We start from the raw sequence: 144,179 nt of genomic DNA, 5'->3' as shown, positions 1-144,179 counted from the left end.
GGAATAAATGTTATTGGAACAAAGTGGGTTTACAAGAATAAATCTGATGAAAAAGGTGTGGTTACTAAAAATAAAGCAAGATTAGTAGCACAAGGATACACTAAAGTTGAAAGAGTTGACTTTGATGAAACATTTGCTCCTGTAGCTTGCCTGGAGTCCATTAGATTACTGCTAGGAGTGGCATGTATTATGAAGTTTAAACTGTTCCAAATGGATGTGAAAAGTGTCTTCTTAAATGGCTACTTAAATGAGGAAGTGTATGTTGAACAACCTAAAGGGTTCACAGACCCAAATCTTCCAAAGCATGTGTATAAGTTGAGGAAAGTCGTCTATGGGCTGAAACAAGCTCCTAGAGCTTGGTATGAGAGACTCACAGTGTTTCTCATTGACAATGGATACAGGAAGGGAGGCATTGATAAAACTTTATTTGTCAAAAATGAAGGAGGAAAACTCATGGTGGATCAGATATATGTGGATGATATTGTGTTTGGTGGGATGTCAGTTAAGATGGTTCAACATTTTGTTGAACAAATGCAGTATGAATTTGAAATGAGCCTTGTTGGAGAACTAACCTATTTTCTTGGGCTACAAGTCAAGTAGATGGAAGATTCTATCTTTCTATCTCAAAGTAAATATGCCAAAAATATTGTTAAGAAGTTTGGCATGGAGAATGCAAGCCACAAAAGGACACCTGCTCCTACTCATCTGAAAGTGTCTAAAGATGAAAATGGTGTCAGTGTGGATCAAAGTCTCTATAGAAGCATGATAGGGAGTCTGCTATATCTCACAACAAGCAGACCTGACATTTCTTTTGCTGTAGGTGTCTGTGTTAGATATCAAGCTGAACCAAAGGTGAGTCACATAAACCAAGTGAAAAGGATCCTGAAATATGTCAATGGCACTAGTGACTATGGGATGCTATACACTCATGGATCTGAATTTGTGTTGTCTGGATATTGTGATGTTGATTGGGCTGGAAGTGCTGATGATAGGAAAAGCACATCAGGAGGATGCTTCTTCTTGGGGGACAACTTAATATCATGGTTCAGTAAGAAACAAAATTGTGTGTCTTTGTCCACTGCTGAAGCTGAATACATAGCAGCTGGAAGTAGTTGCTCTCAACTGGTGTGGATGAAACAAATGCTGACTGAATACAATGTCACGCAAGATGTCATGACATTGTACTATGACAACCCGAGTGCTATAAACATTTCTAAGAATCCTATTCAGCACAGCAGGACAAAACATATTGATATCTGTCACCATTTTATTAGAGAACTCGTGGAGGATAAAATTGTAGCCCTAGAGCATGTTGCTATTGAGATGCAGTTAGCTGATATTTTTACAAAGGCCTTGGATGCAAATCAATTTGAATTCCTAAGAGGGAAATTAGGGATTTGCATTTATGAAAATTTGTAGCAATTAATATGGAGTGGAAAAGGTAATCAAATTATTGTCTACTTTCTTAAGATAAAGCGCCCCCTTTATGGTAAATCATCACCTAGTCTTGGAAATACCATCTATTATCTTTTCACACGCAACCTCACTACCTACTCCAACTTTTCCAACTCCCTGCTTCTTCCTCAAACTCCTCTGCTAGGGCAATTGAAATTTTTCCGCAGAAACGTCAAGATGTCACAACATCAAACTCCATCTGGTTCAAAAACTACTAAGCCTACTCACAAGGATAACACTCCTTCCATGGACATTCACGATGATGAGATTTTGGATGTGGTCCCTCTGTCTGTTATTCCAGGAGAAGCCCTTGATTTAAACCATCCCATGGATGCATCAGCTTCTGCATGCCCCAATCAAGGTAACAGCTCTAGTATCCCTTTTAGCTTAACTCATGCCACTAGTTCTAAGGAAGATATACACCACAGTTATCGTGTCATAAGAAACCTAGTCACTAGAATCCTTAATTAAGGACATTCTGTGAAGGGAGACTCTACTCCCCTGTCTAAAATGTACCCCTCTCCTAAGGTTGAACATCATAGTGAGAAGGATGACGATTCCTCTAGATCTGAGAAGGACATGGCTGCTGAAGGTTTGTGCTCTCTAGGGCAAACTGTGTCTGGTAAAGGAAAATCTGTGGCATCTACAATTGCCAATGCTTCCCATTCTGAGAAGCATGATGCTGCAAACAATGTGATTGACCTAGAGGATGATAGGTCTGATGATCAAGAGGAGAGATTACTTCATCACTTAAAGCCTAGTATGGCTAAGCGTATGAAGACTAGAAAAGGAAGATCTGTGGCTGAAATGATGTCAACTAAAACAGATAAGAAGACTGCTGGTGTTAGCCCTTCCAAATCTTGGAGCAAGGTTGATGTGAAGAAGAGGAAGGTTAGAGAAGTTTCTGAGTCTGAAGAAGATGTTGAGGAAGATGTCCCTGACATCTCCCTTGTGAAGAGGACCACTATGAGGAAGTCCCATGTGAAAGTTGTTGCTGTGCATTTGGATAATGTCTCTTTCCATCTTGAAGATGGAGCTGCCAAATGGGAATTTGTGATTCAAAGAAGGGTGGCTGTAGAGAGAGAGTTAGGAAAGGATGTTGTTGAAGTCAAAGAGGTCATGGACCTAATAAAGACTGCTGGGTTGATGAAGACTGTGGCTGGGTTATCTTAGTGCTATGAGGGATTGGTTAAGGAAATCATTGTCAATATTCCTGAAGATATTGCTGATAAGAACAACAAGGAATTTTGCAAAGTATTTGTGAGAGGTAAGTGTATCACATTCTCTCCCACTGTCATTAACAATTTTTTGGGAAGAATAATAGAGGGTGCAGGTGAATTGGAAGCTACAGACAATGAGGTTTGTAGAGAAATTACAGCAAGGCAGGTGAAAGGGTGGCCTATCAAAAAGCATCTTCCTACTAGGAAGCTGACTGTCAAGTATGCTATATTTCATAAAATAGGATCTGCAAATTGGGTGCCTACCAACCACATTTCCACAATTTCTAATACCCTTGGAAGATTTATCTTTGTTGTTGGAACCAAACTAAATTTTGATTATGGAATGCATTATACTCCTACGGACTTTCGGTCTCTCTGATTTCTTTTCTTTGTAGCAATATTTCCCCACAAAGAATTTACTTTTGCATTCATATCATATGCATCATGAGGTATCTTAGGGACCAAAAATTGTTTCTATATGTTGTTATTTAAGCCCATTATACTGAGTCGACATGAAGATTTTAACCTTCGCCTCCTCAGTTAGAATGTCCTTAAATAGGGGCAGCTGTAAGACCCCAAATTTGACCCTAAGATCCCTCATGCAATTTCATCATAAGCATTACCATTGAGATCATACCTTGGCATCCTCCTTACCCATTTTTCATTGGGTTTATTTTGGGAGAGATCATCAAGCACTTTGTGATTGTATCATACTTGTATATTATCATTTTACTAACCAAAATACCAAAAATATGTCTTTGCATTTGCCTAACTCTTTTGTAGGTAGGGCATGATCTCCATTGATCTATCAAGTTCATATCTAGGGTTTGAGACCCTCATGACAAAGAGCACAACCATGAATTGATCCAAGAATGGTTATGAGCATCATATTTGAGTTCCATTGATTACTACATGTTATATTGATCAAGTTTTCTTCAAGAGTTTGAGGGTGATTTGCCTTGGAAACCCTAGTTTGACTAGGTATCTTGAGTAACTTCTCCAACAAGCTATCTTACCAATTGATCAAATTTCTTAAGGATACTTCAAAAATCATCATCTTACGCATATATGATCTACCATGAGCCAATAAAGTCAAGGTAACTGAAGGTTAGCAAGTTGGTTGATGGTGGTTGGCCAGATTAATTCATCTGATCAAAACTGGGTCTCCCTAGACCCTATCTCCTACAATTTTCACCATATGAAAATGATTCCAAGAGAAACGTTACTCTAAATGATATTTCAAACAACTTTAATGTTAAGACCTAGAGCTACTTTTGTTTGTAAAATCATTTCCTATGTTGAAACATTATAGGTCATTTTGTCTAAACCCTAATTTGAAAGTCAACTTCCCAAGGCCATAACTTGCTCAATTTTTATGAGATGAAAGATTTCCAAGTTTAACAATCAAATTCAAGATGTCTACTTTAACTTTGATGTTTGGAGTGAGAGCTAATTCAACTTTTATGAGCATGTGATATGAGGTTACATTATAGGTCATTTTTGACCTATACCATTGAACAAGTGATTTTTCCAAACTTCAAAAATGCATAACTCTATCATTCCAAATCCAAATGACATGAAATTGGTTACCATTTTTAATGTCTTTGAAAGAGATACAACTTTGATGAAGACACTTTTCTCATTTGAAGCTCACATAAAAAGTTAAGCAAGGTGGAATATTGAGGTATATGGCTTGACACTTAGAAAAAATTTCAACATGTTGAAAATTTCAAACTTCCACCTCAAAAATATCCATTTTCCAAGCTCCAAATTAGAAAGTGTTGAACATAAAATTTGTTCCCCTTGATCCAAGCTTTCCAAAGAAACCAAGTTCATACATTTTGGATAAGGTTTGCTAGGTCTACGCATGGCTTTAACAGGGATGCATAATTGGAAAAAATCAAACTTCAAAACTTCAGTTCACTTTGCCTTGCCAATCAAGCTTCCATTTAGACTTCATTTGGAATCATTTTAGACCTTTTTTCCATTGCATCATGGGCCTGCACATGCCCATGCATTCGTGCCATCAACATTGCTAAAATTGGACAAAATTTGAAGTGTGCAAATATCATTCATTCATGTTATAAATACATGACCTCTGTGCTCATTTGAATCACACCTGGCGCGCCAGCTTTGCCCCCCATTGACACCCTCACATTCTAAAGGAAAACCTGAGAAATTTTAATTTGAAATTTGAGTTTGAATCTCAATTGTTGGAGATTCAAGAACTCCAGGATCCAAAGCCTTGCAACCTCTCTAATCACTTCCTGCTAGCTTTTCAAGTGTGATCAGATCGTGTTTGGAGCAAGCAACATCAAGAACTGCATAACATTGAAGGTAATTTTTAGAAAACTTCATCTCTTCGATTCTCTCTCAATTCTACTCAATTTTCTTGGATCTTTGGTTGCCTGAAGTCCTACCAATGTAGGCAAGAAGATTGAGTTGCTTAGAGGTCAAATCGAAGCAACTCAGTTGACACACCTCAAAACTCAACTCCTCATTTCTTTTTATATATTTGGAGTTAGTTGAAATTGAGGTCAGATTCGTGCTCTACGCCATTTTTTCTTTCCGATCATGTCCTCCTTTTTTATTTTAGTGATGGTTGATGGTGGATCAGTCCGGTGAGGTCCACCGGAGAAGAAGACTGGAGCTACAGCTCCGGCCGTGCGTGGGCACGTCTCGCAGCCACATGATCTTGCCATTTAGTTTTAATCTGAGGCGTTGGTTTTGATTACCACGCGTGTGGCGCGCTGATTAAGTTCCATCATGGAACGCGCGTTGTAGTCCACTTGATCTGCCACCTCAATTAATGAGGGAGATCAAGTGGCTCACGTTTTTTCACATTTTCTGATTTTTGTTTTATTCCTTTTATTTTCATTCATTCATATTAATTTTAATATTGATCCAAAAATTATGAGAGTTTCACCAAAAAAATTTAAATAAATTCCTCTTTCATATTCTGAATTAAAATTATTTTTTGGATCATTATTAATATTTTTCATGATTTAATTGATTTTGTGATTATTTTTAATTGTTTAAAAATGCTTTTAAGTCTTTAAAAATTCTGAAATTTTTTCTCCAAGGTCCTTTGACCTTGTTTGACCTATGATAAATCTCATGGCCATTTCCTTAGTGTTTTGATGAGGTTTTAGGAATTTGACAAACCATATTTAATTTAAATGTATTATTTTAGTCTTTTTAATTTGAATAAATTTCAATTAATTATGTTGACCATTTACGATGACTTGTTTGAGTTGGACTCTTGTTGTTGGGTCTTGGTCAAGGTTGATTTGACTTTGTCAAGTTAATATCATTGGATTTAGGGGATTGATGGAATGTACATTCCATCTCCCAAAATGAAAGGATGATATTAATTTGGTAAAAATCCTCCTTTGACCAATTTGAGTTTTGATACATTCCCCCCTCTCTTCATCTCATTCCCCTTCTTTATGAAAAATCAACATAAGTATGGATGAGATTAGGCCACCTCTTTTGCATATTCTTTTTGTGTGTGGTATGTTTCATGAGCATAGTCCATCATACTATGTCTCCAACATGCATTAACACCAAAATTCTATTGCCCCGCCTCAAATAGTTATGACTTCTACATAAGTCCAATTACGATTGCTTAACATAGCGCTAAATTTGTGACACAAAAGGCATATCATTCTAGTTAGTGAGATTGTAAGTCTCCCTTCTTTCATGGTATTGTGTGGAAACTTGGCCTTTTTTCCTTCCTTTGGAAGATGTCTTGGCTCAAGGATCCATGCTTGTGATAAGTGGGTTGAGTGTTCTCCAAAGAATGACTTAAAAATGAAAGCAAAAGCAAAACAATACTAACTTCCAACTCATTAACAACTAACTTTTAATTTCAAGCCATTTACTTTAATGTCATTTAAGTTTAGTCCTTATTCATTTGCCATTATTCATACCATTCTAATTGTTTATGCTAATGCAATTTTCACTTTGTCCATTTGGACCATATTGTGTGATATATCTTGTTTGTATATACTTTTCTTGTTTGTGTGGTCTTTGACCATTAATGTACATAATAACAACAAAAACCCTAAAAACTTTTGTGTGGACTGTTGGCTTGATCTTGGACAAATGGACTTAGAACTTAGGCAACATTCCTATGCTAAAGGACTTGGCCAATGCTAACTTTCTATGAAACCAAGTGCTTGCAATTTGAAACTTCATCTGATACATCATTCAAGATCCCTTTGAGTTCATCTGCAACATGATCATTATGAAGTTGTTATTTTGAACTTGTGGCTTGTGGAATTCATCTGTTGCATGGGCTAATCTGAAGAAGATCATGGAATGGTTAAGCTTGGATGTGGCTATCTTTATTTGATGCCTTGCTCTTCAAGATTGATATAATTGTACATTTGTGTGTTGCTTGATTCTAAATGTCCAAGGGAATTCTGGGTTTCTATTGACATTCTTGTCTATTGGATTGCTACCCATTGGTCAGATCTTTTCAACTCTTAACTTTTAATTTTGTGCATAGGATTAGTCTCTTCATCTTCTCCTCATTTCTTTAATTTCAAAATCTCTCCCTCCCTTTTCAAAATCTTCTTTGATTGAACTTATTTTGTTCTAAACTTTGACCACTTTGCAAATAGATAGAAACTTTGGCCTTATGCCATTGCACTTTCAAACTTCTTTTCTTAAATAAAATTTGTAAATAAACTTAATTATACTTGACTTAAACTTTCAGAAAAGCCAAAAAGAACTAACCCATTCAAACCATTTTTAGGCCTTTATGCCTTTCAAAATTCAATTTTTTATTAAAAGCAATGCATCCACTTTGAAATTTGTATCACAAACTACGAGGTTTTGATCCCTCATTTTTATGTTGGTACGTAGGCACAAGTCCGAAGGTCTTGTCAAACACAAAAATATAATTAATGAATTCTTTTCTCATCCCCCCATTCTATTTGTTTGTAAACATCATTTTTGTACCAAATACATATACATATAAAAAGGGCTCCCTAGGAGTACCTAGGACACTTTGGGTGCTAACACCTTCCCTCTGTGTAACCAACCCTCTTACCCGTAATCTCTGATATTTTATTAGTTTTGATTTGAAAACTTCTTACTTTTGGATTTTGTTCGTGATTTTTCCCTTTTCCCTTGGAAACAATAAAAGTGCGGTGACGACTCTTGTTATTTGATCTCTAGCTTATCCATAGCTTGATGATCATGAATTTACCGCTACACAAACCTTCTCGGAATGTTTTTGATTCTTTGTGGCCTCTGAACTTGTTCAGAACCTTCCAATTCTAGAATAATATCAGATGCTGGAACTCCAGAAGTACCGACTTCAGAAGCATGACCACCTTCAGAATCTAGAATATTCTCAAAATCTTGACTACCACTTCGGTTTACTCATAAACCTACTCACCATTCCAACCACATAACAAATATCAGGTCTGATATTACACAAATACCTTAGAGGCCCCTACCAATTGCTTGAAAGTTATCACATATACGTCATCACCATCAGAACTAAAATCCAATTTCTAATTTGTATCAGCAGGTGTGACAATAACTTTACAATTCAGCAGCTCAAACCTCTTCAAAAGCTCAAGTTCATATTTCAGATGATGTAAAATTATGCCTTTCTTAGAGTACATAATCTTCATCCCTAGAAAATAAACCATATTTCCTAGACCAGTCATCTTAAACTCATTCATCAACTCCTTTTTGAACTTAGTTATCTCATGTTCACAACTTCCTGTTAGCAATATGACATCAACATACAGACACACCAAAATCATATTTCCTTTAGAAGTATGTCAAACATAGACACCATGCTCCATCTCACATTTCTGAGATGTCCCCTTCTTGAAAAATGAATCAATTTTCAAAATTCCAAGCTCTAGGGGCTTGCTTCAGTCCATACAAGGCTTTGTGTAATCTGTACACCATCCCTTCCTGATTCTTTTTCTCAAATCCAGGAGGTTGTGACACATAAACCTCTTCTTCTAATGGATCATTCAGAAATACAGATTTCACATCTAAATGCATCAAAGGCCAATTCCTGTTAGCAACTATCGCAATGTACGCTAGATCGTGTCTGAGTAGCAGAATGACCCGTCCGTTAGGCTGTTTCTGATGACAAAAGGGGTAGTCGTACGCCAGACTACACTTCAGAATGTACCGTACGCTAGGTAGCATCTGAGCAGCAGAATGAGCCGTCCGTTAGGCTGCATCTGATGATGAAAGGGGTAGTCGTACGCTAGACTACACTTCAGAAATGTACCGTACGCTAGGTAGCATCTGAGCAGCAGAATGAGCCGTCCGTTAGGCTGCATCTGATGATGAAAGGGGTAGTCGTATGCTAGACTACACTTCAGAAATGTACCGTACGCTAGGTAGCATCTGAGGACTTGAAGGTCTAACTGGGTCGTACATTAGACCGTATTTGAGCAGAATGAGCCGTCTGTTAGGCTGAATCTGATGATGAAAGGGGTAGTCGTACGCTAGACTACACTTCAGAAATGTACCGTACGCTAGGTAGCATCTGAGGACTTGAAGGTCTAACTGGGTCGTACATTAGACCGTATTTGAGTAGTTGAAAGTCAGAATGGATCGTACGCTAGATCGTATCTGAGTTGAAGGAGTCATGTGTTGAGCTGAATCAGAATGAACCGTACGCTAGGCTATATCTGATAATATTTGTTGTATGTTGTATTTGCAATGAATATCTGAGGTGGGCTTATAGATGCCATCGTTAGGAGTATGTCAGAATGAATGTTGACATGGAGTATATCTGAAAGATGTAGCTAAATCTTGAATGTAATTGATAAAGATGTCCGTCTGAATGGACCTTTGTTTTAACTGTATCAGGAGGATAATTAACCTGAAAAATAAAGTTAGTTTCATGCTATGTCATGATGCATGAGATATTTTATGTTTATGAAAATAAATGCGAACAATGTATGCATGCGTATGCTGTGAAATGATGTAATGAATGAATTATGCATCTGAAAAGTCCTCCCCGAGGACTCTACTGGGGAAATAAATCTCAGTCTTCTAGTTGGAGATACTGGTATCGGTGATCCTTTCTTAGCTGGGGTTACTTGATTCTGTCTGATGGTAGAAATATTTAACAGAAGCCTGGCTGAGGGTGAAAGGGATGACCAATTTGTCTAGTAATGCCAATTGCTTCTGGGGAATAACTGGCTTTGCTGGGGAATAGAATTAGCAACGGATTCATTGGAAAGCATGGTTAGACCTTCTCCTCGATCCTGAAGTCTTTCGTAATTGCTACTTCTATTTTATGCATGCATTTTTGGTAAACATCGATCATATTCACATGCACATATCAATTCAAATTAAATCAATGGACGTTTATGCAAGCAAAACAGAGAAAGTAAAACAAAACACCTTTTTGGAAATGAAATTGTATTGATTTTGAAAGAGGGCCTATAGACAGGCAATTTTGTGTACAAGGAGATAGAAATCCTAGTAAGAGGAAATTGCCAAGAAAACGAAGAGAAAGCTATGCAGAAAAAGTCCTATTGATTCTAATTCTGCTACTGTCATTATGTCTTCAAGCATCTCATCTCCTGCTGTCGGATAGAAGTGATTGGCTTGTTCAGTCCCTTTGACTTGGGTGAAGCTGACCGAGAACGGGACATAGTCATACGCTTTAATCCCTAATTTTTGCCTGGACCGCCTTTTCAGGTTTTCAGTCCACCAGGATACCCTTTTTTGCCCAAGCCGCCTTTTCAGGTTTTCGACTTGCCGGGTGTACATGCGTAGTATTTTTAACTATGTCCGTGTTCACGGGATGCAGGGACTCTCCGTCATCCACTGTAACAAGCATCATGACTCCACCAGAGAATACCTTCTTAACTACAAATGGCCCTTCGTATGTGGGAGTCCATTTGCCTCTAGAATCACCTTGTGGTAGAATGATACGCTTTATTACCAAGTCGCCACTTCAGAATTATGGTGTTTTATTTTGAACTGCGTGCAGAGTTCAGTAATCATCTGGTTGTTCAAATTAGCACCATTATCAGTGATATCTCTTTCAGGAGATAGCAGATTTCGCAAATGTGTATTTGATAAGATCCATCTTAGAAATCAATAAAGCGGTACGATTCAACATATACTGTCTTAGTCGGCGAGCAGCCCAGGCCAAAGCACAGCAAGCTTTCTCGAGCTGTGAGTATCTTGTTTCACAGTCAGTACCTTTTTGCTAAGGTGGTATATTGCATGCTCTTTTCGACCAGATTCGTCATGTTGCCCCAACACACACCCTATTGAATTTTCTAACACGGTCAAATACATGATTAGAGGTCTTCTTTCAACTGGTGGCATCAGAATTGGAGGTTCTTGGAGATACTTCTTGATTTTGTCTCGGTAATTTGGAGATGGATTCGCAAGTAGCGGTCAAATGGGAGTTAAATCGGACGACGTGGTCTAGATTTACGATTTCAATCGATGCCCCATGCGGCTGAATAGTCTTTTCTTCTTGCAGTAGTCTGGCAAGCTCTCCAGGTACTTCACAATATTCCTCACTTCCATCCTCGACTTGGTAGATCGGATTTTCAAAGTCATAATGAACAGTAGCAGAGTTATTACCAACAGGATCCAGAGTGGATATGGATCGGCAAATTGTTACGTGAGTGTGTGCAAGAAAACATAGCTTATTTGAAAGATGACAGGAAAGATAAAGAGCGCAATATTTGAATGCAAAAAGTCCATTGATTTATTGAATATGAATATGCTTATAAAAATGACAAAACCTTTAACAAAATTTAATACATTAAAATAAGCAATAACAATTACTCCTGAATAAAGGAAATCAGGGTAGTGTCTTCAGCCTTCCAATTATTGAGTCTGTCACCAATTGTTGGGAAAATCCAACTATCCAAGTCACAATCGTTATCAGCATCTTCCACAGCATTGACAGTCTCGTCATGATTAGGCAGAGGGGCAGTGATGTCATTAGGAGTCTCCGGAGGATCAGAGGTAGCCGCCTGTATCTTTCCATTTCGAATGCCGCTTTCAACATGTTCACCTGTTAATATAAGTTCAGTGAAACCCAATGAGGAACTCCTCAATAGATGGCTGTAGAATGGGCCAGTCAGTGTGCTCATGAACATGTCCACTATCTCTCTGTCAGTCAGAGGAGGTTTGACTCTGCCAGCCAAATCTCTCCATTTTTGAGCATATTCTTTGAAGCTTTCTTTAGATCCCATAGTCATATTCTGCAACTGTAACCGAGTAGGTGCTAATTCAGAATTATACTGGTAATGCTTGTAGAAAGCTGTCGCTAAGTCCGTCCAGGTGTGGATGTCAGAGCTCTCGAGCTGATAGTACCAATCTAACTGTGTGCCAGACAGACTCTCTTGGAAGAAATGGATCCATAGTTTCCTATTAGTGGTATACGGCTGAATCTTTCTCACATAAGCTCTTAGATGCATATGAGGACAAGATGCCCCGTCGTATATAGTGAAAGTGGGGATCTTGAATTTGCGAGGAATGACCACATCAGAGACCAAACCTAAGCTTTCGAAATCCAAGTCGGGCACCTCATGACCCTCCATAGCTAGCATACGTTCTTCCAGCAAGTTATACTTATCCTCTTTTGGAGAGTACTGTTCATTTTCATAATCTTCATCGTCGTCCTCATGGTTGAAGAGATCAACATTCTTCTCCTCCGAATCATTCTCTGTCTCCTCTTCTTGATCCTTCGGAATTCTAATCTTGACTCCTGCAGCCTGTCCCTTAAGCCTTCTTCCCGGGTTAATGTAACTCACGGGTTTCTTGTCCTTTTTCTTCTCGAGCAAGAGAGCCTTCAGTTCCTCCTGCCCCTTGGATAAGTTCAAGATCATCTCCTGGAGTTGAGCATTCTGAGCATGGAGATCTTTGACAGTTTGTTCGAGGTCCATTTTTCTGTTTGGAGGAAAACCGTGAGAACATTGATCCCTTTAGAGTACCTGTTATGCAATGTGATGTTATGCTATGCCATGTATGAAATGTTTTCCATGTCTTAAAGTCCTTGAAATGGTTAGTACAATGCCATGATGTCATGATGTTATGATGTTATGTAAATAACAAGCACAAGCAAGTCACACAACAATCATTCCTAAGTTTTGAGGCTTGCATGAGTTCCATAGGTAAGTACCCTCCCCACTGAAGTTTGGTTGGTTCAACCTGTCCTAGAATAGTAACCAGGTTCTAGAAGGATCTCAAATCATTGACCTTCCTTTAAGTCCACTTCCGTGCAACACCAAGTGGTTGACCGAAGCTTCCCTAAAGTCCAATCTCAAAGAGTGTAGTATCGAGTCTCAACCAACCCCAGTCGGAACCGAAGCCAGTTATCTCACTACTTTCTAATGGCTAGGATGAGTCAATTAGGGTTCTAAAGGTCTGGTTAATGCTTTGATGACACCACGCGGAAGCCAAATTTTTCCTCAAGTAAACATGAGGAACATCAGGACATCCAAAGTGTCACATTAACCGTAGCCATCATTTTAACCATTCCAGTATACGCCGGATAGTCGCGATGATCTATTGCTACTTGCCTAAGGTACACTAGATCCGGGTGTAGGATCTTTCACTCGAAAATACCCAAGCAATCCCTTAAAAGTAAATCAGATCATTTGAATAAGTGATCTTGTTTTTAAGGTAACCTCTCTTTTTAAGGGTCCCCAGCAGAGTCGCCAGTTCTGTCATACGGTGAACTGACTTTGTGTGTTTTTGCTTTGGAAAGCAAATGTCGCGGATAGCAAGAGTCGCCACCGACTTTTCTTTTATCCAATAAGGAAAGGTGGAAAAGAACAGGAAAGACCTTAATTAGGTTTTGGGTTCGGGAGGTACATTATACAAAGGGAAGGTGTTAGCACCCTTTGTATCCATGGTTATCCATGGGCTCTTAATTGCTTGATCACTTATATTATTTTTCTTATCTGAAAAAGTGTTTGTGAATTGTTTAGAAAATGTTTTGAAAAAAGAGAATTTAACTTTGTAATGATTCTCGTATGAATGTATACAAAGTGGTTATCTCGTTTAGTTTTGAAAATGGTTTAGAAAAATATAACTCAGTAATGATTCTAGTATGAATGTATACCAAGTGGTGATTTTCTAGTATTTGTGAAGTGTGAAAAGTATTTTTAAATTGTGAGTAAGCAATTAAGAGTTATACCTACCCAAGGTCTTGATGGGCATTTCCTATCCTTGTGAGGGTAAAACCGTCCTTATTATTGAGAAATAAGTAGTTTTATCCTTTGGATGTAAAAGGGTCATCGTAGGGTCATCGATTGGTCATTGAAAGCAACAGTTGTAAGGATACCTTAGAATTCGAAGGGACTATCATCATTCAACCGTAGGCTACACCGAAGGGTCATCGAGGGACAAAGGCAACATTCGAGGGACTATGATGATTTAACCGAAGGGTCTTTGCTAAGTGCATCCCCACATTCGCGGGACATGACCGTAATACCGTAATATCGTAAGGCAACAAAGAGAGGTCCAAGATCACATATTCAAAGGCCGTATTTTACAATCAATTAGGTGATTAGGATGAATCTCCACAATGAAATCAATACATTAAAATCAGCTAGATAATTTAGGATGTATCTCCACATTAAAATTAAGTAATTCAGAATCCATCTCCATAAGGGTATCCCACAAATAAAGTGGAATACTTAGCCGGCCGTTTCTTCGGGAATGTGTAAGCCTTTACACATTTCAGCACACGGGTTAGAACATCGAGATAAAGTGCAATTGAAAATTGCACCACAAAATAAACACAACAGTCATAAGGTCAGGCCAAATAATGCAGAATTACAATAGATCTCGATTAGATAAACATAAGGCAGAACAGAAAAGAAACAAAACAGCCACTGCCCCGTTCGCTCCTGCTTCGCCTAGCGAAGGCTTAGCGAGTGCTCGCTACAGGCTCGCTTAGCGATGTGCTAGCGAGCTGCTACGGGTTTTGAGTTTGATAGCAGCATGATCTCCGGCACCCTGAACTTTATGGCATTTAATTACAGGAATAACATGGACAAACATTCTGGATATTCAGGCATACTTAAATTCACATGTGAAATCGAATTACATATCCGAAAACTTAATCATGATGCCTTATGTATGTAGCGATTACCGATTAAAAGCATAAAACAGTAGTGATGCGCAAACCTGTTGGCAATGGAATTGCAGCTTTGGAATGGCAAATCGGGTCGAATTGGGCGGAGGTAACTTCGGTGCGGATGAGCGGCCTTCAGGGTTTCTTTACTCGGAATCCTCTGAATTGGTCTCCAGGGTTTCTATGCCAGGTGTCGCACCTCGAAAAATATGGGGATACGACTTCAAAGCGAAGCGCGATCGCACGCTCGCAATGATGGACTGAACAGAGTCGCCACCGAACTTTATTTATTCCTAAAAAGGAAAGGGGAAATATCGATAAAACCCAAGACAAAAGAAAGGATAAGATATGGTCATCGCAACCAATATCAGGGTTCGGGAGTCGATTACGCAAGGGGAAGGTATTAGCACCCCTCACGTCCGTTGTACTCAACGGGAACCATTAGGTCAGTTGTGTGCATTAATGTTAGTTTGAAATGTTAGGCTTTTCAATTTATTAGGTGGGAATGAAAGAATAGAAGATAGGAGAAATGTTTTTGGATTTTTTAACGAAGGACTAAACCTAAGTTTTTTATTAGTGGGCCTGACAAGATTTAAAAATCCTGCTCCTACGTATCTCAAAAGAGAAATCAAGGCTTACGTAGTTCTGGGTAGAAAAATGTTTGTTTGTTGGTCGATTTTAGCGAAAGCTATATTGTATTAATCGACAAAAACATCGTTTTACCCAAAACAGATGAGGAGTGGACGCGTACCACACATCGAACGGATTTATAGATCTACATTCGGAAAAGCGTCATTTATCTCTACTCAACAATCGTGGCCGAAACATTGTTTTGTGTTACTTAAGACAATATATCTTTCATTTATGAAAAAGGGTTTTTTGATTAGTCGCACGGCGGCGAGAAAAGAATTTGATTGGTTGGATGTATTTTGAGTGATGGCGAGAACTTGGATGAGCGAGATATACATCTCGAATCCTAGCCTCAGGAGTGCATGGTATACACCATGTTCCATTTCCATCTTTATTGAAAAAGCATTAAGGTAGGAATTAGGTATTTTGAAGTTTGAAAGACGAGTACTTATGACCTACAAGCTCTTACAGCTTGGGTCTAATACTCGGGACTACGTCTGGACATTCCACCCAGGCAGTCTGTTTCTTTCCAATATTGCTAAGAAAATGATTCGAATATTTATGAATGTTTTGGAGGGAAGACGAATATTTATGGCTTGCAAGCTCTTACAGCTTGAGCCTAATATTCGGGATTACGACTGGATATTCCCTCCAGGTAATCTTTTTCTTCCAATTTTATTAAGAAGAGGTTTTGAATCTTGGAGAGAAGACGAATATTTATGGCTTGCAAGCTCTTACAGCTTGAGCCTAATATTCGGGATTACAACTGGATATTCCCTCCAGGTAATCTTTTTCTTCACGTTTTATTAAGAAAACGATTTGAATATTAGAGTGTTAAAGAGAAGACGAATATTTATGGCTTACAAGCTCTTACAGCTTGAGCCTAATATTCGGGATTACGACTGGATATTACATCCAGGCAATCTTTTTCTTCCAACTTTATTTAGAAAACAATTTGAATATTTGGAATGTTAAGAGAAGACAAATATTTATGGCTTGCAAGCTCTTACAGCTTGGGCCTAATATTCGGGATTACGACTGGACATTCCATCCAGGTAACCTTTTTCTTCCAACTTTATTTAGAAGGTGATTTGAGGTATTTACGGATATTTTGGCGAGAAGACGAATATTTATGACTTACAAGCTCTTACAGCTTGAGCCTAATATTCGGGATTACAACTGGATATTCCCTCCAGGTAATCTTTTTCTTCCAATTTTGCTTAAGGAAAGGGTTTGAATATTATGTTTGATTTGTGAAATGATCTTGAAATAATTCATGTTTATTTTTGGAATGTATTTTGAAATTGAGGAAAGTTGAAATTGATTTTGAAATCAAATGAAATTTGAGTACGATTATTTACACGTGTAAAAGTATGGATATGGGTATTAATAACATAACTAAACTAGTTAACACACAAAAGTCGACTAATCGAATAAAATAATATCGGAAATTCAACCATTAATTAAATCTAAAAGGTAAACATTTAAAGATACAAACAACTAAATATTAATTAAATTAGATTGATAGAAACTTCAAATAAAATAAATAGTAGAAGTTATATACAAAATTTAAATAAAATAGTAAGTATAACAAATATAAGCATGAAGATTTGCTATCTCCAAGTATTGAACCCACCCCCCTAAAGGCAATGAAAGTAATCTCTCTCCACTAGGCCACTCATAATTATTTATTATTAACAACAACAACCGAAATACATAAACCAGAACAGATTGGAATAAAAACTAAAAAAGAAACTAAAATAAAGTAGTCTGTTAGACTACCAATTAAAAGTAGAAAAAAAGAAAAAAGTCCCAAGACAAATAACCCAGCCGCCTGGCTGTTGGGTTCATGGACTAACAACTAATAAATTTCTAGGGAATAAAAAAGACAAAGCATTAATACTCACTATTAAATAAAACATAGGAAGCTTAAACGTAAAAAAAAAATTAAACGTTTGTTTTGTTAATAAATAAAAAGGGATAAATGATTAAAAAAAAAGGGTGAAAGGTGCTGTAACAGAACCTATTCCTCGTCCTCAATCTCTCCCGTGCCCACTCAATCTCTCGTCACTCTTACTCCTCTCCCTCAATCGCTTTCAAACTTTGCTCACCTCTCTCAATCGCCCTCTCTCACTATGAACATGCAAAAATTCCATGGCATCAAAAGAGAAGTCAAGTAAGAAGCTCACCTCCGGCGGTGACGACGGCGACGGCGAGGTTAAAATCTTCCTGCTTTACCTCTTCAACCTCAGTTCTTTCGCCGTTTCTCGATTAGGTTTCTTTTTCCTCTTTTTTTTGAATTAGGGTTTCGTGTTTATGGTCGCCTCCCTCTCTCTATTTCGTGTGCTCTACTGATTTCGTTCTCCCTATTTATGCTCTGTTGATTTAGGGTTTCGGTTTGATGCTCAATGGTCCAATGGAGGAAGTTTTCAGAAATGCTTTTGGATGCTCAGAATTGGAGTGCCTTCTTTGATCATTGGACTCGGAAAGGTAATCTGAACTTGGCTTTTTCTAATTGCTTTTGTCTTAACTCCAATTTGGGTAATCCTCTTAACTTAAACGACTCAGTCATTATTTTGTTTACTGCAGTGAATTCGGAGCATTGGCTTGATTTATCATCACTAATATTTTCGGCTTCAGCTTTCTCCAATTGTTGTTTTTTGTGAACAGTTTGGTTATCACATGATTTACCTCTCTTTCTTGATGATTTTCCTAGCATTTTTGAATATTCAAGAGCTTTATCAGAAGGTTTGGCCTCCGGTTCAACGCCGGCGAGTCGGTTACTTTGACCTCTTTCCTTCTCTTGGATTTATTTGACTGCACTGAAACATTTTTTGTCCCTGCCTCTTGTAACATCTCTTGTAACATTGTCAAGCAAATTGCTTGGACTGTCCTTGCTTCTTCTGGTAACATTGTCAATCAACGTTTTTTGAGTATCAGTTCCATGTATAGTGAATCCATTATCAGTTGAATTGTTTTGATTTTGAATATCAGTAAAAAAAAATGCATTTGAGACATCTGTATTAACTTTACAAACTTCAACAGGTACAGGAGGAATGGCTGCAATTGATTTGCCAAAGAATTCTTCATAAAGAGATATTTGGAGCTTGTTTAGTTCGAAAGCCTTGTCATCCGATTGCAAGAGTCTCTGACTGAACTGCGTGAGATGAATGGATGCGGTAACAAGTCTGATGCAGAAAGTGTTAAATCCGGTTCCTTGTTAGTTGGTGCTTTCTGGTTCTTGTTTGATGCATCATTTTTGCTGTGCCTCTTTCGCTTTTTGTTGGTCATTGCCACAATTCTAATTTCTTTTTAGGCGAAACTCTGTCAAACTAATGCTCTACTCATTGGTGTGTGCTGCTACAAGCGATTGGAGAAGTTGCAGCTGCGTGCTTGAATCACAGTGACGGCTGCATGCTGATTTGCTAGGTATGTTTCCATTTTGTGCAGTTAGATGGTGGTAAGAATTGGATTTTCACTTGTTTGTTACACCATTAATTCCCTCCTTCATAAAATCGGTACAGCATCATTCCATTCTACTTCATTGTTTGGATATGGTATCATCTAGTAATATGTGCATTTACAACATGTCTCTACTGCAGGTCTTGGCTCAGACAAGGCTTGGTAATGGTGTTTAACTGGTCTAATGACAGGAGGTTATCCATCCGTTGGAGTTGTTGATTTGAAAATGTTGTTTTCCAAAAATGAAAGAAGATTGGTTCCATTGTGTAGGATCAGTTCTTTTTGGAGGTTCGGATTTGAGCAGCAGAAAGGTCTTCCTTAGTCAAGCGAGTTGGAAACTGGAATTTTCCTAAATCAACTTGAACCAGCATGCCTATACAAGACCATGGTACCACCTTGCTCGATGAGTATAGCTAGCGTGTTTCATCCTCTGGGACATTCTGTTGGAATTATGAATGCTGTCTTTCTTGGCATATTGCTCCAGAACGGCATGACAGGAAGAATATACCGGTTGCGATGTTGGGAATCAACTGGGTATTTGGTGTTGTTTGAGCAGCACTTAATAAGGTACTGTTAGCGTGACCATAAAACTGGCTTAAACGAGTCATCTGATTTCCTTGATTGAGTTAGGTTTGACCAAGGTATCTCTGCAGGTTAGGCATCGTGCAAGACTTGGCTTTATTGAAGGATGAACTGGTCCTTCCTTGAAGCTTCTTTGTAGGACTATGTAAGTCCATTACTTGCTATGCCTGATGTTATTGTGTTGGACATTGTGTTGCTGTTTTGGTTTTTCTTGCAGGTTTCCTGAACTGTTGCTGCTGTTTTTGCATCCCAACTGTATAATACATCACCATCAAAAGTTCCATAATGTGTTTGACAGCGACATGCAATATAACCTCTTGCTCCATCCCATAAAACTTTTGAAGGATAGTTCATATGTCCAGGAAGCATTCTGAGTCTTCTACTTATTGTGATCAATTTTGTATGCTTTTCATCTCCATGTGTTCTCTCTTTCTTTTTTACTTGCATGACATGATTTGAATGACTGGTGGTGGCTGTTGCGTTCCAAAACATATTTAATAGAAACACTAAAAAATATGGTTTTCCACTTTGTTACTTGCACTTGCGCTTTGTGGAATCTAAGTTTTTCTCGTTGAACTTGCAGTTTCCATCGTGGAATCAAAGGGCGTCCGATGAGACTAGGCTAAACATGTACACACCGTCTTGAAAAATGATGGGTTCAAGCACGAAACTGACAAGACTTTGCTAGTTCCTCTCGAAGAGTCCTGCAACATGCGTGTGAGTTTACTCTCCCGAAAGAGAACTCGGCTTTCATCATTTTTCCTTCTAGCATCTTCATAACCCGCTATATCCGCAGAACTCATCTTGCTTACAAAACTGCTTATCCCTTCATTCTGTGCAGGGACATGGACAATCAATCCCAAGTGGCTTCTACGAGCACGCTCAACTTCTTTTTAGGTGCAGCCAGGATTATTTGGCATGAGGTTCAGTGAAACCGGCTGAACTGTCACAGGCTCGTTAGTATGCAGGCCTTCCCATGGATCTTAAATATCCTCTGAAGTAGTATTAGTGTTTTAGAGCAGTTTCCTAAGTCTTTTGTATCAACTTTTCAGCAACTCATTTTTCTGAATTTGATTCTTGTATCTTGTACGTGTAATATGTATGAACAATGGGAACATCATTTTCTATCTTATGCTCAGAATTTGGCACTTACCTCAACTGGGATATGAACTGTCTAGCATCCATTTTGTAAGAAGATATTCGAGCCAATCTTTTGAATGAACATTAAAATAGGTTCCAGAGGATGCTCCTCCGTTATTGCAAGGAAAAGCACTCTTGCCCATATATTTACTTCAAACTCCCATGCACTAAAGTCGCCGTTGTCATAATTTAGAGAAATATCAATGATCACTAATAAAGCTATGTGGGAAGTCATAAAGACTCTTGCAGAGCTTCGAATCATCCATACGACAATTGGCACAGCAATCCTTGTAACCACAACCAGAGAACCATCGTTTGCACAGTCGACCTTAATTTGCCACCATAATCCGTAAATTCGTGAGGCAACGCTGAAATGAAGAGCAAAAGAATTTCAAGAGGAATATCAAATGCGCACACCACAGAAGCAGCAGCTAGAATGTAGAGTTTTGACATGTGATGACCCGCAAAATATGGTTTCCCAAGGCCTATTCGATGCGGCTGAGTAAACCGATGAAGTGTTATTCCTTTTTAAATCAATCATAAATTGATGTATATCCAAATTGTCCATTTTCTTCCAGCCCAACAAAATCCATCATTCTTAGTCATATTAAGCTCGCGTGCTTCCTTCACCGTCCTTGAGACCACTGGTTGGTAAAATTTCTCATGTCTTAGATGTTGCACTTCTCGACGTTGCTCTAAGGCCATCAAAGGCGTAGTTGAACAGAAGACATGTGGAAAATTATTTTAACCATGCATGAATGAAATGACTGTAACATGAATAAAAGATCCTTCAATGCAAGTGACCGATTGATGGGGAAAAAATTTAGGATCAAAATCGGGGTATGACAGTTGCCCCTATTTAAGCGTCTTCAACCAGAGAATATGAAGCAGGACACTCTTCATATGATCATAGTGGGAGATGATTAAATACTAAGAAGACCCGGATTTTGATCCTGAATCCCCATGACATGATGCGATATGATATGATATGCCATGATATGCATGGATATGCATGGATGCATGATTCTATTTTTTTTTTTTTTTTTTTTATATTTCCTTTCCTGCTAGGGATATGATGGACCCTTAGCGGGAGATGCTACTAGACAAACCAAACTGTGGGGAATGTTGATGATCCACAGGGAGACAGACAAATGGTAAGAAACAATCTTGTTGGGGAAACAATCCTGCTGGAGAGTCAGACACACACTGGGAAGTATTCAAAGTGAGATTTGATAATCGATACTTAGAATACAAGGGATTTCGGTGGTAAGTTCACACATGACTTACTAAACCCGAATAAAGGAAAAAGATGCTACAACAGGTTCATGTATGACTTGACAACGCTGGGGGATAATCAAGGAGAAAACTCTTCAGAACAGGTTCATGTATGACCTGATACCGGAATAGGGGTTCAACAAACAGGTTCATACATGACCTGAATGGGTATTGAACAAAGAATCTTCAGAGCAGGTTCAAGTATGACCTGACCCCGGAACAAAAAGGTTCAATGACAGGTTCATACATGACCTGAATAGGATTGAACAAAGAATCTTCAGAGTAGGTTCAAGTATGACCGGACCCCGGAATAGAAGGTTCAATGACAGGTTCGTACATGACCTGAATAGGATTGAACAAAGAGTCTTCAGAGTAGGTTCGAGTATGACCGGACCCCGGAATAAAAGGTTCAATGACAGGTTCAAGATGACCTGAATAGGATTGAACAAAGAATCTTCAGAGTAGGTTCAAGCATGACCGGACCCCGGAATAAAAAGGTTCAATGACAGGTTCGTACATGACCTGAATAGGATTGAACAAAGAATCTTCAAAGTAGGTTCAAGCATGACCGGACCCCGGAATAGAAGGTTCAATGACAGGTTCGTACATGACCTGAATAGGATTGAACAAAGAGTCTTCAGAGTAGGTTCGAGTATGACCGGACCCCGGAATAAAAGGGTTCAATGACAGGTTCGTACATGACCTGAATAGGATTGAACAAAGAATCTTCAGAGTAGGTTCAAGCATGAACGGACCCCGGAATAAAAAGGGTTCAATGACAGGTTCGTACATGACCTGAATAGGATTGAACAAAGAATCTTCAGAGTAGGTTCAAGCATGAACGGACCCCGGAATAAAAAGGTTCAATGACAGGTTCATACATGACCTGAATAGGATTGAACAAAGAATCTTCAGAGTAGGTTCAAGCATGAACGGACCCCGGAATAAAAAGGTTCAATGACAGGTTCATACATGACCTGAATAGGATTGAACAAAGAATCTTCAGAGTAGGTTCAAGCATGACCGGACCCCGGAATAAAAAGGTTCAATGACAGGTTCGTAGATGACCTGAATAGGATTGAACAAAGAATCTTCAGAGTAGGTTCAAGCATGACCGGACCCCGGAATAAAAACAATTGGACTCGGACCGCAAGCAATGGACTACAACCAGCTTTTAACGGACTTTGCCAACAACAATTGGACTTTGAAATGAGTTCTAGTAACAACTGAGCTTGGAATAATGCCTAGCAACAACTGATTTTTAGGAGACACCAATGAGTCTTGAAATAATTCCAGGGAATGACATAGGGGTTCTGGAACTTCATCAGAATAAAAGTGACATGTCTGGGAATTCATCAGAGAGTAAAAGAAACAAATTCTGGAAATGCATCAGAATTACAAGTGATATTCCGGAAATACAACAGAATACAGACACATCTGTTAATATATCAAGGAAATTCTGGAAATACATCAGAATATAGACACATCAAAGAACACCTCAGATAGATGGTGAAACATCTGGAAATACATCAGACAAGTCGTGGAAATACATCGATACACCAAGGAGTAATCCGGAAATTCATCGGATAATCCAAACAGAGAATGAACCTTAATGGAAAATTTTCTAATAGGTGCCAACTGGGTTGGACTTGAAAATGACTGCGAAAACCGGATGTGGGTTTAAGGGCACCAAATACAGACTGGAATCAAAGGTCAAAGGATATAGGATCAACAACAAGACCTGGGTCAATGCAAAATGAGCACGAAGTACATTTCGGCCATGCATGATTTGTATTCTTTTATGCATGATATATGAATGATCATGCTATGAGAATGCTGACACCTGAGTGGACTGGGAGTTGGTAAAGGCTTTTTATGGAAGCTCATGATTCCTCAACACCGAGAACTCAACCAAATATTTTATGATAGATGTTGTCAAAGGAGGATTCTATCCAGTTTGATAGCCACAGCTCAGCCAATGGATCCTTTTGGAGGATTAATGAATTGTGCTAGCATAATTTTCGGGCACTCGTCTTAAACTCGATAGTTGTTGACGTATGGCAGAATTTGTTTGAGCAGTTTGAAAGCACGAAGAAAGAGGTTCTGCCCCTCTGTGGCTCATCTTGCCCCAGTTTGTTGGGTCTTTGGAAATGTTCACCTTGAAAGTGAGTTTGGAAACAACTTTCCATGAGACTACCTCGAGACGACCTGCCCCAAGCGTTTGTAACTTGCAGCGGTCTGAACTTGACTAACCAAATGTTGGAATGGTAGACTCTTGATTGATTGTCCTTTGGATAGCTGGACTCATTGAGCTCCGAGGTGGCTTGCCCCGGACTAAGTCTTGAAGCAAATTACTCTTGGCTAACTGAACCATGGAGTGATTGGACTTACTGAGCTCTGAGGTGGCTTGCCCCGGTCTGATTCTTAAAGCAGATTACTCTTGCCTCGATGACCCTTAGAGTGGTTAGCTCGAATTAACTGATGCTCAAAATGATTTGCCCCCGAATAGACTTCTTTCACTCCATCTAGTTCCTCAACTGTGTACTGAATTTCTTTGATGCTGAGTGTTGACTCGCAAATAAGATTGTGCATTCAAAAATGGTAATTTTAATTCAATGCTTATGCAAAAATTTGAAACCAAAATTTATTGATATGAACGGGTGAAATACAGTGAACGAGTCGTTGATAAGAACACAAATGGTGATCAACTCATTCACAGTATGCAAGCTGGTGCCATCAAATGATTAACAAAAATCGTTTGGAGTCAAGTTAACACCACCTGGTTATAGTATGCTTTCAAAATGAACCCTGCCTCAATTAGGTCTTTTAAGGGTTGTAACGTGGTCTGGTTCACGGTTTTTTGAAACAAAAGGATATAAGGCTCAAAATTTGTTTTTACCCACCCCTTCTTCTTGATGATCTCCAGTTCCTATGTTCAGTTAATTCAATACACGCATTTCGACTTCTAAGAGGGTTCGAAGGTGCGATGGTAAGGATGAGGGTTCAAGATAGATTTCCTTGAATGGCAGTCACCTTATTTTGTTTTTGGTGAGGATTTAGTGACCTCTTTTAATTGATTTTCTTTATCCCTGATTTTGCCTGGACCGCTTCTTTGAAGCTTTCGGTCCATCGGGATGCCCTGACTTTTGCCTAAGTCACTTTGTGGTATTTGACTTAGCGGACTTTTTCTGTTTTTTTTAAAAGGTGTGACTGCCATATTATTGATGGATAAGGATCAACCAACACTAATTTTAGCTTTTCTCAACTTCTACGACACTTCAACATGTGCGTGAAGGGTAACGTGTGGTTGAACCTAATTGGAGGGTGTACATATGGACGATTTTTGAAAGATCGAAGGCATGATCAAACTATCTGAACACAACTACCCTGCCCCAGGTTAAGATTAAGGGTTTTAGATCCGAAATAAACACCAACTTCTAGGCTCAAAGTGGTTGACTAGGGATTAACTCCTTATCTCTTCAGTGTTTGGGGATTTGAAACAATGCCTTACATCATCGGCAAGGTTTTCTTCAAAAGCATACCACACCAATTTCAGGTGTTCCATTTTCATCATCCTCCCTCCAATCTTTGTTAACACAACAGTTTGATAAACAAAAGTGAATGAGAGGAGAATTTTTGTTTTTTAACATAAATGAAAAACGAGTGAATACGAATGGATCAATTCAAAAGATGCATAAACAATTCATTAATCTTACCAATTCAAAGAAAACAACAATGCTTAAGAAGCAAATAACAATCAACATGCAAGGAAACTACAAAAGAAATGCTGAAACAGCCAAATGATTGCCAGCTTTAGGGAATGACTTCTTCAATCTTGATCCATTAACTTAGGGGAACACCCTTTGAGATCTTCGCGCTTATCCGGTCGATGGGTTAACATTTACCACCAAGCTTCCTTCTTGAAAGGCTATGTACCTGTTGTCAATCAGCTGCTGTACTTTGGCTTTGAAAGCGTCACAGTCTTCAGTTGAGTGCCCTTCTGATCCGGCATGATATCCACATTTCTCATTTGGGTTATACCCGGGTGGGTAAGGTTGTGGAACCGGCTTAAGAGACTCGGGAACCACCAACGAGTTTTGAATCAGAGGTTGTAGGAGTTGGCTATATGTCATGAAGACTGGATGTCGAGGATCATTTCTTCTTCCCAAGCCATTTTGAAACCTATGTTGATTTTGATATTTCGGGCCTTGGGCTTGTTGATTTGGATGGGGAGCAAACCAGGATTGTTGGCAATGAAGACCTGAAGGCGGTGGTTGCTGGTACAACACTTTGGGCATTGCTAACTGCTCATCTTCAGCCACTTGAAGGTTGGGATCAACAAGTCTTTTGACATTGGCAGGATGACCTTCAAATTCTTTTCCTTCAGTCTCATCGTTGAACGCAACCCTCTTGGATTCACTACTCACCTCTCCTTTTCTTTCATTGGTATGGGTCGTGGTATTGGAAATCCAAGGCGGTATCTCAATACTCTTACCAGGAAATAATGATAGCTCATTAGCCACATCCCTGACATCTTCCTTGTGGTACAAAACCTTGAGGGGTTTCAAGGGTCCTTTCCCTTTATCATTACTTGGCCCAGAGATCAGGGTATATGTACTTGAGACTTCCTCCTTGAGTGTTGGTGACCTTATGTCAATCAAACTTTGCAGCTTGAGCTTAAAACTCATACATTCCTCGATGGAGTGCCCCATTGTTCCAGTATGGTATTCACACTTGATCTTCGGGTGATCTTCTTCAAAGACTAAGCTCTTCTTGTTAATCAGTCCTCGTACCAAATATTTTAGCGCACAGCAAGAATCTAGGTCATGTCCCAATGCCCCTTTATGGAATTCACATGTTGCATTTGGATTGTACCATGGTAGGTCTGGTGACACAGGCGTGAGAGCTCGAGGGGTCACCAAAGCATTCTGGATCAGTAGCGGGTAAAGCTTGCTACATGGTACCGGAATCGAGTCATTGTGATCCTGGTTCTTCTTGCTCTGATTCTGATTTTTGTTTTGAACCTGACTTCGGTGATTTTGAGGAGCAATAGCCAGAGGATGTTGATGATGACGCCTTGAGGGAGGTCCATATACTGGTAAATGAGGAGTTGCCACATAGAACTTCCCTTGACTTGAGGTAACACCGGATGGATGCGGGGTAGTAGTAGCTCTCTGTTGCAGCAGCGTATATTGGGTGACCCTCTTTTCTCAACAAGACTTGCAGGGTTTCCAAGACCCATCTCATTTGGCTCTTCAAAAGGTTAAGTTCCTCCTTCAGTGCTTCTTGGCTATTTCTTAGCTCGTCCATCATCTCCTGAGACATGGTTCTTTGTTCTAAACGCGTGTTGAGAATCACTTTGCTTCACGGACAAAAGATGGATGAGTTTTTTTTTGGTATTTTGTCTGGAAAATGACATGCATTATGATGCGATGCAAATGCAATGGAATGCGAATGAATGCAATGCAAGCCATGCACATTTGTTTTTTTCATACACGGGTTCAAAAGTCTGAGGTACTGACGAATCTGATTGTTTTCCAAGAATAGGTTCTCACCAGGTATGGTCTAAGGTTTTTGAAAAAGTTCCTAGAGTCATGGATCCATTAGACTGTTTGCTACCTGCGGCAACTTACTTGCCGAGCATCAACTCCATCTAAAGAATCTACTCTAAGTGAGGTTCTCGCATCGATCTAACGAGAAATACATCTCGCAGACCCACACTACGCAACCATCTTTCCTAGTTGGGCAAAGGACTAAGGTTCTACAAATGGTTCTCAGAGTCATGGATCCTAAAGAAAATATCGAAGCTTACGGCAACTTACTTGCCGAGCGACAACATCCTCTCAAGAATCTACTCTAAGTAAGGTTCTCGTACCGACCCAACGAGAAATACATCTCGCGGACCCGCACTACTCAACCTCGTCCTATCTTATGTTTTTACTCGAGACTCGGGTAAAAATTCTTTCCCACAAGGTTTGCAATCAGAATATCCAAGTACCAAACCATAACCGAACCAATACAGCAGATTCATATCAATATGACAATAGAGATAGTAAAAACAATAAAGAAAAGCCACATAGGTAAACAAACAAAGGCACACAAACGACCTAACTAGGCTTGACTCACTTAGGGATCAGTCCCCAGCAGAGTCGCCATCTGTCGCACCTCGAAAAATATGGGGATACGACTTCAAAGCGAAGCGCGATCGCACGCTCGCAATGATGGACTGAACAGAGTCGCCACCGAACTTTATTTATTCCTAAAAAGGAAAGGGGAAATATCGATAAAACCCAAGACAAAAGAAAGGATAAGATATGGTCATCGCAACCAATATCAGGGTTCGGGAGTCGATTACGCAAGGGGAAGGTATTAGCACCCCTCACGTCCGTTGTACTCAACGGGAACCATTAGGTCAGTTGTGTGCATTAATGTTAGTTTGAAATGTTAGGCTTTTCAATTTATTAGGTGGGAATGAAAGAATAGAAGATAGGAGAAATGTTTTTGGATTTTTTAACGAAGGACTAAACCTAAGTTTTTTATTAGTGGGCCTGACAAGATTTAAAAATCCTGCTCCTACGTATCTCAAAAGAGAAATCAAGGCTTACGTAGTTCTGGGTAGAAAAATGTTTGTTTGTTGGTCGATTTTAGCGAAAGCTATATTGTATTAATCGACAAAAACATCGTTTTACCCAAAACAGATGAGGAGTGGACGCGTACCACACATCGAACGGATTTATAGATCTACATTCGGAAAAGCGTCATTTATCTCTACTCAACAATCGTGGCCGAAACATTGTTTTGTGTTACTTAAGACAATATATCTTTCATTTATGAAAAAGGGTTTTTTGATTAGTCGCACGGCGGCGAGAAAAGAATTTGATTGGTTGGATGTATTTTGAGTGATGGCGAGAACTTGGATGAGCGAGATATACATCTCGAATCCTAGCCTCAGGAGTGCATGGTATACACCATGTTCCATTTCCATCTTTATTGAAAAAGCATTAAGGTAGGAATTAGGTATTTTGAAGTTTGAAAGACGAGTACTTATGACCTACAAGCTCTTACAGCTTGGGTCTAATACTCGGGACTACGTCTGGACATTCCACCCAGGCAGTCTGTTTCTTTCCAATATTGCTAAGAAAATGATTCGAATATTTATGAATGTTTTGGAGGGAAGACGAATATTTATGGCTTGCAAGCTCTTACAGCTTGAGCCTAATATTCGGGATTACGACTGGATATTCCCTCCAGGTAATCTTTTTCTTCCAATTTTATTAAGAAGAGGTTTTGAATCTTGGAGAGAAGACGAATATTTATGGCTTGCAAGCTCTTACAGCTTGAGCCTAATATTCGGGATTACAACTGGATATTCCCTCCAGGTAATCTTTTTCTTCACGTTTTATTAAGAAAACGATTTGAATATTAGACTGTTAAAGAGAAGACGAATATTTATGGCTTACAAGCTCTTACAGCTTGAGCCTAATATTCGGGATTACGACTGGATATTACATCCAGGCAATCTTTTTCTTCCAACTTTATTTAGAAAACAATTTGAATATTTGGAATGTTAAGAGAAGACAAATATTTATGGCTTGCAAGCTCTTACAGCTTGGGCCTAATATTCGGGATTACGACTGGACATTCCATCCAGGTAACCTTTTTCTTCCAACTTTATTTAGAAGGTGATTTGAGGTATTTACGGATATTTTGGCGAGAAGACGAATATTTATGACTTACAAGCTCTTACAGCTTGAGCCTAATATTCGGGATTACAACTGGATATTCCCTCCAGGTAATCTTTTTCTTCCAATTTTGCTTAAGGAAAGGGTTTGAATATTATGTTTGATTTGTGAAATGATCTTGAAATAATTCATGTTTATTTTTGGAATGTATTTTGAAATTGAGGAAAGTTGAAATTGATTTTGAAATCAAATGAAATTTGAGTACGATTATTTACACGTGTAAAAGTATGGATATGGGTATTAATAACATAACTAAACTAGTTAACACACAAAAGTCGACTAATCGAATAAAATAATATCGGAAATTCAACCATTAATTAAATCTAAAAGGTAAACATTTAAAGATACAAACAACTAAATATTAATTAAATTAGATTGATAGAAACTTCAAATAAAATAAATAGTAGAAGTTATATACAAATTTAAATAAAATAGTAAGTATAACAAATATAAGCATGAAGATTTGCTATCTCCAAGTATTGAACCCACCCCCCTAAAGGCAATGAAAGTAATCTCTCTCCACTAGGCCACTCATAATTATTTATTATTACAACAACAACCGAAATACATAAACCAGAACAGATTGGAATAAAAACTAAAAAAGAAACTAAAATAAAGTAGTCTGTTAGACTACCAATTAAAAGTAGAAAAAAAGAAAAAAGTCCCAAGACAAATAACCCAGCCGCCTGGCTGTTGGGTTCATGGACTAACAACTAATAAATTTCTAGGGAATAAAAAAGACAAAGCATTAATACTCACTATTAAATAAAACATAGGAAGCTTAAACGTAAAAAAAAAATTAAACGTTTGTTTTGTTAATAAATAAAAAGGGATAAATGATTAAAAAAAAGGGTGAAAGGTGCTGTAACAGAACCTATTCCTCGTCCTCAATCTCTCCCGTGCCCACTCAATCTCTCGTCACTCTTACTCCTCTCCCTCAATCGCTTTCAAACTTTGCTCACCTCTCTCAATCGCCCTCTCTCACTATGAACATGCAAAAATTCCATGGCATCAAAAGAGAAGTCAAGTAAGAAGCTCACCTCCGGCGGTGACGACGGCGACGGCGAGGTTAAAATCTTCCTGCTTTACCTCTTCAACCTCAGTTCTTTCGCCGTTTCTCGATTAGGTTTCTTTTTCCTCTTTTTTTTGAATTAGGGTTTCGTGTTTATGGTCGCCTCCCTCTCTCTATTTCGTGTGCTCTACTGATTTCGTTCTCCCTATTTATGCTCTGTTGATTTAGGGTTTCGGTTTGATGCTCAATGGTCCAATGGAGGAAGTTTTCAGAAATGCTTTTGGATGCTCAGAATTGGAGTGCCTTCTTTGATCATTGGACTCGGAAAGGTAATCTGAACTTGGCTTTTTCTAATTGCTTTTGTCTTAACTCCAATTTGGGTAATCCTCTTAACTTAAACGACTCAGTCATTATTTTGTTTACTGCAGTGAATTCGGAGCATTGGCTTGATTTATCATCACTAATATTTTCGGCTTCAGCTTTCTCCAATTGTTGTTTTTTGTGAACAGTTTGGTTATCACATGATTTACCTCTCTTTCTTGATGATTTTCCTAGCATTTTTGAATATTCAAGAGCTTTATCAGAAGGTTTGGCCTCCGGTTCAACGCCGGCGAGTCGGTTACTTTGACCTCTTTCCTTCTCTTGGATTTATTTGACTGCACTGAAACATTTTTTGTCCCTGCCTCTTGTAACATCTCTTGTAACATTGTCAAGCAAATTGCTTGGACTGTCCTTGCTTCTTCTGGTAACATTGTCAATCAACGTTTTTTGAGTATCAGTTCCATGTATAGTGAATCCATTATCAGTTGAATTGTTTTGATTTTGAATATCAGTAAAAAAAAATGCATTTGAGACATCTGTATTAACTTTACAAACTTCAACAGGTACAGGAGGAATGGCTGCAATTGATTTGCCAAAGAATTCTTCATAAAGAGATATTTGGAGCTTGTTTAGTTCGAAAGCCTTGTCATCCGATTGCAAGAGTCTCTGACTGAACTGCGTGAGATGAATGGATGCGGTAACAAGTTTGATGCAGAAAGTGTTAAATCCGGTTCCTTGTTAGTTGGTGCTTTCTGGTTCTTGTTTGATGCATCATTTTTGCTGTGCCTCTTTCGCTTTTTGTTGGTCATTGCCATAATTCTAATTTCTTTTTAGGCGAAACTCTGTCAAACTAATGCTCTACTCATTGGTGTGTGCTGCTACAAGCGATTGGAGAAGTTGCAGCTGCGTGCTTGAATCACAGTGACGGCTGCATGCTGATTTGCTAGGTATGTTTCCATTTTGTGCAGTTAGATGGTGGTAAGAATTGGATTTTCACTTGTTTGTTACACCATTAATTCCCTCCTTCATAAAATCGGTACAGCATCATTCCATTCTACTTCATTGTTTGGATATGGTATCATCTAGTAATATGTGCATTTACAACATGTCTCTACTGCAGGTCTTGGCTCAGACAAGGCTTGGTAATGGTGTTTAACTGGTCTAATGACAGGAGGTTATCCATCCGTTGGAGTTGTTGATTTGAAAATGTTGTTTTCCAAAAATGAAAGAAGATTGGTTCCATTGTGTAGGATCAGTTCTTTTTGGAGGTTCGGATTTGAGCAGCAGAAAGGTCTTCCTTAGTCAAGCGAGTTGGAAACTGGAATTTTCCTAAATCAACTTGAACCAGCATGCCTATACAAGACCATGGTACCACCTTGCTCGATGAGTATAGCTAGCGTGTTTCATCCTCTGGGACATTCTGTTGGAATTATGAATGCTGTCTTTCTTGGCATATTGCTCCAGAACGGCATGACAGGAAGAATATACCGGTTGCGATGTTGGGAATCAACTGGGTATTTGGTGTTGTTTGAGCAGCACTTAATAAGGTACTGTTAGCGTGACCATAAAACTGGCTTAAACGAGTCATCTGATTTCCTTGATTGAGTTAGGTTTGACCAAGGTATCTCTGCAGGTTAGGCATCGTGCAAGACTTGGCTTTATTGAAGGATGAACTGGTCCTTCCTTGAAGCTTCTTTGTAGGACTATGTAAGTCCATTACTTGCTATGCCTGATGTTATTGTGTTGGACATTGTGTTGCTGTTTTGGTTTTTCTTGCAGGTTTCCTGAACTGTTGCTGCTGTTTTTGCATCCCAACTGTATAATACATCACCATCAAAAGTTCCATAATGTGTTTGACAGCGACATGCAATATAACCTCTTGCTCCATCCCATAAAACTTTTGAAGGATAGTTCATATGTCCAGGAAGCATTCTGAGTCTTCTACTTATTGTGATCAATTTTGTATGCTTTTCATCTCCATGTGTTCTCTCTTTCTTTTTTACTTGCATGACATGATTTGAATGACTGGTGGTGGCTGTTGCGTTCCAAAACATATTTAATAGAAACACTAAAAAATATGGTTTTCCACTTTGTTACTTGCACTTGCGCTTTGTGGAATCTAAGTTTTTCTCGTTGAACTTGCAGTTTCCATCGTGGAATCAAAGGGCGTCCGATGAGACTAGGCTAAACATGTACACACCGTCTTGAAAAATGATGGGTTCAAGCACGAAACTGACAAGACTTTGCTAGTTCCTCTCGAAGAGTCCTGCAACATGCGTGTGAGTTTACTCTCCCGAAAGAGAACTCGGCTTTCATCATTTTTCCTTCTAGCATCTTCATAACCCGCTATATCCGCAGAACTCATCTTGCTTACAAAACTGCTTATCCCTTCATTCTGTGCAGGGACATGGACAATCAATCCCAAGTGGCTTCTACGAGCACGCTCAACTTCTTTTTAGGTGCAGCCAGGATTATTTGGCATGAGGTTCAGTGAAACCGGCTGAACTGTCACAGGCTCGTTAGTATGCAGGCCTTCCCATGGATCTTAAATATCCTCTGAAGTAGTATTAGTGTTTTAGAGCAGTTTCCTAAGTCTTTTGTATCAACTTTTCAGCAACTCATTTTTCTGAATTTGATTCTTGTATCTTGTACGTGTAATATGTATGAACAATGGGAACATCATTTTCTATCTTATGCTCAGAATTTGGCACTTACCTCAACTGGGATATGAACTGTCTAGCATCCATTTTGTAAGAAGATATTCGAGCCAATCTTTTGAATGAACATTAAAATAGGTTCCAGAGGATGCTCCTCCGTTATTGCAAGGAAAAGCACTCTTGCCCATATATTTACTTCAAACTCCCATGCACTAAAGTCGCCGTTGTCATAATTTAGAGAAATATCAATGATCACTAATAAAGCTATGTGGGAAGTCATAAAGACTCTTGCAGAGCTTCGAATCATCCATACGACAATTGGCACAGCAATCCTTGTAACCACAACCAGAGAACCATCGTTTGCACAGTCGACCTTAATTTGCCACCATAATCCGTAAATTCGTGAGGCAACGCTGAAATGAAGAGCAAAAGAATTTCAAGAGGAATATCAAATGCGCACACCACAGAAGCAGCAGCTAGAATGTAGAGTTTTGACATGTGATGACCCGCAAAATATGGTTTCCCAAGGCCTATTCGATGCGGCTGAGTAAACCGATGAAGTGTTATTCCTTTTTAAATCAATCATAAATTGATGTATATCCAAATTGTCCATTTTCTTCCAGCCCAACAAAATCCATCATTCTTAGTCATATTAAGCTCGCGTGCTTCCTTCACCGTCCTTGAGACCACTGGTTGGTAAAATTTCTCATGTCTTAGATGTTGCACTTCTCGACGTTGCTCTAAGGCCATCAAAGGCGTAGTTGAACAGAAGACATGTGGAAAATTATTTTAACCATGCATGAATGAAATGACTGTAACATGAATAAAAGATCCTTCAATGCAAGTGACCGATTGATGGGGAAAAAATTTAGGATCAAAATCGGGGTATGACACCAGGGTTTCTGTCCGTCTTCGTCTGTTTTCGTTCTCCCCATTTTCGTGACTGAAGTGTCGGTATTTATAGTGATTGAGGTGACCTAATGGGTTCGGAATGAAGCCCAAAAATTCTGATATATCGCAAGCTTCGCTAGGCGAAGGATTTGCTCGCCTAGCGAGCAGGCCATTTGTGACCTAATGGGCTCAGAATGAAGCCCAACAATTCTGGTATTCGCAAGCTTCGCTAGGCGAAGGATTTACTCGCCTAGCGAGCATGCCATTTTGGGTCATTTTCTGGATTGGGCCCCTTGTGAGCTGGGCCTTTGTTTCTTTAAGGTAAACCCCTTGAAAAATGAGCTGGAGTGCTTCGGAAAATGTTTTGCAAGATTAATGGGCAAATTTTGGGGTATGACAGCTGCCCCTGTTCAATATTCTTGAACCGAGAGAGTTAGAATGGTATGTATGCCATTCGTGGTCTGGAGGTGGAAGATTATTGAACACTAGAATGCCCCAAAATTTGCACTTGTCAATTAGTCTTGATGGAGATGGGCTTAAAGATGCCATCCAGGAAGTTTGATGATGAGAGCTTTAGATTGTGTCGTACGTTAGACGATATCTGAAGACATGGGTGTCATACCAGGTCATACGCTAGACCGTATAGTGAGTCCTCCATTATGCTGTCGACTTCGCTGGGGAGTCAGAATGTGTTATACGCTGCTGGGGATAAGGGATCAGAATGGATCATACGCTAGACCGTATCTGAATAGCAGAGTGAGTTGTTCATTAGGTGGATGACTTCACTGGGGATGAAAGATCGGAATGGATCATACACTAGATCGTATCTGAGTTGCGGAATGAGCCGTTTGTTAGGCTGTATCTGACGAAGGTAGAATCAGAATGGATCGTCCGCTAGATCGTATCTGAGTTGAAGATCCAAATGGGTCGTACGTTAGACCGTATTGGAGTTGCAATAGGAGCCGTCTATTGGGCTGAAGAAATAAGGATCAGAATGGATCGTATGCCAGATCGTATCTGAATAGCAGAGTGAATCGTCCCTTAGGCTGCATCTGGAGAGGTAAAGGTCAGAATGGATCGTACGCTAGATCGTGTCTCAGTAGCAGAATGACCCGTCCGTTAGGCTGTTTCTGATGACAAAAGGGGTAGTCGTACGCCAGACTACACTTCAGAATGTACCGTACGCTAGGTAGCATCTGAGCAGCAGAATGAGCCGTCCGTTAGGCTGCATCTGATGATGAAAGGGGTAGTGGTACGCTAGACTACACTTCAGAAATGTACCGTACGCTAGGTAGCATCTGAGCAGCAGAATGAGCCGTCCGTTAGGCTGCATCTGATGATGAAAGGGGTAGTCGTACGCTAGACTACACTTCAGAAATGTACCGTACGCTAGGTAGCATCTGAGGACTTGAAGGTCTAACTGGGTCGTACATTAGACCGTATTTGAGCAGAATGAGCCGTCTGTTAGGCTGAATCTGATGATGAAAGGGGTAGTCGTACGCTAGACTACACTTCAGAAATGTACCGTACGCTAGGTAGCATCTGAGGACTTGAAGGTCTAACTGGGTCGTACATTAGACCGTATTTGAGTAGTTGAAAGTCAGAATGGATCGTACGCTAGATCGTATCTGAGTTGAAGGAGTCATGTGTTGAGCTGAATCAGAATGAACCGTACGCTAGGCTATATCTGATAATATTTGCTGTATGTTGTATTTGCAATGAATATCTGAGGTGGGCTTATAGATGCCATCGTTAGGAGTATGTCAGAATGAATGTTGACATGGAGTATATCTGAAAGATGTAGCTAAATCTTGAATGTAATTGATAAAGATGTCCGTCTGAATGGACCTTTGTTTTAACTGTATCAGGAGGATAATTAACCTGAAAAATAAAGTTAGTTTCATGCTATGTCATGATGCATGAGATATTTTATGTTTATGAAAATAAATGCGAACAATGTATGCATGCGTATGCTGTGAAATGATGTAATGAATGAATTATGCATCTGAAAAGTCCTTCCCGAGGACTCTACTGGGGAAATAAATCTCAGTCTTCTGGTTGGAGATACTGGTATCGGTGATCCTTTCTTAGCTGGGGTTACTTGATTCTGTCTGATGGTAGAAATATTTAACAGAAGCCTGGCTGAGGGTGAAAGGGATGACCAATTTGTCTAGTAATGCCAATTGCTTCTGGGGAATAACTGGCTTTGCTGGGGAATAGAATTAGCAACGGATTCATTGGAAAGCATGGTTAGACCTTCTCCTCGATCCTGAAGTCTTTCGTAATTGCTACTTCTATTTTATGCATGCATTTTTGGTAAACATCGATCATATTCACATGCACATATCAATTCAAATTAAATCAATTGACGTTTATGCAAGCAAAACAGAGAAAGTAAAACAAAACACCTTTTTTGAAATGAAATTGTATTGATTTTGAAAGAGGGCCTATAGACAGGCAATTTTGTGTACAAGGAGACAGAAATCCTAGTAAGAGGAAATTGCCAAGAAAACGAAGAGAAAGCTATGTAGAAAAAGTCCTATTGATTCTAATTCTGCTACTGTCATTATGTCTTCAAGCATCTCATCTCCTGCTGTCGGATAGAAGTGATTGGCTTGTTCAGTCCCTTTGACTTGGGTGAAGCTGACCGAGAACGGGACATAGTCATACGCTTTAATCCCTAATTTTTGCCTGGACCGCCTTTTCAGGTTTTCAGTCCACCAGGATACCCTTTTTTGCCCAAGCCGCCTTTTCAGGTTTTCGACTTGCCGGGTGTACATGCGTATTATTTTTTAACTATGTCCGTGTTCACGGGATGCAGGGACTCTCCGTCATCCACTGTAACAAGCATCATGACTCCACCAGAGAATACCTTCTTAACTACAAATGGCCCTTCGTATGTGGGAGTCCATTTGCCTCTAGAATCACCTTGTGGTAGAATGATACGCTTTATTACCAAGTCGCCACTTCAGAATTATGGTGTTTTATTTTGAACTGCGTGCAGAGTTCAGTAATCATCTGGTTGTTCAAATTAGCACCATTATCAGTGATAGCTCTTTCAGGAGATAGCAGATTTCGCAAATGTGTATTTGATAAGATCCATCTTAGAAATCAATAAAGCGGTACGATTCAACATATACTGTCTTAGTCGGCGAGCAGCCCAGGCCAAAGCACAGCAAGCTTTCTCGAGCTGTGAGTATCTTGTTTCACAGTCGGTACCTTTTTGCTAAGGTGGTATATTGCATGCTCTTTTCGACCAGATTCGTCATGTTGCCCCAACACACACCCTATTGAATTTTCTAACACGGTCAAATACATGATTAGAGGTCTTCTTTCAACTGGTGGCATCAGAATTGGAGGTTCTTGGAGATACTTCTTGATTTTGTCTCGGTAATTTGGAGATGGATTCGCAAGTAGCGGTCAAATGGGAGTTAAATCGGACGACGTGGTCTAGATTTACGATTTCAATCGATGCCCCATGCGGCGGAATAGTCTTTTCTTCTTGCAGTAGTCTGGCAAGCTCTCCAGGTACTTCACAATATTCCTCACTTCCATCCTCGACTTGGTAGATCGGATTTTCAAAGTCATAATGAACAGTAGCAGAGTTATTACCAACAGGATCCAGAGTGGATATGGATCGGCAAATTGTTACGTGAGTGTGTGCAAGAAAACATAGCTTATTTGAAAGATGACAGGAAAGATAAAGAGCGCAATATTTGAATGCAAAAAGTCCATTGATTTATTGAATATGAATATGCTTATAAAAATGACAAAACCTTTAACAAAATTTAATACATTAAAATAAGCAATAACAATTACTCCTGAATAAAGGAAATCAGGGTAGTGTCTTCAGCCTTCCAATTATTGAGTCTGTCACCAATTATTGGGAAAATCCAACTATCCAAGTCACAATCGTTATCAGCATCTTCCACAGCATTGACAGTCTCGTCATGATTAGGCAGAGGGGCAGTGATGTCATTAGGAGTCTCCGGAGGATCAGAGGTAGCCGCCTGTATCTTTCCATTTCGAATGCCGCTTTCAACATGTTCACCTGTTAATATAAGTTCAGTGAAACCCAATGAGGAACTCCTCAATAGATGGCTGTAGAATGGGCCAGTCAGTGTGCTCATGAACATGTCCACTATCTCTCTGTCAGTCAGAGGAGGTTTGACTCTGCCAGCCAAATCTCTCCATTTTTGAGCATATTCTTTGAAGCTTTCTTTAGATCCCATAGTCATATTCTGCAACTGTAACCGAGTAGGTGCTAATTCAGAATTATACTGGTAATGCTTGTAGAAAGCTGTCGCTAAGTCCGTCCAGGTGTGGATGTCAGAGCTCTCGAGCTGATAGTACCAATCTAACTGTGTGCCAGACAGACTCTCTTGGAAGAAATGGATCCATAGTTTCCTATTAGTGGTATACGGCTGAATCTTTCTCACATAAGCTCTTAGATGCATATGAGGACAAGATGCCCCGTCGTATATAGTGAAAGTGGGGATCTTGAATTTGCGAGGAATGACCACATCAGAGACCAAACCTAAGCTTTCGAAATCCAAGTCGGGCACCTCATGACCCTCCATAGCTAGCATACGTTCTTCCAGCAAGTTATACTTATCCTCTTTTGGAGAGTACTGTTCATTTTCATAATCTTCATCGTCGTCCTCATGGTTGAAGAGATCAACATTCTTCTCCTCCGAATCATTCTCTGTCTCCTCTTCTTGATCCTTCGGAATTCTAATCTTGACTCCTGCAGCCTGTCCCTTAAGCCTTCTTCCCGGGTTAATGTAACTCACGGGTTTCTTGTCCTTTTTCTTCTCGAGCAAGAGAGCCTTCAGTTCCTCCTGCCCCTTGGATAAGTTCAAGATCATCTCCTGGAGTTGAGCATTCTGAGCATGGAGATCTTTGACAGTTTGTTCGAGGTCCATTTTTCTGTTTGGAGGAAAACCGTGAGAACATTGATCCCTTTAGAGTACCTGTTATGCAATGTGATGTTATGCTATGCCATGTATGAAATGTTTTCCATGTCTTAAAGTCCTTGAAATGGTTAGTACAATGCCATGATGTCATGATGTTATGATGTTATGTAAATAACAAGCACAAGCAAGTCACACAACAATCATTCCTAAGTTTTGAGGCTTGCATGAGTTCCATAGGTAAGTACCCTCCCCACTGAAGTTTGGTTGGTTCAACCTGTCCTAGAATAGTAACCAGGTTCTAGAAGGATCTCAAATCATTGACCTTCCTTTAAGTCCACTTCCGTGCAACACCAAGTGGTTGACCGAAGCTTCCCTAAAGTCCAATCTCAAAGAGTGTAGTATCGAGTCTCAACCAACCCCAGTCGGAACCGAAGCCAGTTATCTCACTACTTTCTAATGGCTAGGATGAGTCAATTAGGGTTCTAAAGGTCTGGTTAATGCTTTGATGACACCACGCGGAAGCCAAATTTTTCCTCAAGTAAACATGAGGAACATCAGGACATCCAAAGTGTCACATTAACCGTAGCCATCATTTTAACCATTCCAGTATACGCCGGATAGTCGCGATGATCTATTGCTACTTGCCTAAGGTACACTAGATCCGGGTGTAGGATCTTTCACTCGAAAATACCCAAGCAATCCCTTAAAAGTAAATCAGATAATTTGAATAAGTGATCTTGTTTTTAAGGTAACCTCTCTTTTTAAGGGTCCCCAGCAGAGTCGCCAGTTCTGTCATACGGTGAACTGACTTTGTGTGTTTTTGCTTTGGAAAGCAAATGTCGCGGATAGCAAGAGTCGCCACCGACTTTTCTTTTATCCAATAAGGAAAGGTGGAAAAGAACAGGAAAGACCTTAATTAGGTTTTGGGTTCGGGAGGTACATTATACAAAGGGAAGGTGTTAGCACCCTTTGTATCCATGGTTATCCATGGGCTCTTAATTGCTTGATCACTTATATTATTTTTCTTATCTGAAAAAGTGTTTGTGAATTGTTTAGAAAATGTTTTGAAAAAAGAGAATTTAACTTTGTAATGATTCTCGTATGAATGTATACAAAGTGGTTATCTCGTTTAGTTTTGAAAATGGTTTAGAAAAATATAACTCAGTAATGATTCTAGTATGAATGTATACCAAGTGGTGATTTTCTAGTATTTGTGAAGTGTGAAAAGTATTTTTAAATTGTGAGTAAGCAATTAAGAGTTATACCTACCCAAGGTCTTGATGGGCATTTCCTATCCTTGTGAGGGTAAAATCGTCCTTATTATTGAGAAATAAGTAGTTTTATCCTTTGGATGTAAAAGGGTCATCGTAGGGTCATCGATTGGTCATTGAAAGCAACAGTTGTAAGGATACCTTAGCATTCGAAGGGACTATCATCATTCAACCGTAGGCTACACCGAAGGGTCATCGAGGGACAAAGGCAACATTCGAGGGACTATGATGATTTAACCGAAGGGTCTTTGCTAAGTGCATCCCCACATTCGCGGGACATGACCGTAATACCGTAATATCGTAGGGCAACAAAGAGAGGTCCAAGATCACATATTCAAAGGCCGTATTTTACAATCAATTAGGTGATTAGGATGAATCTCCACAATGAAATCAATACATTAAAATCAGCTAGATAATTTAGGATGTATCTCCACATTAAAATTAAGTAATTCAGAATCCATCTCCATAAGGGTATCCCACAAATAAAGTGGAATACTTAGCCGGCCGTTTCTTCGGGAATGTGTAAGCCTTTACACATTTCAGCACACGGGTTAGAACATCGAGATAAAGTGCAATTGAAAATTGCACCACAAAATAAACACAACAGTCATAAGGTCAGGCCAAATAATGCAGAATTACAATAGATCTCGATTAGATAAACATAAGGCAGAACAGAAAAGAAACAAAACAGCCACTGCCCCGTTCGCTCCTGCTTCGCCTAGCGAAGGCTTAGCGAGTGCTCGCTACAGGCTCGCTTAGCGATGTGCTAGCGAGCTGCTACGGGTTTTGAGTTTGATAGCAACATGATCTCCGGCACCCTGAACTTTATGGCATTTAATTACAGGAATAACATGGACAAACATTCTGGATATTCAGGCATACTTAAATTCACATGTGAAATCAAATTACATATCCGAAAACTTAATCATGATGCCTTATGTATGTAGCGATTACCGATTAAAAGCATAAAACAGTAGTGATGCGCAAACCTGTTGGCAATGGAATTGCAGCTTTGGAATGGCAAATCGGGTCGAATTGGGCGGAGGTAACTTCGGTGCGGATGAGCGGCCTTCAGGGTTTCTTTACTCGGAATCCTCTGAATTGGTCTCCAGGGTTTCTATGCCAGGGTTTCTGTCCGTCTTCGTCTGTTTTCGTTCTCCCCATTTTCGTGACTGAAGTGTCGGTATTTATAGTGATTGAGGTGACCTAATGGGTTCGGAATGAAGCCCAAAAATTCTGATATATCGCAAGCTTCGCTAGGCGAAGGATTTGCTCGCCTAGCGAGCACGCCATTTGTGACCTAATGGGCTCAGAATGAAGCCCAACAATTCTGGTATTCGCAAGCTTCGCTAGGCGAAGGATTTACTCGCCTAGCGAGCATGCCATTTTGGGTCATTTTCTGGATTGGGCCCCTTGTGAGCTGGGCCTTTGTTTCTTTAAGGTAAACCCTTGAAAAATGAGCTGGAGTGCTTCGGAAAATGTTTTGCAAGATTAATGGGCAAATTTTGGGGTATGACAGCTGCCCCTGTTCAATATTCTTGAACCGAGAGAGTTAGAATGGTATGTATGCCATTCGTGGTCTGGAGGTGGAAGATTATTGAACACTAGAATGCCCCAAAATTTGTTACACTTGTCAATTAGTCTTGATGGAGATGGGCTTAAAGATGCCATCCAGGAAGTTTGATGATGAGAGCTTTAGATTGTGTCGTACGTTAGACGATATCTGAAGACATGGGTGTCATACCAGGTCATACGCTAGACCGTATAGTGAGTCCTCCATTATGCTGTCGACTTCGCTGGGGAGTCAGAATGTGTTATACGCTGCTGGGGATAAGGGATCAGAATGGATCATACGCTAGACCGTATCTGAATAGCAGAGTGAGTTGTTCATTAGGTGGATGACTTCACTGGGGATGAAAGATCGGAATGGATCATACACTAGATCGTATCTGAGTTGCGGAATGAGCCGTTTGTTAGGCTGTATCTGACGAAGGTAGAATCAGAATGGATCGTCCGCTAGATCGTATCTGAGTTGAAGATCCAAATGGGTCGTACGTTAGACCGTATTGGAGTTGCAATAGGAGCCGTCTATTGGGCTGAAGAAATAAGGATCAGAATGGATCGTATGCCAGATCGTATCTGAATAGCAGAGTGAAACGTCCCTTAGGCTGCATCTGGAGAGGTAAAGGTCAGAATGGATCGTACGCTAGATCGTGTCTGAGTAGCAGAATGACTCGTCCGTTAGGCTGTTTCTGATGACAAAAGGGGTAGTCGTACGCCAGACTACACTTCAGAATGTACCGTACGCTAGGTAGCATCTGAGCAGCAGAATGAGCCGTCCATTAGGCTGCATCTGATGATGAAAGGGGTAGTGGTACGCTAGACTACACTTCAGAAATGTACCGTACGCTAGGTAGCATCTGAGCAGCAGAATGAGCCGTCCGTTAGGCTGCATCTGATGATGAAAGGGGTAGTCGTACGCTAGACTACACTTCAGAAATGTACCGTACGCTAGGTAGCATCTGAGGACTTGAAGGTCTAACTGGGTCGTACATTAGACCGTATTTGAGCAGAATGAGCCGTCTGTTAGGCTGAATCTGATGATGAAAGGGGTAGTCGTATGCTAGACTACACTTCAGAAATGTACCGTACGCTAGGTAGCATCTGAGGACTTGAAGGTCTAACTGGGTCGTACATTAGACCGTATTTGAGTAGTTGAAAGTCAGAATGGATCGTACGCTAGATCGTATCTGAGTTGAAGGAGTCATGTGTTGAGCTGAATCAGAATGAACCGTACGCTAGGCTATATCTGATAATATTTGTTGTATGTTGTATTTGCAATGAATATCTGAGGTGGGCTTATAGATGCCATCGTTAGGAGTATGTCAGAATGAATGTTGACATGGAGTATATCTGAAAGATGTAGCTAAATCTTGAATGTAATTGATAAAGATGTCCGTCTGAATGGACCTTTGTTTTAACTGTATCAGGAGGATAATTAACCTGAAAAATAAAGTTAGTTTCATGCTATGTCATGATGCATGAGATATTTTATGTTTATGAAAATAAATGCGAACAATGTATGCATGCGTATGCTGTGAAATGATGTAATGAATGAATTATGCATCTGAAAAGTCCTTCCCGAGGACTCTACTGGGGAAATAAATCTCAGTCTTCTGGTTGGAGATACTGGTATCGGTGATCCTTTCTTAGCTGGGGTTACTTGATTCTGTCTGATGGTAGAAATATTTAACAGAAGCCTGGCTGAGGGTGAAAGGGATGACCAATTTGTCTAGTAATGCCAATTGCTTCTGGGGAATAACTGGCTTTGCTGGGGAATAGAATTAGCAACGGATTCATTGGAAAGCATGGTTAGACCTTCTCCTCGATCCTGAAGTCTTTCGTAATTGCTACTTCTATTTTATGCATGCATTTTTGGTAAACATCGATCATATTCACATGCACATATCAATTCAAATTAAATCAATGGACGTTTATGCAAGCAAAACAGAGAAAGTAAAACAAAACACCTTTTTGGAAATGAAATTGTATTGATTTTGAAAGAGGGCCTATAGACAGACAATTTTGTGTACAAGGAGACAGAAATCCTAGTAAGAGGAAATTGCCAAGAAAACGAAGAGAAAGCTATGCAGAAAAAGTCCTATTGATTCTAATTCTGCTACTGTCATTATGTCTTCAAGCATCTCATCTCCTGCTGTCGGATAGAAGTGATTGGCTTGTTCAGTCCCTTTGACTTGGGTGAAGCTGACCGAGAACGGGACATAGTCATACGCTTTAATCCCTAATTTTTGCCTGGACCGCCTTTTCAGGTTTTCAGTCCACCAGGATACCCTTTTTTGCCCAAGCCGCCTTTTCAGGTTTTCGACTTGCCGGGTGTACATGCGTAGTATTTTTTAACTATGTCCGTGTTCACGGGATGCAGGGACTCTCCGTCATCCACTGTAACAAGCATCATGACTCCACCAGAGAATACCTTCTTAACTACAAATGGCCCTTCGTATGTGGGAGTCCATTTGCCTCTAGAATCACCTTGTGGTAGAATGATACGCTTTATTACCAAGTCGCCACTTCAGAATTATGGTGTTTTATTTTGAACTGCGTGCAGAGTTCAGTAATCATCTGGTTGTTCAAATTAGCACCATTATCAGTGATAGCTCTTTCAGGAGATAGCAGATTTCGCAAATGTGTATTTGATAAGATCCATCTTAGAAATCAATAAAGCGGTACGATTCAACATATACTGTCTTAGTCGGCGAGCAGCCCAGGCCAAAGCACAGCAAGCTTTCTCGAGCTGTGAGTATCTTGTTTCACAGTCGGTACCTTTTTGCTAAGGTGGTATATTGCATGCTCTTTTCGACCAGATTCGTCATGTTGCCCCAACACACACCCTATTGAATTTTCTAACATGGTCAAATACATGATTAGAGGTCTTCTTTCAACTGGTGGCATCAGAATTGGAGGTTCTTGGAGATACTTCTTGATTTTGTCTCGGTAATTTGGAGATGGATTCGCAAGTAGCGGTCAAATGGGAGTTAAATCGGACGACGTGGTCTAGATTTACGATTTCAATCGATGCCCCATGCGGCTGAATAGTCTTTTCTTCTTGCAGTAGTCTGGCAAGCTCTCCAGGTACTTCACAATATTCCTCACTTCCATCCTCGACTTGGTAGATCGGATTTTCAAAGTCATAATGAACAGTAGCAGAGTTATTACCAACAGGATCCAGAGTGGATATGGATCGGCAAATTGTTACGTGAGTGTGTGCAAGAAAACATAGCTTATATGAAAGATGACAGGAAAGATAAAGAGCGCAATATTTGAATGCAAAAAGTCCATTGATTTATTGAATATGAATATGCTTATAAAAATGACAAAACCTTTAACAAAATTTAATACATTAAAATAAGCAATAACAATTACTCCTGAATAAAGGAAATCAGGGTAGTGTCTTCAGCCTTCCAATTATTGAGTCTGTCACCAATTATTGGGAAAATCCAACTATCCAAGTCACAATCGTTATCAGCATCTTCCACAGCATTGACAGTCTCGTCATGATTAGGCAGAGGGGCAGTGATGTCATTAGGAGTCTCCGGAGGATCAGAGGTAGCCGCCTGTATCTTTCCATTTCGAATGCCGCTTTCAACATGTTCACCTGTTAATATAAGTTCAGTGAAACCCAATGAGGAACTCCTCAATAGATGGCTGTAGAATGGGCCAGTCAGTGTGCTCATGAACATGTCCACTATCTCTCTGTCAGTCAGAGGAGGTTTGACTCTGCCAGCCAAATCTCTCCATTTTTGAGCATATTCTTTGAAGCTTTCTTTAGATCCCATAGTCATATTCTGCAACTGTAACCGAGTAGGTGCTAATTCAGAATTATACTGGTAATGCTTGTAGAAAGCTGTCGCTAAGTCCGTCCAGGTGTGGATGTCAGAGCTCTCGAGCTGATAGTACCAATCTAACTGTGTGCCAGACAGACTCTCTTGGAAGAAATGGATCCATAGTTTCCTATTAGTGGTATACGGCTGAATCTTTCTCACATAAGCTCTTAGATGCATATGAGGACAAGATGCCCCGTCGTATATAGTGAAAGTGGGGATCTTGAATTTGCGAGGAATGACCACATCAGAGACCAAACCTAAGCTTTCGAAATCCAAGTCGGGCACCTCATGACCCTCCATAGCTAGCATACGTTCTTCCAGCAAGTTATACTTATCCTCTTTTGGAGAGTACTGTTCATTTTCATAATCTTCATCGTCGTCCTCATGGTTGAAGAGATCAACATTCTTCTCCTCCGAATCATTCTCTGTCTCCTCTTCTTGATCCTTCGGAATTCTAATCTTGACTCCTGCAGCCTGTCCCTTAAGCCTTCTTCCCGGGTTAATGTAACTCACGGGTTTCTTGTCCTTTTTCTTCTCGAGCAAGAGAGCCTTCAGTTCCTCCTGCCCCTTGGATAAGTTCAAGATCATCTCCTGGAGTTGAGCATTCTGAGCATGGAGATCTTTGACAGTTTGTTCGAGGTCCATTTTTCTGTTTGGAGGAAAACCGTGAGAACATTGATCCCTTTAGAGTACCTGTTATGCAATGTGATGTTATGCTATGCCATGTATGAAATGTTTTCCATGTCTTAAAGTCCTTGAAATGGTTAGTACAATGCCATGATGTCATGATGTTATGATGTTATGATGTTATGTAAATAACAAGCACAAGCAAGTCACACAACAATCATTCCTAAGTTTTGAGGCTTGCATGAGTTCCATAGGTAAGTACCCTCCCCACTGAAGTTTGGTTGGTTCAACCTGTCCTAGAATAGTAACCAGGTTCTAGAAGGATCTCAAATCATTGACCTTCCTTTAAGTCCACTTCCGTGCAACACCAAGTGGTTGACCGAAGCTTCCCTAAAGTCCAATCTCAAAGAGTGTAGTATCGAGTCTCAACCAACCCCAGTCGGAACCGAAGCCAGTTATCTCACTACTTTCTAATGGCTAGGATGAGTCAATTAGGGTTCTAAAGGTCTGGTTAATGCTTTGATGACACCACGCGGAAGCCAAATTTTTCCTCAAGTAAACATGAGGAACATCAGGACATCCAAAGTGTCACATTAACCGTAGCCATTGTTTTAACCATTCCAGTATACGCCGGATAGTCGCGATGATCTATTGCTACTTGCCTAAGGTACACTAGATCCGGGTGTAGGATCTTTCACTCGAAAATACCCAAGCAATCCCTTAAAAGTAAATCAGATAATTTGAATAAGTGATCTTGTTTTTAAGGTAACCTCTCTTTTTAAGGGTCCCCAGCAGAGTCGCCAGTTCTGTCATACGGTGAACTGACTTTGTGTGTTTTTGCTTTGGAAAGCAAATGTCGCGGATAGCAAGAGTCGCCACCGACTTTTCTTTTATCCAATAAGGAAAGGTGGAAAAGAACAGGAAAGACCTTAATTAGGTTTTGGGTTCGGGAGGTACATTATACAAAGGGAAGGTGTTAGCACCCTTTGTATCCATGGTTATCCATGGGCTCTTAATTGCTTGATCACTTATAATATTTTTCTTATCTGAAAAAGTGTTTGTGAATTGTTTAGAAAATGTTTTGAAAAAAGAGAATTTAACTTTGTAATGATTCTCGTATGAATGTATACAAAGTGGTTATCTCGTTTAGTTTTGAAAATGGTTTAGAAAAATATAACTCAGTAATGATTCTAGTATGAATGTATACCAAGCGATGTGCTAGCGAGCTGCTACGGGTTTTGAGTTTGATAGCAGTATGATCTCCGGCACCCTGAACTTTATGGCATTTAATTACAGGAATAACATGGACAAACATTCTGGATATTCAGGCATACTTAAATTCACATGTGAAATCAAATTACATATCCGAAAACTTAATCATGATGCCTTATGTATGTAGCGATTACCGATTAAAAGCATAAAACAGTAGTGATGCGCAAACCTGTTGGCAATGGAATTGCAGCTTTGGAATGGCAAATCGGGTCGAATTGGGCGGAGGTAACTTCGGTGCGGATGAGCGGCCTTCAGGGTTTCTTTACTCGGAATCCTCTGAATTGGTCTCCAGGGTTTCTATGCCAGGGTTTCTGTCCGTCTTCGTCTGTTTTCGTTCTCCCCATTTTCGTGACTGAAGTGTCGGTATTTATAGTGATTGAGTTGACCTAATGGGTTCGGAATGAAGCCCAAAAATTCTGATATATCGCAAGCTTCGCTAGGCGAAGGATTTGCTCGCCTAGCGAGCAGGCCATTTGTGACCTAATGGGCTCAGAATGAAGCCCAACAATTCTGGTATTCGCAAGCTTCGCTAGGCGAAGGATTTGCTCGCCTAGCGAGCAGGCCATTTTGGGTCATTTTCTGGATTGGGCCCCTTGTGAGCTGGGCCTTTGTTTCTTTAAGGTAAACCCCTTGAAAAATGAGCTGGAGTGCTTCGGAAAATGTTTTGCAAGATTAATGGGCAAATTTTGGGGTATGACAGTGGGCTTCAAGCTAAAAGGCCCACTTAAGTGTATTTTGGCCCATATCTTATAATATGCCCAAAATCACTTAAGCCCATGGTACCTTACCATATTTCGTATTCTACTCAAGTACACCGCACCTTACAATGTTCTATAATTCACTTAAGGGCACCGTACCTTACGGTATTCCTTAGTTACTCTATCTCTCATCAATCCGTCCTTTGTGTGTGACCCTGTAGGTTCTCGCAGCATTGGCAATTATATTAAATCATGTATTTAACATAATAAACAGTGAGCGGTATCTAGCAACACATCACTGCTACATAAGACACGAAAATGTCAAGTGATCTGACAATTCCTTCTGTGATAATACTTATGTGTATAATTACCCTTTTTCCCTTATGTCTATATTGAACACAAGGCATAGACCGTGTCATCCTTGTCCAGTTCAATATTGGGCCCATAGACATTTATCCTTTTATGCAGGATGGGCAAATTCCATCTAGGTCACTCATGTCCCTCAGCATGCTTCGTGGAGTACCCATCAACTGTCTTTATGGTTATCCAGTTACGGACAACGTTTGATCAGCAATAAAGCACTCGACTCTACATCTAGGGTCCATAGTGGTTTCAGGTCGAAGAGTGGTATACACCATTATCACCATGAGAATAACTTATGACACTTTGCATAACTTTCTATATAGTATTCTCATAGCGGGTCAATCTGGTATAAATATCACTCTTAATATTCATACCTATGTTTAAGACTTGATAACTCTTTATCCATGATCCATGAGATGTGATCATCAGTCTACAAACATAATAGTCTTAATGCTTTAATGTTATCCCACTTCACACTAAAGCTCGACTACGGATACTTTAAGAATAGTGTCCTTATGTTTAATGTGTTCTCATGATTAAGTCACACTTAACACATTAAACGGACTATCTATTCCAGGGACTTTACTAAACAAACGTAATAAAGAAAAATCCTTTTATTATTAATAAATAATTCGATACAAGTACCAAAAGTATTGGCCTCTAGGGCTTACACCAACACTTTCTAGTAGCATCTGGAACATGTTTATAACAGACATAATCAAATACTATGAAAAACTCACACTTTGCTTATCTCCAGTTCACCTCTCAAAAGGAACAGTTTCCTTTAACTTTTTGGTTGGACACTTGTTGAGCACATATGTTGTAGTGGCAACAACTTCTCCCCACAAAGTGTTAGGAAGCTTCTTCTCCTTCAGCATGCTCCTTGTCATATCAAGCAAAGTTCGGTTTCTCCTTCCAGTTAGACCATTGTGTTGAGGATTATATGATCAGTCACTTCATGCTCAATTCCATTCTCCTCACAGAACTTATTGAACTCTGTAGAGTTATACTCACCTCCACCATCAGTTCTGAGAATTTTCAACTTCTGACCACTTTGACTCTCAGCCTTGATTATGAATTTCTTAAATTCAGCAAAGACCTCGTGTTTGAACTTTATAAGGGATACTCATGTCATCCTTGTGAACTCATCCATAATTGACATAAAGTATTTATTCCCTCCTAGTGAAGGTTCTGGAAATGGTCCACACACATCAGAATGCACTACTCCCAAAGCATGCTTTGCTCTTGGAGCTACTTCCGATGCAAATGGCAGTGTGGGTTGCTTCCCTCTCATGCACATATTGCATGACTTTTCTGGTTTCTTAATTGCAGGAATTTCACGTACCGGTTTCTTTGAATTCAGGTGTCCTAAGCTTCTGAAGTTCAAATGACCAAATCTTTTGTGCCAAACCTCACTTTCCTTCACAACACTTGTTGCACTAAGGCATTCAGAGTCTGAAGTTTTAACATTCACCTTGAATGTTATATTCCTTCACTATTATGACTCCATAATTAGCTTCTGATTACATTCATACAACTTCAAAAGATTGTCCTTCATGGCAATTGAGAATCCCTTTTAAATTAATTGACCTACACTCATCAGATTGCTCTTCATGCCAGGAACATACCAGATGTTCTGAATTAACGCAGATTTGCCATTATTCAGAATCACTCTAACATTCCCCATTCCTTCCGCATTTAGATACTTATCATCAGCAGATATGATCTTGGTCCTCTTCCCAGAATCAAAATCAACCAGCCATTTCTTATTTCTAGTAAGATGGTTTGAACAACCAGTGTCCATATACCATCAGTCTTCTAGAGATGCACCATCAAAATCAGAAGCCATTAATAACACATGTTCATCATGACAACTTCTGGCCATATTCGCTTCTTCTGATTTTCTCTCCTTGTTTGACCAACAATCTGCAGCAAAGTGGCCAAACTTCTTACAACAGTAACATCGAACTTTTCTCTTGTCATATTTATCTTTTCCCTTCGGACTCTCAAAAGTTGAGGTTTCTAACTTCTGAGACCTACCATGTATTTTCTTGGACTTTGACCAAGACTGCTTCTGGTCTTTCTTGACAAAAAGAGCTTTCAAAGCCTGCTCTATCTCTCTCTCAAAGGTTCTTTCAGTCAGACGCAACTCTTGCGCCTATAGACTGCTTTGCAACTCTTCTATTCTCATAGTGCTTAGTTACTTAGGATGTTCAATTGCTACAACGATGTAATCAAACTGAGGAGTAAGAGATCTAAGTACCTTCTCAATGATACTTTCTTTAGAGAGAATTTCTCCACACGACTTCATCTCATTTGTGATCAGAATCATTCTGGAAATATAGTCAGGTACCTTCTCATTATTCTTCATGTTGAGATTCTCGTACTACTTACATAGAGATTGAAGCTTCACCTTCTTCATTGATGCATCACCGTCGTAGCACCGCACCAGTGTGTCCCACGCAGCTTTCGTCGTCGTCGAATCAACGATTTTCTCAAACACGTTCACATCCACACACTGATGGATGTTGAACAATGCCTTCTGATCCTTCTTCTTCAGATCACGCTGAGCATTTCTCTGTCATCTGTTGCATTTTCTGGTAGTGCAGCATGAACGTAACCTTCGTTGATGAGATCAAGAATATCTTGAGCTCCAAATAACACACACATTTGAACCATCCAATGATTCTAGTTCTTGCCATCGAACACTGGAAGCTTGGTGCTTAGATTGTTTCCGTTCATTTTTAACCTTGTACAATACACTTATTGTAAGATAATGAAAATCGTGTCCTTCTCATTGATCTGAATAGAATATATATACATCAATGTGTAACATTTGGTCAACTATCTAATTATGATACAATATAATTATAGGAAACTAATTATGACTAATTATAACAAAATATTCTATTCTATCACACCCCCGCAGTCGAAGCGGGAGGTTCACGGACGCTTAGACTGGTCCGAAAATCATCAAAGAGAATGCGAAGAAGTTCTTTGGTGAAGATGTCTGCGATCCGATGTCTTGAGGGAACATGAAGGACGCGAGCCTGGCCACGAGCTACCTTTTCCCTAACAAAATGAATGTCCATCTCAATATGCTTAGTACGCTGATGATGCACAGGATTACCAGATAGATAGATGGCACTAACATTGTCACAATACACCAAAGTGGCCTGAGGAATAGGAAAATTGAGTTCCAGGAGAAGATTGTGAATCCAACACGATTCGTAGACAACATTGGCAACCCCCCTATATTCGGCTTCAGCACTGGAACGGGAGAGAGTTGGTTGCCTTTTGGAAGACCAAGAAATAAGGTTGTCACCTAGAAAAACACAGTAACCAGATGTAGAACGTCTGGTGTCAGGAGATCTCACCTAAACACAGTGTTTCTCAATCTCGCAGAATCAAGATATGTGATTCTGTTACGATTTTAAACAGAAATTCAACACGAATTCTACGAACAAAAATCAATCACACAACGCCTCACTATTTCACTCGTGTTTCCCCGTGGATCTGAACCGGAACTCTAAATGTCAATTGTTGGTGCACAAGATGATAAAGATGAACAATGGAAACAAGAAAAGAAGATTGAATAATAACAAACATCCACTACTCTTAAAATGATTAACAGAAAAGGTGCACACACAATGCAAAAGGAATAAAGGTACAATTTGTTAACACCACTCACTTGCTTAAATACAAGTGGAACTTTAAGAGAAATACTAAAATACTCTCTAACAAACTTTGTAAAAAAGCTTATGAAAATATGAATTAATTCTAACACAAATCTCCTAATTTTGGGGACGCAAAAAATATGTTTCGAAAGAATTTTGCTCCCCTCGCTTCTTTTCCCCTCCTAAAATTTGAACTAAAGACATTAAATTAGAAATATTTTCTCCGCTTTTACCATTTATTTGTTAAAGTAACAAATAAACTTCAAAAATCAACCAAACCAAAATTCAAACTCATAACACATAACCAATACACCAACATAACATTCTATGTTATAAAATTTTCCTTAAATGAATTTAATCACTATCATTCATCAAACAAATATTTTGAAAATTTCGTTAACAGTAACAAAACGTTGGCCTGCTTAATTGCATTGTTCGTTTTGAAACTCTCAAAATTTGTAATAGAACAGTTGCATCTTCAATGTACAAATATTTTGGAAATTTCGTTAACAGTAACAAATCATTGGCCTGCTTAATTGCATTGTTCGTTTTGAAACTCTCAAAATTTGTAATAGAACAGTTGCATCTTCAATGTTCTTCAAAATTTGCACTGAGTTTGATTGTATTTCTGTTCATTTATTTGTTTCTTTCAAACCATAACTCAATTATTCATACACATTTATGTCTCAGTTAAGTTATTCATTTATCTCAAACCATAACCATTTATTTCTATTAAGGTCTTTGTGTTCGTAAAAATCTAGTTTGTGATGTTCGTAATAAAATTCGCAGTAGGAACTAGTTCATGCGACTCAACCATATAGTTGAGATAAAATTCACTAATCCGGCACCCTATAGTTGAGTCTATAACTGATTCAAATTTAATAAAACTGCTGTGAGTTTTTTTTTATTGAAGAATCCATATTCATATAATAATCTATCTATATGTATATCTATATTCTATCTTAAAGAAAAATCTGTAAACAACTGTGCAATATTTAGCTAACACTGCCATCTCCATTCAAATGCTTTTCCTCTTGTACTAAAACTGCATTCCCATTATCTAAGCAATTACGACTTATCATTGTTTTGCCTCTTGTACGAGCCTTGCGACAAGGATTGAAAGGATCTTGGTGCATCTGGCTGTTTTTCTTTTTCTGTCTCTTTTGCACATGCAAGAATTCATTTGCTATACATTCCAATGCTCTAACTGTCAATGGTCGGGTTCTCGTGCTCTGTCTCCTGGGATTCTTACCAGGATGCTGTTCCAAAGAATCAACATGGCAAGGGGTTCTAAGAAGCTCCTCAACTACTTTATGAGTAGAAGATGTTAGACATGGACCTTTTGCCTTTTGGTCTTGCTCACCTTCCTCCTCCATTGCCATGGTTTTGTTATTTTCAGAATTTGACGGAACCTGTGGTACGTTGAAGGTGAAAGATTCACATTTCTCAACTTTAACACAAGAAACACTCCTGCATTGATAACTTTCATAGAGAATGTTCTTCTCAGTATTCTTTTCCACACTTCGGACTGCTGAAGAAGCAGTTGAACTCCCATTCTGCTGAAGACCAACTGGCTCACACACATTTTTGTTGGAATCTGGAAAGCTAGAAGACCGGGAGAATCTTGTTTTTTCTGATCCCAAACCTCCTGAAGAATTTTCAATGATGCGGCTTTTCTCAGCCTTGACACAAGCAGCCAATCTCCTCCTTTTAATAGGAACAGCTGCATGATTAGAATCACCGGATCTTACTTTCCGGTTGAATTGATGCTTTCTGATCTTGTTAAGTGGATTATTATCAAATACACTGGTGTTCTGATTTTTCTGGCTTTGGAGCATCTTGTTTGCATCATTAACAAGATTATCACATGCGCCTTTTTTACTGGTAGCACCACTGTTAGATACACCTCTGAGACTACCAGTTTTATTGATTTTCCTTTTGCCATATATCAGCATATTAGCTTCCGCCATGCTCGGTGAATAATCTGTTGGAGAGCCTTGGTTACTTTCTCTCAAAAGACCATTAGTCATCGTAGAAGCATCTTCTAATTCAACTGGCGGACATTTCAGTTTAACTTTCAGCTTCAATAGTTTTCCATCAGAAAGTCTATTTGTATCAATAGCTGTCAACTTTGTCAAATTTTGTTTAATGCTTTCAGACATATCCTTGTTATGTTTCACTTTCCTCATATATTTGTACCCTTTATATTTTTTACCAGCAGCATTTACTTCAACTCTAGGTACTGAATTAACAGGATTAGATTTCAATTCCCTTAAATCGGATGGCTTTCCCCGATGTACCAAACTGGTATCAACAACCATGAATTGGGTATGATCTTTATTGTAGGTAGAACATCGGGGCTTGAGGTAACATTGACGATGATCGTCTGATAAATCATCTTCATTTGATTCCTTTATCGGCTCGTCCTCATTGTAGCTGCCAACTTTAGCATTTTCTTCTTCTTTGAGAACGAGAATATTCGGTTCAGCCACTACTTTGCTCAAGACATCACTAACAGAATCAAAGTAATGATCACCTTTCACAAGTTTCCTCCTTGAAAACTTGTCAATGCCGGGAATAAGAAAAACCAGATAATCTTCGGAGGTAAGATAGCCTCGATTCTTTGGTTGCTCGGAGTGCCAACCTCTTGCCAATAAGCGGGGCCATACAGCTTCCCAGAAAAGATCATTACTTTTGGTTTTGCTCAGCCTGAATCCTCCTGTCAGAGATTGTATTATTTCGCTGGGTCCAAGAGAAGACAAATCTTTGCATGTTTGCGCTGGAAGAGCACGATTCTTCTTCGCAGGTTCCATACCAAACCTAGTCAGGTCTCCCTTCTCGTTACCAATACCTACTGCTTCCACAAGAACGCGGAGTCCAACAGCCGACTTCAAAGAAGATATGTATTCTTCTAGAGAAGTTTTTCCCTCCGCATAAGATTTAGAAACCTGAGTATAATAAATATAAGCAAAGTGAGGACTGAAACCTGATTTGTCAATAGTAAAATGGTAAAAATCACTCGGTTATTCCATCAAAATTACCAATGTATCAAATGCAAAGAGCATGTTGTATTACAGAAATAAGATGCTCCATAAACTAGTGAAGCTTTCACTTTCTAACATCAAATAGACTACGAGAAACAATCTAAACATCGTTTGAAGCTAATAAATAGAAGGTATTTTCAAAATATATGAAGTCTCTTATTCCTAATGGCTTCTATTCTTCTGCATGGATAATAAATCCATAAAATATGGACAGACAATTATTAAACAAAATTATCATTGAAATATGAAATATCACAGCACTCCAAGAAGGAAGTTAAAATTACAACTTGCAAGAGAGTGAAGAGTATATCAGAAAAGGGGCACAAGAGAGGGAAACAGATTTCAATCACAAAATGCAGGCAGCCATACAGGCTAAGTCAATCATCAGGCAACTCAAAGATATACTTATGCGGTTCATTAACAACAGAGGAGACGAGATGGAAATGAGATAACACAGCTGAATACCTGTAACATAGTATCTTGAGATTCTTCAGACACATGGGGATTCAAGCGAGACAATAGTTCATGTTGCCTCAGCCCGGTAAAAAGTTTCTTTCCAATCATACATTTTCTTCCTTTTAACTTCCTGCACTCCGACCATCTACGATATCCATCCGTTTTGTAAAACATTCCGTAGTAAAAAGAAAGTATTTCTCCCATCCCTTTGTTCTCCAAGAATCTTTCTATCTGAATAAAGTTCTTCCCGAAAATAAACAAACCAAGTATAAAACTTTTTGTATCAGCATCACTCCAGGTGCTACTCGATCTTCCAAGGGCCAGCTTATGATTTTCACTTTTGCCCAATTTACCTGAATCAATATCCTCATGATATCCCAACTCCTCATGTTCCCTATCCTCTAAACCAATTGCAAAGGAAAAGGATTTATCATGCAATGCCTCAGAATTTGCAGGATCCATTCGATATGAATGCTGCTCTGATTTCTTAAGTAATGAAGGAATTTCCGCCTGGTATTCATGACCTATTCTAGGACTCACATCATCACCTTCATTGGACGCATGCTCGGAGAAGATATCATTACCATTCTCCCTAAAGGACACCATCTGCCAAGAAATATAAGAAAACAAAACCCGATTATTATAAACTCAAATCAAGGCTTAAGAGGAAATGTAGATCAGATAACATCATCAAGAAGCATAAAAGTAATATACATTGATACTCACAACCCATATTCATATTTACAAGGCCACTGGTTTTTCAAAGCATCATAGTTATTGAAGGATTTCAGATTTAAAACTATTAGAATCCAACTATCTCTATCGAACCGATACTTTGTTTTGTAATTTTCCAACCCTTTGCCTTTTGAACAAACTTAAGAATACAGAAATTGTCAATACGACCTAGAACATGAAAATCCTAGCTTCAACATGGTTACCTAAATCAAAAAATTGTCAACTAATTTATTTCCCAAAGACAGTATTTTTGAGACAGCTTCAACATAAATAAATACACAATACAATGACCAAGGGAAAACATATAAAATAAAGATGAAGAATTTTGATCAGAATCAAAACCCCTTATATGCATGTTCATTATCAAAACACACAATCAATAACAATAACAGGAAGATATAACCAAAAGCACATTGATGGATGACAACAGGAAGATTAAGATTGAGCATACACAATCTACAGGGAAATAGTGTAACCAATTATGACATAACAGAAGCACGTTGAACAAAGTTAAGGGTTGGTTGTTGATAAGACAGAGAGAAAAATGGTGAATGAATATTTGCTTGTTAAACTTTGAGGAGCGAGCAAGTGATAGAATTGTTAAATGGTAAGGTTTTGAAAGGAACAACAAGTATAGATAATAATAAGAAAACAAAATAAACAAAAGAGTGAACAAGATATATGTTTGATTATATGCAAGAAAAGACATTAACGTAAAAGGAGAAAGGAAAGAAGGAGAACCTGGTTTTTATGGAATGAGATGAATTTGCGAGGAATGAAGGAACAAAGCAACACAATGAACTATATAGTACTTGTAATACGTCGAGTTAAAATGTGACTCGAATGAGTTAGTCGGGCTGAGTTATATGTTGTGTTTCTGTGAGTTTTGACACAAATTGAATAAACCACCACCCTTATTTTCTATAGGTCTTTTAAATAAGTTTTTAAAATTACAAAAAAAAATTTTAAATATGTGACTTAGCCTATTATATTTATTTGGGAGTTTCTCTTTCCATTCTCACGAGAATCTCACGTCAATGTGAAAAGATTTAAATGTCTTCGGTATTTGGAGATGAATCTTCAGACGTATCTTTTTTTCACACACATGTTTATCGGTGTTTTTGATAAACAATTACTTAATTTTAAGTTAGTTACTTGAATGATCAAACTAGTACATCATATGGCAAATTTGTGTTGAGTTTCTAAGAAAAGAGAATATGCATTTCGATTTTGTTGGGAATCTTGCCATGAATATTTGGTGTTTCAATAAAATGACTACGTTGTAAATATAACTAGCAAACTGATTCCGACTGTGTCAAAATTAGTCTTTAAACGCTAAAGAAATAAGTATAGAAATACTTTAAATAAACAAAAGGTGTATTTGCATAAATGTAAAAATGGTAAGTAAGTACATTTTTTATCTTTAGGAAACACGTTTCTCTCTAATGTGATGGTACTTTAAGTGTGATCGAAGTTAACTATATTTTTTGTCACCCCTGATCCTAATGCTAGAATTCATATTTATAATGTTATAAATGTGATGACAAAGGTTCTTAGTTCTTATTTTAATTATGTCAAACCTTTTAGTAGCTCATACTGTGTATTTTGGACGGTGTCATCATATCGTAGAGTGCATTCATTCTCTAACATGCTCAAAGTATAAACTTAACGTGTATATGCGTATAGGAGCATCTCATATATGTCAATAATGCACTTGATCATTGTTGGTACCTTAGGTCCATAAGAGAATGGTTTGGATTGACCAAAATACGTCTCAAAAATTCATTTTTGACCATTTAAGAACTTTGAGTCGACTCATGCATTGGAGCGGTCGACTCATTCATGCATATCACATTTTATGTAACTCTCGGGTCTGGACAGGTCGAGTCATAGGTCGACTCAATCCTGGAAAAATAAGATGAGTCGACTCATCCACCTGTTGCATCGACTCATTACCTGTTTCATTTGAACCATGTTGCTACGGGTCTGAACAGGTCGAGTCATAGGTCGACTCAATTCTGGAAAAGCCTGTTTGAGTCGACTCGTCTCCTATTTGAGTTGACTCTTCGCCTGTTTTTCAACTGTCAACAGAAAAGTGAAAGATATACACTAAAATTCCTATTCATCTTCATTCTTCATTGCATGTTTCAACAACTACACATAACAATTTTTGTTGATCATAGTGCATTGTTGTGGTGATAACGTCCAAATAGGATTGTGTAATCTTAGTTTGGGTAGAGGTTTTGAATGGATTTTTCTTGAATAAAATCGTAGGTTTTGTCCTCCAAGAATTGGGATTTTTTGCACAAATCTTTGCTTCATAGATTCAGCCGAGTGAAAGGTTTGAAGAACGGTGGATTCGTTCGAACAAGTAATGGTAACCGGAGGATTGTGAAGAAAGGTTTGGGTTCAAGCGTGTCGCGATTGAAATCAGCCGAGCTAGAGTTTTGGAAAACTTGGAGTTCTTGCAATAAGGTGGCTACAATCAGAGGTTTCACGCATATCCGTTCGAAATCAATCAAGCTAGAGTTTTGGAGAACTTGGAGTTCTTGCAATAAGGTAGCTACAATCGGAGGTTTGTTCGGAACTTTTGAAGCACTTGGTTCAACTCGAATCAATGAGAGAGAAGTGAATATGATTTACAACAACACTTAGGTTTGCTTGGTGGTGATCATTTCTTCTCTTGTATAAACTTTGCATTTGATAATAAATATCCCAATTCTAGTTTTAGAATTGGGGGCAGACGTACCCTAAGCGAGGACGAAAGGGGAACTGTCTAAACAAATCTAGTGTTGTTCTCTCTTTCTCTAATTCCTTAGATTATGCATAAATTAAATCTTGTGTGACTTTAATTGTAAACTTCATCTCGCTTAATTGTTGTGCATTAAAGTTGTTCGATAAATTGTTGCAATCACTTTGATTGCAACTAAGGAAAATTCTGCATAATTAATTCTAGTGAAATTGAGACTTGGTGTAGTGTGCACACCAAGTGTTTGATAAAATTAACTTCGCACAAGTTTATCGATATTTTGCTTGTTCTCTCATTATGTTAACTCATCATTAGTGGTAACTATATCAAGGATTTGTATATTTGATCGATTAATTAAGATAGTTGTTGATTATCTTTATCTTAGTCATTCTATTAGGTTTCACGCATATCCGATCTTTCCATTAACGGATGGTTTAGACGATCGTGATCTAGGGAGCTTTCGGAACCTTTAAAAACAATTTTAAAAAAAGCACTAAATTTTAAATACTAATTTATTCAACCATCCTTCTAGATTGGTATTATCGTCTAACAATAAACTAATTGTCTTTCAATGTTCAAATGATCATCTGCCCGACACGTCATTCTTGCATGTTAACTGATGCTTGATTTGGTTTTCATATGTCCTTGATGATTTGGATAAGACCAAAAAGCAGTTACTTCAGTTTGAAATTTGAATTTGTTTCTAGTCGATTCCAATGACCTGTCAAACTTCAAACCTTATTGAACTCCTTGAAAATTTTCTCTGTCCTCATCCAGACTCTTCGACTCCTACCGTTCCTGAGGTAAGTCTTTCAGTCGAAAAATAACTTGACTTTACCCTATGTTTGAAGAAATTCTAGCTGGCTTCCTTGTCGAATTTCTTTTTGGAATTTCTTGGCTAACAAATTGTCCCCAAAAATTCCACTTTCGATTTCATAGTTGAAAGAGACATATGGTGTTTTTGAAGTTCCGACATTTTTCAAAGTCATGATGTGACTTCATCGTCATTATGGCTACTCTCTATAACGTATTTTCGAGACGTGTATGCCCAGACTATCCATCATGGCTCCGAGTTTCCAGGAAATCGTGGGACATGTATAGAGATTCAAATTCCCACTCCATCAAGCTCTAGTGGGACACATTTCAAAAAGTTTCATTTTTTAATTTCTTTTTCAAAAAAAATTAAAACTAAGTTGTTTCTCTTCTCCAGAACTATAAATAGTTTATTCCTAACCTAACATTTTTTATTCTAAGCTTTCTTTCATCTTCCACAAAATTTTTAAATCTTCTTCTTGCAAAATCTCAGTTTCCTCTTAGACAAAAATGACTCACAAATCATCCTCCAAACCAGAGATCCATGTGGTTGCATCCATCATCACTTCTACTCTTACTAGGAACCAACTATATGGTCATGAGCCTCTTCTTCAAGAGGAAAAAGAACTTATTTGGAAGTCATGGGTATTGATTCCTTTTACTATTACTAAGATTACTCATGTTTTCTCTGGTCCTTTTCCTGATATAAACACCAATGTGGCTAGGGTTAGTAATTTTTTCCCATGTTACCATCAGACCTAACCTTTAGCAGCGATGAAAGAAACTTTAGATTTTAGTTACATGATCAGTCGCGTCTTTCACTCTGCCCCTTACACCAACTAATCAAATTATATTAATTGGTTGAATAAGGTAGAGTCCCAAAAGAGACAATTTCGGAAGGATCAAAGTCTCTTCGACCTGATTCAAATATCTAGAGTAGGCCCCACATATAACCAAAACATGTTATTAGTTGCACTGCATTTTTGGGAGGTTTTGATGGACACCTTCCAATTGCGTTATGGCATGCTAACCCCAACAATATTCCTCGTAGCTTCCATCACTGGTCTTCGACCAACCGGTGAAGTGTTTGACCCTTTTGTCGACATTGATGACATCATTGGATTTAACTCAAAGAGGGCTAGCTTCACCAATATTATTACTGATCACTTCGATGAAGCCACCACTGAAGTTTCTGATGAAGACAATGTGACCTTCTTGTCTTTATGGAATGAAGGAACAAAGCAACACAATGAACTATATAGTACTTGTAATACGTCGAGTTAAAATGTGACTCGAATGAGTTAGTCGGGCTGAGTTATATGGTGTGTTTCTGTGAGTTTTGACACAAATTGAATAAACCACCACCCTTATTTTCTATAGGTCTTTTAAATAAGTTTTTAAAATTAAAAAAAAATTTAAATACGTGACTTAGCATATTATATTCGGGGAGTTTCTCTTTCCAATCTCATGTGAATCTCACGTCAATGTGAAAAGATTTAAATGTCTCCGGTATTTGGAGATGTATCTCCAGACGTATCTTTTTTTCACACACATGTTTATCGGTGTTTTTGATAAACAATTACTTAATTTTGAGTTAATTACTTAAAGGATCAAACTAGTACATTCTAGGACAAGTTTGTATTGAGTTTCTAAGAAAAGAGAATATGCATTTCGATTTTGTTGGAAATCTTGCATTGAATATTTCGTGTTTCAATAAAATGACTACGTTGTAAATATAACTAGCAAACTGATTCCGACTGTGTCAAAATTAGTCTTTAAACGCTAAAGAAATAAGTATAGAAAGACTTTAAATAAACAAAAGGTGTATTTGCATAAATGTAAAAATGGTAAGTAAGTACATTTTTTATCTTCAGGAAACACGTTTCTCTCTAATGTGATGGTACTTTGAGTGTGATCGAAGTTAACTAGAACTCATATTTATAATGTTATAAACTAATTGTCTTTCAATGTTCAAATGATCCTCCGCCCGACACGTCATTCTTGCATGTTAACTGATGCTTGATTTGGTTTTCACATGTCCTTGCTGATTTGGATAAGACCAAAAAGCAGTTACTTCAGTTTGAATTTTGAATTTGTTCCCAGTCGATTCCAATGACCTGTCGAATGTAACACCCTAAATTTTTCCCGCATAAATTTAAACATTTATCAGAGTAAAATAATTCAACATGCAGTTTAGGATGCTAAACTACAACATACGATCAACCTGCTCAATCGAAAAGACATGTAGCACTTTACAGTTATAAAAGTAGTAGTAATAACCAAATATCTTAATGTTAACTTTTATTAAATAGCAGCAGAACAACAATAACAAACGGTTAACTCAACATATTCAACATCAACATAACATGTCATAATAGGAAACGTTAAAACATAATGAAAGACACAGTGCTCCTAATTCCCCGGTGTTACACATCAAAATAAACGGAAGACTTCATCTTCCACTCACATCTGAACTCCTACTGTGGATTATCTGCACGTTATCCACGTGGAGGCAACATTCAAACTGTAGATGTTTTTGATTGGCTGCATTTTGTGTTAAAACACTAACTGTACTCTGATGTCTTGACTGATGTCATGACATGCTTGAGTAGTATGCTGTAGGATTAGCTAATACAGGATTTACTGAATGTCAAACTGAATGTTATGACATTCATCCCTGACAGCAGATACTGAATTATAGGCCAGTTAGTTTTTCTGGTATAGTTCAGTATTTATTACAGGTTGTTGTTTCAGGAAACCAACAGCTAAGCTAGAATTAATGATGTCTAGCATATAGCCTATGTTCTGGACGTCAAACTGAATGTTATGACACTCATTCCTGACGGCATATGCTAAAGTGTAGGTTAGTTAGTTTTTCTGTTATGATTCAGTATTTATCTCAGGCTGTTTTTCAGGAATCTAACAGCTGTGCTAAAATCCAGGAAACTAACAGAAGAGCTAAATTTAAGAGCCCTAACAAATAGCCTATTTGTTAGCACCCTAATGTGTAGAAATTAGGTTAACTTGTTTGACCTTAATTTTAGGAAATTCAAGTACAAGGCCCAAGTGCTGCATTATAAAAGGATGGCAATCCTACTTTCAGCAACTCAGAGGTTTGAAGCGTGAAGCATTTATTATATCATCATATTTCACTGTTGTACTTTGATTGTGTCTTGTATTAGGTCTTACTTGTGACCCAAGCAATTATCACCTAGATGATTGCATTGGACTAGGGTGTTCATTGAGTTGTAATTGGTGTGTCACTCTAAGCTTTTAAGCGTGAGTGTTGTGTTTCTTGATTAAAGCTTTTAAGCACAATCAAGAGTTGTTTGAAGTATAACTTTGCCATTGACTTTAAACTTATTAAAGGTTGTAATCACTGTGGTGATTGAGAGGGAGTGAGTAGGAACTCAGGTCTTAGTTTAGATTGAAATTGCATTGGGTAGGTCTTAAGTGATAGGATTAAACAGTTGGTTGAAGTCCTGAATTAATACTGCTTATAGTGGATTTCCTCCCTGGCTTGGTAGCCCCCAGACGTAGGTGTGTTTGTCACCGAACTGGGTAAACAATTATATGTGTCTTTTACTGCCTTTTTCATTTACCTTCTGCATACATTTCCTGTCTGCGCAGAATTGGATGTCATAACATCCAGTGTGACATCGATAGTCTGTTACTAGAATTTCAATTGGCATCAGAGCAGGCACCCTGCCTGTTAATTTCTGGGTGAGATCTAGGGACGTTACTTTCTAGTACCATGGACAAGGATGTAGGATTCTCAAATAGACCACCCATGTTGGATGGTTCTAACTATGATGACTGGAAACCTCGTATGATAACCTTCTTGAGGTCTCTGGATAGCAAGGTCTGGAGAGCTGTCAACAAAGGATGGGAACATCCAACGAAGACAGGTAAAGATGGAATCATTATGCAAGTTCCTGAAGAAGAGTGGGACAAAGAGCAAGAGGCATTAGCCCTTGGAAACTCTAAGGCCTTGAATGCACTGTTCAATGGGATAAATAAGAACATCTTCAGACTGGTGCATCACTGTGAGCTGGCTAAAGAAGTTTGGGATACTCTCAAAACAACTCATGAAGGTACCTCCAAGGTAAGGATGTCTAAACTCCAGATGCTGATTACCAAGTTTGAAAATTTGAGGATGAAAGAGGATGAGACTATTCATGACTTCCACATGAATATTCTTGAAATTGCCAACATTTCTGGTGGCTTAGGAGAGAAAATGTCTGAAGAAAAACTTGTAAGAAAGATTCTCAGATCATTTCCCAAGAGATTTGCCATGAAGGTTACTGTAAGACCCCAATTTTGGCCCTAAGATCCCTCATGGCCCACATCATATCATATCATGGCCTCAAGGATCATTGCATGCCCTAGCTTCCCTCCTAGTGGGTAGGTTGCCTTGTGTGTGGTTCTTGATCACCAAGCATGTCTTGCATTTGTATATCTTTGCTTTTCATATGTTTACTAACCAAAAAGTACAAAAATATTGTCATCTAACCATGTTACTTGCAGATGAAGCCAATTAGGTCAAAATCAGTCAAAGTCAGTCATTGCAGTGGATGGTGGCCATTCTTGCAGAATCTGGGCACCATGATCAATAATCAAGAGTTCATATGACTTGTGACATCATTTTGGATCAAGATATCAAGGAATTAGGGTTTGGAATTCATCAGAACATGGTTCAGTCATCCAAAACCCTAGAAAGTCAACTGAAAGTCAAACTTGGTCAACTGTCCATTTAATCAGTGATTTGATGGTGGGATTTGGTCTGAGAGGTCTCATTCATGTCCATATAAGCTTCATATATCATGTCAAGCATCCACAGTGAAGAAAATAAAGTCAAACAAGAAATTTCCAAAAATAGAAAGTGGACCTGTAATTGGATTTTGCCAAAAATGGAAACTTCTTGATCCTAAACTTACATCATGATACAAGCTTCAAATGAATTTTTGCCCAACATGAAAGTTGAAGATCTTGTTCTCCCATTTCCAAAAAGTCCAAGAACACTCAATTCCCATGTATGGTTGGAAAGTTATGATCAATTCATTCTCCAAAATTTTTGAACTTCAAAAGGCCATATCTCTCAAACCATTTGGCCAAATTAGGTGGGGTTTTTTGCAACAAGTCACATTTGACCTCCTCTTTCCAAATATGTAACCATCATTCACCAAAACATTACAAATCAAAATGGCCTTTTTGAACTTGCATGATTTATTTTCAAGTGAGGGTGAAAAGTGAATTTTCAAAATAACCATTTCCAATCCACTTTGCCATTTGAATAAGGTCTGGAATGATATTTGTGACATGTTACAAAGCCCATTTCGTGCAGACTTACACCCCATTACCAACTTGGTTGAATTTTAGCAAATTACCAAAAACACTTCATTTAAGTTAATCATGATTAACATTCCATTAGCCAACACAAAACAGAAGTATATATGTTCATTTTCTGCAAAATCAAACCCTAGCAGCCACACATTCTAACAGAAAAAACTCTTTGCTCTCAAAAACCATTTTCTTCATTTTTCGAAATTCTTCAAAAACACCAAAGAACTTGTACATTGCTTGTTGGTATCATCACATACAAACCATTTGGAGGCATTTGCAAGGATTAAATCTCAGCTGTAATCTCATTTCCAGTTCTGTTTCTCCAAGCTCCATTAATGGCATTTTTCGATTTGAGCTAAAGGCAAGGTTGCTGAGCCAAAACATCTTAACCATTCATCATCTGGAGCTTAAACCTTCATCTGTTTCGAGCTTACAACATCAAATCCCGACTGTTTCACTTTCTTCTTCAAAAACAAGTAAGAATTCGAGTCTCTCATTTCTCTAAATCGTGATATGCATTAGATAGGTCTCACTTGGCTGGTCATTTTAAACTTTGAACCATTGAAAATGATGGAGTAATGACTGAGAAATCTGGTTTTCAAGTTTCATGTTCATTATATGTTTCTGCTTGATTCTTGGTGGATAGCTCGATTTAGTGAAAATTATTGTTAGTTTCATGATGTGTGTTGCTTGATGATTCTAATGGTATGTTGGTTTTTCCAAACTGTGACAAAATTTTTCCACGATTTCTTGAGGAAGATGAAGTTTACTGTAGCCAAAACCCTAGTTCTTCATTGCCATTTTCCAGAATCCTGTTCACGTGTATGCATGCGTTTTTACTGTTCCATTGAGCTGACCAATCAGGACATTTCGTTTGCCTGGCCTGTACGCTGCGTTTCATTTAGTTGTTCAAATATTTACAAAAATGCCATCCCCGTGCCATTGGTGTCATTAAGTCATGTGTGTTTTCAATATTCATTTCATTTTGTTACACCAATTTGCAAAATTCATAAGTCCTTCATTTTAAATCCAAAATTCATGAAAATTTTTGCATTGTGCTCTGCTTGATCTCTACTTATTTATCATGATTTTTCCTGATTTTTTGGATAAGTGGATTTTAAATGGTATTAGGGTTTGTAACATGTATCCATTTTTTGTACCTTTTGCCAAAACATTTGTGAAATGATGATGCATTATCCAATCGCCTTGAAATATTTTGTGCATAAACTAGACACATACATGATGATTTTGGTTTAGAGTTTGTGAATTTATCTTATCTGGATTGTGAGTTATGATTTTTTGAATTAGGGTGTGACAATTTGTGTCACACCATTGATGTGCAACTTCATGATTTTTGATGCCATGCTTCCTGAACTCTAATTGCCTTGAATTTTTGCATGAATGTACTCTTGGATGTGTAGTTTACATGTGATTTTTTGTGGAATTATTTGTGGCATTTCCTAATTTTTTGGGATTTTCTCCCCTGGTTAGTCATATGTTGACTTTTTGTGATACATGTTCCCATTTCATTTGTGAAATTCTCATACTTTATTGGATGGACATGAAATTTGACATGTGATTAGTAGACATCTTAGGATTTGCCATGGTTTTGATCCCATTCATTTCTCATATGTTATCACTGATTTATGATTTTTTCAAGTTGATACATGTTTGGTTGACTTCTTTGAGCATGCTTAAACTTGTCTTGCCTTTCTGATTTTCATTGATCATCTTCCCATGATCCAAATGAGCTGAAATTTTATATGCATATCATGCTATGGATTGATCATGAATTATTTGATAATTTTTTGAAATTTTTATGATTGGTTTTGAGTTGAGTCTTGCTGTTGACTTCTATGAGCTTTCATTTGCCATGCTTTGACTTCTTTTGCTTATGAAATGATGATGATGAATGATATGAATGTGGGACCAATTGAGTTTGCTTCTTGATTGTTTAAACTTGATTTTGGTTGAATATCACTTGCTGTTTTGACTTTCTCATCCCCTTTTGACCCTAGGCTTGTCCTAGTGGTCTTGTTGCTCATGTTTGAGTTCATGTTTTCAGGTTAAGCAACATTGCTTCAAAAAGAGCAATACAAATTGATTGAGTTTACTTGATTATCATGAGCTAACCTCTTTGTTTTGTAGGTTGCTTGGCTCACAAGCTTTGAGCCTTGTGCTTTGCACATTTATCTGTTTGTGTTAACTGTTGATTTCTATCTCCTTTTACTTTGACTTTGAGTTGTGTACTGATTCTGTTTGACTATTTCAGGTACCTTTAGTTGCTTAGTTCTTTAAGAACTTGCTTTGCTTTGCTTTATAGCAATTTGCATTGAGGTATAATTCCTTTTCTTCATGTAGTCTGGAAGACCTGGCCTGTTACTTGGCCAGGCAACTGTCTGAAGTCCTCCTTAAGAGGCAATGCTTGTGTGTGTTTACTTTTGTCCCAAGTAGGAAAAGTCCTTTAAATAAGGCAATTGGTAGATCAAAGAGATATGTAACCTATCTCCTACTATTCTGTGAGTCTTCTCCTTGCTCCCATTGCATGGTTGTAGCATTGAGATCCTAACCCAAGATCCATCGAGTCAATAATCTGTGGAGAGAGTTCCTACTTTCTGAACTCCCACACCTTCTGATATTCAAATGCTCTCCCTGACCAGGGATAAGAGCAATGAGGCACACCCCTCATATCCTCTCATCTGCTTCACCTTAGCCCCTCAATGGCAAGGTTAAGAGCACCTTTGACCCTATTCCAGTTGGCTTCAATGCCTAACCTTTTGTGTGAGCCTCATTGTGTGGTTATAGTGTGTGCTGATTGACTTTATTGATTGATCACTTACTTCATATACACGTGTTTGCTTGCATGCTTTGTGCACTCACCATCATTTATTGCTCATTAATGCATAACCATCTCATTTGTCTTTATGACTTATCATTGTTGTTTACCCATTGAGGACAATTGTAAGACCATCCATTGGCCATTGTTCCTATGATATGGAAGTGAGTATAAGACCATTTCATTGGCCACTCATCTTATCTTTGCTTGATGCATTTATTTGATTGTATGTGAGGATGCAATTATAAGTCCCTGTAAGTTGGCATTTGCTTTCCTATGATCATATGTTGCTTTGCTTGTTTGTATGTGAGGATGCAATTATAAGTCCCTGTAAGTTGGCATTTGTATTCCTAGGACCATACTGTGGAGGTTAGAGTAAGCCCAGATAGATTGGCATCTGACATTCATGTTTTGCTTTTGTTTGTTGTATGTGAGGATGCAATTGTAAGTCCCTGCAAGTTGGCATTTGTATTCCTAGGACCATACTGTGGAGGTTAGAGTAAGCCCAGATAGATTGGCATCTGACATCCATGTTCTGCTTTTGTTTGTTTATGTGAGGATGCAATTGTAAGTCCCTGCAAGTTGGCATTTGCTTTCCTATGATCATATGTTGGATATTGGTATAAGCCCAGACAGATTGGCATCCGGTATCCAAGTTTCATTTTGTTTTAGGAGATTAGTATAAGTCCATTGAGTGGCCTCTGATATCCAGTTCTGTTTTAGGAGATTGGTGTAAATCCATCTAGTGGTATCCGGTATCCGCTTTTGTTTGTGAGATTGGAGTAAGACCATTGAGTGGCATCCGGTATCATTTGCTTGCTTACATTATTATTGCTCATAGCCTATTCCAAAGGACACACTTGAATCATCTTCTATATGATCTCAAGAGGTGAATCTTCTAAGAAGTTTTACAATCCATCCTTCATCCATTCATCCCCATTATATCCTAAACCTTTTCACACATTACTTTCAAACTTGAGATAGATATTGTGCAAACATCTTCATGTTTTTAAATTAAAAAACCTGGACCCCAAGTCCTTGACTTTTTTCAAACTCCATTTCATAACACTTCTTTCGAATCAATCTTAATCATACTTTGACTCCACTTTCATAATCACAATCAATTAACTTCACCCATTCACTTGTTTTGGCTTTGTCCATTGTTAAATCTTTTCACATTAGCCATAGGTTTCAATTATCATTGTGGTTGACGTAAACCTCACCCTATCCTTAGTGAGTCGACTATAAGACTTCCGTACTGAAAACAGGGTTAACCCCTCTAGTACGTCGAAGCTATCCTCGCATGGTGGATGTTGGTCTTGGTCGAGTTTTCTCCCATTGATAATGAAAAGCCTCAAGTGCTATTGTTTAAAATTGAACTCACAAACTTTTGGAAATCTTTTAGCCGAACTACGGCGTTTTGATCCTTACCTTTGATGGAAGGTACGTAGGCAACGGGTTCATCCGTTCGAACACAAAAATAACTAACTTGTATATTCTTTTCTCATCATCCCAATCATGTTTGCATAATAAATATTTCATAACAAATAACAATTTTAGTACAACAAGTGTGAAAAGGGCTCCCTAGGAGTACCTAGGACGTAGTGGGTGCCTAACACCTTCCCATTGCGTAATTTACCCCTTACCCAGACTCTCTGATCTTTTTATTAGTTTTCTACGTGTAAAACTTCTTAGGCTTTTGTTCGCTTTTTAGCCAGTCCTTTGGATAAATAAAAGTGCGGTGGCGACTCGAAATTTCATTGTATGCTTTACTTATGGTTTAATCAATAAATCATATAGCGACGAATACACCGCTACAGAAAAGTGGCGACTCTGCTGGGGAAAAGAGCAAAGGATTGTATTGCCTACTTTTCACCCTTGTTGTGCTATATTGTTATTTGTTATATGACATATTTTTGTACCATTTGGGGATAACTGTATTGATTGTAATGTTTGAATTGCTTGATATACATTTGCTGTTTGCTTTGGTGATCTGTGAGACGAGTTCTATACCCGAACTCGAGCGCACTCTAGGATAGGAGAATGGCATAGTCTTGTTGACTGGTGTGGAGTATTCCTTAGCCAGTTGACTTGCGAGTCCATTCACTTGGTGGAGGTCATGTTGGATTAATAATGTCACACAAGTTATTTGTGGTTAGGCATTATTCTTTCAATCATGTTCCGCAGAAGTCAAGGACCTTAGCTTACCAAACCCATCTTGGCCTATTTTTAGGAACGTAGTGCGGAGGTCGTTCAGATGTCAGTTCTGATACGATTGTTACGCGATACTACACTCATAAGAGTTTCTCTTGAGAATATTCTTGGAATACGAGTATTCGTTCCTCCGATAATATTCGAAAGATGGAACGATGATTATGGGAACCTCTGATAGAACATGTCTGGCAGGTTTAAACCCTAGTACACTCCCTTTGGGTGGTTCTTAACCGAGACTCCATGCTCGTGACTCTCAACAAACCCGTGATTCGTGGTTGAGTCGTTCAAGCACCGTTAATATCAATGGAACCCGGATCAGGTGTAAAACCTAAATCCACCAAAGCGGCTGGTTGATATTAAGGATGTTCGAACCGGTTCATGTACCGTTAATATCAATGGAACTTGGGTGTCGATCAGGTGAAAACCTAAATCCACCAAAATGGATGATTGATATTAGGGATGCAATGAGCTTTCCCACGACCTTTGTTTGGTGTGCTTTGCTTGATCCTTGAGTGTGATTGTTGCATTCATGCATTCATGCATTCATTTGCATCCATATCATCAGATAAAAAGAAAATTTTCAAGGAACTCAAAGGAGTTTATTTGCAAAAAATTCTCAAACATGAAAAAACCGGGAAAATTTTTTCACCTGATATATCTGATGAGATATTCTCATGTATGATCAAAATGCTTAAATATTTCAAAGTTTGCAAATAAAACCCTCGAGTTCCTTTGAAATAAAAACAAGCATGTGCATAAACACTTCATGCATCATTTGCATAAGCGGGTGTTTTGTTCCGGTCTCCCATCCAGTGGTCCGACCCTGCGATCTTCATTTATCTTGAAGACGCACTTTGCCGGTACTATACCAGAGCCGATTCTTCCAGATTGATGGATCATCCTGAGCAAGAGAATTGTGAACTCGAGGAGGATTTTGCCAGACTTAGTACTGTTGATGGATTTATTCCTGGTTAACCAATCCCGGGTTGGCATTGGCTACTGTTCTGGGGCACTTAGTGAGCAAGGTTTGTTCACAAGTGGAGGATTCATCCATGACGATCAACCTGAAGAAGAGGTTGCTGCTATCTTGGAAGAGGATGCAGAAGACCTAAACAATTTCGTCATTCCTGGTGGTGTCTGCCACAATTGGGTCGCTGTGGATGTTCCTACGGTCATTCATAAGTCAGCGTGATTTGTTCACTTTGTTTGAAACCCTTCTCCCATGCCAAAAGGAGAAGTGATGACATTGTTGGCAAAGCATATATACAATGATGTTTTCATTCAATTAATGCATTGTTTAACATTTGTTTTTCCATTTGTTTTCACTTTTTGCTTTTGCATGAAATAAGTGATCACAAAAAACCCTGAAAAACAAAAACAACATCTTTTCATCTGCATAAGTGATTTGCTTGTTTAAAATTCAAAAGCTTTTCATTATCCAGAATCATTATGCAGGGATTTCTAAACCCATTGAACATAATGATCCAACGCCATCTCCCAATCTTGAATTCCTTGTATCTGAGGCAGAGGAGGATGATGTTGAAGGGGATTCCTGATGAGATTACCCGCCTTCTTGAGCACCAAAGGGGCTCATTCAGCTGTATCATGAGAATCAACAAAGCAGTCAAACTGGGGCATTGCAAATGCAATCAAAAAAAAAAAAAAAAAAAAAGAGAAGAGGGAAAAAAAAGGATGAAAAAAATCAAAAATCAGCAAAAAAATTTTTTCAAGATTTCTTCAAAAATAAAAAAATTAAAAAAATATACCCTCAAAGTCCCTAGTTGACTGATGCTGAATGGATTCAGAGTCGTTACGACCAACTGAATTTGATCGAAGAGAAGCGATTAACTGCCATGTGCCATGGTCAGCTATATCAGCAGAGAATGAAGAAAGCATTCGATAAGAAGGTCAAACCTCGTGTGTTCCGAGAAGGTGACCTCGTGCTCAAGAAAGTTTTGTCTTTCGTGCCCGATTCCAGGGGCAAGTGGACTCCAAACTACGAGGGTCCATATGTTATTAAGAGAGCCTTTTCAGGCAGTGCTTTGATGCTTACAACAATGGATGGGGAGGATTTCACTCGTCCTGTGAATTCAGATGCAGTCAAGAGATACTTTGCCTAAAAAAAAAAGTATATGCAAATGAAAAAACAGAATAGCTCGCTAAGTTGAAAACCCGAAATGGCGGCTTAGGCAAAAATGAGCGTCTCGGTGGAGAACCCGCAAGGGTAATCCAGGCAAAAATTAGAGACTTGAAAAAAAGAGAATATTTGCATCCCGCTAGATTGAGTACCTCACCCTGGGGCAATCTAGGCAAAAATTAGGGATTTGGCAAGTGACTGCATCCTGACAAGACTTTCTGGTTCACCAGTCGTCATTTCGTCAGAAGATTCTCGACTCATCGTCAACCGAAGCTTCGGATACATCGAGATTCAAATTGGTAGAGAAAGGATCATTATGTTCAATGTAGCCCTCTTCCAATATATATCACTGATTTCAAATTTGTACAGATCTATGGAGTCTTGCCATTTGCAGGCTACCATTCCATCAAATCAATTTGAGCTTTTTATCCAATTATTTGCACTCTTATTTGTTTCAATTCAACAAATGGTTTGCATGTTTTAAATTGATAAAATATCATTGTTTCAAACAAATCAAAATTTTCAAAATATTGTTTTAAACGAAGTGAACATTCACAATATTGAAAGGATACTCAAGAATATCTCAGTGCTCTCCCGAGGGTGGCATGATTTCCAACAGGTAAGACATTTGTTCATATTCCTGGTTTGGTTGTATTTTCTTTCTTCAGATCTTTGTTGGGGTTGTTCCTCAAACAGAGTTGTTGGTGGGGTTGTTCCCCAGTATAGCCGCAAGCAGAGTGTTGTTGAAGACTTCGTTTTCTCCAGCAGCAATTTTCCCTAGCATGGGTATTTCCTTGTGAGTTTCGGCGGTTGATGGTTTATCATCTTGGTGCCCCGTCACTTTCTCCAGTGGGTCGCCTGCCCCAGACTTTATTTGTCTCCTCAGCACAATCATGAGTAGAGCTGTTATTGATATCCCCATCGGAGTCGCGAGCAGAGTTGTTATCACTCTCCCCGGTGCAGTTGCCAGCGGATTCTCTGTTTCCTCAGCACGATCGCTTTCTTTTTTAAGACTCGGTAAGTCAGTGGTCTGATACCCGGTACTTTACCTCTTCCCCGGCGAAGTCGTCTGCGGAATTGTTGCTATCTCTCCATCAGAGTTTTTCTCTTCAGCAGAGCAGGAATTATTTTCCTATTCAGTGGTTGATTGGGTTGATATCCCAGTATTTCAACCATCTTTTCCTCAGCATAGTCTGCAGAGCATTTGTTGAGGCAGCTTCGCCTGCTGAATACTCCTTCAATCCCTAGTATGGTCGGATGATGGCTCTAGCATCCAGAGAACGGATTAATTTCCTGAATGTTTGTGATCCCCAGTAGAGTGGCTTATATTGCAAAATCTACTTGTTGTGATCAGTTTGCTATGTGTATTCTCCCCAAGTAGAGTGGTTCGTTGCAGAATCTACTTGTTTGATCTGTCCTCCCTCAGTGGTTTGTTCCCCAAGAGAGTAACCGACAGTTTTCCCCAGTAGAATTGCTTATGCAGTTAGATTCTATTTGGATGATCATTCTCCCTCAGTGGGTTGTTCCCCAACGGAGTTATATGGATTTGCTTCTACAGCAGTTCGTGCTTGTGCAATGCACCCTTTGTTTCTCAGTTGACACTGGGATCCCCTGCAGATATCTTGGGTTTTCTCTTGTTCCCCTACAGATTCGTCTTGGTGGCTGTTTTGCCTGTTGTGACTTTCTGTACCCTGATTGGGTTGTTTCCTGATATCTCTGATCCTCTGCTTCTTCAGCAGTACCCGCAGATCTTTGCTTTACAGCATATAGATCTCCGCAGATTGACTTTCCAGTTGGTTTTCCCAGGGAAGTATAATACCGGGCGTTTAGTTCCTGGACCTGTTTGTGTTAGAACTGTCTGTTTTGTCAGCATTCATCAAACATAAATCACGCATATTCATGCATACTCATAAAACATTCAGATATTCATGTTGCATTTCTTGCCATATATCTTTTGTTTGTCGTGTCTCCTGCTATGGTGATATAGATCTCTTTACAGATCTCCCCAAGCAGATGTCGGGTGTTATAAATCTCTCCATATAGAGTCAGCCCATAAGCAGAAAATGTTGTCTTTCCTTCTGCAGTTCCCCACCGAGATATATCCTCGTGGATGACGGTTTCTTCCGTTTCCTCCCAACACATAGATTGGGATGGATTTTCCTATTTGAGTTACATCCTCATTAGGACATGTCTTGATTTAGTCCGTCTTTTCGGATTATTCCCGAATTGGCTATTTGTCAAATGTCTTGTGCTTCCCAGTGGGTTGTTCCCCAGCGGAGTAGTTTTGGGCCTCTACCCTCATACCGGTAGTTATAAGTCCTATTTTTCCTGGCTTTCTTGGCAGAATTTGTGGTTATACACCTTTTATTCTCCAGCCAGAATTGTTGGTTTTCTACCCTCATAACGGTAGTTGTAAATCCTATTTTCCTGCTCTCCAGCAGTTTGTGGTTTGTTATAAACCCTATCTTGGTTTCCCTTGTGGATTTGTGATTTGTTCTATCCCCACGCAGTGTTGTTGGTCTTCTACCCCGTATTCGGTAGATGTAAACCCTAATTTTGTGGTTATCCCCACCAGAGTTTGGCCCTCTGCCTACAAACCAGTAGTCGTAAGTCCTATCTTTGCGGTTTTTCTACCTACAAACCGGTAGTTATAAACCCTGTTTTCTCCACTTGCAGAGTTAACTTTGTTGTTCATCTCAACCGATGACAATTTCCCCCTTGTGGTTATCTTCATCTAGTTCTTGATGTTGATTTTCCTTTGCTTGGATAAGTTGCTCAGATCAGCACTTATATCCCTAGCAAGTCTTTTGTGGATAATTGCCGTATGCTAGCAATTTTATCCCCAGCGGGTCCTTTCACCTTTTGTCCGTGATTGTGTTCCCCGGATCATTGATTTTCATCAATGCATCCCAGCGAGTCTTCTTTCGTTTACCCCTTTGTTGGTAATGTCTGTCGCTCCCTTTGACTGGTCATCATTATATACCTAGTTTGGTATCCCGATGCCTTTCTTTTCGGTTGATTTATCCTTTATTGACCCAGTAACCGGTTGTGGATAATCTTCCATGCGAGTGTATTATTCACGGTCTGCCGGTAATGAATAATATATCTCATGCACTCTTCAGTCGAAGCCTTTCGTGTTTTCTTTGTTGAGTAAGATTCGTTATTTCCCTTTGCGGAATCGAATATATTCTTGTTGTCGGATAATTGCCGGATGCTTGCAATTTATCCCTTTGAGTTGTCTTTCGTTTACCCGGATGCTTGGTATCGATTGTCTCTCTTTTTGGTTAGTCACCTATTATATACTTCGGTATCTCTGGTGTCTTTTCCTTTCAAGTATATTATTCACGGTCTGCCGGTAATGAATAATATGTCTCATGCGCTCTTTGGTTGGAGTCCTTTGTTGATCTTCCCCAGTCGAGTAAGATTCGTATTCTTTGCAGAATCAAATATCCATCCTATAAACAAGTTTGCTTTCGCTCTCTTCAGGATGATGAGTGTTTTGGAACACACACCAATTCACGTCTTTGGTCGGTCACCGGTTACATACCTACAACCCGGTATCCTTGGTGTTCCTTCCCGAGTTTGTTACCCTTATACCGGTAACACCTCATTTCTTTGGGTATTCCCCAGTAGTTTTTCCTGTTGCTTCTCCCCAGGAGTCAGCTTGTGTCTCTCCAATGGATTTATTTTCCTTTGGAATTTTCTTTTCCCCAGTGTGAGTCCTTCACTCCCCGGTGAGGTCTCCAGTCTGATTTCTGTTTCCCTAATCAGAGTCGTGTCTTGTTCGCGCTGTGTCAGTTTTATCCCCATAAGAGTCTTGTCAGAGTCTCTGTTCCTGGTGAGTGTATACTCCGATGGATCGTCTTTTCTTCTGTGTGAATCATATTCCCCGCAGAAGTTGTGTCTTTTGCATGCATACATTTGCATCATGAGGTCTCTTAGGGACCAAAATTTGTCTCATTACTGTTATTTAAGCCCATTCTACCGCGTCGAGATGAAGACTTCTAAACTTCACTTCTCCGGCTAGAATGACCTTAAATAGGGGCATCTGTAAGACCCCAATTTTGGCCCTAAGATCCCTCATGGTCCACATCATATCATATCATGGCCTCAAGGATCATTGCATGCCCTAGCTTCCCTCCTAGTGGGTAGGTTGCCTTGTGTGTGGTTCTTGATCACCAAGCATGTCTTGCATTTGTATATCTTTGCTTTTCATATGTTTACTAACCAAAAAGTACAAAAATATTGTCATCTAACCATGTTACTTGCAGATGAAGCCAATTAGGTCAAAATCAGTCAAAGTCAGTCATTGCAGTGGATGGTGGCCATTCTTGCAGAATCTGGGCACCATGATCAATAATCAAGAGTTCATATGACTTGTGACATCATTTTGGATCAAGATATCAAGGAATTAGGGTTTGGAATTCATCAGAACATGGTTCAGTCATCCAAAACCCTAGAAAGTCAACTGAAAGTCAAACTTGGTCAACTGTCCATTTAATCAGTGATTTGATGGTGGGATTTGGTCTGAGAGGTCTCATTCATGTCCATATAAGCTTCATATATCATGTCAAGCATCCACAGTGAAGAAAATAAAGTCAAACAAGAAATTTCCAAAAATAGAAAGTGGACCTGTAATTGGATTTTGCCAAAAATGGAAACTTCTTGATCCTAAACTTACATCATGATACAAGCTTCAAATTAATTTTTGCCCGACATGAAAGTTGAAGATCTTGTTCTCCCATTTCCAAAAAGTCCAAGAACACTCAATTCCCATGTATGGTTGGCAAGTTATGATCAATTCATTCTCCAAAATTTTTGAACTTCAAAAGGCCATATCTCTCAAACCATTTGGCCAAATTAGGTGGGGTTTTTTGCAACAAGTCACATTTGACCTCCTCTTTCCAAATATGTAACCATCATTCACCAAAACATTACAAATCAAAATGGCCTTTTTGAACTTGCATGATTTATTTTCAAGTGAGGGTGAAAAGTGAATTTTCAAAATAACCATTTCCAATCCACTTTGCCATTTGAATAAGGTCTGGAATGATATTTGTGACATGTTACAAAGCCCATTTCTTGCAGACTTACACCCCATTACCAACTTGGTTGAATTTTAGCAAATTACCAAAAACACTTCATTTAAGTTAATCATGATTAACATTCCATTAGCCAACACAAAACAGAAGTATATATGTTCATTTTCTGCAAAATCAAACCCTAGCAGCCACACATTCTAACAGAAAAAACTCTTTGCTCTCAAAAACCATTTTCTTCATTTTTTGAAATTCTTCAAAAACACCAAAGAACTTGTACATTGCTTGTTGGTATCATCACATACAAACCATTTGGAGGCATTTGCAAGGATTAAATCTCAGCTGTAATCTCATTTCCAGTTCTGTTTCTCCAAGCTCCATTAATGGCATTTTTCGATTTGAGCTAAAGGCAAGGTTGCTGAGCCAAAACATCTTAACCATTCATCATCTGGAGCTTAAACCTTCACCTGTTTCGAGCTTACAACATCAAATCCCGACTGTTTCACTTTCTTCTTCAAAAACAAGTAAGAATTCGAGTCTCTCATTTCTCTAAATCGTGATATGCATTAGATAGGTCTCACTTGGCTGGTCATTTTAAACTTTGAACCATTGAAAATGATGGAGTAATGACTGAGAAATCTGGTTTTCAAGTTTCATGTTCATTATATGTTTCTGCTTGATTCTTGGTGGATAGCTCGATTTAGTGAAAATTATTGTTAGTTTCATGATGTGTGTTGCTTGATGATTCTAATGGTATGTTGGTTTTTCCAAACTGTGACAAAATTTTTCCACGATTTCTTGAGGAAGATGAAGTTTACTGTAGCCAAAACCCTAGTTCTTCATTGCCATTTTCCAGAATCATGTTCACGTGTATGCATGCGTTTTTACTGTTCCATTGAGCTGACCAATCAGGACATTTCGTTTGCCTGGCCTGTAGGCTGCGTTTCATTTAGTTGTTCAAATATTTACAAAAATGCCATCCCCGTGCCATTGGTCTCATTAAGTCATGTGTGTTTTCAATATTCATTTCATTTTGTTACACCAATTTGCAAAATTCATAAGTCCTTCATTTTAAATCCAAAATTCATGAAAATTTTTGCATTGTGCTCTGCTTGATCTCTACTTATTTATCATGATTTTTCCTGATTTTTTGGATAAGTGGATTTTAAATGGTATTAGGGTTTGTAACATGTATCCATTTTTTGTACCTTTTGCCAAAACATTTGTGAAATGATGATGCATTATCCAATGGCCTTGAAATTTTTTGTGCATAAACTAGACACATCCATGGTGATTTTGGTTTAGAGTTTGTGAATTTATCTTATCTGGATTGTGAGTTATGATTTTTTGAATTAGGGTGTGACAATTTGTGTCACACCATTGATGTGCAACTTCATGATTTTTGATGCCATGCTTCCTGAACTCCAATTGCCTTGAATTTTTGCATGAATGTACTCTTGGATGTCTAGTTTACATGTAAACTTTTGTGGAATTATTTGTGGCATTTCCTAATTGTTTGGGATTTTCTCCCCTGGTTAGTCATATGTTGACTTTTTGTGATACATGTTCCCATTTCATTTGTGAAATTCTCATACTTTATTGGATGGACATGAAATTTGACATGTGATTAGTAGACATCTTAGGATTTGCCATGGTTTTGATCCCATTCATTTCTCATATGTTATCACTGATTTATGATTTTTTCAAGTTGATACATGTTTGGTTGACTTCTTTGAGCATGCTTAAACTTGTCTTGCCTTTCTGATTTTCATTGATCATCTTCCCATGATCCAAATGAGCTGAAATTTTATATGCATGTCATGCTATGGATTGTGATTGATCATGAATTATTTGATAATTGTTTGAAATTTTTATGATTGGTTTTGAGTTGAGTCTTGCTGTTGACTTCTATGAGCTTTCATTTGCCATGCTTTGACTTCTTTTGCTTATGAAATGATGATGATGAATGATATGAATGTGGGACCAATTGAGTTTGCTTCTTGATTGTTTAAACTTGATTTTGGTTGAATATCACTTGCTGTTTTGACTTTCTCATCCCCTTTTGACCCTAGGCTTGTCCTAGTGGTCTTGTTGCTCATGTTTGAGTTCATGTTTTCAGGTTAAGCAACATTGCTTCAAAAAGAGCAATACAAATTGATTGAGTTTACTTGATTATCATGAGCTAACCTCTTTGTTTTGTAGGTTGCTTGGCTCACAAGCTTTGAGCCTTGTGCTTTGCACATTTATCTGTTTGTGTTAACTGTTGATTTCTATCTCCTTTTACTTTGACTTTGAGCTGTGTACTGATTCTGTTTGACTATTTCAGGTACCTTTAGTTGCTTAGTTCTTTAAGAACTTGCTTTGCTTTGCTTTATAGCAATTTGCATTGAGGTATAATTCCTTTTCTTCATGTAGTCTGGAAGACCTGGCCTGTTACTTGGCCAGGCAACTGTCTGAAGTCCTCCTTAAGAGGCAATGCTTGTGTGTGTTTACTTTTGTCCCAAGCAGGAAAAGTCCTTTAAATAAGGCAATTGGTAGATCAAAGAGATATGTAACCTATCTCCTACTATTCTGTGAGTCTTCTCCTTGCTCCCATTGCATGGTTGTAGCATTGAGATCCTAACCCAAGATCCATCGAGTCAATAATCTGTGGAGAGAGTTCCTACTTTCTGAACTCCCACACCTTCTGATATTCAAATGCTCTCCCTGACCAGGGATAAGAGCAATGAGGCACACCCCTCATATCCTCTCATCTGCTTCACCTTAGCCCCTCAATGGCAAGGTTAAGAGCACCTTTGACCCTATTCCAGTTGGCTTCAATGCCTAACCTTTTGTGTGAGCCTCATTGTGTGGTTATAGTGTGTGCTGATTGACTTTATTGATTGATCACTTACTTCATATACACGTGTTTGCTTGCATGCTTTGTGCACTCACCATCATTTATTGCTCATTAATGCATAACCATCTCATTTGTCTTTATGACTTATCATTGTTGTTTACCCATTGAGGACAATTGTAAGACCATCCATTGGCCATTGTTCCTATGATATGGAAGTGAGTATAAGACCATTTCATTGGCCACTCATCTTATCTTTGCTTGATGCATTTATTTGATTGTATGTGAGGATGCAATTATAAGTCCCTGTAAGTTGGCATTTGCTTTCCTATGATCATATGTTGCTTTGCTTGTTTGTATGTGAGGATGCAATTATAAGTCCCTGTAAGTTGGCATTTGTATTCCTAGGACCATACTGTGGAGGTTAGAGTAAGCCCAGATAGATTGGCATCTGACATTCATGTTTTGCTTTTGTTTGTTGTATGTGAGGATGCAATTGTAAGTCCCTGCAAGTTGGCATTTGTATTCCTAGGACCATAATGTGGAGGTTAGAGTAAGCCCAAATAGATTGGCATCTGACATCCATGTTCTGCTTTTGTTTGTTTATGTGAGGATGCAATTGTAAGTCCCTGCAAGTTGGCATTTGCTTTCCTATGATCATATGTTGGATATTGGTATAAGCCCAGACAGATTGGCATCCGGTATCCAAGTTTCATTTTGTTTTAGGAGATTAGTATAAGTCCATTGAGTGGCCTCTGATATCCAGTTCTGTTTTAGGAGATTGGTGTAAATCCATCTAGTGGTATCCGGTATCCGCTTTTGTTTGTGAGATTGGAGTAAGACCATTGAGTGGCATCCGGTATCATTTGCTTGCTTACATTATTATTGCTCATAGCCTATTCCAAAGGACACACTTGAATCATCTTCTATATGATCTCAAGAGGTGAATCTTCTAAGAAGTTTTACAATCCATCCTTCATCCATTCATCCCCATTATATCCTAAACCTTTTCACACATTACTTTCAAACTTGAGATAGATATTGTGCAAACATCTTCATGTTTTAAATTAAAAAACCTGGACCCCAAGTCCTTGACTTTTTTCAAACTCCATTTCATAACACTTCTTTCGAATCAATCTTAATCATACTTTGACTCCACTTTCATAATCACAATCAATTAACTTCACCCATTCACTTGTTTTGGCTTTGTCCATTGTTAAATCTTTTCACATTAGCCATAGGTTTCAATTATCATTGTGGTTGACGTAAACCTCACCCTATCCTTAGTGAGTCGACTATAAGACTTCCGTACTGAAAACAGGGTTAACCCCTCTAGTACGTCGAAGCTATCCTCGCATGGTGGATGTTGGTCTTGGTCGAGTTTTCTCCCATTGATAATGAAAAGCCTCAAGTGCTATTGTTTAAAATTGAACTCACAAACTTTTGGAAATCTTTTAGCCGAACTACGGCGTTTTGATCCTTACCTTTGATGGAAGGTACGTAGGCAACGGGTTCATCCGTTCGAACACAAAAATAACTAACTTGTATATTCTTTTCTCATCATCCCAATCATGTTTGCACAATAAATATTTCATAACAAATAACAATTTTAGTACAACAAGTGTGAAAAGGGCTCCCTAGGAGTACCTAGGACGTAGTGGGTGCCTAACACCTTCCCATTGCGTAATTTACCCCTTACCCAGACTCTCTGATCTTTTTATTAGTTTTCTACGTGTAAAACTTCTTAGGCTTTTGTTCGCTTTTTAGCCAGTCCTTTGGATAAATAAAAGTGTGGTGGCGACTCGAAATTTCATTGTATGCTTTGCTTATGGTTTAATCAATAAATCATATAGCGACGAATACACCGCTACAGAAAAGTGGCGACTCTGCTGGGGAAAAGAGCAAAGGATTGTATTGCCTACTTTTCACCCTTGTTGTGCTATATTGTTATTTGTTATATGACATATTTTTGTACCATTTGGGGATAACTGTATTGATTGTAATGTTTGAATTGCTTGATATACATTTGCTGTTTGCTTTGGTGATCTGTGAGACGAGTTCTATACCCGAACTCGAGCGCACTCTAGGATAGGAGAATGGCATAGTCTTGTTGACTGGTGTGGAGTATTCCTTAGCCAGTTGACTTGCGAGTCCATTCACTTGGTGGAGGTCATGTTGGATTAATAATGTCACACAAGTTATTTGTGGTTAGGCATTATTCTTTCAATCATGTTCCGCAGAAGTCAAGGACCTTAGCTTACCAAACCCATCTTGGCCTATTTTTAGGAACGTAGTGCGGAGGTCGTTCAGATGTCAGTTCTGATACGATTGTTACGCGATACTACACTCATAAGAGTTTCTCTTGAGAATATTCTTGGAATACGAGTATTCGTTCCTCCGATAATATTCGAAAGATGGAACGATGATTATGGGAACCTCTGATAGAACATGTCTGGCAGGTTTAAACCCTAGCTTCACCTTCCTAATAGTCTGTTGGATAATCTCAGGTCCAAGCACTACACTCTCACCAGATTCATGCCAACACAAAGGTATTCTGCACCTTCAATAATACAAGGATTCAAAAGGTATCTGTCGCACCTCGAAAAATGGGGATACGACCATAAGCGAAGCGAAATCACACGCTCGCAATGATGGACTGAACAGAGTCGCCACCGAACTTTATTTATTCCTAAAAAGGAAAGGGGAAATATCGATAAAACCCAAGACAAAACGAAAATAATTAGGGTCGTTGCAACCAATATCAGGGTTCGGGAGTCGGTTACGCAAGGGGAAGGTATTAGCACCCCTCACGTCCGTTGTATTCAACGGGAACCGTTTAGTTAGTTTCGTCTTGAATGTTAGCTTATGTTAGTCTTCTTAAGTTATTATGAGGGAGAGAAAGAATAGAAGAAATGAGAATAATTTTGGATTTTCAACGAAGGACTAAACCTAAGTTTTTTTATTAGTGGGTCTGACAAGATTTACAAATCCTGCTCCTACGTATCTCAATAGAGAAGTCAAGGCTTACGTAGTTTTGGGTAGAAAAATGTTTGTTTGTTGGTCAATTTTAGCGAAAGCTATATTATATTAATCGATGAAAAACATTATTTTACCCAAAACAGATTAGGAGTGGACGTATACCACACATCGAATGGATTTACAAATCTACATTCGGAAAAGCGTCACTTATCTCGACTCAACAATCGTGGCCGAAACATTGTTTTGCATCATCCTAAGACAATATATCTTTCGTTTATGAAAAAAGGTTTTTCTAATTAATCGCACGGCAGCGAAAAAGAGTTTGATTGGTTGGATTTATTTTGTGTAATGGCGAGAACTTGGATGAGCGAGATATCCATCTCGAATCCTAGTCTCAGGAGTGCACGGTATACACCATGTTCCATTTCCATCCTTGTTGGCAAAAAGTGTTTAATAAAGATTAAGTGTTTTGAATTTGATTGGGAAAGGGTTTGAAGAAACTGCATTGACAATTATAGACGATGGCGAGAGCTAAGATATGCAAGGCATCCACCTTGAATCTTAATCTCAGAAGTGCACGGTATACACCATGTTCCATTTCCATCTTTATGGAAAAAGTGTTAAGGTAGGAATTAAGTATTTTTGAGTTTGAAAGACGGACGTTTATAAGAACGAGGCATAAGCCCCAAGATCGATAATTCAGGGTTTCACCGGAATGCTAGATTCCAATGGTCCTTTTTCATTCGAATTATTTAAGAAAATTATTTAATGGACAACGAACACTTGATAAGAATCAAATATTCAAAGGGTTACGCCAGAATGCTTGATCCCAACGGCCCTTTATTTTGTCCAAGTTAATTATTAAGTGTTTTAAGAATGAAAGAAAAGAATGAACGGTTAATCCAAAAAGCGTGGCTCAGGACTGATTATTCGAGGGTTCCCACCGGAATGCAAGATTCGAATGGTCCTCTTCTTTTGTGTTTTTTTTAAAAGGAATTTAATCGAGTTGTAAAGATAGTTTAAAAATAAAATTGTAGGAATAAAATTAATTTTACAATTTTATATATATATCGAATTAATTATATATATATAATCGAGTTCCCACCAGAATGCTAGATTCTAATGGGAGAAAATGAAATTAAATGTTGAAACTATGGAAAGTTAGTGAAATTTAAATCGAAAATTTAGCGAATTTGAATGCGATTATTTATATATGTAAAGGTATGAACATGGATACCAATAACCTAATTAAATTAACTAACACACAAAAATCGACTAATCGAATAATACCAAATACAGGAAAGTCAACCATTAATTAAATCTAAAAAGTAAACATTTAAAAATCTAAACAACTAAATAACGATTAAATTAAATTAATAAAAATATAAAAGTAAAATAAAGAGTAAGAAATTATAATAATTTAAATGAAATAGTAAGCATAAAAAATAAAAATATGGAGATATGCTACTCCCAAGTATCAAACCCATCTCACTATAGAAAATGAAATTGCTCTCTCTCCACTAGGCCACTTATGGTCATTTGTTATCTTAATAATAACTTGAATATATGAACATGAATAGCTGAAGATAGTTTAGAATAAAAACTAATTAAAAGAGGTGGGGTACTGTTAATGGACAACTAATTAAAACAATGGAGGAATCCCAAAGGGTAACCCTAGCCGCCTGGCTGTTGGGTGGGGATAACCATACATTAATGAACACTAATACCAACAGACCATAGTTAATGACAAATTGAAAAAATTAAACGGTCACTTGGTGGGATTTAATTGTCTGTTTTAAAAAAAGAATAAATAAAAGAAGAAAAAGAGAGTGATAACACATTGCCGAACCCAGAAATCATTCATCGTCCTCACTCCCTCAATCTCACTCACCCTAGTTCAATCTCTCTCACTCTCGATATCATTTGAACTCTCAATCTCTCGTCATCTCTCACTCGCTTGCACCAACCTCACAATACCCTACTCTCACCCTAAAATGCACAAATCCATGGTTCTCAAAGAAAATCAAATAATAATGCTCACCTTCAGCGGTGGTTTCCAAGAACTCCCACGGCAGCTTTTCGGTGGAGAATGTTGGTTTTTCGCTACAGCTCCCTCTTCTCTTCTGGATTTTTCACCGTCTCCAAGATTAGGGTTTTTCGTTTGGAAAAATTTAGGGTTTTTTTCGCCTCCAAGATTTAGGGTTTTTCCTCCCTCTCACCTTTCCGCTTTGCTCCTTTTATACCTAGCTTGCTAGGGTTTCAGATTGGCTTATGGAGATCGAAAGGGCATCTCTGCGAAATCCTTTCGGGATGCTCAGTTTGTTTGCCCTATTTGATGTTTAATTCGGAAACGGTAATACAAACCGTGCACTTTCTTCCTCTACTTTGTCTCAATCCCTTTTGGGTTATTTTTGAATCCTAACACCTTGCTATTTTACTTTGTTTTTACTGCAGTGAAGATTGGTTAAAATTTCAGTTGTCACAGGGATTTTTGATCGTGAACACGGTATCCACGTTCTTCACTTTCTTCAATTATGCAGGGTAGCTTCAATTTCTGTTTTTTCTCTAAAACATGCTCCAAAATTTTCTCTTGCGAGATTGACGGTTGCATCTGAGAAGTCATTTGATTTGAAGCACAACTGAACCATGCATCTCAAGCAGAACCAACATGCCAGGGAAGATTCTTGACAATGAATGAATGATCTTATTCTTGCTCTTCTTCCTTTCCGAGTATTGATTCTTGTTGATCTAGTTTTGATAATGACCATTATGATTTGGTTTAATTTTGCAGGGCCACCGTTGTGTTCGTTGTAGTGACCAAGCCTGTTGGAATGCATCAAGACCTTTATCTTTGACCATTATCAAACACAAGAATCGATCCAGACCAGAGGATACAAATAGGAGCAAACATGAGTTGACTCTGTCATGAACAAGAGTTAACGTGTATCTTTTAAGGTCAAACAATTACTTGACGAGAGGAGACTTGAACAGCCAGCCATAGCCAAAATCAGCTTGTTACAATCTCCATCCAAGTATTTTCTAAATCCTAAACTGCAGAATAGAGGAGTATAATATCTAGACGGTTCCACTTAAGAGTTCAGGCTCAGCATCATGTGGAAGGAATATTGAAAGATTATCCAAGTTGGGAAAACCTTGAAGTCTCAATCCATTCTCATTTGCCGAATGAAGTAGACATGTAAAGCACAAATGAGGAGATATGTCACTGATGTTTGCAGCGGCATTGCATTGATTGGTGAGCTATTTTGAATCCAACTTCACTTGCCTTCTTGGTTTTAATATTGTGTTTTGATTTCGGCTTTGATTATCACAAGGCCGCAACTGTGTTTGTTACAGTTTTGCAGGAGGACATGTGGAGATTTCCCAGGTCGTCAACAAAACATGGATCAGCACTGGCCAGCCAAACTTGTACGTGCCAAAACTCAGATATGAACATCCATTACTGCTGTGGATTGTTGTGAAGTTTGAAAGGTTCTTCCAGTTTGGAATAAGGTCCACGAGAGGCGAATCAATGTTGAAGAAAGTGAAAGCATGTTTTCCTCCTGATGAATCAGTCCTTCCAGTATGCCATTTTTCATCTTCTGTTTTTTCGTTTTTGATATGCACCAGATATGACATTGATGATGACCCATTGGTTTAAATGCAATGATCTGTTGCTGATGAATTTGTTATGTTGCTGTTATGGCAGTGCAGGTTGGGTTCTTTTAGGTTAGTTAGTAGGTTGATTAGTTGAATGTGTTGTTAGTAATGTCAGTTGTTAATTGTTGGTTCTAATGCCACTGCTACAAATAAGGTCAATTAGCAAATGTTAGGAATGACTATGCTTGCCATGTACTGCCACTCTTATGGATCTGATGTGTTATTTGCTTTTATCGCATTGCATATCTTCACTCTATTATGTATGCCATGAATTTGAGATGCAACCTTGTGATCATGTCTTGCTGTTGTTAGGTTGCTGCTAGTGTATTAATGCATTTGGGCTGTTATATTTAAATGCAAATGGATGGTTTGTGAGCTTGCTCCTATGATCATGTTAACACACAAAATGGTGGTGTTTTCCTTATTATGTACATGGCCTGTTATGCAATGTTGACTCGTGGTTTGAATTGGCAGGTTGACTCGGCGATGCGTTATGTGAGTTAGCTCGGGTCCAAAGGCCGTTTTGGAACTGTTTTGAAGTTTTGGTGCTCATGTTCTGGACCTTCAATTGGAATGCCAATGAAGCTTCTTTGGAGTTTGAATTCAAAGTGATTGGTTCGTGGCATTGGACTGATGTAGGATTAGATTATGAGTTTAGAATGACGATTGTAATCTTTTTAGTTTTGAATTTAAATTGAATGATTGAACAAAAAGTGCTTAGAAATTTAATGTAATTAAGCTTGATATTGGGTGTATTAAATTGGGCTCGAAATGGTTTGTGTGTGGTTGAATATTAGCCGCATTACATGTCGGTTGTACGCATAGCAGGGTGATTTATGTGAGTTGTGGTTTATAATTGGATGTAATTAGAATAGAAATGTGAATGTATTATGGTTTATGGAATTGAAATGCTCATAATTATGCTCATAATTGTTGGATATATTTGTTTATGAAATTGAAAATGAATGTATGTATGGTTGAATTGGAAATTTGATGGTTACAGGTGAATAAAATGGAAAAGTGAATGTATGACTTATGTTGTAATTTGAACTAATGGTTTAATACAACATTGTATGGTTTGAAGAGAAATTGAGTGGTCGATTACACATATTGAAATTGAATTGGTTTATGTATGGTATAGGATAAAAATGGTTTAGAAGGTGAAAGAAGAATAGGGTCTAAAATGAAAATGAACAAAATAAGAAATGGACTTTATAATGAACACGGTTAAAAGTGAACATGAACATGAGTTAGGACTTGGAAAGTGTCAATGGTCATATAGTTGACTTTGGTCATGAATGTATGCAAATGAACTTTAGGCCAAGTGCCAAATGATAAATGAAAAATTTTCAGGACCAAAATCGGGGTATGACAGTTGCCCCTATTTAAGTATCTTCAACTAGAGAATTTGAAGGAGGACACTCTTCATATGATCATAGTGGGAGATAGTTAAATACTAAGAAGACCCGGATTTTGATCCTGAATCCCTATGACATGATATGATATGATATGCGCTGATGCAAGATTCTCTTTTTTGTAATCTTTATCTTCTAAGGATATGGTGAACCCTTAACAGGAGATGCTACTAGACAGACCAATCTGTGGGGAATGCTAATGGTCCACAGGGAGACAGACAAATGGCAAAAACCAACTCGCTGGGGAAAACAATCCTGCTGGAGAATCAGACACACACTGGGGAGTAATCGAAGTGAAAGTTGATAAACAATACTTAGAATACAAGAGATTTCGGTAGTAAGTTCACATATGACTTACTAAACCCGAATCTGAAAAATTTCTACAACAGGTTCATACATGACCTGACAACACCGAAACAATCATAGAGAAAGATTCTTCAAAACAGGTTCATACATGACCTGGTAATACTGGAATAAAGCTCAACAACAGGTTCATATATGACCTGACAATGCTAGGGAATATCAAGAACCTGGTAATACTGGAATAAAGCTCAACAACAGGTTCATATATGACCTGATAACACTGAAACAATCATAGAGAAAGATTCTTCAAAATAGGTTCATACATGACCTGGTAATACTGGAATAAAGCTCAACAACAGGTTCATATATGACCTGACAATGCTGGGGAATATCAAGAACCTGGTAATACTGGAATAAAGCTCAACAACAGGTTCATATATGACCTGATAACACTGAAACAATCATAGAGAAAGATTCTTCAAAACAGGTTCATACATGACCTGGTAATACTGGAATAAAGCTCAACAACAGGTTCATATATGACCTGACAATGCTGGGGAATATCAAGAACCTGGTAATACTGGAATAAAGCTCAACAACAGGTTCATATATGACCTGATAACACTGAAACAATCATAGAGAAAGATTCTTCAAAACAGGTTCATACATGACCTGGTAATACTGGAATAAAGCTCAACAATAGGTTCATATATGACCTGACAATGCTGGGGAATATCAAGAACCTGGTAATACTGGAATAAAGCTCAACAACAGGTTCGTATATGACCTGACAATGCTGAAACAATCATAGAGAAAGACTCTTCAAAACAGGTTCATACATGACCTGACACTTTATAATGCATCTGATAGTTCTGGAGAATTCTCATAAGAAATGCATCCGATCAAAGATTTTGGAGATTCTTGATAAGGAATTTATGCAAAACAAAGATAAGCAGGAGCCTTCTTATAAGTAGATCATCCGTGCAAAAGGCTATGATGATTCTTTATAAAGAAATCAAACAAAACCAACATCATTGGAGTTTTCTAACACGAAAAACCTCCAAGCTTCTGGGAATTCCTCAAGATGATAAGTCATACATGACTTTCACGGAACCATCAGGAAAGACAGGGTAATTAAACTCTCTGTACGTGCCAACAACAATTGGACTTTTAACTGTAAGCAATGGATTACAACCAGCTTTTAACAGATCGGTGCCAACAACAATTGGACTTTGACCGTAAGCAATGGATTACAACCAGCTTTTAACAGATTTTGCCAACAACAATTGGACTTGAAAATGACTGCGAAAACCGGATGTTGGTTTAAGGGCACCAAATACAAACTGGAATTAGAGGTCAAAGGGTATAGGATCAACAATTAAGACCTGGGCCAATGCAAAATGAGCCCGAAGTACATTTCGGCTATGTATGATTTGAATTTTTTTATGCATGATATATGAATGGTCATGATATGCAATGCTGACAATAGGCAGACTGGGAGTTTGTAGAGGCTTTTTATGGATATCATGATTCCTTAACACCGAGAACTCAACTGAATATTTATGATAGATGTTGTCAAAGGAGAATTCTATCCAGCTTGGCAGCCACAACTTAGCAAATGGGATCCTTTTGTAGGATTAACGAATCGTGCTAGCATAATTTACGGGCACTCGTCTTAAACTCAAAAGTTGTTGACGTATGGCAGAATTTGTTTGAGCGGTTTGAAAGCATGAAGAAAGAGGTTTTGCCCCTCTGTGGCTCATCTTGCCCCAGTCTGTTGGGTCTTTGGAAATGTTCACCTTGAACGTGAGTTTGGAAACAACTTGCCATGAGACTACCTCGAGATGGCTTGCCCCAAGTGTTTGAAACTTGTAATGGTCTGAACTTGACTAACCAAATGTTGGAATGGTAAACTCTTGATTGACTTTCCTTGGATAGTTGAGCTTTGAGGTGGCTTGCCCCGGTCTGAGTCTTGGAGGAAATTACTCTTGGCTAGATGACCCTTTAGGGTGATTGACTTGGATTGACCGATACTCAAAGTGATTTTCCCCTGACAAGACTTCTTTCACTTTATCAAGTTCCTCAACTGTATATTGTTGGAATTTCTTTGATGCTAAGTGTTGACTCGCAAATAAGATTGTTCATTCAAAAATGGTAATTTTAATTCAATGCTTATGCAAAAATTTGAAATCAAAGTTTATTGATATGAACGGGTGAAATACAGTGAACGAGTCGTTGATAAGAACACAATGGTGATCAAGTCATTCACGGTATGCAAGTTGGTGCCATCAAATGGTTAACAAAAATCATTTGGAGTCAGGTTAACACGACCTTGTTGTAGTATGCTTTCAGAATAAACTCTGCCTCAATTAGGACTTTTAAGGATTGTAACGTGGTCTGGTTCACGGTTTTTTCGGAACAAAAGGATATAAGGCTCAAAATTTATTTTTACCCACCCCTTCTTCTTGATGATCTCCAGTTCCTATGTTCAGTTAATTCAATACGCGCATTCGACTTCGAAGGTGTGAAAGTGAAAATGAGGATTCAAGGTGAGATTTTCTTGAAGTGGAAGTCACCTTATTTTGTTTTTATTGAGGATTTAGTGACCTCTTTTGATTGATTTTCTTTGTCCCTATTTTTGCCTGGACCGCTTCTTTGAAGCTTTCGGTCCATCGGGATGCCCTGACTTTTGCCTAAGTCATTTTGTGGTATTTGACTTAGCGAGCTTTTTTCAATCTCTTTTTTTTAAAAGGTATTGACTGCCATTTTATTGGTGGATAAGGATCAACCAACACTAATTTTAGCTTTTCTTAGATTCTTTGACACTTCAACATGTGTGTGAAAGATAACATGTGGTTGAACCTATTTGGAGGGCGTACATATGGACGATTTTTTTTTGAAAGATCGAATGCACGATCGAACTATCTGAACACGACTACCCTGCCCCAGGTTAAGATTAAGGGTTTTAGATCCAAAATAAACACCAACTTCTAGGCTCAAAGTGGTTGACTAGAGATTAACTTCTTATCTCTTCAGTGTTTGGGGATTTGAAACAATGCCTTACATCATCGACAAGGTTTTACTCAAAAGCATACCACAACAATTTCACGTGTTTCATTTTCATCATCCTCCTTCCAATCTTTGTTAACACAACAGTTTGATAAACAAAAGTGAATGAGATGAGTATTTTTGTTCTTAACATGAATGAAAAACGAGTGAATACGAATGGATTAATTCAAAAGATGCATAAACATTTCATTAATCTTACCAATTCGAAGAAAACAACAATGCTTAAAAGTAATTAACAATCAACATACGAGGACACTACAAAAGAAATGTTGAAACAACCAAATGATTGCCAGCTTTAGGGAATAACTTCTTCAAACTTGATCCATTAACCTATGGGGACACCCCTTGAGACCTTCGCACTTATTCGGCCGATGGGTTAACGTTTACCACCAAGCTTCCTTCTTGAAAGGCTATGTACCCGTTGTCAATCAACTGTTGTACTTTGGCTTTGAAAGCGTTGTAGTCTTCGGTTGAATGCCCTTCTGATTCGGCATGATATCCACATTGCACATTTGGGTCATACCCGGGTGGGTAAGGTTGTGGAACCGACTTAAGAGACTTGGGAACCACCAACGAGTTTTGAATCAAAGGCTGCAGAAGTTGGTTATATGTCATGACGATTGGATGACGAGGATCACTTCTTCTTTCCAAGTTATTTTGAGGCCTATGCTGATTTTGATATCTCGGGCCTTGGGCTTGTTGATTTGGATGAGGAGCAAACCAGGATTGTTTGTAATGAAGACTAAATGGTAGTGTTTGCTGGTATGGCACTTTGGGCATTGCTAACTGCTCATTTTCAGCCACTTGAAGGTTGGGATCAACAAACTTTTTGACATTGGCATGATGATCTTCAAATTCTTTTCCTTCAATCTCATCGTTGAACGCAACCCTCTTGGATCCACTACTCACTTCTCCTTTTCTTTCATTGGTATGGGTCGTGACATTGGAAATCCAAGGCGGTATCTCAATGCTCTTACCAGGAAACAATGATAGCTCATTAGCCACATCCCTGACATCTTCCTTGTGGAACAAAACCTTGAGGGGTTTCAATGGTCCTTTCCCTTTCTCATTACCTGGCCCAGAAATCAAGGTATATGTACCTGAGCCTTCCTCCTTGAGTGTTAGTGACCTTATGTCAATCAATCTTTGCAGCTTGAGCTTAAAACTCTTGCATTCCTCGATGGAGTGCCCCATTGTTCCAGTATGGTATTCGCACTTGACCTTCGGGTGATCTTCTTCAAAGATTAAGCTCTTTTTGTTAATCAACTCTCGTACCAAGGCTTTCAGCGCTAAGCAAGAATCCAAGTCATGTCCCAATGCTCCTTTATGGAATTCACATGTTGCATTTGGATTGTACCATGGCAGGTATGGTGACGTAGGTGTGAGAGCTCGAGAGGTCACCAAAGCATTCTGGATCAGCTGTGGGTAGAGCTTGCTATATGGCACCGGAATTGGGTCGTTGTGATTTTTGTTCCCCTTGTTCTGATTCTGATTTTTGTTCTGAATCTGACTTTGATGATTTTGAGGAGGAATAGTCATAGGATGTTGATGATGACATCCTAAAGGAGGTCCATATGCTAGTAGGCGAGGAGTTGCCGTATAGAATTTCCCTTAACTTGGGGTAACACCAGATGGATGTGGGGTAGTAGCTCCCTCTGTTGTAGTAATGGGTATAGGATTGCCCTCTTTCCTCAATAAGGCTTGCAGGGTTTCCACGACCCATCCCATTTGGCTCTTCAAAAGATTGAGTTCCTCCTTCAATGCTTCTTGACTTTTCCTTAGCTCGTCCATCATCTCTTGAGACATGGTTCTTTGTTCTAAACGTGTGTTAGGAATCACTTTGTTGATCATGGACAAAGGATAGATGAGTTTTTTTTCGTATTTTCGAGAAATGATATGAAATGCATGATGAAGAATGCATATGCAACGGTATATGAATGGATTCAATGCATTGTTTTTCGTGTTTTGGTATGCAAATAATATGCAATGCAGGTAGTTAGAGTCTGGGATAACATGAGTAACTCAGAACACCCTACTAGGTAGTCTCCTTAACAGATAGTTCTAGGTTTTCTACCCATAAACCCACTCACAAGATAGTTTCTACATTTTTGATAGGGTTCCCAGAGTCATGGACCATAATCGTATCAACATCATGCAACAGGCTAGCCGCTTTATGACAAGAGTGACGAAAGGTCTCTTCTGAGCGGGGTTTTCATGTTGGGTGCAACAAGGAGAGGCCCTTGGAGTCCAACATTACGCAACCAACAAAGCAGGAACTGGTTCTAAGAGGGGCTCCTAGAGTCATGGACCCTTCATGAATCAACGTCATGCGACAGGCTAGCTGTCTTATAACGAGATCTACAAACAGGTCTACTGGTTAAAATTTCAGTTGTCACAGGGGTTTTTCATCGTGAACACGGTATCCACGTTCTTCACTTTCTTCGATTATGCAGGGTACCTTCAATTTCTGTTTTTTTCTCTAAAACATGCTCCAAAATTTTCTCTTGCGAGTTTGACGGTTGCATCTGAGAAGTCATTTGATTTGAAGCACAACTGAACCATGCATCTCAAGCAGAACCAACATGCCAGGGAAGATTCTTGACAATGAATGAATGATCTTATTATTGCTCTTCTTCCTTTCCGAGTACTGATTCTTGTTGATCTAGTTTTGATAATGACCATTATGATTTGGTTTAATTTTGCAGGGCCACCGTTGTGTTCGTTGTAGTGACCAAGCCTATTGGAATGCATCAAGACCTTTATCTTTGACCATTATCAAACACAAGAATCGATCCAGACCAGAGGATACAAATAGGAGCAAACATGAGTTGACTCTGTCATGAACAAGAGTTAACGTGTATCTTTTAAGGTCAAACAATTACTTGACGAGAGGAGACTTGAACAGCCAGCCATAGCCAAAATCAGCTTGTTACAATCTCCATCCAAGTATTTTCTAAATCCTAAACTGCATAATAGAGGAGTATATTATCTAGACGGTTCCACTTAAGAGTTCAGGCTCAGCATCATGTGGAAGGAATATTGAAAGATTATCCAAGTTGGGAAAACCTTGAAGTCTCAATCCATTCTCATTTGCCGAATGAAGTAGACATGTAAAGCACAAATGAGGAGATATGTCACTGATGTTTGCAGCGGCATTGCATTGATTGGTGAGCTATTTTGAATCCAACTTCACTTGCCTTCTTGGTTTTAATTTTGTGTTTTGATTTCGGCTTTGATTATCACAAGGCTGCAATTGTGTTTGTTACAGTTTTGCAGGAGGACATGTGGAGATTTCCCAGGTCGTCAACAAAACATGGATCAGCACTGGCCAGCCAAACTTGTACGTGCCAAAACTCAGATATGAACATCCATTATTGTTGTGGATTGTTGTGAAGTTTGAAAGGTTCTTCCAGTTTGGAATAAGGTCCACGAGAGGCGAATCAATGTTGAAGAAAGTGAAAGCATGTTTTCCTCCTGATGAATCAGTCCTTCCAGTATGCCATTTTTCATCTTCTATTTTTTCCTTTTCGATATGCACCAGATATGACATTGATGATGATGACGCATTGGTTTAAATGCAATGATATGTTGCTGATGAATTTGTTATGTTGTTGTTATGGCAGTGCAGGTTGGGTTCTGTTAGGTTAGTTAGTAGGTTGATTAGTTGAATGTGTTGTTAGTAATGTCAGTTGTTAACTGTTGGTTCTAATGCCACTGCTACAAATGAGGTCAATTAGCAAATGTTAGGAATGACTATGCTTGCCATGTGTCGCATCCGCGAAAAACAACCGGCAGACTGAAACAAAAACAACACAGAGCCGCCACCGTGCGTTATTTATCCCAAAAAGGGAAAGGAAACGCTCAGAGTAAACCTGGAAAAAGCATGGTCTCGCGACCAAAGAGATGGGATCGGGAGTCGGTTACGCAAGGGGAAGGTATTAGCACCCCTCACGTCCGTCGTACTCGACGGGATCCACGCTCTAGAGAAAGAAAAGGTTGCTAAAACAGACAGACATCACACACACACACCACAGGTGGGAGAAGGGGGAAGAGGGCTCGCTAGGACATCGCGTCCTATGCCTACGTATCTCGTCTGGAACGAGAATCAGAGCTGTCGTAGTTCGGCTCACGCACGCCAAACAAGACACACACAAACACGGGCAAACTTGGAACCCGAATGCCAATTGCTGGACTTACATCGGCTTCCGAACCAAACAAACACAATCAGGATACGGACAGCCAATCGCTGGGCTTACATCCATATCCTGACACACAAGAGGATACAAGCAAACACACACAAAAAGAAAAAAAGTGCCCGGAGAGACCTCGCACGGTCTCCTGCCTACGTACCTCATCTGGTATGAGGATCAGGGCGACGTAGTTCCCCTGAAAGGGAAAGAAATTCTAACCAGAAACCAAGGGGAGACACACTACTAGGGAGTTGTACTCGAGCCTAGTGTTATCATGCATCATTGCCCTATGTTATGGTTTCTATCTACTTGCACAACAACAAGCTAATCCTAACCAGGAAAAACAAGCATACAAGCATCAATCAAAATAAAGCAAACATTTCAAATAGCACACACTATATCCAGTCAAGTGAGGCTCAAACAAGGGTGGACTGCCGAGGCAAGTCATCTGTACAAGGGTGGTATTCGCTCTTAACCCTGACATTGAGAGTCAGGGTGAAGCAGATGAAAGGTGAGTGAAGATTAGACTTCACAGCTCTTATCCCTGGCCAGGGAGAGCTTCAGACAAAGGAGCGTGGGTTCAGAAAGGAGGAACCCTTCTACGCTCAAGACTCTGACTCGACTGTGCAACAGCACAAGATCTTGGGTTAATGTCCCAATGCATCGACACAGTGGTGTGAGCAGAGGGACGACTCAACAGAATAGCGGGGGATAGATTGCATATCCCTTGGGTTCCGCCAATTGCCTCATAGAGGTCTTTACCTGCTTGGCACAAAAGTAAACAATCACAAACATCGCCTCTTAAGGAGGACTTCAGACAGTTGCCTGGCTAAATAACAAGCCAGGTCTTCCAGACTACATGGAGACAAGAGAGTCTACCTCAACTGGTTTATACAACCAAGCAGCAGCACAGCAAGTTCTTAAATAACTAAAGCGACTATGGTACCTGGAATCAATCAAGCACAGTCAGCATACCAGACAAACCCAAAAGTAAACAACAAATGTCAAGCAGTTAATATATACAGTCAACCAATGCAATGTGCAAAGCACAATCAACTCAATTGAGCCAAGCATCCTACAAAACACACAAGTTAGTTTACAACAAGCAACCAAACTCAATTCAATCAACTCGCATTTTTCTCCTTAAGGCATTTGCATCTCAACCTGAAACACAATTCAAAAGTGAGAAACAAGACCACTAGGCCAAGCCTAGGGTCCAAAGAAGATGAAAAATTCAAAACAACAAGTGAAAATTATCCAAAATCACAATCAAACAATTTAGAAACAAATGCAATTGGTCCCATGCTCATATCCATCACCATTATCATTTCATGCACAAAATATCACAAAGCATGCTATTTGCAACATCAAAAGACCAAACAGAAAGATCTCAATCAAATCCCTATCAAAACAGCTCAATAAATTCCACAAAAATTCCAACCTAAACAGGACACATTCAATGAATAGCATATCAATTTTCAGCTCATTTGGATCAATGGAAGTATGGAAATTAAATTCATAAAGCTCAGACAAGTTCAAGCAAGCCAACACATGGTATCCAAACAAACATCAACTTCCAAAAATCATAAATCAGTGAAAATACATGATAAATGAATGGGATCAAAACCACAATGACCTATAATGTGTATACAATGCTCATACCAAATTTCACACTCATTCAATCAATGATCAGAATTTCACAAATCAAATGGTAACATGTGCCACAAACAACCAACAAAATGACCAAACAGAGGGAAAAATCTCAATCAATTAGGAAATGCCATCAAAAATTACAGAAAAAATCACATGTCATCTCAACATACATATGCTCAATCATGCAAAAAAATTGGCTCAATTCAACATCCCTAAGCAAGGCAAATAAAATCATGAAATTCATCAAGCTTGGTGTGACACAAATTGTCACACCTCTATTCAAAAATTCATATCTCAACATCCAGGTATCCAAAAATTGCAAACTCTACATCAAAATCACCATCAAAGGGTCCAGAATATGCACAATAAATTTCATCCATTTCTTTGAAAGCATCATCATTTTATGAAAGATATGGCAAAGCATGTACAAATGCGACACATTCAATCACTCTTTAAGCAATTTAATTTTTTACACGTGCACAAAAATCACAAAAATCATGATTAAATTCTACACATCACAAGGAGAACAATGCAAAAAACCTCACAAAAATTGGACAAGAAATGAACTAGTTATGGATTTTACAAGATCATGTATCAAAATGAAATTAAAAATGAAAAAGAAAAAGAAATGAATTGAATATAATTGGAAAATGGCACGTTCGTAATTATCCAGTATGCGACCAAAACGGCGTCGCTTCTCATTAATGCGTTGGCACGCTGTGAGAGGCTGGAGGTAGCGGGAAACAGAATTCAAACCGAGGCCAGGCGAACTGAAGATCTAAGCGCGTTCTTGGAAGCGCTCTTGAACAAGAACATCCAGAAAATTCCAGAAATTGAAGAACAACAAATCTCAACCAAAATCTACAAACTCTATATCAAAAGAACCGTCTCATCACGTACATCATGGATATGTAACTATTTTAACCTAATTCTAAACGTAGCAACGGGATCGAGCAAAAGAAGAAATGATCATCAAACTTCAACTCACGATTTCTCATTCAACACTTAATCAAATCACAAACCACAAACAGCATGTTAATCTACATTGAAAGACCTACAAAACGCATATCATGATTCATGCAATGGTGAAATTCGAAAAATCACCTTGTGGAGATTGCAGATCTTGATCTTGATGTTTCTGGCTCCAATTATGCAAAACAGATGTAGTTTGTTGGTGAGGAAGGTGAATGGAGAAGCTAGCTTAGCTCGATGATGCTCCAGACGCTTGAATCTTCACTTTGCCATTGATGACTTTGCTTTGGACAGTCCAATTTCTTGAAGATTTTGGCATGGATTTGGCAAAACAGTTCTTCAACAAGCCTTATAGAAGATGAATCCAAGAAGCACGAGCAAGATTGATGAAGATTTGATGGAGAAATGTTGAAAAAAGTTGAAGGAGCTTTGAAGAATTTGGAGAGAATTGGATGAAAAAGTTTGTTAGAATCTTGAGAAGTGTGAAGTGATTATGATTCTGTTATGATTAACAATATATACCATCTCCTTAATCCACTTTGTTAATCACAATTATCAAAAATCAAGTGATTAGCACAAATGCACTTTTAAGTGTTATGTCAAAAATGACCTTCTCCAAATTGGCAATGCAACAGTAAAATGACAGTTCACACAAGTCATATTTGGCATTTGGAGTGTGTTGGAAGTGGTTCCATATGCATAGGCCTTGTATTTCTCAAATTCACATGTTCACACCAAAAATTCAAAAGAAACCACTTGAAAAATGACTTTTTGCCATGCTTATTTTTGATGAATTTTGATTATGCACCATGAAAGTACATGTGAAATGGGGTTTGCTCAAAGAAAGATCATCCATTTTGGCCATTCCATGTGAAAATTATGCCAATTTGAATTTAGGCATTTTTGGAAAATGATTGAACCATAACTTGTCAACCATACATGAGAAATTCAAGTTCTTGGACTTTTTGGAAAGGTGAGAGCAAGATCTACAACTTTCATGTTGAAAAAAATTTCATTTGAAGCATTCTTGGACATGTAATTTTGTGGTGAAAAACTTTCCATTTTTGGAAACTTTCATTACAAGTCACTTTCTATTTTTGGCAACTTTTCTCCTGACTTTATTTTCTTCATTCTTGATGTTTGAAATGCCAAATGAAACTTGTTTCAACATGAATGAAGTGTATCCAACCCTCTCCCACCTCCAAATCCATCAGTTCAAGCCTAGTTGACCACAGTTGACTTTTCTGATTGATAGATGCATTTGGCTGTGCACTGATCAAGTTGAGCCTCAATCTTTTGATGAAATGGCTCAATGATGACCCCCCAGCTTCCATAAGCTCAATACAATCATGAAATGATCCCCATATCCATTGTAGACCCCATCTCCTTGTCATGCCCTGATTGGCCCAATACAACTGATTAGGGTTGACCAGTGGTCAAAACCCTAATCTCAAGGTATCTGATCAACCTTTTGAATCTCCTGGATGATAACCAGACCATGATGATGATGATGTATCATTTCAACCAAGATGAAGATCAATCTCCTTGAGAACCATGAAACCCTAATTTGACACACCAACCTTCAGATGATTAGTGATCCAATCCATTCAATGAAACCCTAGCTTGCCTCATGACCTCTTCAACTTCTGATGAAAACTTAGGAGAATGACTTGCACCATGTAACCACATGATATGCAATATGCGATGCTTAATGACCTAAGAAATGCAATGTAATATGTTAAGCTAGTCCCAAGAGAGGAGGGCAAATTTTGAGGTGTTACACCATGTACTGCCACTCTTATGGATCTGATGTGTTATTTGCTTTTATCACATTGCATATCTTCACTCTATTATGTATGCCATGAATTTGAGATGCAACCTTGTGATCATGACTTGCTGCTATTAGACTGCTGCTAGTGTATTAATGCATTTGGGCTGTTATATTTAAATGCAAATGGATGGTTTATGAGCTTGCTCCTATGATCATGTTAACACACAAAATGGTGGTGTTTTCCTTGTTATGTACATGGCCTGTTATGCAATGTTGACTCGTGGTTTGAATTGGCAGGTTGACTCGGCGATACGGTATGTGAGTTAGCTCGGGTCCAAAGGCCGTTTTGGAACTGTTTTGAAGTTTTGGTGCTCATGTTCTGGACCTTCAATTGGAATGCCAATGAAGCTGCTTTGGAGTTTGAATTCAAAGTGATTGGTTCGGGGCATTGGACTGATGTAGGATTAGATTATGAGTTTAGAATGACGATTGTAATCTTTTTAGTTTTGGATTTAAATTGAATGATTGAACAAAAAGTGCTTAGAAATTTAATGTAATTAAGCTTGATATTGGGTGTATTAAATTGGGCTCGAAATGGTTTGTGTATGGTTGAATATTAGCCGCATTACATGTCGGTTGTACGCATAGCAGGTTGATTTATGTGAGTTGTGGTTTATAATTGGATGTAATTAGAATAGAAATGTGAATGTATTATGGTTTATGGAATTGAAATGCTCATAATTATGCTCATAATTGTTGGATATATTTATTTATGAAATTGAAAATGAATGTATGTATGGTTGAATTGGAAATTTGATGGTTACAGGTGAATAAAATGGAAAAGTGAATGTATGACTTATGTTGTAATTTGAACTAATGGTTTAATACAACATTGTATGGTTTGAAGAGAAATTGAGTGGTCGATTACACATATTGAAATTGAATTGGTTTAGGTATGGTATAGGATAAAAATGGTTTAGAAGGTGAAAGAAGAATAGGGTCTAAAATGAAAATGAACAAAATAAGAAATGGACTTTATAATGAACACTGTTAAAAGTGAACATGAACATGAGTTAGGACTTGGAAAGTGTCAATGGTCATATAGTTGACTTTGGTCATGAATGTATGCAAATGAACTTTAGGCCAACTGCCAAATGAAAAATGAAAAAATTTCAGGACCAAAATCGGGGTATGACAGTATCATTCCAATACTAGAATGAAAATTGTTATTATACGTGAACTCAATCAACGACAAATGACTATTCCAAGCACCTCCTTCCTCGAGAACACAATCTCTCAACAAGTCCTCTAATGACTGAATGGTCCTCTCTGTCTGACCATCGGTCTACGGATGATAAGTTGAACTCAACCTCAACTTCAAACCCAAAGCTTCTTGCAAACTCTCCCAAAATATGGAAGTGAACCTCGAATCTCTATCCAACACGATACTCAATGGAACTCTATGCAACTTCACAATCACACGGATATATCTCTCCCAACTTCTACATAAAAAAATTGATGTTATTCGGAATAAAATGGGACGACTTCGTCAGTCTATCAACAATTACCCAAATGGCATCATGCCCTCTCGGAGTATTCAACAATCCCGTCACAAAATCCATAGAAATGTTATTCCATTTCCATTCTGGAATATCCAACGATTGCATCAACCCTGCAGGTTTCTGATGTTCAACCTTTGACTTCTAACAAGTCAAACATGCATAAATAAACTGAGCCACATCTTGCTTCATTTCAGACCATCAAAAGATCTTCTTCAGATCCTGATACATCTTAGTATCTCCTGGATGAATAATCAAGCTACTTTGATGACTTTCTTCCAAAATCATCTTCTTCAACTAAGCTTTTTCAGGAATACAAATTTTGTCTCTGAATCTCAACGCACCTTGTTCGTCCACTTTGAAATCATTACTTTCAATCTGATTACTTCCAATCATCAAGTCCACCAACTTCACATCCAACTTTTGACTCTCTTTAATATTATTAAGAAAATCATTGTTTATCTTCAGCATTCCTAACATCACACTCTGCGGTGTCAGCTCACATAACAAACTCATTGATGGATGAGAACAGGAAGATTAAGATTGAGCATACACAATCTAAAGGGAAATATTGTAACAAATTATGACACATAAAACATAACAGAAGCAAGTAGAACAAAGTTAAGGGTTGGTTGTTTATAAAAGAGAGAAAAAAGGTGAATGAATATTTGCTTGTTAATCTTTGAGGAGCGAGCAAGTGATAGAATTATTAAATGGTAAGGTTTTGAAAGGAACAACAAGTTTAGATAATGATAATAATAATAATAAAACAAAATAAATAAAAGAGTGAATAAGATATATATGTTTGATTATATGCAAGAAAATACATTAACGTAAAAGGAAAAAGGAAAGAAGGAGAACCTGGTTTTTATGGAATGAGGTGAATTTGCAAGGAATGAAGGAACAAAGCAACACAATGAACTATATAGTACTTGTAATACGTCAAGTTAAAATGTGACTCGAATGAGTTAGTCGAGCTGAGTTATGTTGTGCTTCTGTGAGTTTTGACACAAATTGAATAAACCACCACCTTTATTTTCTATAGGGCTTTTAAATAAGTTTTTAAAATTACAAAAAAAAAATATGACTTAGAAAACTCATACAAAATGGTTCATTTGGGGAAGTTCATTAAATGACTCTGACTTTTTCGCCTCCATTTCCAAGATGGATCATTTGGGGAGGTTCGTTAAATGACTTAAAAAACTCATACAAAAAACCTCCCCAGAGAGTAGTTTCGACCAAGTTTGACATACACAACTATCGAGGACACCTTCATATCGACATCAATCATGTCGAAGTTCTTTGCGATACTACCGATGGTGAGGCCTCAAGGTTCGTTGGATTTTAATTTGTTTCTCTTTGAGTCTTTTTTGCTTAACCGCCTTGCTTTTCTTTGCAGTTATCCATATCAAGAAGAACCCTATGGACGCTACTGTCAACGACCAAGTTGGTCCGACATCACAGGTAATTCCAAGCTCAGTTCTTATCTCCTTACTTGATAATAAAGCAATGTAAGTTTATATATTTTCTTTCACATGGTCAAAATAAAGATACCACTTCGACTATTTTCCCCCCAAAGGGAAAGCAAAGCAGCAACTAGGTGTCAATGTTTAAGAGGAGGTAGCACCACAAGTATGCTTAGGGATGACAATTTGGCTCATACCTATTGGGAACCCATAAAAAATGCCCACAACAGATAAGATAAAACCCCGTAAAATGGGATCGGGTATGAATGTGGGTGCGGGTACCTTAGTATCTAACCCTCCCCATACCGGCATAATATATCTTTATATATTATCATGTATATTATTATATAAAAGTGCATGTCTATCAATTTTTTCAAAAATACCATTATAAAGTACCACACATTTTAATATAAATGTTTTTTTATTTTATAATTCAACAATAAATTTTTTGAGTTTTTTTAATTGTTGCTAAAAACTTTAAAATATTTGATATTTCATAATTGGTCGATTTATTTTTACTAGAAACGCGGGCAACAAGTACGGGTATGGGTACTTAGGTATCCACAGGGTACATGTATGGGTACAGGAGTGTGGAGTGACATGGTGTGCATTGCGGTCTCAATGTCTGTCGGTACCTGAGATGAAGTAGAGGTTGCATACACCTAAGGACGCTGTCCTAAAATGCCTGGATGCTTAGGAGGACCGGCAGGGCGTGTCCATTGAGATATAAGATACGGACACGGTGGCATAGTCCATGGTGGTGGAGTCCAACCACATGGTTGATAGGTTGGGTACTGTTGTTGTTGTTGCCAACAAGGAGCGGACCAAGGTGAGGGAGCGCTGGAAGCTCCATACTGAGGTGCACTGCGGTTACCACCCCCTCCGCGACCCTGGTTGCCACGGGAGCGAGAACGGTTGCCGGGGCGGCGGTTGCCACGCTGAGAGGTGTCTTCAGTAGGTTTCGGCTGAGTGGTGTGCATAGCAGCATGAGAGCCTGTGTTTGTCATCTTAGTCATATAGGATTCTTCCAAAGTGAGCATGGAACAAGCCTGATAGAATGTCAGAAGAGGGTTTCTCTGGCAAATCAAAGTAGCAACAATGTGGTAAGCTTCTGGGAGACCATGTTAGTGTAAGCCCTAGAGGCCAATACTTTTGGTACTTGTATCGAATTACTTATTAATAATAAAAGGCTTTTTCTTTATTATGTTTGGTTAATAAAGTCCCTAGAATAGCTAGTCCGTTTAATGTATCAAGTGTGACTTCATCATGAGATCACATTAAACATAAGGACATTATTCTTAAAGTATCCATAGTCGAGATTTATTATGAAGTGGGATAACATTAAAGCATAAATACTATTATGTATATAGACTGATGATCACATCTCATGGATCATGGATAAGGAGTTATCAAGTCTTAAACATAGGTATGAATATTAAGAGTAATATTTATACTGGATTGGCCCGCTATGAGAATACTATATAGAATGTTATGCAAAGTGTCATAAGTTATTCTCATGGTGATAATGGTGTATACCACCATTCGACCTGAAACCACTATGGATCCAAGATGTAGAGTCGAGTGCCTTGTTGCTGATCAAAAGTTGTCCGTAACTGGATGACCATAAAGACAGTTGATGGGTACTCCACGAAGCATGCTAAGGGACATGAGTGACCTAGATAGAATTTGCCCATCCTGCGTAACAGGATAAATGTCTATGGGACCAATATTGAATTGGACAAGGATGACACGGTCTATGCCTTGTGTTCAATATAGACATAAGGGCAAAAGGGTAATTATACACATAAGTATTATCACAGAAGGATTTGTCATATCACATGACATTTTCGTGTCTTGGGTAGCAGTGATGTGTTGCTAGATACCGCTCACTGTTTATTATGTTAAATGCGTGATTCAATATAATTGCCAATGCCGCGAAAACCTACAGGGTCACACACAAAAGGACGGATTGATGAGAAATAGAGTAACTAAGGAACACCGTAAGGTACGATGCACTTAAGTGAATTGTAGAACATCGTAAGGTACGGTGTACTTAAGAAGAATACGAAATATCGTAAGGTACCACGCGCTTAAGTGATTTTGGCATATTATAAAATATTGGCCACATACACTTAAGTGGGCTTTTTAGCTTGCAACCCACACAAGTGGTTCTATAAATAGAACCCTTGTGCAGAAGCATTTTGTGCAATTGCAATTTCGTTCTCTCTCTCTCTCTCTCTCTCTCTCTCACTCACTCAAAGCCTTCATTCGTAGTAGCTAGCACTGAGATTGAAGGAATTCGTTCGTGTGGACTGAGTAGAGGCGTTGTCGTCGTTCAACGTTCGTGATCGCTCCGTAGATCTGCATCAAAGGTTTCAATCGTCACAAGAGGTAACGATTCTATCACTGATCATGCCCATTCGTAAGGATCACTAAAGGAGAAAATTTTAATTTCCGCTGCGTTATGGATCGCTATTCTCCTTCAGTGGTATCAGAGCCACTTACGAAACCATGCATCTGATAGTTGTTTATGTTTTATATTAATATGATTAAAATACATAATGAATCAAAGAATAAACGAGTAATTAAATTTGGCATCATGTGTGTACGATTTGGATGATTGATGTTGATTATGCTTCGGAATCCAACATTAGTATGGTGAATCAGCGATACATCGATCGTCCATAGGTTACGCAATTGAGATTGATCAAGTTATATATATGATATAAGTAACCCTAATGCAAAATAAGGTATATATGATATACTGTTTCTGTTTCGTTCATTCAAACACTTAATGGTTGTTTTCCTTTGAGCGATCAATGGTCATTTGCTTCGGAATTCGACATTAGTATGGTGAAGCAATGACCTGTTGATCAATCATACTGAATCAACAATCAAGGTATGGTTGACGGTCTGAAATTGGTGCATTAGGGTTAATGACGGCACAAGGGTTGTGTTGTTAAAGAGTTATGAATTAAGGGCTTGTTGGATCACGTCTGTTGACTATTTCAAAGCGTTGATTTTGGCCGCGTGACGTTCGTCATGGGCCTGTGACAGTCGTAACAAGCTGGACGTAACGGTCGTAACATGCTTTGTGACGGTCGTCACATTCACAGAGTCAGAATTCTCGGCGTTTCTGTTTTGTGACCGGGCAGCAGACCCCGGCTAACTCTGCATAGTGTGATCGGTCGCCGAAATTTAATTTGGTTTTAATTAATTAAAGGAATTAAAATTAATAATAATAATGTGTTTATTATTATTGTCTTGTGGTGATCGGTCATGGTCTTAGTTTTCCTTTATTTTGTTTTGGATTTTTTAAAATACGACTTGCGTGTCGTGCCTCTCTTTTAATCTCTTAATGTAACTTCTTCTCTCATCTCACTCCCTCGTATGTAAAACGACTTTCTTTTATGTAATATAATGTTATGAAGAAAGAGAAGAATTCAATATCAAAGGAGGACAACCTTGAAGATCTTGCTTGGAGAAGCTTAGATCGTTATTAGGTTAGTTTAGGTTCTCTCATTGGCTTGGGAGAACAATTGCGCTAGGGGCCATAACTGTTTCATTATGAATGTATGTTGATGCATGTGAATGTGTGTTGATGCATGTGAGAGACGATTTATATGATAAATAAGTTGGTGAGATCAGAACAATTGCAATTCCCTTAAATTAAATATTAAGTTTATGTTTTCCAAGTTTTAGCACTCATCAAGACTCGTATCAGATAATATAGGTTTCGACTACGCGAGGTGCATGTTCTATATTAGTAAGGTGCGATGGGATAATTGTAATATCCAATTGCTAAAACAATGGGTCAAACTTAACTAAACAAATTATAATAAGATTATATGTGTTTAGAAGCAAAGTTGGAAATGATCCATGTGATGTATTGGAATAAGGAGTTATTCACCCAACTAAGATATTCGAGAGTTGTATTAGATACAATTGGAAGGAGTTCCTACCTAAATAACCTAGTTTTGTGTAATCCGCCTACGCGGACTTAAAACAAAGTGAAATGTGGATCTCGACCCACTAGAAAATCTTCCAACGGGATTTTCTGAATCAAATGATGAGGGTCATTTGTTTTGAGTAAAATAGTGGGAGCATATTTAATTAAAGGCCTAATTAAATATGTTATTGATACTTATATTTTCATTAATTCATGTAGATTACCATGACAACAAACACCTCTAACAACATTTTACGATCAATCCTTGACAAGGAAAAATTGTCTGGGACAAATTTTCGGGATTGGCACCGAAATCTAAGGATTGTCCTCAAACATGATAGAAAGTTGTATGTCTTGGAGAAACCTGTTCCTGAAGAGGAACCTCCTAGTTCTGCACCTAAGGCAGAAAGAGATGCTTATAAGAAGCATGTCGATGATGCCAATGAAACTGCTTGTCTCATGCTAGCTACCATGAACTCAGAGTTGCAAAAGCAACATGAGAACATGGCAGCGTTCGATATGATCGAACACCTGAAGATGCTCTATCAAGAGCAAGCAAGGCATGAAAGGTTTGAAGTTTCAAAAGCCCTTTTTCAAGGCAAGTTAGCTGAGGGAGCCCCTGTAGGTTCCCATGTGCTCAAGATGATTGGGTATGTGGAAAACCTTGAAAGATTGGGTTTTCCCCTCGGAAAGGAACTTGCGACTGATTTGATCTTGCAATCGTTGCCAGATAGATTCAGTCAATTTGTCCTAAATTTCAATATGAATGATATGGACAAATCTCTTCCTGAACTGCTAGCCATGTTAAGAACTGCTGAGCAGAATCTGAAGTCAAAAGGGAAGTTCATTCTGATGATCGGAAATGGAAAGAGACAGAACAAAAGACCCACCAAGCAGGGTGATAAAGAGAAAGGCAAGGAAGTTGCTAAACCCAGACCCACTGTTTCTGCTTTGAAGCCTAGTGGAGGCATAGCAAAGGCAGGCACCTGCTTCCATTGCGGTAAGACCGGACACTGGAAGAGAAACTGCCCAAAGTACCTGGAAGATATGAAGAATGGAGTAGAGACTTCAACTTCAGGTATTTTTGTTATTGAAATTAACTTATCTACTTATGCATCATGGGTATTAGATACTGGATGTGGTTCTCACATTTGTACAAATGTGCAGGGGCTAAAAAGGAGTAGAGATTTGGCAAAAGGTGAAGTTGACCTACGAGTTGGCCATGGAGCAAAGGTTGCTGCTTTAGCCGTAGGAACTTATGTATTGACTTTACCTAGTGGTTTAATAATTCAGTTAGAGAACTGTTATTATGTACCTGCAATTAGTAGGAATATTATTTCCGTTTCTTGTTTGGACAAGTTTGGTTTTTCATTTATAATAAAGAACAATTGTTGCTCAATTTATTTGAATGATATATTATATGCTACTGCACAAATGAACAATGGACTATATGTCCTTGATCTTGAAATGCCTATTTATAACATTAATACTAAAAGGATGAAACCTAATGAGTTAAATCCAACTTACCTTTGGCATTGTCGATTAGGCCACATAAATGAGAAACGCATTTCCAAACTCCATAAAGATGGACTCTTGGACTCTTTTGATTATGAATCATATGAACCATGCAGATCTTGTTTAATTGGAAAGATGACAAAGTCTCCATTCACAGGAAAAGATGAAAGAGCTAATGATCTTTTGGCCCTCATACATACTGATGTATGTGGACCACTGAACATACCAGCCAGATGAGGTTTTCAGAACTTCATCACATTTACCGATGATTTCAGTAGATATGGTTATGTGTATTTAATGAAACACAAATCAAAGTCCTTTGAAAAGTTCAAGGAATTCAAGAATGAAGTACAAAACCAACTAGGTAAGAATATTAAAACTCTTCGATCAGATCGAGGTGGTGAGTATTTAAGCCTAGAGTTTGATGACCACCTGAAAGAGGGTGGGATCCTATCCCAACTTACTCCTCCTGGAACACCCCAATGGAATGGTGTATCTGAGAGAAGAAATCGAACCCTGTTAGACATGGTCTGATCCATGATGAGTCACGCCGATCTTCCAAACTCCTTTTGGGGACATGCACTATTGACAACAGCTTACTGTCGCATCACGCGAAAAACCGGCGGGAAAAGAAAGAAACAACAGAGCCGCCACCGTGCGTTATTTATCCCAAAAGAGGGAAAGGAAACGCTCGAAGTAAACCTGGGAAAGAACATGGTCTCGCGACCAAAGAGGATGGGTTCGGGAGTCGGTTATGCGAAGGGAAGGTATTAGCACCCCTACGCATCCGTAGTACTCTACGGGATCCACGCACAAAAGAAAGGAATATTGGTTGCTAAAAACACTGCTCAAACATTCACAAACTGGCTGAAAGAGACAAAAGAAACTGACTGAAACTGACTCGGCAGGATGTCGCATCCTGGGCCTACTTAGTCTATCAGGCATAGACATCAGAGTCCAAGTAGTTCGGACTGGGGAACAACACATGCTCGCTAGGATATCGCATCCTATGCATACGTATCTTCTCGGACGAGAGAAGAATCAGAGCATTCGTAGCTCGGCTGACACGCACACAAACAAACACAGGCAAAGGCAAACGTGGAGCCCGAATGCCAATCACTGGACTTACATCGGCATCCGAACCTAAACACACGCAAAGAGACAAACGTGGAGCCCAAATGCCAATCACTGGACTTACATTGACATCCGAACCTAAACACACGCACACTGGAACCCAAATGCCACTCGATGGACTTACATCGGCTTCCAAGCACACAACAACACAACAGGTTAACAGGGAGTCGGGGACTCGAGCCTATAACTGTCAAACACACACTCAAAACAAACAGACAACAGATTGCTAAGGAGTCAGGCACTCGAGCCTAGCAACTGTCAGACAACTCACACAAAAAGAAAAAGGGCGCCCGGAGAGATCAGCTCAATCTCCTGCCTACATACTTCATCTGGTATGAAGATCAGGGCGATGTAGTTCCCCTACGCAGGGATAAAGGACTAGCCTAACCAGATAACAGAGGGAGACACAACTAGGGAGACTACGACTCGAGCCTAGATGTTATCATGCAAATCATCCCTAAGTTAAGGTTTCTAGCTAAATGGCACAAGGGCCAACCTATCCTAAGCATGGCTCGCACAGGAAGCAAGCCACACACACACTCAACTTGCACAGGAAGCAAGCCAAGCAAAACCTAACTTGCACAGGAAGCAAGTCTAAACTAATCCTAACTTGCACAGGAAGCAAGTCAAACAATCCTAACTTGCACAGGAAGCAAGTCAAACAATCCTACAAGCACAGATAGCACACACTATACACAAGCAAGTGGCTCAAACAAGGGTTAGGTTTTAGTCGAGGGGTCATATCAACCTCAACAAACAAACCTCTGGAACTGGGTGAATGTTGCTCTTAACCTTGCCATTGAGGGGCTAAGGTGAAGCAGATGAAAGGTGAGTGAAGATGAGACTTCACAGCTCTTATCCCTGGCCTGGGAGAGCTTAAGACAAGAATGTGTGGGTTCAGAAAGTGGGAACCCTTCTACACATTTAAAACTGACTCAACTGTACAATTGTACAAGATCTTGGGTTTGTATCTGCAATGCATCAACACAGTGGTGTGAGCAAAGCAGATGACACACTGAATAGTGGGGGATAGATTGCATATCCCTACCTTCCACCAATTGCCTCTTCACTTAGGAGGACTTTGACTCTATGCAAGGACAAAATTAAACATCCACAAACATTGCCTCTTAAGGAGGACTTCAGACAGTTGCCTGGCCAAGTAACAGGCCAGGTCTTCCAGACTACATGAAGTAAAAGAGACATACCTCAATGCAAATTGCTTATACAAGCAAAGCAAAGCAAAAAGTTCACAAGGAACTAAGCAACTAAAGCACCTGAAACAGTCAAACAGATGTTAGTATGCAACTTCAAACAAAACAAACAGAAACAGACACCAACAGTCAATTAGAGGCACATGGATGTGCAAGGCACAAGGCTTAAGGCATGTGAGCCAAGCCACCTACAAAACACACAAGTTAGCCAATGATAATCAAGCAAGCTCAATCAAAAAGAATTGGTCTCAATGGCCATTTGATGGTCAACCTGAAAACATGAGCTCAAAGTGAGTAACAGGACCACTAGGGCAAGCCTAAGGTCAAAAGAGGATGAAAAAGTCAAAACAGCAAAGGGCAAGCATCCAAAATCATGTTCAAACATTTAAGAAACAAACCCAATTGGTTTCACATCCATATCAATCATCATCATCATTTCATGAACAAGTTAGGTCAAAAACATGGTAAACAGAAGCTCATAGAAGTCAACAGCAAGACTTGCATCAAAACCAATCTCAAACATTTCCAAAAATCACTAAATAAATCATGATCAATCATAACCCACAGCATGGTAAGCATGTCAAATTTCATCTCATTTGGACAAGTGGAAGGCAGTCAATGAAAATCTTAAAGTCAAAGCCATTTTGAACATGCTCAAAGAAGTCAACCAAACATGCATCAACTTAGAAAATTCATAAATCAGTGATAGCATATGATAAATGAATGGGACTAAAACCATGGCAAAGATGAGGATGTCTAGTTATCTCATGTAAAATTTCATGTCCATCCAATAAAGTATGAGAATTCCACAAATGAAATGGGAACATGTGTCACACAAAGTCAATATTTGACCAAGCAGGGGAGAAAATCTCAAACAATTAGGAAAATGCCTCAAATAATTCCAGGAAAATTCACATGTAAACTAGACATACAAGAGTAGGTTCATGCAAAAAATCAGATCAATTGGAGGTCAAGAAGCATGGTAATGAAAATCATGAAGTTGGGCATCAATGGTGTGACACAAATTGTCACACCCTAATTCAAAAATTCATAACTCACAAACCACAAATGATAAATTCACAAACTTTACACCAAAATCACCACGAGTGTGTCTGGTTTGAGCACAAAAAATTGGGAGCCATTGGATGCATTCTCATCATTTCACAATTGATTTGGCAAAGTGTACAAAATTTGGTCACATGTCACAAACCCTAGCACCATTTAAAAATTACTCATCCAAAAATTCTGGAAAAATAATGATAAAAAAGTAGAGATCATGATGAACACAACACAAAAAATCCCATTAAATTTGGATTAAAAATGAACAAGTTATGATTTTTGTAAGTTAGGCATGGCAAATGAAACAAACATTACAAAACAAAATGATTAATGGAAAAAATAAAGAAACAATGGGGGGTCAACGCCCCGGTCAACGCGCCAACATGGCCAATAGCAGGACGGCATGGCAGCGCTCTTTTTTAATATATATTTTAGAAGGCGTTAAATAAATGAATTGGCATTGCGCCCCAGTGGTAAAACACTTGGTATTTGAAGCAAAGGTCTGGGGTTCGAATCCCCCTCGCCCCAGGCCTTTTGGAATTTATTTAATTGCTTGGCTACAGTAAAAAGAAAATTTCCAGCATTTGCAGAAAAATATTAACAGTAACAACATTATATCATGTTTACAGTAACATGTTCATCTTAAAAATTTCCAGCAAGATTTTTTTTTTGTTAACCAAATTCAACAAACAAAATATCAATGCGTTCCTCTTGCCTTGCTCATCAACATTATATCATCCATTTTCATCAAATCAAGTTAAACAAAGAGAAATAATCAAAAACAAGTTTGGATGTGAAACTTCAACTCAACATAACTTGCAAAATACCAAACCATTTTTAGTGATCTAAAGCTCTTTGAACTCAGCATTAAGAGACCTTTTTAAAGCATGTATTTATTTCACAAAATAGGGAGATCGAATTTTTACCAAATTTGATGGACAGTTGTGGTACAGTTGTTGTTTGATGTTGTTGGCCTAAAACAGATGCTCCATAAGCCTTCCAATGATGAATGAATGAAAGAGTTTGGCTCGGGAATGTTGGAAAAGGTCTAGAACTCGACTGTCATGGAAGGAAGGTGAAGAAAAACAGTCATGGAAAATGACCTTCCAGCTGGGGAATGCTGATGAAAACCAGTTCAAAATGTTGTGTGAATGTTGTTTTTGGCAAGGCAAAGTTTGGTCCTTTGGAAGTTTGTGACAGATTTTGATAAATGGCCAAGAATGAGTTTTTTAGAGTGAATGAAGTTCTGTTGTTTTTTTGGCAGCAACTAGGGTTACTAAGTGACAGAAAAACATCTCCTAAAATTCTGTTTTAAGAGTACAAAGCATGGCTCATGGATTTGTGGGATAGGTTTGGTGAAATGGTACTTTCTTTCCAAAATTCAAGCAAACTAGCATGGGCTGTATGTACTGCATAAAATGACCTAGCAAACACATTTTAAATAACATTTCTGAACATATTCCAATGGCCAAGTGGTAAAAAAATGATTATATCAAAAAGTCAACCCTTGGTCAAACTTGAATTTAAATGAGACAAGTCAAAAAATGCCATTTTGATTGGCAAGGTTTTGGTACATGAAAGTTACATTTTTGGAAAGAGGGGATCAAATGTGACTTGTAGGAAAAAACCCCACCCAAATTGGCCAAATGGTTTGGGAGATATGGCCTTTTGAAGTTCAAGATTTTCTGAAATCGATTCGATCATAACTTGCCAACCACACATGGGAATTGAGAGTTCTTGGACTTTTTGGAAATGGGAGAACAATATCTTCAACTTTCATGTTGGGCAAAAATTCATTTGAGGCTTGTATCATGATGTAAGTTTGAGGATCAAAACTTTCCATTTTTGGTAAGTTTTAGTTATAGGCCCAGTTTCCATTTTGGGAAATTTTGATCTGGCTTCAAATTCTTCCATGATGGTGTTTGGCATGATATATGATGACTATTTGGACATGAATAAGATCTCCCAAACCAAATCCAATCATCAAATCACTGATTAAATGGACAGTTGACCAACAGTTGACTTTTAGGGTTTCTGACTGATTGTGCATTGACTGATGAATTCCAAACCCTAATTCCTTGAGAGCTTGACTTCAAATGATGTCCCAAGACATATGAACTCTTGATTATTGATCATGGTGCCCAAATTCCACAAGAATGGCCACCATCCACTGCTTTGACTGACAGTTGACTGTCTAGGGTTTTTGACTGTCTGTGTATGAACTGATGACCTCTGAGCCTTCAACCCTTGACTTGAACACTTCAAATGGACCTCCAAGTCGTGTGAACTTGTTGGACAAACCCTAGAGCCTTGGCTCCTTGAGAATTGTGCTTGCTTGCTTGGTTGACTGATCTCCTGATCAGTTTGACCTAATTTCTGACTTGCTTGCTCTTGAGGCAAAAGAGGCAATGCAATGCTATGCAATGGACCATGATATGCTATGACCTAATATGAAAATGTATGTACAATGATGGGTGCAAATTTGAGGTGCTACAGCTGCCCCTATTCAATCAGCTGGGAACCCGAATGGATGAGAGCAACGTCTGTCAGACTTTCAGGGTAAACAGGGATTGAATACCAAGAACCGTAGAATTTGCACAATACAGGGATCCACCGATGGAAACGTCCACTGGGATTTGATATTTATTGCTGGGTATATATATTTTTTGGTTTTGTTTTCAAAGGGTACGGCTACATCCAGACATCACAACGACGGTGAATGGGAACAACAATCACAACTAGATGCCAACGGACAACTAGGAAAAACTCGACGTTTATCGGGACCAACGGAGAGGTAACCAGACGCTATTGAATAACTGGGAGGGATACAACCATACGTCAACGGACGAAATGGGAAAAACTCAACGTTTACCAAGACCAACGGAGAGGTAACCAAACATTAATGAATGAATGGAAGGGACACAACCATACGTCAACGGACGAAATGGGAAAAACTCAACGTTTACCAAGACCAACGGAGAGGTAAATCCACGTGGGGACAGGTACAACTAGACATCATCGGATGACTAGGAAAAAACTCGACGTTTACCAAGACCAACGGAGAGGTAACCAAACATTAATGAATGAATGGAAGGGATACAACCATACGTCAACGGACGAAATGGGAAAAAACTCAACGTTTACCAAGACCAACGGAGAGGTAAATCCACGTGGGGACAGATACAACTAGACGTCATAGGACGAATAGGAAAAACTCGACGTTTATCGACACCAACGGAGAGGAGGAAACTCTACTGGGGAGAGTGAACACAACCAAATCATCAACGGATGATCGGAAAAAACTCGACGTTTATCGACACCAACGGAGAGGAGGATACTTCACTTGGGAAGGAGGACACAACCAAATCATCAACGGATGATCGGGAAAAAACTCGACGTTTATCGACACCAACGGAGAGGAGAATACTTCACTTGGGAAGGAGGACACAACCAAATCATCAACGGATGATCGGGAAAAACTCGACGTTTATCGACACCAACGGAGAGGAGAATACTTCTTCGGTCTGAATACCAGAAAATTGGCCTTGTGCCATGAGTACATCGACCTGATCGTCGGAAACTCCTTCGGTCTGAATGCCGGAAAATTGGCCTTGTGCCATGAGTACATCGACCTGATCGTCGGAAACTCCTTCGGTCTGAATACCGGAAAATTGGCCTTGTGCCATGAGTACATCGACCTGATCGTCGGAAACTCCTTCGGTCTGAATACCGGAAAATTGGCCTTGTGCCATGAGTACATCGACCTGATCGTCGGAAACTCCTTCGGTCTGAATACCGGAAAATCATAAGTACATATTATCTATAGCCGTCAAAACGTAGATAATACACTCGCATGGAAGATTATCCATAACCGGGTTGTAGGTTGTTAAATGAATAATCGACCGAAAAGAAAGGCATCTGGGTACCAGACTAGGTATGCAAAAGATGACCAATCAACAGGGGATAAAGCTGCTAACTCGGAGCAAGTATCCAAAAGGAAGGGGAAGACCCAATGGGGACAATACTGCTTGATCAAGGCAAGTATCCAGAGGGGAAAGAATATCAATATCACAAACCGGATACTGATAACTGCAAAGAGGGGATTACATCTACCGGTTAGTAGGTAGAAAACCACGGAAAAGTAACCAGTCGTCGATAGGATGAGCACAAAGGGTTAACTCCAATCAAGGGGATGAGAGTGGGATTTTACAACCACCAGCTAGTGGGCAGAAAACCACAAAGGTAGGACTTACAGCTACCGGGTTGTAGGTAGAGGCCAACAAATTCGGCTAAGGATGAAATGAATGAGTGCCGGTTAGTGAGCGACTATTCATTTATGCCCCAGGGCAGCACAAGAGATAGTCAACAAGAAGCCAATTTAGGATCGATCCAAAAAGGCAGACTGAATCAAGACTCATCCTAATGAGGAAAGAACTCAATAGGGAAAACCCATCCCATTAGGGAGGGAACGGAAGCAACCGTCATCCACGAGGATGTATCTTAGTGGGGAAATGGCAGGAACAGATTGACACTTTCTGCTTAAGGGGGTAGACTCTACATGGAGAGATCAGACACACCCATATCTGCTTAAGGAAAAAGACCCAAGCTGGCAAGACGCTAACAATTGGGGAGTCACACTGATGGGGATACCCACTCGACCGAGGAATCACTTGTTCGGAGAACACCAACCTCTCGACCATGTTGATGAACCCAATTCTGAAGCCGATCCAATGGCGCGATGCTAAACTCTTTCCAACAACCCAATCTCGGCTGGTCGCCACGGCCTAGGGCTAATGGATATGCTTGCACTGTTGATGCATGAGTTTTTCTTTCTTTACACAATGCCCCATGATTATGGAAATGCTATGCACTAATGATGCGATATGCTATGCTTATCTAAATGATGAATGCATAAACACACGTCTCCTTCAGAGACAACACCGGGGAACTCCAGGAACTGTGCTGGGGATCCTATAACCATGTCAACTTCCATCCTGCTGGGGAAAGACAAACTTCTGCTGAGGAAAAACCATCAACACAACCTCTGCTGGGAAGGCAGCTTCAGACTTGGAAAACAGTCACAACTCCGCTGGGGATACAGATATCAGTCTATTACAGAAACCCGCCAAATCCACTGGTAGGATGAACTCTGCTGGAGAAATAAATGCTACTTCACTAGGGACGACCCAACCAATCCATATGTAGGAGAATCACTGTTGGTGATGCATTTCATAAGACCCGCTCCACTCGGGGAACTTGCTGAGGAAAAACCACGCCATTCTGCTGAGGAGAACAATCCTAGCGGAGAGAACAAACGTAGTGGCAAGAGTAACAACTCTGTCGAGGATGATAGCACGTCATATCATACTGGAGATGAATTCCCACAGACCTGCTTGGGATAAGCACTCACGGCCATACTGGAGATGATAGCATCACAAAACCAATTTGGGGGACACACCAACAGTCTACTGATAAACTCCACTGGGGGACTCCCGGGGAGAATAACTGCCAGGCGCTCAGCGGGGATTCTCAACTGGGGAAATCTGCAAGCATAGGCCTGCTGGGGAGAAGCAATCCTTAGATCTGCTGGGGAAAGAAGGCACTGTCCACAGGCATCTCTGTAGGGGAAATAACTCTGATAGCTTCAATACTGGCTTGGGCTGGGGAGACGTCCTCCACCCTGAGAAACATTCTGCCCCTGCCCCTGCTGGGGACGTGATAACCTTCAGGCTTGCTGAGGAGACAACGATCTCGAATCTGCCAGGGAGATCACACTCTTAATCCTCTGGGGAGATATAGCTTGTTCGACAGGGATGTCGGTCGACTCGTCAAACACCAGTATCCATCATCCACCCATAGTGTTGACTTTCCACTTTTTAGAACTCCCAGACTCTTCTGGACTTTTCTGCTCCATCATCTTGTATTCCCAATCTCGTCCGTACTCCACGGGGATCGAACTCCTGGTATTCATACAAACTTTCCAATCATCAGACTTTGAAGAGTCTTCTTGATTAATTTTCCAGGACCGTCGTAGTAATCCTTCACTGTCTTTTCACCGCTCAACTATCCGTTGCCCCTAATCAGGCTCTGCACAAGAGATCGTCAGATAAAAACGTGCCCCATGTATGCCCCAGGTGTTCTGATATTTCAACACTTAGGTCACTCAGACTTCCAAGTAAGATTCCCAGATTTCAATCACACAAGCATGCATTGGAAGAGACCTCTATGTTTCAAAATGCAAATATTCTTATCAAAATGAATAGATGTTTTCGTAATCAAAACAGTAATGACACAAAAACAAAATTTATTGACCGAACACACGCTTTATTTGACTGGAATAAAAGATGGCTCACAATTGAGCAACACACAGGAAGCAAACCCTGGAAAGAGGTGATTGCACATAAAAGAAAAATCTATCCTAGTGGCAACGTGAAACTGCGATCTCATCGGGTTCCAACTCAGTTACACCTCATATGTCCTCAGGACTTTCCGCACCTTCTGTCTTCTGAACAAGACGCTTCCGATCGGTCTCTGTCGGAGATTATCCAAGTCATCATGAGCACAAATGATCACGCTGGACGCAGTTGTTCGTTTCAATCCCTCTTTTGCCTGGACCGCCCTTTCGGGTTTCAGTCCACCGGGATACCCTTTTTTGCCCAAGTCGCCCTTGCGGGTTTTCAACTTGCCGGGTGTACAGCTCTTTTCTTTTATTATCCCTAACTTTTGCCCGAACCTTTCTCTTTTTTTCTTGGTTCGCCGGGATGCCCATTTTTGCCTGGACTCTTTATTCTTTTTGTCCAGCGGGTCTCTTTTACGAAGTATCTTCTAACTGCGTCCGCACTCACAGTGGATGGAAAATCGTCGTCATCCGTGGTCGTAGACAACAAGGTTCTGGTCTGAGAAAACCTTCTTGACCACGAATGAGACACTCATAATTGTTTATCCTTTTGCCCCATAATTGTCTTGAGGAGGAAAAATCCTTTTCAACCAACTTTTCCAGGTGATATGCCCAAGGTCACACTTCTCGGTCAACAATAAGCTTCGCTCACTGAGCACAACTGCCCCCATGACAAGTAACTGTCAGCCCTCTTTCCTCAGTTGGATTCAACGTGTCATTCTGAGTCCTTATCCATTCAGTCTTCTCTGATTTCTCATATTTCTGTGAGGAAGACACTGCCCCAGGTAGATGCACATCCCAGGGTTCGATATCCAGGATACAGACTTTATGTTCAGCCACCATTGTTGGTGTAACCAACTGTGATCCGGGAAGCACTAACTTATTCACCTCATCTCATTCCCCCTCAGACATCGGAATCCGTTCGGATTCGGGGTCAGACCCCTCCTCCGGGATCGGTCACTCTCAATCTTTCGATTTGAGTACCTCGAGATGTCCTCATCAGGGACCTCAAACTTCCTTGGTTGACAACCTTTCCATGGGTTGCTACTAGCTTCTCAAACACATATCTGATCAGATCCATTTTGGACATCCACAAAGTGGTATGAATCAACATATACTGTCTCAGTCGGCGAGCAGCCTATGCCGAAGTACATCAAGTTTTTTCGAACAATGAGTGTATTGTTTCACAGTCGATAAACTTTTTGCTTAGGTAAATTGCATACTCTTTTCGACAAGACTAGTCATGCTGACTCAATACGCACCTCGTAGACCCCTCGAGGGTTATCAAGTACCGGATTAACAGTTATTTCTTTCACTGAGGTATCGGAATCAGAGGTTCCTACAACTTACCCTCTTTTTTTTTTTTTTTTTTTTTTAGCAGGATCGACCTCGATTCCTCTGATTCGCTCTCAACAAGCCTCGGTAGCTTGATGGGCAACACTCCATAAGTGCACTGCTTCAGACTCAACAGTATGAGTTATCTCAAACGGTCAAACAACTTGCCTCAAGTCTACCGGATGCCCCTGTTCTGCTTGGGACTTTGCCATCATGTCATCAACATGGCATTTGCTTTCACGATGAATCATCTCATGAAACAAAGTCACCGTAGATCTCTGATACGTGGCACCGGCCTCAAGTGACGGAACGACATTAACTTAGAACAAGAAAGTGCCCCTTGTGTGATGGACCTGGTTTACTTCATATCTTCTGGCAACAATTCAATCTGGTCTTGGCCAAGAAGCCATCCATGAAGATAAACACTGAGACCTGAGCCATATGATCAACCAATACCTCATTGTGATGTACCGGGAATCCATCTTTCTGATTAGCTCTGCTCGTATCTTGATAGTCTATTCACACCTTCTCTCCTTCTCATCCCTTGTCGGCCTCAGCTTTTGCTTTCTAACCTCGGCGGAGCTTGGAGTAACAATCTTGAATCGCTCCTCGTGCGGTTGAATCACCTTCTCCTCTTGTTTCAATGACCTGGCTAATTCCAACAAATCACAATCTTCTTCGCCTTTTTCTCTGGCATGATAGATCGAATTGTCGAAGTCATACAGAGGTGTAACCAAATCGTTATCGGTGAGATCAGGAGGGTAATCACTTTGGAACGAGACAAAATCAAAAGGAAAGAGAATGAAAAACGTTGCCATTTTTATTTGTTTTTTTCCTTTTTAAAATTGCAAAATTAAATGAAAAACAGGGAACACCGCTTTTAACTACAAAAACATCCATTCATTACTGATGCAAAAATGTTGCATAATGAAACACATGAGATGGCCCTTACAATGGACCATTACGTTTCGGGAAAAACGTATGGCTTTCATGCAAACAAAAATTGAAAAACAGGAATACTACTCTTCAGAATGAGTGACAGTGATGCTCTTGGAGGCCTTCCAGTTGCCTGGTACGCACGACTGTATCCACGCCTCAAGCTCGCGGTTGCTATCAACATCTTCACCCATTGAACGGGCATGACCAGGATCCAACATCCCTGCACTGACGAAGGTGTATGGCGGACGACATTCTCTGCTTGGTCTGGACGACTCTTGATCCGGCTGATATCCGACCCCGAACATGTCTGCTTTTATCACGATGTCAATGATCCTTCCCCAGCCTTGGGCCTCTTTGTTTCTCACCACTTCCAGAGCTTGTTTATAAGAAGAAATGGACAACTTCTTCTCTTTCTCAGCGACAAGGGCCTTCTCTGCCTGGACGGTTTCAACTGCCAGACGGGGTGCTCCACACCTTACATCGTCCACTTCTACTTCCTTCATCTTCTGGGTCGGGTCCTCCATCAATACACACCCTTCTGTAGTGACAGTCGCACAACAAATATCAACAACAGGGAAAGCTCCATCCTGCATCAGAGATTTTGGGACCACGGGCATTGGAACCTTTAGCTGATCCTCCTCAGTCATCTCCAATCCTTTCTTGGCCTTCTTCACCATCTTGACTTTTACAGGACCCTTTTTGGGCACAGGGTTGACATCTCCCTTCATGATCTGGGCCAAGTCAACGGTCTCGGAGTCCACCATGTCCTGGACGACATGCTTAAAAGCTCTACAGCCCTCAATGTTGTGTCCGGGTGCCCCAGAGTGAAACTCGCACTTGGCATTCTCATCATAGTTTGGTGGCCTCTTCTGCCGTTCTATGGGAATCAATATCCTTGGCCGTACTAAAGCAAGATCCATCAACCTTTGGAACAGAAGGGCGTAAGTCACGGGTGGTTCCTCAAACTGACGGTCCTCTTTCTTCTTCTTCACCTGGCTTTCAGCTCTCGGTGTCTTCTGTTGAGGTGGCAGTTGTTGCTGTTGAACAGGTGATTTGCTGACAGGAGTGGATACGGTGGCAGCGTAAGGATGATAACGATCTTTGCTACGTTCTTTCTTTGCGGGCACACCGACTGGCTCAACCTTCTTCTTGAATGGATCACTGTCGGAGGGTTTCTCTGCTACAGTACCAGAAGGTTTGTTCACTTCGGAGGACGGAGCCTTCCCCTGGACTTTCTCCACTATCAGCCATTTCTCGATCCTTTCCAATCTTTCAGACATGGCTTTCTGTCCCAAGGCAAGTCCTTGCATAACACTGAACAACTCCCTCATCATCCCTTTCAGTTCAAGGATATCGGCGTTGAAAAGATCCATCAGCTTGGATTTGTTGACCCTCAGCAGGTTATCTGAACAGACGAGCTATGCGCACCTGGTTGAATACTGAAACCTACAAAACAGCAAATGGGTTAGTATGACTCACACATGCAATGTCTGTCCATACTAGGAACATTCAGTCCTCTTTTTTTCTGGTTTCATTGAGACATATAAAATTTCATCAACAACATTTTGACATCTGGATGTCTCTCAACCGGGATTTTTAATTTAAAAATAATGGACCCTGAGTACGGACAGACATGAGTTGAATGCAGATGAATGCGAGATGATATGATGCAAATGCATGAATGCAGGCCTTTGTGCCACCAAGTCAACTGTAGGCCCTCTGCTTTTCTGAATCAGTCAATCTGTGGGATCAAGTCACCATAAATCCAACTTGGGGGGTTCCGAAATAAACGGAACCGGAGATTATATCACTTATTTTCACAGGAACAACCACTGAAACGGGTGACAAACGGATCCTCTGAACAAGTACTCTCAACTCAGCCCGGGGATCCGAAATAAACGGAACCCGCTGATAAACCATGGACAAGAACTCTGGCGTCCCAGAAATAAATGCCCCATAATTCACAGTCACCATCAGTACCAAGAGTCACCAACAAAATACCAACCAATCAGCAACTGTACCTGTAATGATCAAACCCTCCCCACTCACGGGTGTTATCTAGGCCAGGATAAAGTCGAAGAGAAACGCAGCATAAATAACCTTTCGCAGAATACCATCATATACACACCTGAAGTATGTAACGACAATATCCCACCAGGGTCTGAACTGCTCGTGATATCAATGTTCCGCTAAGTGGCGCCATACCACCCGCTTCCCATGAATCACTCTATTCCTAGGTTCCCTAGATTTCACTCATAGCCTGGGTATTGGGCCTTTTACCTCAAGTAACTCCCACCCCTCAAACAGAGAAACACAGACAGCACAGCAGATGAATATGAATGAAATGCAAACATTAATGCAAATAATAAATGCAAACAATAAATGCACATATATACAATGAATGCAATAAAAAACAGCACAAAGCAACCAAAACCCTAACCTAGAGAGCGCTAGGAGAGACTCGCTTAGGGAAGATGGACCAGCAAGGGGTCAACTTCTCTAATGTCCCCAGCAGAGTCGCCAGCTGTCGCATCACGCGAAAAACCGGCGGGAAAAGAAAGAAACAACAGAGCCGCCACCGTGCGTTATTTATCCCAAAAGAGGGAAAGGAAACGCTCGAAGTAAACCTGGGAAAGAACATGGTCTCGCGACCAAAGAGGATGGGTTCGGGAGTCGGTTATGCGAAGGGAAGGTATTAGCACCCCTACGCATCCGTAGTACTCTACGGGATCCACGCACAAAAGAAAGGAATATTGGTTGCTAAAAACACTGCTCAAACATTCACAAACTGGCTGAAAGAGACAAAAGAAACTGACTGAAACTGACTCGGCAGGATGTCACATCCTGGGCCTACTTAGTCTATCAGGCATAGACATCAGAGTCCAAGTAGTTCGGACTGGGGAACAACACATGCTCGCTAGGATATCGCATCCTATGCATACGTATCTTCTCGGACGAGAGAAGAATCAGAGCATTCGTAGCTCGGCTGACACGCACACAAACAAACACAGGCAAAGGCAAACGTGGAGCCCGAATGCCAATCACTGGACTTACATCGGCATCCGAACCTAAACACACGCAAAGAGACAAACGTGGAGCCCAAATGCCAATCACTGGACTTACATTGACATCCGAACCTAAACACACGCACACTGGAACCCAAATGCCACTCGATGGACTTACATCGGCTTCCAAGCACACAACAACACAACAGGTTAACAGGGAGTCGGGGACTCGAGCCTATAACTGTCAAACACACACTCAAAACAAACAGACAACAGATTGCTAAGGAGTCAGGCACTCGAGCCTAGCAACTGTCAGACAACTCACACAAAAAGAAAAAGGGCGCCCGGAGAGATCAGCTCAATCTCCTGCCTACATACTTCATCTGGTATGAAGATCAGGGCGATGTAGTTCCCCTACGCAGGGATAAAGGACTAGCCTAACCAGATAACAGAGGGAGACACAACTAGGGAGACTACGACTCGAGCCTAGATGTTATCATGCAAATCATCCCTAAGTTAAGGTTTCTAGCTAAATGGCACAAGGGCCAACCTATCCTAAGCATGGCTCGCACAGGAAGCAAGCCACACACACACTCAACTTGCACAGGAAGCAAGCCAAGCAAAACCTAACTTGCACAGGAAGCAAGTCTAAACTAATCCTAACTTGCACAGGAAGCAAGTCAAACAATCCTAACTTGCACAGGAAGCAAGTCAAACAATCCTACAAGCACAGATAGCACACACTATACACAAGCAAGTGGCTCAAACAAGGGTTAGGTTTTAGTCGAGGGGTCATATCAACCTCAACAAACAAACCTCTGGAACTGGGTGAATGTTGCTCTTAACCTTGCCATTGAGGGGCTAAGGTGAAGCAGATGAAAGGTGAGTGAAGATGAGACTTCACAGCTCTTATCCCTGGCCTGGGAGAGCTTAAGACAAGAATGTGTGGGTTCAGAAAGTGGGAACCCTTCTACACATTTAAAACTGACTCAACTGTACAATTGTACAAGATCTTGGGTTTGTATCTGCAATGCATCAACACAGTGGTGTGAGCAAAGCAGATGACACACTGAATAGTGGGGGATAGATTGCATATCCCTACCTTCCACCAATTGCCTCTTCACTTAGGAGGACTTTGACTCTATGCAAGGACAAAATTAAACATCCACAAACATTGCCTCTTAAGGAGGACTTCAGACAGTTGCCTGGCCAAGTAACAGGCCAGGTCTTCCAGACTACATGAAGTAAAAGAGACATACCTCAATGCAAATTGCTTATACAAGCAAAGCAAAGCAAAAAGTTCACAAGGAACTAAGCAACTAAAGCACCTGAAACAGTCAAACAGATGTTAGTATGCAACTTCAAACAAAACAAACAGAAACAGACACCAACAGTCAATTAGAGGCACATGGATGTGCAAGGCACAAGGCTTAAGGCATGTGAGCCAAGCCACCTACAAAACACACAAGTTAGCCAATGATAATCAAGCAAGCTCAATCAAAAAGAATTGGTCTCAATGGCCATTTGATGGTCAACCTGAAAACATGAGCTCAAAGTGAGTAACAGGACCACTAGGGCAAGCCTAAGGTCAAAAGAGGATGAAAAAGTCAAAACAGCAAAGGGCAAGCATCCAAAATCATGTTCAAACATTTAAGAAACAAACCCAATTGGTTTCACATCCATATCAATCATCATCATCATTTCATGAACAAGTTAGGTCAAAAACATGGTAAACAGAAGCTCATAGAAGTCAACAGCAAGACTTGCATCAAAACCAATCTCAAACATTTCCAAAAATCACTAAATAAATCATGATCAATCATAACCCACAGCATGGTAAGCATGTCAAATTTCATCTCATTTGGACAAGTGGAAGGCAGTCAATGAAAATCTTAAAGTCAAAGCCATTTTGAACATGCTCAAAGAAGTCAACCAAACATGCATCAACTTAGAAAATTCATAAATCAGTGATAGCATATGATAAATGAATGGGACTAAAACCATGGCAAAGATGAGGATGTCTAGTTATCTCATGTAAAATTTCATGTCCATCCAATAAAGTATGAGAATTCCACAAATGAAATGGGAACATGTGTCACACAAAGTCAATATTTGACCAAGCAGGGGAGAAAATCTCAAACAATTAGGAAAATGCCTCAAATAATTCCAGGAAAATTCACATGTAAACTAGACATACAAGAGTAGGTTCATGCAAAAAATCAGATCAATTGGAGGTCAAGAAGCATGGTAATGAAAATCATGAAGTTGGGCATCAATGGTGTGACACAAATTGTCACACCCTAATTCAAAAATTCATAACTCACAAACCACAAATGATAAATTCACAAACTTTACACCAAAATCACCACGAGTGTGTCTGGTTTGAGCACAAAAAATTTGGGAGCCATTGGATGCATTCTCATCATTTCACAATTGATTTGGCAAAGTGTACAAAATTTGGTCACATGTCACAAACCCTAGCACCATTTAAAAATTACTCATCCAAAAATTCTGGAAAAATAATGATAAAAAAGTAGAGATCATGATGAACACAACACAAAAAATCCCATTAAATTTGGATTAAAAATGAACAAGTTATGATTTTTGTAAGTTAGGCATGGCAAATGAAACAAACATTACAAAACAAAATGATTAATGGAAAAAATAAGAAACAATGGGGGGTCAACGCCCCGGTCAACGCGCCAACATGGCCAATAGCAGGACGGCATGGCAGCGCTCTTTTTAATATATATTTTAGAAGGCGTTAAATAAATGAATTGGCATTGCGCCCCAGTGGTAAAACACTTGGTATTTGAAGCAAAGGTCTGGGGTTCGAATCCCCCTCGCCCCAGGCCTTTTGGAATTTATTTAATTGCTTGGCTACAGTAAAAAGAAAATTTCCAGCATTTGCAGAAAAATATTAACAGTAACAACATTATATCATGTTTACAGTAACAACATTACAGTAACATGTTCATCTTAAAAATTTCCAGCAAGATTTTTTTTTGTTAACCAAATTCAACAAACAAAATATCAATGCGTTCCTCTTGCCTTGCTCATCAACATTATATCATCCATTTTCATCAAATCAAGTTAAACAAAGAGAAATAATCAAAAACAAGTTTGGATGTGAAACTTCAACTCAACATAACTTGCAAAATACCAAACCATTTTTAGTGATCTAAAGCTCTTTGAACTCAGCATTAAGAGACCTTTTTAAAGCATGTATTTATTTCACAAAATAGGGAGATCGAATTTTTACCAAATTTGATGGACAGTTGTGGTACAGTTGTTGTTTGATGTTGTTGGCCTAAAACAGATGCTCCATAAGCCTTCCAATGATGAATGAATGAAAGAGTTTGGCTCGGGAATGTTGGAAAAGGTCTAGAACTCGACTGTCATGGAAGGAAGGTGAAGAAAAACAGTCATGGAAAATGACCTTCCAGCTGGGGAATGCTGATGAAAACCAGTTCAAAATGTTGTGTGAATGTTGTTTTGGCAAGGCAAAGTTTGGTCCTTTGGAAGTTTGTGACAGATTTTGATAAATGGCCAAGAATGAGTTTTTAGAGTGAATGAAGTTCTGTTGTTTTTTGGCAGCAACTAGGGTTACTAAGTGACAGAAAAACATCTCCTAAAATTCTGTTTTAAGAGTACAAAGCATGGCTCATGGATTTGTGGGATAGGTTTGGTGAAATGGTACTTTCTTTCCAAAATTCAAGCAAACTAGCATGGGCTGTATGTACTGCATAAAATGACCTAGCAAACACATTTTAAATAACATTTCTGAACATATTCCAATGGCCAAGTGGTAAAAAAATGATTATATCAAAAAGTCAACCCTTGGTCAAACTTGAATTTAAATGAGACAAGTCAAAAAATGCCATTTTGATTGGCAAGGTTTTGGTACATGAAAGTTACATTTTTGGAAAGAGGGGATCAAATGTGACTTGTAGGAAAAAACCCCACCCAAATTGGCCAAATGGTTTGGGAGATATGGCCTTTTGAAGTTCAAGATTTTCTGAAATCGATTCGATCATAACTTGCCAACCACACATGGGAATTGAGAGTTCTTGGACTTTTTGGAAATGGGAGAACAATATCTTCAACTTTCATGTTGGGCAAAAATTCATTTGAGGCTTGTATCATGATGTAAGTTTGAGGATCAAAACTTTCCATTTTTGGTAAGTTTTAGTTACAGGCCCAGTTTCCATTTTGGGAAATTTTTGATCTGGCTTCAAATTCTTCCATGATGGTGTTTGGCATGATATATGATGACTATTTGGACATGAATAAGATCTCCCAAACCAAATCCAATCATCAAATCACTGATTAAATGGACAGTTGACCAACAGTTGACTTTTAGGGTTTCTGACTGATTGTGCATTGACTGATGAATTCCAAACCCTAATTCCTTGAGAGCTTGACTTCAAATGATGTCCCAAGACATATGAACTCTTGATTATTGATCATGGTGCCCAAATTCCACAAGAATGGCCACCATCCACTGCTTTGACTGACAGTTGACTGTCTAGGGTTTTTTGACTGTCTGTGTATGAACTGATGACCTCTGAGCCTTCAACCCTTGACTTGAACACTTCAAATGGACCTCCAAGTCGTGTGAACTTGTTGGACAAACCCTAGAGCCTTGGCTCCTTGAGAATTGTGCTTGCTTGCTTGGTTGACTGATCTCCTGATCAGTTTGACCTAATTTCTGACTTGCTTGCTCTTGAGGCAAAAGAGGCAATGCAATGCTATGCAATGGACCATGATATGCTATGACCTAATATGAAAATGTATGTACAATGATGGGTGCAAATTTGAGGTGCTACACTTACACACTTAACCGTGTTCCATCTAAAAATGTTGAGAAGACACCATATGAGATATGGAGTGGTAAGAAACCACATATGTCTTACATGAAGATTTTGGGTTGCGAAGTTTATGTGAAACGACAAATTTTAACTAAGCTTTTGAGCCCAAATCTAACAAATGCTTATTTGTGGGGTATCCTAAAGAAACAAGAGGATATTACTTCTACAATCCTTCTGAGGGAAAAGTGTTTGTCGCTCGAATTGGAGTTTTCCTAAAAAAGATTTTATTTCCAAAGGAATCAGTGGGAGGAAAGTAGAGCTTGAAGAAATTCAAGAATCACAAAGCCTTGATACACCTATGGAGGAATTAGAGCAGGAAACACAAGTAGTTGTGGAAGAGTAACCTGCTCAAGTAGAACAAGACCAGCGCAGGTCAAGCAGGATACGTCACCTACCTGAGAGATATGGATATCTCATAACTGATCAAGGTGATGTATTACTCATGGATCAAGATGAGCCTGTGACCTACCAAGAGGCCATAATTGGTCCCAAGTCTGAGAAGTGGCTAGAAGCCATGAAATCTGAAATGGATTCCATGTACACAAACCAGGTTTGGACCTTGGTAGAGCCTTCTGTAGGAGTTAACCCTATAGGAATGCAAGTGGGTCTTCAAAAATAAGACTGACATGGATGGTAAGGTACATACCTATAAGGCAAGACTGGTTGCAAAAGGATATAAACAAATTCATGGGGTTGACTATGATGAAACCTTTTCGCCAGTTGCAATGCTTAAATCTGTTCGGATTTTACTTTCTATCGCTGCATATCATGATTATGAGATATGGCAGATGGATGTCAAAACTGCTTTCCTTAATGGAAATCTTCTTGAGGATGTGTACATGACACAACCTGAAGGATTTAACATACCTGAAGAAGCCCTAAAGATATGTAAGTTACAAAGATCAATCTATGGATTGAAGCAAGCTTCCAGAAGCTGGAATCTTCGTTTTGATGAAACAGTAAAACAATATGGTTTCATTAAGAACGAAGATGAGCCTTGTGTCTACAAGAAGGTTAGTGGGAGCATGATCGTTTTCCTAGTATTATATGTAGATGACATATTACTCATTGGAAACAATGTCCCTACCCTACAACAAGTAAAGTCTTGATTGGGGAAATTCTTTTCTATGAAGGACCTAGATGAAGCAGCCTATATATTAGGAATCAGAATCTATAGAGATAGATCACAAAAAATGATTGGCCTAAGTCAGAGTACATTCATAGACAAAGTGCTGAGATGTTTTAATATGCATGATTCCAAGAAAGGATTCAAACCTATGCAACATGGCATGTGTCTATCAAAAACACAATCCCCTTCAACTAAGGAAGAAAGGGATCGCATGAATAAGATTCCATATGCATCTGCAATAGGATCTATCATGTATGCCATGTTATGTACTCGACCAGATATCTCGTATGCTTTGAGTGCAATGAGTAGGTACCAATCTGATCCTGGTGATGCTCATTGGGTAGCTGTCAAGAATATCCTTAAGTATTTGAGAAGGACTAAGGACTCATTCTTGATATATGGAGGTCAGGAAGAGCTGGCTTTAATTGGATACACCGATGCTAGTTTCCAGACAGATAAGGATGACTTTAGATCGCAATCTGGTTATGTGTTTTTTGTAACACCCTTCTAAAATACCCCAATAATAATTAAAACAACAAATATAAATCAGAGTAGATATGCAATTAAGGGTGTCACACTTGACACTTCACACCATTCATCAAAATAGCTTGTCATGCTCATTTATAAATCAAATTAAGACATTGCACAATTCGCAGCGGATAGAAGATCTAACAGTATGCAAACCATGTAACACATTACATGTAAAACTGTTCAACAACCAAAATGAAACAAGGTAAAACATCCCGTCCCGATGTTACATCTACCAGAGCATGACCCACTAAGGAACTACACTAGACTTCAAGCACTAGCTTCTACTCAATCACTGCTCGTTACCTGAAACATAGTTGTAAGGGTGAGTTCCTCAATCGATATAATAAGCATTATAAAATATCATGTAATGCTAAGTAAATGAACACATCTCATCACCCTAATCATATCACACATTCAGTAACGGCAACATCAACTCATACTCATAATCATGCTCAACACAAACATCAAAACACACGTATAATATTGGAATACATCCATTCATATTATATGCCATACATACATTATGCAATGAGACTCCATGCATGCGGTACCGACTATTCGTGAACACATAGTTCAACCTCACCGATCAAACCCAGATACGGCTACCAAGCTCACTAGTCCCACTCATTTGAGACCTAGTGACTCACTCACTAATTCCTCACCATGGGAATTAGCTACCACCATAAAGGCCATGCTATGCACGCTAAATCACCTAGCATGCAAACATCAACAACAATCCACAATGGACATATGCTCACACTCTAAGCCATAAACAGTCCATCCACAATCGCATACATAATAGATATATTCACAACATTATGCATACCATCATACATCATCAGCATGTTTATCACAGAATCATATCATGTCATGCCAAATAATAATTCACAGTATTAGCACACTCTACTAATACCTATACTGCTCAAAACAACGGGAAATGATCCCTAATATATCATACATCAGCTAAATTACATCATTCAGCTGAAACAACCAAAACTGCACAACAACAGCTCAGACAAAATTCAAACTTCTGCCCCTACGCGTATAGCCTGTCTCATACGCGTATGATACGCGTATCCCTTCTCCCATACGCGTACCAACAGAGACAAAACTACGTTAGAACATCATCTTCTTCATTCATACGCGTATGGCCTCACTCCATACGCGTACCAGGCCATCTCATACGCGTATGGCCTAGTGTCATACGCGTATGACCAGGAACCAAATTCCAGATCTGCTATGGGTTTTTCTCTGCTACGAGATTTCTCAAATCCAACCTTCCACAGTCCAATTTTTACACAGCATTCGTTCATATTATCTAACACAGATCATACCCATTCAATTTCATAATTTCTAACCTTATTACATCTAATTCCTATGAATTTTCTTCAATTATAGACCCATATCTCATTCATCCACAAATTCACAATTTGCAACATTTATCATCCTAATTAGAGTCGATTCAATGGTTTATTACTACCCATTACATGTTAACCCATAATACCCATTAAACGACGATAAACCCCCCTTACCTGAGTTAATCCGGCAAATCCTTTAACTTCAAGCTTTTCCCTTCTTCAACCCTTCTTCCCTTGCTCTTCCTTTTTGCCCTTTTTCCACTTTTGAGTCGCTTCTCTCTTTTCACGTGAAAAACCCTTTTTACCAAATGGGACTCTTTACTGATTCCAACTTTATATTCCAATAATAATAATCCAAAAATTATTCCAATTATTTAATTAAATTAATAAATATACTATTAACTTAAATTAAATAATTATCATATTTTATCGGGGTGTTACAACTCTCCCCCACTAAAAGAGTTTTCGTCCTCGAAAACATACCTCAAGCGAATAACTTTGGATAAGACTCCTTCATCTGACTCTCAAGTTCCCAAGTCACATTGCCACCTGCTGGTCCTCCCCAAGCTACCTTTACCAAAGCAATCTCTTTACCCTGCAACTGCTTCAACTCTCGATCCTCGATCCTCATAGGTGATGTTTCAACAGTCAGGTTATCTCTCACCTGTACATCATCTACTTGGACCACATGCGACGGATCAGGAATGTACCTCCTCAACTGAGACACATGAAAAACCTCATGCAAATTCGCAAGTGACGGCGGTAAAGCGATACGATAGGCTACCTCCCCTATCCTCTCCAAAATCTGATAAGGACCAATAAATCAAGGTGTCAACTTCTTCGACTTCAAAGCTCGACCAACCCCAGTTATCGGAGTAACACGAAGAAACACATGATCTTCCTCTTGAAACTCAAGTGACTTCCTCCTCTTGTCGTGATAACTCTTCTGACGACTCTGAGCAATCCTCATCTTCTCCTGAATCATCTTAATCTTTTCCGTGGTTTGTTGAACAATCTCCGGTCCAACCACAACACTCTCACCGGACTCATACCAACATAAAGGTGTCCGACATCTCCTACCATACAAAGCTTCAAACGGTGCCATACCAATGCTCGAATGAAAACTATTATTATAGGTAAACTCAATCAAAGGTAAATAACAATCCCAAGCACCTCCCTTTTCCAAAACACAAGCCCTCAAAAGGTCCTCCAGTGACTGAATCGTCCTCTCAGTCTGACCATCAGTCTGCGGATGATATGCAGAACTCAATCTCAGCTTAGTTCCCAAAGCCCTCTGCAAACCTTCCCAGAACTTCGATGTAAATCTAGGATCTCTGTCCGAAACAATACTCGACGGAATACCATGCAAACTTACAATTTTCTCAATATACAACTCAGCCAATCTCTCTAACGGATAATCCATTCTGATCGGAATGAAATGAGCCGATTTTGTCAATCTGTCATCAATCACCCAAATAGCTTCAAAATTCTTAATTGTCCTCGGTAAACCAGAAACAAAATCCATACTGATACTATCCCACTTCCACTCTGGAATAGCCAACGGTTGCATTAGCCCAGACGGCTTCTGATGCTCAATCTTTGACTTCTGACAAGTCAAACAAGAATAAACAAAACTCGCAATTTCTCTTTTCATTCCCGGCCACCAAAATAACTTTTTCAAATCATGATACATCTTCGTAGCCCCAGGATGAATACTCAGGCTACTACGATGTCCTTCCTCAAGAATACTCTTCTTAAGTTCGGTAACATCCGGAATACACACCCGATTACCAAATTTCAAAACACCATTCTCATCAACTCTGAATTCACCACCTTGATCTTGATTCACTAGAGTCAACTTATCAACCAAAAGCACATCGGATTTCTGACCCTCTCTAATCTCATCCATAATACCTCTCGTTAACTTCAACATTCCCAATTTAACACTATTGTGAGTACTCTCACACACCAAACTCAAGTCTCTAAACTGCTCAATTAAATCCAATTCCTTAACCATTAACATAGACATATGCAATGATTTCCGACTCAATGCATCAGCCACTACGTTTGCTTTACCCGGATGGTAATTCAAACCAAAGTCATAATCCTTCAGAAACTCTAACCATCTCCTCTGTATCATATTTAGCTCTTTCTGATCAAACAAATACTTTAAACTTTTATGGTCACTGAAAACCTCAAATCTTGACCCGTACAAGTAATGCCTCCATAACTTCAGAACAAATACCACAGCTGCCAACTCTAAATCGTGTGTCGGATAGTTCCTCTCATGAACCTTCAGTTGTCTCGAAGCATAAGCTACAACCTGCTTATTCTGCATCAAAACACCACCCAAACCCAACAATGAAGCATCACAGTAAACCTCAAATGGTTCCGATGGACTTGGTAATATCATGATAGGAGCAGTAGTTAACCTTCTCTTTAACTCTTGGAAACCTTCTTCACACTTTGAGTCCCAAACAAACGCTTGCCCCTTTCTAGTCAACATCGTCAACGGTAACGCCAACTTAGAAAATCCCTCAATGAATTTCCTATAATAACCTGCAAGTCCAAGAAAACTCCTTATCTCAGAAACTGACTTCGGAGCTTCCCACTTAGATACCGCTTCTATCTTAGAAGGATCAACAGCAACACCACCTCTTGAAATCACATGACCAAGAAAACTAACCTCTTCCAACCAAAATTCACACTTGGATAGTTTAGCAAATAACTTCTTTTCTCGTAGAACTCCTAAAACCACTCTCAAATGTTCAGCATGCTCTTCTTCAGATTTCGAATACACCAAAATATCGTCAATAAACACCACAACAAACTTGTCTAGGTACGGATGGAAAATCCTATTCATATACTCCATAAATACCCCAGGCGCATTAGTCACACCAAAAGGCATTACAGAATACTCATAATGTCCATACCTTGTTCTGAAAGCAGTCTTCTGAATATCCTCAGTTTTCACACGTATCTGATGATAACCCGATCTCAAATCTATTTTGCTGAACACACTCGCACCAACCAACTGATCCATCAAATCATCAATCCTCGGCAAAGGATACCGATTCTTGATCGTCACTTTATTCAGTTGCCTGTAGTCCACACACAACCTCATAGTACCTTCTTTCTTCTTAACCAATAACACTGGTGCACCCCACGGTGACACACTCGGACGAATAAATTTCTTATCCAACAGATCTTCCAACTGACTCTTCAATTCAGTTAACTCAACAGCAGACATACGGTACAGAGCCATCGATATCGGCCTAGTACCAGGTACTAAATCAATCGAGAACTCAACTTCACGCTCTGGCGGTAATTCATTCACTTCTTCAGGAAACACATCAGGAAAATCACACACCACGGCTAGATCGCAAATCACCAGTTTATCTTTAGCCTCCAAAGTCGCTAACAGCATAAACAACTCTGCCCCATCTGCTACTGCCTCATTCACCTGCCTTGCTGATAGAAACAAACTCTTTCCTTCCTCAATCTCAGGAAAGATCACAGTCTTATCAAAACAGTTGATATAAACTCGGTTAAACACCAACCAGTTCATACCCAAGATAACATCAATCTGCACTAGTGGAAGACACACGAGGTCCATCCCAAAGTCTCTACCAAAAATACTCAAAGGGCAATTAAAACAAACTGAAGTAGTAGTCACTGAACCCTTCACAGGAGTATCAATCACCATACTCCCATGCATCTCAGATATCTCTAATTTAAGTTTCACAGCACAATCCAAAGATATAAAGGAATGAGTCGCACCTGTGTCAATAATAGCTACAAGAGGAAAGCCATTAATATAACACGTACCTCGGATCAAACGATCATCTGCAGAAGTCTCAGAGCCCGATAAAGCAAAGACCTTGCCTCCCGACTGGTTCTCTTTCTTCGGCTTAGGACACTGTGGACTGATATGACCCACCTCTCCACAGTTGAAACAAGTCATAGTCTTCAACCGGCACTCTGCAGCCAAGTGACCACCTTTTCCACACTTGAAACACGTCTTCTCAGTACTGGTACACTCATGAATACGATGTCCAGCCTGACCACATCTGTAACACTTAGCAGGGGCACTGGAGTCTCCCCCACTAGGTCTCTTCATCCCACTCTGTCTCTGGAAACCTCTGCCAGCTGCATACGGTTTCCCACGATCATTCTGATTCTTGCCCTTCCTATCAACCCTCTGCTGATAGCTCTCCGCTCTGGCCTTGGTATCCTGTTCAAAAATCCTGCAACAGTCAACCAAGTCAGAAAACACTCTAATCCGCTGATACCCAATAGCCTGCTTGATCTCGGGACGTAACCCGTTCTCAAACTTCACACATTTTGAAAATTCCCCAGTAGCCTCATCATAGGGAGTGTAATACTTCGACAGCTCTGTGAACTTAGCAGCATACTCAGTAACAGACCGGTTGCCCTGCTTCAATTCTAAGAACTCTATCTCTTTCTTTCCTCTGACATCCTCTGGAAAGTACTTCCTCAGGAATCTCTCTCTGAACACCGCCCAAGTGATCTCAACACTCCCAGCAGCTTCCAACTCCGTGCGGGCAGCAACCCACCAATCATCTGCTTCCTCTGACAGCATATGCGTACCGAACCTGACCTTCTGGTTATCGGCACACTCAGTCACTCGGAAGATCCTCTCGATCTCCTTCAACCACTTCTGAGCACCATCTGGATCGTATGCTCCCTTGAACATTGGAGGATTGTTCCTCTGGAACTCACTCAGTTGACGAGCAGCTCCCAGTCCCACAACATTCGGATTCCCTCCAAGTACTCCAGCTAGCATACCCAGAGCCTCAGCAATCGCAACATCGTCTCTACCTCTTCCAGCCATCTCTATTCTGAATTAATCCAACAAGCTAAAACAATAAGTACTAATAGGGTTACACAACACCTATCACATGCAGGGAAACAGAATAATTACGACTCGACTCGACCGACTATGCTCTGATACCACTAATGTAACACCCTTCTAAAATACCCCAATAATAATTAAAACAACAAATATAAATCAGAGTAGATATGCAATTAAGGGTGTCACACTTGACACTTCACACCATTCATCAAAATAGCTTGTCATGCTCATTTATAAATCAAATTAAGACATTGCACAATTCGCAGCGGATAGAAGATCTAACAGTATGCAAACCATGTAACACATTACATGTAAAACTGTTCAACAACCAAAATGAAACAAGGTAAAACATCCCGTCCCGATGTTACATCTACCAGAGCATGACCCACTAAGGAACTACACTAGACTTCAAGCACTAGCTTCTACTCAATCACTGCTCGTTACCTGAAACATAGTTGTAAGGGTGAGTTCCTCAATCGATATAATAAGCATTATAAAATATCATGTAATGCTAAGTAAATGAACACATCTCATCACCCTAATCATATCACACATTCAGTAACGGCAACATCAACTCATACTCATAATCATGCTCAACACAAACATCAAAACACACGTATAATATTGGAATACATCCATTCATATTATACGCCATACATACATTATGCAATGAGACTCCATGCATGCGGTACCGACTATTCGTGAACACATAGTTCAACCTCACCGATCAAACCCAGATACGGCTACCAAGCTCACTAGTCCCACTCATTTGAGACCTAGTGACTCACTCACTAATTCCTCACCATGGGAATTAGCTACCACCATAAAGGCCATGCTATGCACGCTAAATCACCTAGCATGCAAACATCAACAACAATCCACAATGGACATATGCTCACACTCTAAGCCATAAACAATCCATCCACAATCGCATACATAATAGATATATTCACAACATTATGCATACCATCATACATCATCAGCATGTTTATCACAGAATCATATCATGTCATGCCAAATAATAATTCACAGTATTAGCACACTCTACTAATACCTATACTGCTCAAAACAACGGGAAATGATCCCTAATATATCATACATCAGCTAAATTACATCATTCAGCTGAAACAACCAAAACTGCACAACAACAGCTCAGACAAAATTCAAACTTCTGCCCCTACGCGTATAGCCTGTCTCATACGCGTATGATACGCGTACCCCTTCTCCCATACGCGTACCAACAGAGACAAAACTACGTTAGAACATCATCTTCTTCATTCATACGCGTATGGCCTCACTCCATACGCGTACCAGGCCATCTCATACGCGTATGGCCTAGTGTCATACGCGTATGACCAGGAACCAAATTCCAGATCTGCTATGGGTTTTTCTCTGCTACGAGATTTCTCAAATCCAACCTTCCACAGTCCAATTTTTACACAGCATTCGTTCATATTATCTAACACAGATCATACCCATTCAATTTCATAATTTCTAACCTTATTACATCTAATTCCTACGAATTTTCTTCAATTATAGACCCATATCTCATTCATCCACAAATTCACAATGTGCAACATTTATCATCCTAATTAGAGTCGATTCAATGGTTTATTACTACCCATTACATGTTAACCCATAATACCCATTAAACGACGATAAACCCCCCTTACCTGAGTTAATCCGGCAAATCCTTTAACTTCAAGCTTTTCCCTTCTTCAACCCTTCTTCCCTTGCTCTTCCTTTTTGCCCTTTTTCCACTTTTGAGTCGCTTCTCTCTTTTCACGTGAAAAACCCTTTTTACCAAATGGGACTCTTTACTGATTCCAACTTTATATTCCAATAATAATAATCCAAAAATTATTCCAATTATTTAATTAAATTAATAAATATACTATTAACTTAAATTAAATAATTATCATATTTTATCGGGGTGTTACATTTTTCTTAAACGGTGGCGCTGTGAGCTGGAAAAGTTCAAAGCAAGATACAGTTGTTGATTCTACAACTGAGGCCGAGTATATTGCTGCCTCAAGTGCAGAAAAGGAAGTTTTTTGGATCAAAAAGTTCATTAGTGAACTTGGCATGGTTCCTAGCGTTGTTGATCCCATTGGTATCTATTATGATAACAATGGTGCTATCGCCCAAGCTAAGGAACCTAGATCTCACCAACGATCCAAACACATACTTAGGCGTTATCACCTCATTCGAGAGATAATAGATAGAGGAGATGTGAAAATATGCAGAGTACCTACACTTTACAATATTACTGATCCACTGACAAAGCCTCTTGCGCAGCAGAAGCATGATGGCCATACTAGATCTATGGGCATCAGGGGTATGCCTGATTGGCTCTAGTGCTAGTGGGAGATTGTTGGTGTAAGCCCTAGAGACCAATACTTTTGGTACTTGTATCGAATTATTTATTAATAATAAAAGGCTTTTTCTTTATTATGTTTGGTTAATAAAGTCCCTAGAATACCTAGTCTGTTTAATGTATCAAATGTGGCTTAATCATGAGATCACATTAAACATAAGGACATCATTCTTAAAGTATCCGTAGTCGAGCTTTATTGTGAAGTGGGATAACATTAAAGCATAAAGACTATTATGTATATAGACTGATGATCACATCTCATGGATCATGGATAAGGAGTTATCAAGTCTTAAACATAGGTATGAATATTAAGAGTAATATTTATACTGGATTGACCTGCTATGAGAATACTATATAGAATGTTATGCAAAGTGTCATAAGTTATTCTCATGGTGATAATGGTGTATACCACCATTCGACCTGAAACCACTATGGACCCTAGATGTAGAGTCGAGTGCCTTGTTGTTGATCAAACGTTGTCTGTAACTGGATGACCATAAAGACAGTTGAAGGGTACTCCACGAAGCATGCTAAGGGACATGAGTGACCTAGATGGAATTTTCCCATCCTGCGTAACAGGATAAATGTCTATGGGCCCAATATTGAATTGGACAAGGATGACACGGTTTATGCATTGTGTTCAATATAGACATAAGGGCAAAAGGGGAATTATACATATAAGTATTATCACATAAGGATTTGTTAGACCACATGACATTTTCGTGTCTTGGGTAGCAGTGATGTGTTGCTAGATACCGCTCACTGTTTATTATGTTAAATGCGTGATTTAATATAATTGTCAATGCCGCGAAAACCTACATGGTCACACACAAAAAGACGGATTGATGAGAGATAGAGTAACTAAGGAACACCGTAAGGTACGGTGCACTTAAGTGAATTGTAGAACATCGTAAGGTACGGTGTACTTAAGAAGAATATGAAATATGGTAAGGTACCACGCGCTTAAGTGATTTTGGCATATTATAAAATATGGGCCACATACACTTAAGTGGGTTTTTTAGCTTGCAACCCACACAAGTGGTTCTATAAATAGAACCCTTGTGCAGAAGCATTTTGTGCAGTTGCAATTTCGTTTTCTCTCTCTCTCTCTCACACACACACACACACACTCAAAGCCTTCATTCGTAGCAGCTAGCACTGAGATTGAAGGAATCCGTTCGTGTGGACTGAGTAGAGGCGTTGTCGTCGTTCAACATTCGTGATCGCTCTGTAGATCTGCATCAAAGGTTTCAATCATCACAAGAGGTAACGATTCTATCACTGATCATGCCCATTCGTAAGGATCACTAAAGGAGAAAAATTTAATTTCCGTTGCGTTATGGATCGCTATTCTCCTTCAGACCGGAGATCAGCTGAAGGATCAGACGATGATTGTTGATAGGGGAGCCGATATTTCTCAACTGATCAGAAAGCATCTTAAGACGCTTACAGTAAGCAGAGACATTGGGAAAATACTCCATACGAGTGTTAGAAAACTCTTGCTCAAGAGTGACAGCTCGAGCATTTTGGTTGTCTTGAAAAATATCTTCCAAGCGATTTCATGATTCCATTGTAGTGGAGTTGGGCTCCAGAATATTGGTCAGCAAATCGGGAGAAATAGTGGAATAAATCCACCGAAGAACGGTGACATCAAGAGTGGACTATTGTTCATGGTTGGCGTCGATAACGGCTGGTGGCTCTTTTCCGATGGATGGAACGATGTGATGCAGGACTCGATGTGAGCGAGCATGGATGCGGAAAAGTTCGACCCAGGTATCATATTGATCTTTTTCCATCTCAAGAATAGTAGGAAAGTGGTTCCTAATATTGGAGACAGCAAGAGCGGGATGAAACTCCGATTTGGAACCTCGAAACGTGGTGTTTTTGGGATGACCAACATCACCAGTATCGGCGGATTTGTGGGTATCGGCGTCACTGTGTTCTGAATGGTCTAAATCAGACATGGCTGCAGGTCGTGGCGCGAACAGAGGCGGAAGGCAAGAGAATAGGGTGGTTCTCGTGTTCGGCGGCGACGATACAGAGGACAGTAGTCCTGTTGCGGCGAAAGACTTCAAGGAGGGAGAAGAAGCATGCGACGGCGGACTGTAATAAGAGAGAAGAATAATTTTTTTTAGAGAGAGAGATTGGTTAGGATTGATACCATGTAAGATAATGGAAATCGTGTCCTTCTCATTGATCTGAATAAAATATATATACATCAATTGTAACATTTGATCAACTATCTAATTATGATACAATATGATTATAGAAAATTAATTATGATTAATTATAACAAAATATTTTATTCTATCATTTACTAAGAAGAACTCATCCCAACGGTTCTTGCTTGAGACATAGCAAGCTTTTTACCGCCTCTTGTATTTCGCAGTCTACTCTTTCATGACATATTTTGTTCTGTTTTCTTCGTTTATGCCAATCCAAAAGTAAGGAATCTTTGCCGGGTTTTGTTTTCCTAATTGATAGTAATCTATGTTAATGTCCACATTCTTGATGCTTTGGTTTTTTTTAATGTTTTCTATTGCTCTTGTGAAGTCTTATATCCACTTAGGGTCGTTTCCGCCATAGATGAATATGTAACTATCCCTTTTCATGTCCTCTATGTTGATATCAACTTTCTTCATTAAATTCCAAAACCAAGCCCATTTCTTAAAGAGATCATCACCATCCACTTTCCTAAAAGGAAAAGCATCAAATCCCCATTGAAAAATGATTTCCATTGCATTCTCATTCATTATTTCACCTTGAGGATTGATCACTGACACAATAGGCTTATTATCCACATAATTCAATCTGTTCTTTATAATCCCAACTCCCGGTAGCTCAGAAAAATATTCCAACACATACCTGCAAAAGTAATATTTTGAATAAAAAGATACAAAATTACAAGAACCAAAATTCATGTAAAAATCACGTGATCTTACACATACCATTTCATGCTTTCCTTCAAAATTCTGAACTGATTCTTGGCAACTTCGTCCCATATATCAACAATGGGAATCCACAAAATCTTGAAATCCTCTTTCTTAAAACCTTTTATCACTTCTTGCGGATTATCCTGCAATCTGTTATAGATTGAATTTAACAGCAAAATCTCATCTCCAATGCTGTCTAGACCCGAAATGAACAGCAACATATAATTCTTCTTGAAGACTTCAAGACCCTGTTTGGTAAAATTTTATAAAGAAGAAAACAAAACATAATCATTTAGTAATATGCGTATGTATTTATTTGTTCTAGAAATTTAGTAAAATACTTTTAGCACTAACCGTTCTAACTTGGATGTTGCCTTTATATATTAGTGGTATTTGATCAGAACCATTGCCTTGTATCAGAAGCCTCAAGAAACCAACAACACCTTTAATGTTTTCAGACTCTTTCAAACGTCTATAATAATCGTCTATCCTATCTGGAAAAGTTGTAGGAGATTATATTGTTAGACTAGTTATTTAGTTAATGCATTAGTTAACTGATAATTGGTTTGTTAAGTTATTTAATTCAAAGCATTGAAGTAACCAAATAACACATGTATGTAGTTAATTTTGTACCAATCTGCACTTTGGAATTTTCCAAATGATCCTTCAATCTCATAACCACACCAGAAAGCCTTTTTCTATAATCTGATAACATATGTGTAAATGATGATGAAAATAATAAAACAGTAAATTCTGTTTTCTCTTTGTAATAACTAACTTTAGGGGTTAGTTAGAGGTTGTTGAGAGGAGTTAGTTAGGATCTAACTACTTGTCTTAGCTATATATAGTTGTCCTCTCTATTGTAACAATTGAGATTGAGAATTATATTTCATCTTTGATCACATACAACTTTTCTCCAAGCTTTTTCCTTCTTTTGGTTATGGAGTTTCAGCTCATTGTTGTATGTTCACATGGTATCACAAGCATGTGATTCTACTTTCCGCTGCGATTTTTCTCAATCTTCTTCTTTCGATCTAATTTTTCTGCAGTTTCTGCAACTTTGTTTGTTTCTCATCATGTCATCTTCAAGCTCTAATAGCAGCGATCATGGTGAATCATCTTCAAGAAACAATAAAGGTTATCAAAATGACATCCTAAACCCTTATTTCATGCATCCCAATGAAAATCCTTCTTTGATTCTGGTTACACCATTACTCTCCAATAACAATTATCACTCTTGGTCGCGCTCCATGGTCATGGCTCTTCGTTCTAAGAATAAATTGCATTTCATCAATGGTGTTTTACCACGACCCTCTGATCTTGATCCAAATTCCATAGCTTGGGACAGATGCAACATCATGATCATGTCTTGGATCAAGAATGCTGTAGAAGTTGAAATTGCTCAAAGTATTCTTTGGATGGAAAATGCTGCTAATATGTGGAATGAGCTCAAAGAGCGTTTTTATCAAGGCAATGTTTTTAGAATTTCTGATATCCAAGAAGAAATCTGCACATTGAAACAAGGTGATGCTTCTGTTTCTTCATATTACACAAAACTGAAGATTTTATGGCAAGAACTAGATAATTTTAGACTTATTC

General features: G+C 39.2%; 1 protein-coding gene, 1 long non-coding RNA gene and 1 pseudogene across 30 annotated transcripts; 1 reads left to right on the top strand and 2 right to left on the bottom strand.

Annotated features, from left to right (window-relative positions):
• Positions 1-17,416: 17,416 nt before the first annotated feature.
• Positions 17,417-33,971, top strand: LOC127098052 (uncharacterized). 29 transcript variants are annotated; one of them, XR_007793290.1, is made up of 9 exons: positions 17,432-17,692; positions 17,807-17,907; positions 18,007-18,323; positions 18,463-18,596; positions 31,786-31,898; positions 32,072-32,498; positions 32,585-32,913; positions 33,097-33,230; positions 33,355-33,967. It is a non-coding gene; the product is annotated as an uncharacterized LOC127098052 (long non-coding RNA). The 29 variants fall into 29 exon arrangements; XR_007793286.1 differs by having other exon boundaries at positions 18,007-18,363; XR_007793275.1 differs by lacking the exon at positions 18,463-18,596 and adding an exon at positions 31,464-31,688 and having other exon boundaries at positions 18,007-18,410; positions 33,355-33,966.
• Positions 33,972-53,687: 19,716 nt separating this feature from the next.
• Positions 53,688-103,369, bottom strand: LOC127098051 (uncharacterized). The gene is made up of 3 exons (XM_051036551.1): positions 103,357-103,369; positions 56,235-56,831; positions 53,688-55,673 (listed from the first exon to the last, which is right to left on the bottom strand). The coding sequence occupies exons 2-3, from the start codon at positions 56,829-56,831 to the stop codon at positions 53,721-53,723; spliced, it is 2,550 nt and encodes an 849-aa protein (XP_050892508.1). The 5' UTR covers positions 103,357-103,369; the 3' UTR covers positions 53,688-53,720.
• Positions 103,370-141,957: 38,588 nt separating this feature from the next.
• The window catches only part of LOC127097679 (protein SIEVE ELEMENT OCCLUSION B-like), a 7,460-nt pseudogene continuing 5,238 nt past the window's right edge, over positions 141,958-144,179 (bottom strand).

Source organism: Lathyrus oleraceus, chromosome 6, assembly GCF_024323335.1.
Source record: "Lathyrus oleraceus cultivar Zhongwan6 chromosome 6, CAAS_Psat_ZW6_1.0, whole genome shotgun sequence".
NCBI classification, from domain to species: Eukaryota; Viridiplantae; Streptophyta; class Magnoliopsida; order Fabales; family Fabaceae; genus Lathyrus; species Lathyrus oleraceus.
This window is presented reverse-complemented; position numbering and strand designations above follow the sequence as displayed.

What these genes read in the sequence shown, in the direction of transcription:
- LOC127098051 (XM_051036551.1), bottom strand. Translation starts at nt 56,831, where the DNA reads ATGGTGTCCTTTAGGGAGAATGGTAATGATATCTTCTCCGAGCATGCG. An exon ending in CTCAAGATACTATGTTACAG is followed by an intron (nt 55,674 to 56,234) that starts GTATTCAGCTGT and finishes TATTATACTCAG; the next exon opens with GTTTCTAAATCTTATGCGGA.